Raw genomic sequence first — 119,281 nt, forward strand, 5'->3', positions numbered from 1 at the left:
CAAAGATTATTCCGTACAGTATGTATATTTATGACTAAATTGCCTCGTTTTTTAAAATAGTGTGACAATTTACGTTATTAGACAATGAATTTACGTCGCGTAATGTGAATTATCGGTTTTAGTCAAGGGCAAATTAGCATTGAAGGTTACTTCGGCTAGTTGATATAGGCAGGCGTCAGTAAAGGCCTACCTGTCTATTTTGTACGCGGTCCTTTCTTTTAAAAGTGGTTACTTTTGTTAAAAAACAATAAAAAATTTGGGGGGGAGGGCAATAAATATTTGGTGGAAGAAGGCCGTTGTTGTTGGAGGGGCCTAGCTTTCTCGTCGCACCCTTTTAAAAACGCTCAATTGTTAAATTTCACAAAATACACCGGAGCTGAAACGACACTAATGCACTTTATTAAAATTAGCCTTAGCAGTTGACTCTTTTCCTAGGGTAATTACGCTCACAAGTAAAGTTTAATTAGTTCAGGGTCCATTTTGTCAAGCATTCCCCCCCCATAAGTCGAGGTAGATTTTATGCCTATTGAGCCTAGTAAGCGTCTTTTTATTTTTTTATTCTTTCAGGTGACTCAAAATGGATTCTTTCGATAGACAGGTGATCTTGCATTCTCAACAAGCCCCCACCTTATTGCTCATGCTCCAATTAACACTTCTCTTGGCATTACTGTAATTATTCATTTGCAGGAGTTCGTGCCTGATGGAGCATCCAACCACTCTCAGGATTACAGTATGTTAACTTTCCGCATTTATATTAACTAAATGCATTACTTTTTTTTGGGGAGCAGTTAGTCAACCCTCAGCTTACAATGACTGCGTTAAATTCATATTAGAATGAGGTTTTAATGTTTGATATAGACAAGATGACATGGAATGTAGATGGTGAATTTGAAAGGAGCATGTAAATAAAAACAATGCTTATAATACTACACTGACATTAGTTGCTCCTTAGGTCGTGGCAGAAGAGGGAGAGGAGGAGGATTTCGGAGCTCCTTTTCTTCAGGTGCTGCTACAATACATTCTAATTACAGTATGCTGATGATGATTTTTTTTCTGTGCACTTAATGATGCCATGTGTTCCACTTCAGTAGCTGTACTTATGTTGGGGAGTTGGAACATTTCAACAGGAATTTATTTGGCTTGAGGGTCTGCCTTGCCCGACAGTGTCTAATTAAGCGAATTTTTGAAAGCTGTTATGAATGAAAGTAATTTTCAAGATTTGGCTTTTCTGAGTCCAAGTTGCATTTAGCATACATGCAAATCAGTCGCCTTTCGGTGAAATTCGCTGTTTTGAACTCAAAATAATCAATTTACATGAATCATATTTCCTGGGGGGGGGGAGGGATAGTTTTATGTTGTAGTTTTGGCTGTGCATACACACACACACACACCAATATCAGAATTTGCACATTCACACTTTATTTTATTGATGTTCATGCTGTGGTTAAAAAAATCAGAAGGCTCACTATTTACTCAGTATTTCAGAAATTATTTCACTGTAATTTTTTTGGAGGACTACTTTTACTTGAGTCACATTATTGTTAAGTAACAGTACTCTTACTTGAGTACAATATTTGGCTACTCTACCCACCTCTGGATCCTCAATTGCTACTCTTACATTTAAGCAAAATTTTTGCTCATTAGATCAGTTCATGTCGTATTTGTTGCACTGGTCTTTTGTATTTTTGCGTTGATGTGGTGCGGGTCGTGGCCCTAGTTGTGGTCTCAGCGGAACCGCGAAACACACGTAACATCGGCGACAACAGTTGATCCGCTAGTACATTTTGTATTATGAAACGCGCCTACATTTATCTAATTGTTTATGGATTTCAAATGTATTAAGGGACGGAGCACTGTTAGGGATTATGTCACAACACAGAATGAACTCGCTTCAAAATCAGAAATGGCCAATTTAAACCTGAAAAATATTGTACTTAATATTTTACGGGCACATGCATTTGGGATTAGCCTTTGTTGGTAATAGTGAAACAGACAATGGTTTTAGTCAATTATTTTGCAGCATGAGAGTGGTTAAAGAGGAGGTTGCTATTCATGTGGCACAGCTTGAAGCAGACATGAGGTGCAGGTGGGCCTGGCTCAAGTTGGAGGCCAGAACAAAAAGGCAAAGAAATTGGGCAAATTTAATTTTAATCTTAAATTTGTACATAAACATGTACTTGAGCGGTGTAAATAAGTTTTTTTAAAGCCTTATTGTACTTCCGGATTGCTTAATTTATGTTAAAATAACATTCTCTGGGGGATCCCCCCCAGACCACCCGTACAATGTTTTTTTTTTGGTCACCTTTTTCATGCCTTTGGTGATTGCATGTTTGTTATGTTTGATTATCCAGGCAGAATTTGTAAAATGGTTACAATTCTTTAAAGAAAATGTGAAGGGCCAGGCGAAACACATTTTAATTTTGATGGTGTTCAAGTTAAAACTGTCAAGCATTTCAGAAAAGCATTGTCATTAAAAAAAAAATAATGATAAAGAAATTAATGATGGTTGTTGTTCAGTCATCGTATTTAAAATAATAATAATACCACAATATGGTACTTTCAAAACAAGATTTTAATCTTCAATACTTTGTTGGGAATCCCTTTGCTTTAACCACTGCCCCGATGCGCTGTGGCATTGAGGCAATCAATCTGTGGCATTGCCAGGGAGTTACCGTTTTGCTTTTACCCATGTGATCAAAACATAAAGTATTTTTTCAAATAATTATTCTGAAGTGAAGCACTTTATTTGAATATATAATACTTTTTTATTTACTTGCTCTTATTTAGAAATTCACAGCGTTACTTTTATTTAGTAAATGAGAAAACACAGTTGTGCTCATGTTTGATTTACCCAGGCAGAACTTGTAAGATGGGTACAATTCTTTTACGAAAACATGAAGGGCTAGGCAAAACACATTGCATTTTTATTTTAATGGGATTCAAATCAAGCATTTCAGAAAAGCTTTATCATTAAACAAAACCTAACCATAAAGAAATGAATGATGGTTGTAGTTCAGTCATCCGTCCATCCATTTTCTGAGCCGCTTCTCCTCACTAGGGTCGCGGGCGTGCTGGAGCCTATCCCAGCTGTCATCGGGCAGGAGGCGGGGTACACCCTGAACTGGTTGCCAGCCAATCGCAGGGCACATACAAACAAACAACCATTCGCACTCACATTCACACTTACGGGCAATTTAGAGTCTCCAATTAATGCATGTTTTTGGGATGTGGGAGGAAACCGGAGTGCCCGGAGAAAACCCACGCAGGCACGGGGAGAACATGCAAACTCCACACAGGCGGGGCCAGGGATTGAACCCGAGTCCTCAGAACTGTGAGGCTGACGCTCTTAACCAGTCGGCCACCGTGCCGCTAGTTCAGTCATATTAAAATAAATAAATATTTTACGAATTCTGCCAGGGTATGTAAACTTATGAGCACAACTGTACATGTATTCAGTTATATGTACCCCTGTCATATTGGACTGAAAGTGTAGGCTACACCTTTTTCATAAACTCTAGGTGGCGAGGGCATATTAGAATGAAAATGTACACCTTTCTCATAACCTCTAGGTGGCGGTGGCATATTGAAATGAAAGCTTCTCATAATCTAGACATCCATGCATTTATAAAATGTGAACTTTTTTTCAATTTTTCCCTATACCTGTGTATAATGCGCTCTATTGACTTTTTTCGGGGGGGGGGGTGCACATTATACACGAGAAATTACGGTACTTGTACTTCGTTACGAACCTCTGGCATTAACCCTGACGTATATGCTTCTGGTCTTGTATGATCATTGCTTTTATTATTATTTTATTTATTTATTTATTTTTGACAATTGTGCAAAAAGATGCAGAGTCCTCTAGCACTTAGAGCAGTTCGAATAACTAATATTGCAATAGTCCGGTGCAATGCCCATTGTGCAAAGGGCGCCGAGACTTCAAGGAGTGTATGCGGTTTAAAGTGACGAGTAGTGCGATAATCTGGGACAATGTTGATTGTGCAAATGTTGCAGATACTCCTCAATCAGTGTGCAAATGGAGCAGATGCTACTCTGGCATGAGTGGCCAGTATTGGTCAACAAGATCTATGCAAATAGTGCAGCGAGGCGAGACAACTGCAGTGCGTGCACGAGTAATATATAATTGGCACCACAGAAATGTGACAACGAACTCAAGTCAAAAAATTGCCAGCATGTTGTAATGGAATTGTAGGTTAGGTGTTTAAGAAGTTGATTGCAAGAGTGAAGAAGCTGTTGGAATGTCTGCTAGTTCTACTTTGCATTGATCGGTAGGGCCTACCTGAGGGAAGGAGCTGGAAGAGCCGGTGACCGGGATGTGGAGGGTCCGAGAGGATTTTGCACACCCTTGTCTTAGTTCTGGCAGCGTGCAAGTGGATAGGGAGGTACCGACAATCCTTTCAGCAGTTTTGATTGTCCGTTGCAGACGACGTTTGTCCTTTTTTGTAGCAGCACCAAACCAGACTGTGATGGAAGAACACAGGACTGATTCGATGACTGCTGTGTAGAACTGCCTCAGCAGCTCCTGTGGCAGGTCGTGGTTTCTCAGAAGCCGCAGGAAGTACATCCTCTGCTTGGCCTTTTAGAGGACGGAGTTGATGTTGGTCGCCCACTTCCGGTCCTGAGAGACTGTAATTCCCAGGAATTTGAAGGTCTCGACGGTTGACACAAGGCAGCGGGACAACGTGAGGGGCAGCTGTGGCAAAGGATGCCTCCTGAAGTCCACGAGCATCTCGACAGTCTTGAAGCGTGTTCAGCTCCAGGTTGTGTCTGCCGCACCACAGCTCCAGCCGCTCCACTTCCTGTCGATATGCAGACTCGTCACTGTCCTTGATGAGGCCGATAACAGTAGTGTCATTTGCAAACTTCAGGAGTTTGACAGTCGGGTTCGCTGAGGTGCAGTCGTTCATGTAGAGAGAGAAGAACAGCGGAGAGAGGACACAACCTTGGGGCGCCCCAGTGCTGATGCTGCGTATGGATGAGGTGGTCACTCCCAGCCTCACCTGCTGTGTCCTGCCCGTTAGGAAGCTGTAAATCCACTGGCAGATGGTGGGTGAGACGCTGAGCTGGAGAAGCTTGGATGAAAGGAGTTCAGGGATGATGGTGTTGAACGCTGGACTGAAGTCCACGAACAGGATCCTCACGTAGGTCCCTGCACTGTTGGGGTGTTCTAGGATGAAGTGCAGTCCCATGTTGACTGCATCATCCGCAGACCTGTTCGCTCGCTAGGCAAAACTGCAGGGGGTGTGATGCTCTTGAGGTGGTCCAGCATGAGACGTTCAAAGGACTTCATAACCACAGATGTCAAGGCGACGGGCCCGTAGTCATTTAGACCCAAGATTGCAGGTTTCTTGGGGACTGGAATGATGGTGGAGCGTTTGAAACAGGATGGTACTTCGCACAGGAAGTACGATCACAAATGGGAAAAGAAAGCTAAATGCCAGACTTTACGCCGATCTGATCGGCATCGGCCGATAATTAGCATTTTATGCTGATCGGTTTTGTCATAATTCGCCGATCCGATCAATGACCGCAAGACCTTTACTCTGCGTCGCCATCGTGTATAGTATATTTTAATCCAAAAGCTAGTTTATTTTGACCCTTGTTGTGTCTTTTGACATAGTACTGTAAATATCTGACCACCAATAGTTCTTTTTTTTTTTTTTTTTTTTTTAAACATGTCGGCGGTGTGGGACAGAAAACACGTTTGAGACAGACATGTAATGCGTGGTTCAGACTACAAGACAAATTTGGTCTTACACGATTGCACTATGTCAGACTACTGCAATAAAATATAGTATTCCGATTACCACCATATCCTGTTTTTTATGATCACTGGGCTTCATCTTGTTAACTCAAACACGACCAGATACACCCGTTACCATGGTGACGACATAAAAATGAGACTTAATTTTCAAGTCCATAGAATGATTTATTTTTTGTTGCAGCGACTGATGAGGACAGGAATGGTAATGCTTTTGCTAAATCACCAATTTATGTTTCATGGTTGGTTGCTCTTGTTAATCTTGGTTTTAGAAATGGGCAGCTGGAACAATCATGGAGGGGAGAGAGGAGCTTTCAGAGGAAGAGGAGGTAGAGGTGAGGCTTTTTTTAATGGGGAAAGTTTGTCCATGTAAATTGCACATCTTAAGCACGCTGTCCTGATGTGTGTTCAATCAGGTCGAGGCTTTGGTGGAAACGATCAGAAACAATTCAGCGGTGCTCTTTATTTATCATGCTTATCATAGTCTCAATTTAACACGATGTGCTTTTGATTTAATTGAAATGTCCTTCATTTCACAGGGGAAAATTCAACACAGGACAATGGTAGGTTGGTTTAACTTTTGAATAGAAAATCTATATAAAATCACCTTTTATTGATATGCATATTCTCGTCAATATAGTTTGATTCCTAATTGCTAGTTCACTGTGCAATGTGTATTGCTGGGGAATGTAATTTGGTGTGAAATGTTTTTCCTATTCAACTTTTCCATTTTTCTTTACCCGATTGCAATAATACATGCTGTAATTTCTCCTGTATAATATGCTTTTTTTTTTCTTTTTTTTTTTTTTTTTTCAAGAGAAGCCAAAAGGAAAAGAAGAGCGGTGTTTGACATAAGACAGCATCAGATTTAGCATCTTCATTTACTAGTTGGTGGAAACGCTCACCTGGAAATTTTTAATATACCTTGCACACGTGTGTAATTGTAATTCCTTAGATTAAACTGTTTCTGTAGACTGAAGTATTAGTGCATGTGCAAAGACAGGCATTTTCGGTTTACTTAAGAAAACTGAAATATATCTTTTGAAAACCCTAATAGAAATTACTATGCAGATAATACTTACATTTTTGTGTGTGGTTGTGGTAATTCCACCACGGAACTAAGGCCGATTGTGTTCCAGTTTACCTCTCTTTTTCTTCCTTACATGTAGCTTTGATACAAGTACAAAAAAGTATTTAGTCAGCCACCAGTTGTGCAAGTTCTCCCACCTAAAATGATGAGAGAGACGTGTAATTTCCATCATAGGTATACCTCACCTATGAGACATAATGAGAGAGAAAATCGCCTTGTAGTTTTTTTTTTTTTTTTTAAGAATCAATGCACACCCCGGAAATGCTCCCAGTCAGTCAAGCGGTTAAAAACATAAAAAAACACCCCGACGCTATATACCTACTGGCGTCATGGCTTTAGCGTCCTACGTCACGCACCCTTCCCCTATCCTCAGCCATGTCCGCTTTTCCTCTGTGCAAAAAAAAAGTCAAGCGGAGCACTCATCACACATTTATAGATGTTGGAACGCGGTGCGCGCACAAGGCGTGCCGCATTTTAAGGCGCCCCGTCCATTTTGGAGAAAATTTAAAACTTTTAAGTGCACCTTATGGTCGTGAAAATATGGTATGTGTTCCATTAAGGTCCCTTGCGACCATTCACCCACTTGTAAACTGCCTAACCCCTGAAACGGTTGGTCAGAGTTGGCCCAAAGTTTGAGAGCCAGAGTTTGTTTTGCTTGCTACAGAGTCACATGACTGAATCATGTCCACTCATTCGGTGAATGTGGACTTTCATGCACTGCCTCCTTTTTATCTTCCGCCTATGCCATACATGCACCCGTTCGGTTGTTTTCTTTTCGAGACATTTGAACACTCAATAATGTAAAATTGCACATCATTAAAGCAATTTTCATGACTATATCAAAGGTGATGTATATCACCCTCTCCCAGTCATGAGTATGAAATCCTTTATTTTTTCACATTGCAATCGCAGGTTTAAAAAAATAAATAAATCGTAATGTAATTTTTTTCCCCCAATATGGTGCAGCCCTAACGTCATACTTGATCCACAGTCTTCAATATGAAAGACAACCCACCGACAGCACACCTTGACATTGACCATAGGATTGCGTCTTGGAATAGCGCATCGCCTCCCTTGTTTGCCGTTGTGAACATTTGACGCGCAGAAACCAATGTTTACTGAAGCTTCAGCGCATGATTCGACAGAACACCGGCATGGTTGCGTACAAATGTTAGTCCTAGTCCTACCTGGCTACATCACGTTATGTTGCCTCTTTGTGAGCCTTATTAAAAGTACATGAACGTACCTCAAGCTCTCCTTGAATGGACAGCCCAAAACATCCTGTTTTGAACACTTGATAACACATTTTTCCTCTTTTTGGTCTTTTTTTTTCCAATAATACATTGGCGCGGTTGTTGTTGCTGTGGTACGGTTGTCGCAGAGTGGTGCAAAACTTTTTTTGAACGAGCTGCTCTTTCTGTTAGTGTGGCTGCTTGTATTCTATCAACTGAAGGCTTAACGCAGGAACGACAGTCACTGCAGGCCAGGTTACGCCGTCCTTTATTTTTGCAACTTTAATAAGAGCGCCAATTTGTAGACCAGAAATGCAGCGTGCATTTTCTGGATCTGTGCTTTGTCCCACCCTCCTCATTTCTGTCCAGTGGGAGCAGCAATCGTCACATACGTGGCTATGTTTACGAATTATAGTTTACGTGAATGCGAACCACACCAAACGAAGAAAATAGTCCGCTTTTGGTCCGGACAAAACAAGCGAACCAGAAGACTTTCCTGGTGTGAATACACCCTTACATTTTGGATACTCAAGACCCAGAGCACTTTATACGAGAAATTGCGGTACCTACAACTAAAGATTTAACGGTTAACATTTGCAAAAAAAAATTTTAATCGTTTGGGCACTCTTTGTTGTAAGCTACGTGAATTAATTTTAATGCCTATCCCAATTAACGTTTGTATGTGAATCTCTACATTTGTCTGTTACCTTCCAGAATTTAATCAACTGCCATATTTGTTGCCAATGTTATTTGTAGTCTTTCCTTGATATTTTCTTTTTCATGTTCCAAACAGACTTCAGTGGAGAAAGAAGAGGCAGAGGAAGCCGCGGTGAAGGTATTTTGTCAAGTACAGCATGTTTAATTTGAAAAGTGGATTATCTCAATTTTAATTTATTTTGTTGTTGTGCCCCCCTAGGTGCTGGAAGAGGAGGCTTTGGAGGAGGTAAATGAGAATTCCCCTCTTAAAAAAAAAAAAAAAAAAAAAAAAAAAAAAAAATTGTAAGCATGTCTCACATCTATCTATGCAGGGTATCGTGGAAAGAACGAGGAAATCTTCACCCAAGGTTTTTACATGTAGATCTGTCGAGTTTTTGTTGAAACATGCCACAGATGTGATAGATTTTTAATTCTTCATCCAATACAACAGATACTAAAGAGTCAGAGGGTCCAGAAAACCCAGATGGTAGTGTCAGTAAGTTGAGAGGGTATAGGTTGTTTAGAATTTATCAATAGTGTGATCAAGCTCGTAATTGTCTGTACTTTGACCCACAGGACCAAAAGTCACCTATGTTCCTCCAGCCCTTCCTGAAGATGAGGACTCTGTGTTTGCACACTATCAGCAAGGCATTAATTTTGATAAGTATGATGACATCCTAGTGGATGTGAGTGGAACCAACCCAGCACCTGCCATATTGGTAAGCTATTCTGAATCTCTTTTTAAGCAACCATTCCTGTTTTTGTTGTACAATCTATGACCAACCGATAATCTTAACTGCAGACATTTGATGAGGCAGCCTTGTGTGAGTCCCTGCGAAAAAACATCAGCAAATCTGGTTATTCAAAGCCTACCCCAGTTCAGAAGCACGCTATCCCAATTATCTCTGCTGGTCGAGATCTCATGGCCTGTGCTCAGACTGGATCTGGAAAAACGGTAAGAAGTTGATAGTTCTAGCTGTTGTAGTCTTCTGCTGTAGGACTGTCGACCCATCATGGTGCTTGTGTCCCCTAGGCTGCATTCCTACTTCCAATTCTGCAACAGCTAATGGCTGATGGTGTGGCTGCCAGCAGCTTCAGTGAGCTCCAGGAGCCGGAGGCAATCATCGTTGCCCCAACCAGAGAGCTTATCAACCAGATTTTCCTGGAGGCCAGGAAGTTTGCCTACGGGTATAATCATGATTCACTCTCAAACTGTCCAATGTGTTGCTTGAACTTTACATGTTCCCTTGATCTGTGGTCTCACTAAGCAGAAAGGTTCATACTTTCTTTTGCAGATGTTCACCTTTCCATTAAGGCAGTGTTTCCCACCATTTATTGAACAAAGGCACTAGGGGTGGGGGAAAACAAATCGTTCGTCGACCCCAAAAACTGGTTGACGCAACAAAAATTGTGATTAATAGTATATTTGTCTTGCCAGAAACATGTTTGGTTACTGTCCATGTTTTTGCGCAGAAATCTGTTGCAGACAAACACTATGTCATGACCTCCGAAGCATGGCCGCACGTATGCACGACAGTCGAGCGGCTTTCAGATTTTACAATCATATCACTTTTTGAACTTGTAACGAAATCTGAAGCATTTTTACCTTGAGTAATGCACTCCGCCGCCATGGCCTGTATGCACGCTCTAAAAGACCCCATTGCTGGGTAAAAAAAAGCATGTCAAAGCTCGTTTAAACTTTGCTGAACAACATTTGGACAAGCTAGTTAAATACTGGGAGAATATAGTCTGGTCGAATGAGACCAAAATTGAACTGTTTAGCTGTCATAATGCACACCACGTTTGGAGGAGAAATGGCACTACATATCAACCTAAAAACACCATAACAACAGTGAAGTTCGGAGTTGGGAAAATAATGTGGGGCTGCTTTACAGCAAATGATACTGGTAAACTTCACATTATTAAAGGAAGAATGAATGGGCAAATGTACCAAGACGTTCTTGACAAAAATCTGCTGCCATCTAGAAGGATGATGAAAATGTGGGTGGACATTCCAGCAGGATAATGATCCAAAACATACTGCCAAGAAAACTCAATTGGTTTCAAAGAAGAAGAAAAAGAAAGCCGCTAGAACGGCCCAGCCAATCAACCTGCTATGGAAAGAACTGAAACTCAAGGTCCATAAAAGCAGCCCACAGAACCTTCAAGATTGGAATACTACTTGTGTGGAGGAATGGGCCAAAATCATACCAGAGCGATGCATGCGACTAGTTTCTCCATACTGGAGGCATCTTGAAGCTCTCATTGCAAACAAAGGCTTTTGTACAAAGTATTAAGGAAATACCAGTTGGCGTGTTCAATACTTTTTCCCTGTGTCATTTCACAATTGTATACACAATTCTCTGAGTTTATTGTTCTACTTTATGTATGGATTACTTGGGTTGTTCCCACCATGTGGTGTAATTTAATGTCAATAGCACCTTTGGAAATATATTTGATATTACTTATTTCAGCTCCTGTGTATATATAGTTATTTCCAAATTACATTTACACCAATGTAAAAAAATAGCAAAAACACATGCAGCTCAGTTAAGTGGCACTTTTTTTTTTTTTTTTTTTTTTTTTTTTTTTTTTTTTTTTTTAAGAACAGCAAAACAAAGTAAGCATCGCATTGGTGAGCTATTTTTATAACAGGCTCGCAGGCGACTCATACGGTGCCTTCGGGCACCGCATTGGTGACCCCTGATCTATAGGGTAGTTCACTAAAGTGTGGATAGTGACAGCCCTACAAGGCACACAATCTCAGGGTACACCACCAAACAAAAAGTGGACACATTAATTTATGTTCCTTCTCCAATCTAGTGGAAGACTATTGAATTGTTCTCCCTGACCATTACTGACATAGATACAGTACATGAGCATAGATACATTTCCAAAAATTATTTTCTGACAGTTATGTTGAATAATTTCCCCCAGCACACCTGATCGCTCATGACACACTGCTTGGCTGTGTGGTTGGGAATCATTACGTTTAGAGTACCAGGTTTGTGGTACAGATACAATACTCAATCACCTGATGGGCGGGTTTTAAATGAGCAATTCCACAAGACAAAGAGTGGTGTGGGAACATAAGAGACGCCTTTCCTTCATTTAATGTAATTAAAAAACTTTCAACTTAAAAACTTCATAGATGTAATTTTCTTGTAATGAAAGCAAAATGTCGCAACCATTATTTTTTATTCAATCCATTGGTGGGTTTAACTGCCATTTAATGTCACACTATTGGCCAAATAAGAATTTGTCATTCCAGACTGTATTGTCAACGCTGAAATTGAGCTGCACCACTTTATGGAATTCTGACTTAATGGTCTCTCCTGTTGCAGAACATGTGTGCGTCCAGTGGTGGTGTACGGTGGAGTAAACAGTAGATTTCAGCTAAGAGAAATTTCAAAGGGCTGCAACATAGTGTGTGGAACTCCAGGGAGATTGTTGGATGTGATTGGACGAGGAAGGGTAAGCTCATCAATTGTATTCATAAATCCTTTCAAATGCTGCGTTCACACCGAACGAGAAAGTTCACCTCGCGTCCCTCGCGTGAGTTTAATCGGGGGAGTAAAAAAAATTAAAATAAACACATTGAAATGCGCATTTGCTTCGTTCGCGCTGTAAACGTGGAAGAGGAGGGGTTTCTCCTCCAGGAGGCAAAGACAGCATTTCCTCCTGCCATGCACAAGCAGCAAAGGACGACAATTAAACCTGTATTGTGCCTCTGTACTCGTGGAAATCTAAACCTCTTCGAAATGCCAAACGCCGTCATGCTTGGGTCCACAACACCATCCAGAGGTGCATGTGGCTTGGTGAATTTCACCGCCTTCTCTGGGACTTGCTTCTGGATGTCTGCAGCTTCGTGAGGCTAACCTGTGCCCAGTTTGACATGTTTGCTCGAATCGGTCCCAGGATTTCCCTACAAACTACTAAACGGCAGGCGTTCCATGTCAGCTGCAGCGTACCTGTCCATTTGTCTCTGGTGAGTGGCCGTTTTGTGCCTTATTAATTGTCACGATAAGTTAATATTCACTATATCTACTGATTCGCACACTGCAGGTTTGTTACAGTGCTAATAAATGTATCAAAAATATTGAAATACGTACTTCCTGCTGCCAAATTGTTAAAAGCAATGGATTGATGAAAGGAATGGCATCAATGAGGTCGTATGATAACGATTATCCGATCAACAGTCGTACACCTCTATGAACTGTGTAAAACTTAACATTAAGGTTACTGGGATTTATGATATTTTATTATTTTGGAAAGCACAAATATATAGCGCTATTAAAATAGTACAACCACTAGCAATGCGTTTTATGTATTTGTGATGTACTGTATTCAATATACAGTATGATGTACTGTAGTTATTTCAACATAATTTTGACTATATAACAAGACGGTACATTTCTCCCCCCCCTTGAATCCTGACTAACAAAAAGATTCACCTCTTCCTGGTTTGTCACTTGGAATTTGCTAAATACTGGACTATTGAGAATGTGTGCTTATTTCTTTTTTTATATATATAAAATAGACAATATAGTCATGGTCCCGTGAGTTGCCAGTGTTTTTGGCCATGACTGTATGTGACTATCATGTTTTATGTATCTAGACTACTACAGTATCTTCTAGACAAATCTGGTCAATTTCAAGGTTTTATGTGCTGCAGGTACTCATTCAGGACCATGGCAAACATTTTCCTTGCTGGGGGCTTCGCATATTCTCTGATGTGGCAACAGCGATTTGGGACTTCCTCGTAGATAACTTCATGGCTGTGCCGACCACAGAGGTTCGGAAGAAAATTGCTGAGAGGTTTAAGGAGCGGCGGGATTTTCCTCTCTGCTGTGGAGCACTGGATGGGAAGAATGTGGTCCTCCAAGCCCCTGCCAACTCCAGATCCCATTTCTGCAACTTAAGAGCTACCCACACGTACTTCAAAGTTCCTGCAAGACTATCAGCATCAAAATTATTGCACCTGTTTGTATACACGATGCATTTGCATAATCATAATGGACATTGTCTGCTTATATTTTATCCATGATCTATTGTATTTAAGTCATTGTATTATATTGTGAGGCAATAAAGCATCACTTGAAATAGCTACACGGACACATAAGGTTCTTTCCATATGTAATTATTTTTGTCTGAAAAATGTAAAAGACAAAAGTTAGTAAAAGTGGATTTATTCTTTTTTTTTTTAAAAAAAAGAAAAATCTCGAACAAAATTTTTGGGGGGGGGTATAAAAGCCTGAATCCTTCCTGGAAAAGATTGCCATCTGGACATTATTGAGCCAATTGGTCCAAATTTAGAGTGAATGTGCTCTGTTCATACATCGTCATCTTCCGTACTGCTTATGAAGTGGAAACATTTTGTGATACAAAGTCGTTTGTAAAGGTTACATTTTAATTGTATCCATAATGCAATTTATTTAGCACGCCTTTCGTGTCGTCACCTACGCTAGGTTAAAAATATAAAATGCATACATTAACAAAATACAGCAACATAGTACACACTCTTTTCCTTTCGGCTTGTCCCGTTAGGGGTCGCCACATCATGTCATCCTTTTCCATGTAAGCCTGCATTCTCCTCTCTAACTCCAACTGCCATCATGTCTTCCCTAATGATGTCCATCAAACTTCTCTCTGGTCTTCCTCTAGCTCTCTTGCCTGGCAGCTCCATCCTCATCAGTCTTCTACCAATATACTGACTCTCCTCTGGATGTGTCCGAACCATCAAAGTCTGCCCTCTCTAACTTTGTCACCAAAACATCTAACCTTGACTGTCCCTCTGATGAGCTCATTTCTAATTTTATCCAACCTGGTCACTCCTAGAGCAAACCTCAACATCTTCATGCTCATACACATCCTCATACATGTCCTGTATTATTCTAACATACTTCTCTTCCACTCCAGACCTCCACATGCAGTACCACAGTTCCTCTCTGGGGACTCTGTCATAGGCTTTCTCTAGATCCACAAAGACGTAATTTAGCTCCTTCTGACCCTCTTTGTACTTTTACATCAACATCTTCAAGGAAAATAATGCATCTGTGGCACTCTTTCTAGGCATGAAACCATACTGTGGCTCACAAATACTCACTTCTGTCCTGATCAGGTCGAGCCTCCACTACTCTTTCCCATGACGTCATTGTGTGGCTCATCAACTTTGTTCCTCTATAGTTCCCACAGCTCTGCACCTCACCCTTGTTCTTAAAAATGGGTACCAGCACACCTTTCCTCCATTCCTCAGGCATCTTCTCACCCGCTATAATTCTGTTGAACAAGCTGGTCAAAAACTCCACAGCCACCTTTCCTCGATGCTTCCATACCTCCACAGGAATGTCATTAGGACCAACTGCCTTTCCATTTTTCATCCACTTTAATGCCATTCTAACTTCCCCCTGACTAATCATTGCCACTTCCTGGTCCACCACACTTGCCTCTTCTACTCTTTCTTCTCTCTCATTTTCCTCATTCATCAACTCCTCAAAGTATTCTTTCAATCTGTCCAGCACAATACTGGCAGTTTCAGCCTCATCACTCGATCTGATACTCTTTTCACCTCTAAGACATTCTTAGCTAACTCTTCCTTTAAAATAACTCCTACTCCATTTCTCTTCCCATCTACACCATGGTAAAATAATTTAAACCCAACGGTTTGTCCTACCCAACAAAAAAACAGGCCAAATAATATGCATCTGGTGAAATAAATGTCAAATATTTCGTGGCTTTACAAGACACCCTCTGAACAGGAAATGAATTGGCACTGGAGATATCGTCTGATAACTGAGAAAGGTTAAAAGTGTATTACTAATCTTTGTAACGTGAGATAACATTTTATTAGTCCCACAATGGGGACATTTCCATCATTTGAGTAGCAGTAGTGGATATAGGAACTGTAAATGTATAAAATAAATACCATGCAAGTGAAGACGTCTATACGTCATTCACAATATGCAAATCTAATCTGTCCATGCATGCATCTAGTTCTATTAGCAATATTGTTTGTATGCAAAATAGTGCTTTTCAATGACTTTTGAGATCTGATTAATCTGATTTAATAGACTTGTATTTTGTTGTTTGTTTGTTTTTTGGTTTTTTTTGGTATTTGTTTTACCAAGGATGAAATAGAATTGGTAAAAGCGAATTAATCCATAGGCACAAATAATTTTGACGTTGGCACGTTGAAATCTCATACTTTTATTCAGGCTGGAACTCTGTCCGCCACTACAAGGTTGATGCAAAAAATAAATAAATGAATATTATCCATAATTTAATAACAATTAGTTATCGAATAATGATTTTGTGCAATTGAACAGTATGCAGAATTATTTTTATCCGATCACATAATATACTGCAATAACTGTTCTGCGGTAATGTTCTTGAACATTTTCAAAAAATATGGAAATTCAGACAAATTTGGACAAATTGTTCTGGAAGTGATTTTAATAGGTTGGCAGCTCTGTATTTTCTGCTGGCCTTTTTAGAAAACAAACAATGCAGAGCACAAATTCTTGAACCAAATCACTAAATCTAGCAACTTTTTTTTCCCTGCTATTTGTGAAATACAGTAGGTTCTTGGTTTATGACAGAATTCTGTTACTGAGATGATGTAACCTGGATGAGTCTATCACTAAGTCTTAATTACAGTCAATATTAATGAAAAATACTTCTAAGCCATATGCATAAAACTATGAAATGAAAAACAGATAGTACAACCATAGCTGATTGTGCCTTTTGTGTATTCTCACATCGTCACGTATAATTATTCTGGACCGTTGTGAACGGAGAACCCCGTGTACATGTAAATATACCTACAGTACTCGTTACAACACGTCACATTGAAGTTGCTGCAAAAAGTTCTTGTGGTCTTTTCAATGTAGCTTGTCTAAGACTTACACATGGTTTTCAGATCGGACTGACCAAGCTTCGGTATCTGGTTCTGGATGAGGCTGACAGGATGTTGGATATGGGCTTTGAGCCTGACATGCGCCGCCTGGTTAGTTCGCCTGGGATGCCCCCCAAAGAGAATCGCCAGACTCTGCTGTTTAGCGCTACCTACCCTGAAGACATCCAGAGGTCTGCATCCACATTGCCCACATGAAAATTGTAGTCACCCTCAAGTGGGTGATTTATAACAGTGAAATCACATAAATGTTTAATAATTATGGTGTTTCAGTACTAAGGATGGATATTGTTAAGATTTGTGCAATACTACTACTCTTAATGATACTGCTTATCGGTCCAGTACTTTAACGGTATTCTTATCGGTACCTGTTTTTTTTTTAATTATTAATTAATGTATTTTTTTACAAATAACATAATCAATTCTGCTTTATTTTTTAGGTTTTCTTGCAACTGCAACATTAATGTAAAATAAATAAAAACAATGATTTACAGTATTTACAGAACACATCACTTATGATGTTAACATATGCAAATCAGTCTCCTTTTGGCGAAATTCGCAGTTTTGAATTCAAAATAGACCACGTACGTGAATCGTATAGATCAGATTTTTTTTTTTCCTGGGAGACTGGGGTCACCGTCGCCATAGGGTGTTTCGTACTCCTTGAACACTGGCAGCAAGATCCATTCCACACATCCACCATTCACACACAGATGTAATTGTGAATAATTCTCCGCGGCGTACTAATATGCGGCCTGAAGTTCCGCCTGTCCGCTTGGGACCTGCTTTGGAGAAGTCACAGGAATTGACTTGACCAGAAAAAAACACGTCCGCCGCTTTTGTTAAGAAGTAATGGTACTTTTACTCCGTCACAATGATCTAAATGTCGCTCGCTACTTGTTTTTATCAATTATTGCCGATTCAAACTAGATAAGCTTGCCCCGCTGATCGTCGTGCGTACATGGTAGCCATGTTGGGAAGGCTGTCGTTACCATGAAGGCAACGGCGCGCTACTCGTTTACATTTAGATGAACAAAAACAAGTTTTCATGTATTGTAGTATTTGTCTGGTACCGTCTGCCCAAATGTGGATATTTCAGCTCACTTATAACTTGAGAAAATACCGTGCAGTAAATTGCAGGGTTTTATTTATTTATTTTGTTTTGACTGTGCATACACTCACGCGCACATACAGCGATATCCGAATTTGCAGATTCACAATTTAGTTTGTAATATTTTTAAAAAAAATTATTGTTCATGCTGTGGTTAAAAAAAACCTACTTTTTTCTCTGAAGTAATTTTTTGGAAGACTACTTTTTACTTTAACTTGAGTCACATTATTGTCAAGTAACAGTACTCTTACTTGAGCACAATGTTTGGCTACTCTACACACCTCTGGAGTGGACATCCTGTATTGCTACTCTTACCATGAAGCAACATTTTTGATCATCAGATCAGCCAGTGTCGTATTTGTTGCACTGGTTTTTTGTATTTTCGCGTTGAGGTGCTGCGGGTTGTGGCCCTGGTTGTGGTCTCAGTGGAACTGCGAAGTACACGTAACATCAGTGACAAGAGTTGATCCGCTGATACATCTTGTTTTAATTGGGAAACGTGCCTACAACTATGCAATTGGTCTATGTATGTTTATGTAAATGTGTTAAACGACGGAGCGATTATGTCACAACACAGAATGTACTAATTTCAAATTCAGAAATGGCCAATAAAAACAGCAAAATATTGTACGATATATTTTCCTGGAGGATGTATTTGGGATTAGCCTTTTAAGTTGGTAATAGTGAAAAATGAAGTGAAACAGACAATGATTTTAGTCTTGTCCACATCCTTTATTTCCTTATTAGTCAATCTTTTCCAGAATGAGTGTTTAAAGAGGAGCATGCGATTCATGTGGCACAGCTTGAAGCATGCATCAGGTGCAGGGGGAGATGGGCCTTGCTCAAGTTGGAGGCCAAAACAAAAAGCAAAGAAATGAGGCAAATTTAATTATAACCTTAAATTTGTACATCAACATGTACTTGAGCGGTGTAAAAAAGTGTTTCTGCGTGAACAAAATTTATTTTGCCTTATTGTACTCTTCAGGGTGGCACGGTGACTGACTGGTTAGAGCGTCAGCCTCACAGTTCTGAGGACTGGGGTTCAATCCCCGACCCCACCTGTGTGGAGTTTGCATGTTCTCCCCGTGCCTGCGTGGGTTTTCTCCAGGCACTCCGGTTTCCTCCCATATCCCAAAAACATGCATGAATTGGAGACTCTAAATTGCCCGTAAGTGTGAATGTGAGTGCGAATGGTTGTTTGTTTGTATGTGCCCTGCGATTGGCTGGCAACCAGTTCAGGGTGTACCCCGCCTCTTGCCGATGAACCTAGTGAGGAGAAGCGGCTCAGAAAATGGATGGATGGATGTACTCTTCAGTCTTCCAGATTGCTTAATTTATGTTAAAATTTAAAATATTCAGAATGCCATCCATCCATCCATTTTCTACCGCTTATCCAAGGTCAAGTCACGGGGGCAGTATCTTGAGCAGGGAAGCCCATACTTCCATCTCCCCAGCTCTTCTGATGGTATCCCATGGCGTTCCCAGGCAATCCGAGAGACATAGTCTCTTCAGTATGTCCTGGGTCGTCCCCGGGGTCTCCTCCCGGTGGGACGTGCCCGGAACACCTCACCAGGGAGGCGTCCAGGAGGCCTCCTAACCAGATGCCCGAGACACTCTCAATGCGGAGGAGCAGCAGCACTACTCTTAGCCCCTCCCGGATGACCGAGCTTTTCACCCTATCTCTAAGGGAAAGCCCAGACACCCTGCGGAGGAAACTCCTTTCGGCCGCTTGTATCCGGGATCTTGTTCTTTTGGTTGCAACCCACAGCTCCTGACCATAGGTGAGGGTAGGAACGTAGATCGACCGGTAAATCGAGAGCTTCGCCTTTCCGCTTAGCTCCTTATTCACCACAATGGTTTGATACAAAGTCTGCATCACTGCAGACGCTGCACCGATCCGGCTGTCGATCTTCCGTTCCATTCTTCCCTCACTCGTGAACAAGACCCCAAGATATTGGAGATCATGGCTTGATGAAGCCAACAAAACAACATCTGCAAAAAGAAAAGATGTATTACTGAGGCCACCAAACTGGACCCTCTCTTCGCCTCGGCTGCACCTAGAAATTCTGTCCATAAAAGTTATGAACAGAATCGGTGACAAAAGGCAGCCTTGGCGGAGCCAAACCCTCACCGGAAACGAGTCCAACGTACTGCCGGCAATGTGGACCGTACTCTGACACTGGTCATACAGGGACCGAACAGCCTGTATCAGGGGGTTCGGCACCCTCCACAGAACTCCCAGAGGTACACGGTCGAACGCCTTCTCCAAGTCCACAAAACACATATAGACTGGTTGGGCGAAGTCCCATGCAGCCTCGAGGACCCTGCTGAGGGTGTAGAGCTGGTGCACCGTTCCACAGCCAGGACGAAAACCACACTGCTCCCCCTGATTCTGAGATTCGACTTTCCGACGGACCCTCCTCTCAAGCAACCCTGAATAGACCTTACCATGGAGGGTGAGGAGTGTGATCCCCCTTTAGTTGGAACACACCCTCCGGGCCCCCTTCTTAAAAAGGGGGACCACCACCCCAGTCTGCCAATCCATAGGCACTGTCCCTGATGTTCACACAATGTTGCAAAGCCATGTCAAACAGGACATCCACGCAACATCCAGAGCCTTTAGGAACTACAGGCGAATCTCATCTACCCCTGGGGCCTTGCCACCGAAACACAGTGTTGATGGTGCACTGCTTCCCCCTCCTCAGACTCCAAATGGTGTACCAGAATTTCCGAGAAGCCGTCCAGAGGTCTTTCTCCATGGCCTCACCGAACTCCTCCCATACCCGAGTTTTTGCTTCAGCGACCACCAAAGCTGCATTCCGCTTGGCCAGCCGGTGCCCATCAGCTGCCTCAGGAGTCCCACAGGCCAATAAGGCCCGATAGGACTCCTTCAGCTTGACGGCATCCCTTACCGTTTTACCATAACTGTATGAGAAGTTAAATATATTTTTTCTGTTGACTAAAGGTTGGCTGCTGACTTCCTCAAGATGGACTATTTGTTCCTGGCTGTTGGCATAGTAGGCGGGGCTTGTAGCGATGTTGAGCAGACGTTTGTCCAAGTCACCAAGTTCTCAAAGAGGGAACAGCTTCTTGACGTTCTTAAGACCACTGGTAAAAAAGAAAAAGTCAAAATTTTCTCTGTTTGCTCAGTATTCTTGGTTGTAATGACTGCTGGTATTTGCAGGAAAGGAGCGCACAATGGTGTTTGTTGAGACAAAGAGACAAGCTGATTTTATTGCCACTTTCCTGTGCCAAGAGAAGCTCCCCACGACCAGTATTCACGGGCAAGCGTTGCTCCTTAAACTCACATCTTCTCAATTCCAGTGCAACTTACTATGAATGTGTGTCGTGTCACGTCGCAGGGATCGCGAACAGCGCGAGCGAGAACAGGCTTTGGCAGACTTCAGGACCGGCAAGTGTCCTGTCCTCGTCGCCACGTCAGTCGCTGCCCGCGGCCTGGACATTCCAGACGTGCAGCATGTGGTGAATTTTGATCTCCCCAACAACATCGACGAGTATGTCCACCGCATCGGCAGAACCGGCCGCTGTGGTAATATTGGCAGGGCGGTGTCTTTCTATGATCCAGAAAATGACAATCAGCTGGCTCGCTCCTTGATCACAATCCTGTCCAAGGTGAGGAACATTTCTTAACCTTCTGCACTCTATGCTGTCCATTTGTGTCCACCTTACTTCCTTTTTTTCCCCCTTTTTTTTTTACCATTAAAGCTGTGTTAATGCAAATGTAATGAAACCTCACGAGTGGGCATTTTCGTCATTTCCAACTTATCAGTAAAATACTGATTTCATCAAATTGTACCTCTTGGCTCTATCGGGGCCACTAGGCCAATTGAAACCATGAAAACTAAATTTTCAATTGTTACTGGATAGAATTTGGGTAAAGTAGGTTTAATTCCAGACTAAACACTGATTTTTCCAAACAGATCAGAATCAGAATCATCTTTATTTGCCAAGTATGTCCAAAACACACAAGGAATTTGTCTCCGGTAGTTGGAGCCGCTCTAGTACAACAGACAGTCAATTTACAGAACACTTTGGGGACATAAAGACATTGACAAAAAACAATTGTGCAAAAAGATGCAGAGTCCTCTAGCACTTAGAGCAGTTCGAATGACTAATATTGCAATAGTCCGGTGCAATGACCATTGTGCAAAGGGTGCTGAGACTTCAAGGAGTGTATGCGGTTTAAAGTGACGAGTAGTGCGATCATCTGGGACAATGTTGATTGTGCAAATGTTACAGATACTCCTCAATCAGTGTGCAAATGGAGCAGATGCTACTCTGGCATGAGTGGCCAGTATATGCAAATAGTGCAGCATGGCGAGACAACTACAGTGAGTGCACGAGTCATACATAATTGGCCCCACAGAAATGTGACAACGAACTCAAGTCAAAAAATTTCCAGCTTGTTGTAATGGAATTATAGGTTAGGTGTTTAAGAAGTTGATCGCAAGAGGGAAGAAGCTGTTGGAATGTCTACTAGTTCTAGTTTGCGTTGATCGGTAGCGCCTACCTGAGGGAAGGAGCCGGAAGAGCTGGTGACCGGGGTGCAGACGGTCCGAGAGGATTTTGCACGCCCTTGTCTTAGTTCTGGCAGCGTGCAAGTCCTCAATGGTGGATAGGGGGGTACCGACAATCCTTTCAGCAGTTTTGATTGTCCGTTGCAGTCGGAGTTTGTCCTTTTTTGTAGCAGCACCAAACCAGACTGTGATGGAAGAACACAGGACTGATTCGACGACCGTTGTGTAGAATTGTCTCAGCAGCTCCGGTGGCAGGCCGTGCTTTCTCAGAAGCCGCAGGAAGTACATCCTCTGCTGGGCCTTTTTGAGGACGGAGTTGATGTTGGTCGCCCACTTCAGGTCCTGAGAGATTGTAATTCCCAGGAACTTGAAGGTCTCGACGGTTGACACAAGGCAGCTGGACAACGTGAGGGGCAGCTGTGGCGAAGGATGCCTCCTGAAGTCCACGATCATCTCTACCGTCTTGAGCGTGTTCAGCTCCAGGTTGTGTCGGCCGCTCCACAGCTCCAGCCGCTCCGCTTCCTGTCGATATGCAGACTCGACACCGTCCTTGATGAGGCCGATGACAGTGGTGTCATCTGCAAACTTCAGGAGCTTGACAGTCGGGTTCGCTGAGGTGCAGTCGTTCGTGTAGAGAGAGAAGAGCAGCGGAGAGAGGACACAACCTTGGGGCGCCCCAGTGCTGATGCTGCGTGTGGATGAGGTGGCCTCCCCCAGCCTGACCTGCTGTGTCCTGCCCGTCAGAAAGCTGTAAATCCACTGGCAGATGGCAGGTGAGACGCTGAGCTGGAGAAGCTTGGTTGAAAGGAGTTCAGGGATGATGGTGTTGAACGCTGAGCTGAAGTCCACGAACAGGATCCTCGCGTAGGTCCCTGCACTGTCGTGGTGTTCTAGGATGAAGTGCAGTCCCATGTTGACTGCATCATCCGCAGACCTGTTCGCTTGGTAAGCAAATTGCAGGGGGTGCAGCAGGGGACCTGTGACACTCTTGAGGTGGTCCAGCACGAGACGTTCAAAGGACTTCATGACCACAGATGTCAAAGCGACAGGCCTGTAGTCATTCAGACCAGAGATTGCAGGTTTCTTGGGGACTGGAATGATGGTTGAGCGTTTGAAACAGGATGGAACTTCGCACATTTCCAAAGATCTGTTAAAGATCTGAGTGAAGACTGGAGCGAGCTGGTCCGCGCAGACTTTGAGGCAGGATGGGGACACATGGTCCGGTCCTGCCGCTTTGTTAATCTTCTGTTGTTTGAAGATGCGTCTCACATCCTGTTCATGGATGGTTAACGCAGAAGTCAGAGGGGTGGTATTCAAGTCGTTGGCTAGTGTGCTATTGTTCTCAGCTTGGGGGGATCGTCGCTTGTAATTAGTCAGCGATTGGAATGCATGCCAGACTGATTTTGAGTCGTTCGCGCTAAACTGTTTTTCCAACTTTGCTGCATAGATCCTCTTTGCAATGTTAATTTCTTTAGTCAGCTGGTTTCTAGCTCGATTATACAGGGCCCTGTCCCCGCTCTGATATGCATCTTCCTTAGCTTGGCGAAGCTGCTTAAGTTTAGCAGTGAACCACGGCTTGTTGTTGTTGAATGTCCGAAATGATTTTGTTGGTACATAAACCTCTTCACAGAAACTGATATAGGATGTGACAGTGTCCGTATATTCATCCAGGCTGCAAGCTGAATTTTCAAAGACACTCCAGTCTGTGCAGTCTAAACAGCTTTGAAGTTCCATCTTGGCTTCATTGGTCCACTTTTTGACTGTTTTCACTGTTGGCTTCGCACATTTAAGTTCTTGCTTGTACGTCGGTATTAAGTGAATTAAGCAGTGATCAGACGAGCCCAGGGCTGCACGAGGTATAGCACGGTATGCGTTTTTTACCGTAGTGTAGCAGTGGTCTAAAGTATTATTTTCCCTGGTAGGACAGTCGATGTGCTGCTTGTATTTAGGGAGTTCGTGGTTGAGTTTAGCATTGTTAAAGTCCCCGAGAATAATGAGGGGTGAGTCCGGGTGTTTTTTTTCAATTTCGTTGAAAAAAAAGCAATAATTTCATGTAGTAGTCTTGCTGTCCGAAAAGAGTGTAAGGGCTTACGGCACAACGATGACACATTTTTATTTTATGTATTTTTATTTTTTTTTTAAGTCTGAGCTCCATCTGCTGGCAGTTGACTGTAAAATACAGTGATGAAAGAAAAGGGATTCTAGACTTTACGCCGATCTGATCGTGTGATCGCTATTGGCCGATAATTAGCATTTTATGCTGATCGGCTTTCATGTCATTCGTGGATCCGATCAATGACGTCATCAATCGTCTCCACACAAGACATTTAATTCCGTGTCTTTGTGGCGTATGAATCCAAAAGCTAGTTTATTTTTAGCCTTGTCTTGTGGCACAGTACTGTAACTATCTGACGGCCAATAGTTTTTTCAATCTTGTTGGTGAAAAAAGACGTCGTCGGTGTTGGACTATTTTGCAGTCTCTCCAGACAAACAACAAGTAAGTTATTTGCAGTCTGTGCACAACTGAAGTACGTCATGGGGAACATCATCTAAATGCTTCAACACAACAAATTTGATCGGGCACCTGAAGAATGTACACGAGGAACATGCCGCATTCAAGCAACGCAGCGTGGTTGGTGGTGGGACAAAATAAAGGAAAAGTCAAACAGGCACAAACTTTGGACAACACCTGTCCAACAGCCCCACAACATCCAGAGCCTTTAGGAACTCCGGGCGAATTTCATCCACCCCCGGGGCCCTGCCACCGAGGAGCTTTTTAACTACCTCGGTGACCTCAAACCCAGAGATAGGAGAGCCCGCCTCAGAGAACCCACACTCTGCTTCCTCATGGGAAGGCGTGTCGTTGGAATTGAGGAGGTCTTCGAAGTATTCTCCCCACCGACTCACATCGTACCAAGTCGAGGTCAGCAGCGCCCCATCCCCACTATACACAGTGTTGGTGGTGCATTGCTTTCCTCTCCTGAGACGTCGGATGGTGGACCAAAATTTCCTCGAAGCCGTCCGGAAGTCTTTCTCCATGGCCTCACCAAACTCCTCCCATACCCGAGTTTTTGCTTCAGCAACCACCAGAGCTGCATTCCGCTTGGCCAGCCGGTACCCATCAGCTGCCTCAGGAGTCCCACAGGCCAAAAAGGCCCAATGGGACTCCTTCTTCAGCTTGACGGCATCCCTCACCGTTGGTGTCCACCAACGTGTTCGGGGACTGCCGCTACGACAGGCACCGACCACCTTACGGCCACAGCTCCGGTCGGCCGCCTCAGCAATGGAGGCGTGGAACATGGTCCACTCGGACTCGATGTCCCCAGCCTCCCCCGGAACATGAGCAAAGTTCTGTCGGAGGTGGGAGTTGAAACTCTTTCTGACAGGGGATTCTGCCAGACGGTCCCAGCAGACCCTCACAATACGTTTGGGCCTGCCACGTCGGACCGGCATCTTCCCCCACCATCGGAGCCAACTCACCACCAGGTGGTAATCAGTTGACAGCTCTGCCCCTCTCTTCACCCGAGTGTCCAAGACATGTGGCCGCAAGTCCGATGACACGACCACAAAGTCGATCATCGAACTGCGACCTAGGGTGTCCTGGTGCCAAGTGCACGTGTGGACACCCTTATGCTTGAACATGGTGTTCGTTATGGACAATCCATGACGAGCACAGAAGTCCAATAACAGAACACCGCTCGGGTTCTGATCGGGGGGGCCGTTCTTCCCCATCACACTCTTCCAGGTCTCACTGTCATTGCCCACGTGAGCATTGAAGTCCCCCAACAGAACAATGGAGTCCCCAGCGGGAGCGCTCTCCAGCACCCCCTCCAAGGACTCCAAAAAGGGTGGGTACTCTGAACTGCTGTTTGGTGTATAGGCACAAACAATAGTCAGGACCCGTCCCCCCACCCGAAGGCGGCGGGAGGCTACCCTCTCGTCCACCGGGGTGAACCCCAACGTACAGGTGCCGAGCCGGGGGACAATAAGTATACCCACACCTGCTCGGCGCCTCTCACCGTGGGCAACTCCAGAGTGGAAGAGAGTCCAACCCCTCTCGAGAGGACTGGTACCAGAGCCCAAGCTGTGTGTGGAGGCGAGTCCGACTATGTGTAGTCGGAACATCTCGACCTCACACACCAGCTCGGGCTCCTTCCCTGCTAGAGAGGTGACATTCCACGTCCCTAGAGCCAGCTTCTGTAGCCGGGGATCGGATCGCCAAGGTCCCCGCCTTCGGCCACCGCCCAGCTCACACTGCACCTGACCCCTATGGCCCCTCCCACAGGTGGTGAGCCCATGGGAAGGGGGACCCACGTTTCCCTTTCGGGCTGTGCCCGGCCGGGCCCCATGGGTGCAGGCCCGGCCACCAGGCGCTCGCCTTCGAGCCCCACCACCAGGCCTGGCTCCAGTGGGGGGCCCCGGTGACCCGCGTCCGGGCAAGGGAAAACGAAGTCCATTGTTTGTCGTCATCATTAGGGGTCTTTGAGCCGTGCTTTGTCTGGTCCCTCACCTAGGACCTGTTTGTCATGGGTGACCCTGCCAGGGGCATAAAGCCCCAGACAACTTAGCTCCTAGGATCACTGGGACACACAAACCCCTCCACCACGACAAGGTGATGGCTCAAGGAGGGGGGTTATCGGTTATCGTTTTTTTAAACTTGCTGATCGGTGATCAGCCCCAAAAATCCTGATCGTGTAAAGCCTAAGGGATTCCAAACCAAGTATTGATTAACATGTCGTTTTGAAAGTACCATATTTTGATTTATTTAATGTAACCCTAATTTCTTTCCTTTTTTTTTTTACAAAAACTGAGAAGTAAATGGTAATTTCTGGAGAGTATTCTAATTTTTTGAATTCCTGATTTTGTGGGTTTTATGAGCTGGAAGCCCAAATTATGTAAAAATAAACAAATACTTGAAATTGTTCAAATTGTGGGCCCCAAATGTATAATCTATGAAAGTTTAACTTTTTAAATGGAATTCTGGAAATACTTTTCCTTGATATTAAAATTTTTTGGAAAGGGTCTGTACTATAGATCATCACGGCTTGTAATTTAGTGGGAGGCACAAGGTTGCAGGGTTAATTACTAGAAAGCTACTTAAGTGTTGATTAGATTTTTAAATTTTTTTTGACAGGCCCGACAAGTAGTGCCGTCATGGTTGGAGGAGTCTGCATTCAGTGGAGGGGCCACGAGTTTTAACCTTTCCAACAAGGGCTTTGCTTCCTCAGACTCCAGGAAGGTAGTCTCTTATTTTATTGGGGTTTTTTCCCTACTCAATCCCCACCCCAAATTTAAGCATCCTTATCCTTTCAATTGTCTTTAGTTTAAACAGGCAGGAGGTGAGAGGAGCCAGCCACTTCCTCAGGTTGCAGTTGCTGACGACGATGATTGGGAGTAGAGGAGAAGGCACCCCCACCAAACACTACCCTTTGTTGCATGAACCAGTGCTGCACGTTGTTTTATCGGCCCATTTTTGTTTTGTGAATCAAAAGGATTGCTTCAGAAAAAATTTAAGAATGTCCAAGATGTGAAAAGAGAAATGTATGTGTTTGTGTAGTGTTTTCATCTGTAGGATATAAAAATATTACATTTATTTTTTTAGGGGTGTGTTATTTACAACTGGGACTATGGCGTGTGGGGGGGAATTGTCATTTAAGATCTGTTTTGTTTGCTGTCTAGTTTGTTGTCTAGTTGGACAACCAATAAATATTTGTTCAACGCAAAGAAAAGAAGTTAGACAACTTTTTTTGAATTTATAATTATTACATTACAGCTGCTAGAATATTTTAAGTTTAAAGGCAGTTGTGACTATAGCTGTATTATACAAAGTCATTGGAAGCTTTGGTTAACTGCTCAAAGGCCCTTTTCATATGAAATGTTTTGGGTTCTTACTGAACTTACTGAAAACATGTCGACTAGATGATTATGCGATACCATGCTTCACTGTAGGGATGGTCAGGTGATAGGCGGTGCCTGGTATCCTCCAAACATGACGCCTGGCATTCACGCCAATGAGTTCAATCTTTCTTACAAGACCAGATATTTTTTTTCTCATGGTGCAGTAGGAGAGTACTCCAGGTGCCTTTTGGCAAACTCCAGGCGGGCTGCCATGTCTTTTCCTAAAGAGTGGCTTCTGTCTGGCCACTCTACCATACAGGCCTGATTGGTGGAGTGCTGCAGAGATGGTTGTCCTTCTCGAAGGTTCAGAGGACCGTTGGAGCTCTGACAGAGTGACCATCGGGTTCTTGGTCATCTCCCTGAGTAAGGCCCTACTCCCCTGATTGTTCAGTTTAAACAGCCAGCTCTAGGAAGAGTCCTGGTGGTTCGGAACTTCTTCCATTCAACAGATGATGGAGGACACGGTGCTCATTGGAACCTTCAAAACGGCAGAATGTTTTTCTGTACCCTTCCCCCAATTTGTGCCTCGAGACAGTCTTGTCTCAGAGGTCTACAGACGATTCCTTTGACTTAATGTTTGGTTTGTGCTCTGACATAAACTATCAAATGTGGGACCTTATATAAACAGGTCTGTGCCTTTCCAAATCATGTCCCATCAACTGAATTTAGCACAGGTGGTTTAATCAGTACCAACCGCTCAAAAATGATCAGTGGAAACATGATGCACCTGAGCTCAATTTTGAGCTGTGAATACTTATGTGCATGTGATTTTTAATACATTTGCAAACATTAAAAAAAAAAATTCAGTCATTATGGGGTGTTGTGTGTAGAATTTTGAGGGGGGGGGAAATGTATTTATTCCATTTTGGAATGAGGCTGCAACAAAATGTGTGATTGATTGACTTGATTTATACAGCTCTGCAAGTTTTTTCATCCATCCATCCATTTTCTGAGCCGCTCACTAGGGTCGCGGGCGTGCTGGAGCCTATCCCAGCTGTCATCGGGCAGGAGGCGGGGTACACCCTGAACTAGTTGCTAGCCAATCGCAGGGCACATAGAAACAAACAACCATTCGCACTCACAGTCATGCCTATGGGCAATTTAGAGTCTCCAATTAATGCATGTTTTTGGGATGTGGGAGGAAACCGGAGTGCCCGGAGAAAACCCATGCAGGCACGGGGAGAACATGCAAATTGAACCCCAGTCCTCAGAACTGTGAGGCTGACGCTCTTAACCAGTCGGCCACCGTGCCGCCAAGTTTTTTTCAAATAATCATTTCTCCAACATTCCAAGGAATTCACAATGTCCCACAACTTGTGAATTATTAAAACCGGCCCACAGGCTTCTCATGTGGTCCTTGGGGCCTACGGGCACCATTGGTGACCCCTGAGATAGGGTGTGTATATATAATGTACATTGAGAAAGTACAGATAATACATTAAATATCAAGAGACCTGAGGGTAGGTTTTTTTTTTTTTTTTTGGGTGATGTCAATTCATTGATGACCAAAAAGTCGGTTCACAATTGTACTATTTACAACAATGACTAGATTCACTGAATGATAACGTGATTAGATTCAGGTGAACTTCAATTTTACATTAAAACAACATGGGCATTGTTAAATGGTGGCAAATAAATTTTATGTTGGACCAAATATTTATCACAAAGTAGATGAAGCTCAAATTAGAACCGAAAGAAATGTTTCTTTTTTTTCCCCCTCCATCTCTAGGAAAGGAAGGGTTCTAATTTGTCACGACTGGTCATCGTATGACATAGGACTGGACCCAAAAGCAGGCTGATAAGGTTGATTAGAATGGTTTATTAAGTAGTTTATTAGCGGGTAGGATATCCAAGGGGTGATGGTCGTCCGTTGGAACAGGGAGGCTGTCGGAAGCTGGAGCCTGGGCAGGAGGAATAGCTTGGCGGCATGGCTGGAGCCGACAGCGAGTCGGGAGACATGGAAGGAGCACTGGGGACGCAGAAGAACACAAGGGGGTGAGTATGATTGCGGGAAGTCGAGTAACTTACAAGAATATTGGCCTGTGTACCATAGATAAACGTCAATACTGTGGCGTTGAATTCCTGGATCTGACAGGCTTAAATGCAGGCAGTGATGATTGCTGATTGGGCATAGGTGTACAGGCAGTGTTGAGTGCTGATTGGGAACAGGTACACAGGCGAGGGGGTGCTGATTGCTGTAGAAAGAGGGGCGGGGGTGAAGGCGAGGCACAACGCACCACCCAAGTTCTAAAAAAGGAACTGCAGGGGACACAGACCATTATAGTAGCCCCCCCCCTCACCTCAATGGACGTCTCCTGGCATCCTCCCAGGCTTCTCAGGGTGTGCCGCATAAAAGTCCCTAATTAACGAGTCATCTAAAATTTGCGAGAGATCCAGAAGCATTCTTCCGGACCATACCCTTCCCAGGCGTCCAGAAACTGGAATCGCTTGCCCCTGGGTCTCACATCCAGGATGCAGGACACTGTGAAGGCAGGCTGATCGTCAATGACCCGGGGGTGGGGAGGGCTGGAGGGTGCTAGTGGACACGGGCTTGAGCAGAGACCTATGAAATGTTGGGTGGATCTTGAGAGATTGAGGGAGCTTCAACTGAACCGATGTGGGATTGAGAATTTTAGTGATCGGAAAGGGACCAATAAAGCTTGCGCGATTCGGTCTGGCGAGGAAGATCGCAGGAGAAGAGCCAAACTGACTGACCCACCTTGTATTCAGGCGTGGGGGAGCGATATAGATCCACAAACCGCTTGTTTCTTTCAGCTGTCCGACCCAAGTCAGACCTGACGTTCTTCCAAATGGATTGTACACGTCGTAGGTGCTCCCTCACCGACGGAACCGCCATGGTGTGCTTTTGTTCATTAAAGAGGGGTGGTTGGAAGACATAACAAGCCATAAAGGGCATATCAGAGCTGGTGAGGGAGTTGTGGGCGTATTCCACCCATGGGGGAAAGGTGTTCCAGGAGGCGGGATTGCGTGCAGCCACGCAGCGTAGGGCAGACTCCAGATTTTGATTCTCCCGCTCCGTCTGGCCTTTAGATTGCGGATGGTAACCAGAGGACAGACTGGCTTCTGCGCCCACCATCTTACAGACCTCGGGCCAAGACGATGTCAACGGGGATGCCGTGGAGCTGAAATCCATGTAGGACTAGGAGGTTAGCAGTCTCAAAGGCAGACGGCAACTTGGGAAGGGGTATGTAATGGACACTCTTGGAAAAATGATCAATGATGGTGTTACCTTCAGAGGAGGGTAGGCCAGAAACAAAGTCCAAGGCGATGTGGGACCAAGGGCGGCTCGGGATGGGTAAGGGTTGCAGCAGACCAGCTGGGGGCAGATGTGACATTTTACCTCGGGCACAGACGGAGCAGGTACCGACGAACTCCTGGGTATCTTTAACCAGGCTGGGCCACCAGAAGTAGTGTTGGATGAAATGGATGGTGCGGGGGATTCCAGGATGACAGATGAGCTTGGTATTTTGGGCCCATTGAAGGATGTCAGAGTGTGAGTGTCTGGAGGTCCAGTCTTGGGAACCGGTTGGGTCCTCTAAGCCTCTTTAACCACTTGTTCGATCTCCCAAGTGGCTGCCCCAACGAAGCAAGAGGAAGGAAGGATGGGCTCAGTTTCTACTGGGCTGGAGGAGGGTTAATGAATGCGAGAAAGGACGTCAGGCTTGCAGTTGCGGGAACCAGTGCGGAAGGAGAGCCTGAAGTTGAAGCGGCTGAGAAATAAGGCCCAACGAGGTTGTCGGGGGTCCAAACGTATGGCGGAGCGGAGAGAGGCGAGATTTTTGTGATTGGTCCATATAACAAAAGGAGAAACTGTTCCCTCCAGCCAATGCCTCCATTCTTCCAAGGCCCAGACCATGGCCAGCAGCTCACGATTCCCCACGTCGCAATTCCGTTCAGATGGGGGCAGGCGATGGGAAAAGAAGCCACAAGGATGCAACTTCTGGGATTTGGGGTCCTACTGGGAGTGGACGGGGGGAGGAGGAGTAAAATGTCAAGGTCTTGACTGAACACTGGAGAGAGGTCATGGTATTCCTTCGGAACCCGGGAGATCTCGACAGCTGTGGCAGGTGGCTGAGGTTTACTGAAGGGTGGAACGGCCGAGAGAAGACAATTTCAGTGGCAGAAAGAACTCCACCCGCTGATTACAGGTGGGTCCAATCAATGGTGGGGTTATGCTTCTTGAGCCAGGGAATTTTGAGGACTAATGGGGAGGGAATGACAAAAAGCTGGATGGTTTCACGGTGATTACCTGAGATGAGTAGAGTAAATGGTGCCGTTTGGTGGGTGACAGGGGAGATGAGTCGCCCATCCAGGGCTGTAATCTTTTTGGGAGAGGGGAGGGGTTCGATGGAAAGCTGGAGCTGATACGCCAAGCCCTCATGAATAATGTCATCAGCGCCGGAATCAATGAGGGCTGTGACGGGTATTGCAATCCGGTCCAAGGATACACGAGGGAACAGGCATACAGGAGGAAGAGCTAGGAGAGGTGTTGGTTTGGCTCACCATAGCGCTCTCGGGTTGTGGTGAGCCCGGTGTTTTGGGTTTATAGAGCAGGTGGCAATGAAATGACCTGGCTGTCCACAATAAATACATAAACGTTGGTTGAAACGGCACTGACGTTCCTGAGGGTCTAGTTTGCTCTTGCCGAGTTGCATGGGTTCCTCCTAATGCAGTGAGGGATGCTGTGGAAGCAGCTGGGAATTCAGGAGGCTCGCGGCTCTGTGCCCGCAGAAGGCTCTAACGCTCTCTCTCTTGCTCTTTCCCATAGGCGATTGTCTAGTCTAATTGATAACGAAATTAATTCAAGTGAAGTGGGCTTGTCCCTGGCTGCAAGCTCATCTTTGCGCTATTCTGACAGTCCTTTCATAAAAATGCCCCTGAACACAGTGTCATCCCCCCCGCACTCACCTGCTAGAATTCTAAATTCAATGGAATAAGAAGCCACGGAACTAAAGCCCTGAGTAAGAACAAGGAGGCAACGAGTGGCTTCCCTGCTCTTGACGGGGTGGTCAAAGACTTTAAGTTCAGCCGAAAAGGAGTTGAAAGAAGCAAGTACCGGGGTCGAATTATGACAGAGCGTGGTCACCCATTTCGCAGCTCTTCCACATAGGAGGTTAGTAATGAATGCCACTTTGGATTTATCCGAAGGATAAGTCAACGGTTGCAGATCAAAAACGGGGAAAATTTAAAAGAAATTGGCCACATGAACCTAGGTCCCTCGAGTTGGGTTCGGGAGGAGGGACGTGAGACTCTTTGTACGGGAGGAGGGTGCGGGCTCGGAAAGAATGCGCAAAGGAGGGCTGTCGAAGTGCATCTGGGAGGATATGAGAAATACTTGCTGGGAGAGGGTACGTAAGGAGTTCATAATTCTGCGGAGAGCTTTGTCTTGTCTGTCAGTGTGGGAGCCTTGGAGGGAGAGCGCTTTCCCCAATGCCTACAGGGTTGCTGGGCCAGACTTCTGTCAAGACTGGTATGATGGAGGACTGGACCCAAAAGCAGGCGGAGAAGGTTGATGAGTGGTTTATTAAGTAGTTGCTGAGCGGGTAGGATATCCAAGGGGCGATGGTGGTCCGTTAGAACTGGGAAGGTGTAGGAAGCCAAAGCACGGGCAGGTGGAATAGTTTGGCGGCGTGGCTGGAGCGGACACCGAGGCGGGAGACATAGAAGGAGCACTGGAGGCAGAGAAGAACACAAGGGGGCAAATATGATTGCGGGAGGTCGAGTAACTTACATGAATGTTGGCCTGTATACCACAGATAAACGTCAATACTCTGGCGTTGAATTCCTGGATTTAGCCGGCTTAAATGCAGGCAGTGATGAGTGCTGATTGGGAACAGGTGTGCAGGCGAGGGGTGCTGATTTCTGGAGAGAGAGGGGTGTTGTGGAAGGCGAGGCACAATGCGCCACCCAAGTTCCAAAAAACAAACTGCAGGGGACAGACCATGACATAATTACTGGTAAACAACAACAACAAAACATTGTTTTACCCAGTAAACAAAATATATCAACAACAATGCCTAGTTTTATCTGGGAAAAAGGTTAAGACCTGCAAAATGTTGCTAATAAATTTAATGAATTAAATTTCTTGCCATGAATAAGATCTTGCCATGAATTTCCCTTCATAAAAATATCAACCTGGCTATAGACACCTCTTGCTTGACATGAAATACAAAGAAAACACATTCATCCATCAAAATGTTGCCTAACACTGAATCACTGAATGTTGAAATCAAAGGTGAGCGAATACAGGGTGTACCCCGCCTCTCATCCAGAGTGTACACCCTGAACTGGTCGCCAGGTATTCGTAGGGCACATAGAAACAACCAGTCCCAATCACATTCACACTTATGGAAAATTTCTGTCTGCAATTAACCTACCATGCATGTTTGGTTTTACGAAACATATTTTGTTCGCATTGCCTTTTCTATGAATGTGGTATAATTTTGGAACTCTGTCTGAACATCTGAAATGTATTACAAACTTCACCATTTTGAAGAGAGCGAACAAATCCTGGTCATTTCATCAGCAGAGCGACTCATGTTTGATTTTCTGTAAAATTGTCACTGTTATGTACATTTTACTGTATCCGCTTTTTCTTGTCCCCTTTTTAATCAGCTGTTTTACTATGTATTTTTGATAAAAGCCCTAGGGACGCGTTGCAAATTAGTGTTCGCTACAAACACAATGATTGTTACGACTCTGGGGTGTGTGGAGAACCCAAATGCAGAGGCTGGAGGCAAGGCGGCTGATGCAAAGATACATTTATTTTACAGGAGGGTTCATGGACATTGCATTGGTCCAGGGGTGTGACGTTCTGGGTGGTGAACGGACACTCAACAAGTGTAGAGTGCTCGTGAAATAGTCTGGGGGCAAGGTAAAGAGGCAGAGTCAAAAATACGAAAGATTCGAGGCTAGGAATACTTTACGATAGCTGGATGCACAAACTCGTGTTCGAGAGTTGTAGTTCTGGCGACGAGGTGGAGTTCGGGTCAGTCTTATCTTACAGATCTCACATGTTCATCAAGCAACTTCTGATACACTATAGAATTCATCTATGATGGTGTGCTGGCCAGGTAGCGCTGACAACTTCCACCTCCGTGCTTCACAGCCCCCTCTACGCCTTGGCTGTCCATAAACATTATGAACAGAATCTGTGACAAAGGGCAGCCTTGGCGGAGTCCAACCTTCACCGGAAACGAGTCCGACTTACTGCCGGACATGCGGACCAAACTCTGACTCCGGTCGTACGGAGACCGAACAGCCCATATCAGGGGATTCGGTATCCCATAGTCCCGAAGCACCCCCCACAGGGACTCCCTGAGGTACACGGTCGAACGCCTTCTCCAAGTCCACAAAACACATGTAGACTGGTTGGGCGAACTCCCATGCACCCTCGAGGACCCTGCCGAGGGTGTAGAGCTGCTCCACTGTTCCACGGCCAGGACAAAAACCACACTGCTCCTCCTGGATCTGAGATTCGACTTCCCGACGGACCCTCCTCTCCAGCACCCCTGAATAGGCCTTACCAAGGAGGCTGAGGAGTGTGATCCCCCTGTAGTTGGAACACACCCTCCGGTCCCCCTTCTTAAAAAGGGGGACCACCACCCCAGTCTGCCAATCCAGAGGCACTGTCCCCAATGTCCACGTGATGTTGCAGAGGCGTGTCAACCAGGACAGCCTCACAACATCCAGAGCCTTTAGGAACTCCGGGCGAATCTCATCTACCCCCGGGGCCTTGCCACCGAGACACAGTGTTGATGGTGCACTGCTTCCCCCTCCTCAGACTCTAAATGCGGTGCCCATCAGCTGCCTCAGGAGTCCCACAGGCCAATAAGGCCCGATAGGACTCCTTCAGCTTGACGGCATCCCTCACCATTGGTGTCCACCAACGGGTTCGGGCATTGTCGCCACGACAGGCACCGACCACCTTACGGCCACAACTCGAGGTACGAGTGGTCATTTGGACGATCTTTTGCTTTGACTTGAAAGGGCAAACTTGATATATGAGCACTGTATGGTGGCGGTGAGCTCAACTCAACTCATTTCAATACACAGCTGTTTGGCAGATAATGAACAATTCTTCATAAAAGAGGCGTAAAGCTGTTTAATTACACTCCCAGTTGAAGTTTACTGTCAAACTAAATATAAAACAAGGAGTATTCCATGTTGTGTATTTTAAACAACCAAACAACATTGCCTTAAAACTGCCCCCTCTAGCTTAATGCTAACACATACTGGAAAACAACATTGATGGGCTAACAGATAGCATTCAGTCTTTAAGTAACGGATATTTGAACACAAGCAAAGACATGTAAACAGACAATATTACAATACTCACAGACATGTATTCTTTACCCTCTGCGAACATACACTTCGGCACAGTGCACACTAATACAATCGGCCTGTTTTTGTGCCAATTTTGCCCCTTCCCGACCAAGCATGTCAAACGCCAGACAATCTTAAATCTTGTAAGATTATCCTATAAGATTTGCCTTAGGTCTGATGTGTGTTAAGAGTGGATTTGTCACGATTTTAGGGTCCGAAACAGGTTGGTGCTGACAAGTTTAGATTATGAATGTGTTCAATATTTATAACCAAAACTCTTCGTGTGTGGGGGAGCGCCAACTTCTCCCGCGTCATGATGCCGTGAATTGTGAGGTGGAACGGAATATAGCCAATCAAGAAGAACCCTGACTCAAGAAAAGGAAACGACTGTAAATAAAAATAAGGAGGTCATACCGAATGTTTTGGGGTTTTTTTTTTGTATAAAAGTGGGTTCCCCAGATGGCAAGAAGCACAGTATTTTCAAAACTAATTTGTTTTCTGAGGATAACTCCATATTATGAGGCTCCTGACTCCAGCAACCTTTGGGAACATTCAGGAAACATCGGTGCACACCCAGAAGTGTACACACAACACGACCAAAATTGTTAAATGCCAGATTTTTTATCTTTGTGTGTTGTGCTCTGCACAAATAAAAAATATTTTAGGAATGGAAAAATCGTCGTGTGTTTACCAGGCCTATTATGATTACAGCTTACTGAGTCGGTAAGAGTTGTGGTAACTCTTATTCGATTGTGGATCTATGACTGTATTATTATATCCCCCAGGTGGCCAATTTTCTACCAAATTGTCCAGGTCTCAGTCACAAATTTCCAAATGATTTACATTGATTCCTGCACAAGTAAATTTGGGCCGATTTGCGACATCAAAGTTGGCATAAAATCCTTAATCCTTATCCAATTCTTACAAACTGGGGCTCATTTTATTCGTGTATCACACCTCGAGCCAATTATATCGTCTATTTTGGTATATATATGTTTTGAAAATTTTAGTAACATATGTACGTATGTTATTAAAATTTCTGTTACATTCTTTACATTCTATTTGTTATTACTGCACTGTTTATAAAGTGCAATATTCTGATTGCACTTCTCATCCATATCAAATGAGTATTGTTGTATACTGTTTCAACAATTTAGTTTAATGAAATGGAAGACTCTAAAGTGCTCATAGGTGTGAATGGGTGTTTGTTTCTATGTGCCCTGCGATTGGCTGGCAACCAGTTCAGGGTGTAACCCGCCTCCTGCCCGTTGAAAGCTGGGATAGGCTCCAGCATTCCCGCGACCCTTGTGAAGATAAGCGGCTCAGAAAATGGATGAATGTAATATGGAGGCTATTTTCCTGATCAAAAAACAAAACTTTTTTTTTTTTTGGGGGGGGGGGATGTAACGGAATAATGGCACTTCCATTCATTTCAATGGGGAAAGATAATTTGAGTATTTTGAGTTACGTACATGATCACGGACCAAATTAAACTCGTATCTCAAGGCAACACTGCACTGTATAACAAAGGGTTAGTTTTTCCAATTCCCAGCTCTCCCTTCTGGAGAAGGTTGAGGGATAGTGAGAGAAGTGTGGCGATCCCAACAGGATAATTTGTGCCCACTACTCCTTTGAGCACTGTAAAATGGCAAGCTCACGATATAGTTCAGTGTATAGTTAGTAATTTGGAAGAAAAGAAGCGGGGGCCAGGCCAGTTTGACTCCGGATACACAATCGATGAATTCCGGCCAGGTTTTGTTTCTGAGACTGAGCCGCGGTGCACTATGGGTCGTTGTCTGACAGTGAAGCCGAGCCAAATATGGCTGCTAACCTCAAGCAGCGGAAAGAGCCTTCAGATGGAAGCTTATGAATGAAGTTTTTAATTGTAAATCTCTCTCGCCACTCGTAACGGTAGCGCTGATCCATCTGTGGATGACTTAACACGTTCGCTCGCCCCACCGAATTACAAACAAGTGAGATTAAAGTCTCGTATGAATTCCGACGAGGAGGAGGACTGTGAGTGTGCGCCACCACAGGCCGACATTAGCCCAGAAGGAGGAGCTGACAGGTGGGTACGAGACGAGGAAACAGCCGGGGATGCTGGGAGCGCTAGCTGTGCGCGTGTCTCGTTTGGCGCCTCTTTACACGCCAGTGTCCTACATTTTATCTTTGTAAATCTGTCAGACTATGGTTCGAATAAACGAGTAATAGAAAGCGAATTCATCTCCACTTCACATCTTTGCTGTATTAGCTTGCTACATTAGCTTGTTAAGCCACTTCAATAACATTTCACTTCTATGTGTCTCCTTGACCGTTTAGTATCAGACTGTACTTTTCTGTTCCGTGTCTCTAATTAAATGCCATTCGGAACGCATATTCATGACTATATTCATTTGACAAATGTTAACGTTGGCTGGCTGGCGCTTTGCATCTTCTCGACTTGGACTCTCTGCTGCTGAGACGCAATGATCGTAATTTAACTTTTTAAAATTTTCAAATTAATGCGGACCAACATACCCACACTGATTGTAGTATTTATAGCCTGCTAAATTATATTTTGCTTTTTCCATTAGAGAATACGACGAGGCCCAAGTTGAAAACCCAGAAGCAAGCCGAATGTAAGTGATTTTCCAAACATTAGTCATATATACACGTGAATGTCTAGTCTAAGGTAACCATAATGTCAAGGTGATTATCAGAGTAAAAATAAGGCTAATATCGGCTCCAAATGCTGTTGTGTTTATGTTGCTGCAATTTTATTGGAGTGAGTAAAATGAAATACAACATTAAATATGTAGTAATATTGTTTGTATGTGAGGGTTATGGTGAGCGAGTGGTTAGCACGACTACCTCAACCTTCTGATGTTTTGGGTTTGAATCTCTGCTCCACCCATCCTGTGTGGAGTTTGCATGTTCTTCCCCTACAAACTTGGGTTTTCTTCAGGTGCTGCGGCTTCCTCCCACATTACAAAAATAAGCCTCTTAGGTTAAAAGACAAAATTTCCCATAGGTTTGAATGTATGTGTGTGTGAATTGTTTTCTTTTGTCTTTATGACTGGCAACCAGTCCAGGTTGTACCACGCCTCTCGCCCAAAGTCAGCTGGGATAGACTTCACGCTCACCCTTGACGGTAGTTAGGATGAGTGCTATAGAAAATGGATGGATGAATAGGTTATTTGTATGGATTTGGGCTCACATAAATGTTATTTTCCTATGCTCTAAAAATAAAATTTTGCCTCTTTTGACAATACTGCATAAGCTGTCAGGCAACAGTAAACGGCTTTAGTGAAAACTTGAGAATTCATGAATTTGCAAAGGTTAAGAGTAACAACTAGTCTGTTAACAACCTTCCTTGAAGCAAAAGTTCAGATCATTTTAGCATGCGACAAGCTTGTATGAGCAGGGCACACAACTCTGGATAGTAAAGTTTGTGCGAGAGTAACGTGCCGATCCACTAATTGTATTGAATCTGTACATTACAAATTGGCCCTATCTTCTAGTCAACGTTACGTTCCCAAAGGAAAATGAAAAAGTTTGTTTCTTTGAACAAATTGCAAGTTGTAAATACAACAGTTAATTTTTTTTATTTATTTATTTATTTATTTATTTTTTTAAATATTTACTTATTAATTTTTTTTTACCTTTCCCGCATATGAGACTTGTCAATGGATCACTGCCTTATGCACTGATCCAGTGATATTAACATACGATTAGAATTCACCACACTGCATTACAAAAAAAGACCAGGCAAATATTACTATAAATACGTGAGATAACAATTAGCGTGAGCCACCAATGTAACATTCACAAACATAAACGGCTTACTAACTATGCTAGAGGGTAGCTAACGTCAGAAACTTGAATTTGAAACTTACCTTCATAGCTCTTCATATTTTGACTAGACTTTACTCTGATTTTATCGGCCTGATCGGTATCGGCCAATAATTAGCATTTTATCCTGATCGGTTGATCAGCTTGAATGTCATAATTCGGCCATCCCATCAATGACGACATTGATAGGCTGCGCAAAAGACATTTACTCCGCGTCGCCATCGTGCACAGTATATTTGAATCAAAAAGCTAGTTTATTTTTAGCCTTGTCGCCTGTCTTTTGACGTAGTACTGTAAATATCTGACGGCGAATGAAGTTATTTATAAAAAAAAAAATAAAAAAAATGTTGGCGGTGTGGAACAGACAACACTTCTGAGACAGACAACACGTAATGCCGGATCAGACTACATGACAAATTTGCTCTTTCAGGATTGCACTATGTCAGACTACTGCAATAAAATCTTGTATTGCGATACCACCGCATCCCGTCTTTTACGATCATTGGGCTTTATCTTGTCAACGCAAATGCGACCGGATACACTCGTTACCGTGGCGACGACAAGAAGAGTGGATCGCGCCGGCTGTATTATAAGGACAAAATGGAGAAAAACGTGTCTTGGTGGTCACCGGTGCTCAGGACAGGAGAGGACGTTCGTTTAAGGCTTGCTTGTGGTATGTTCCCGTACTTTTAATACGATACGGCTTGCAAGCAGGCAACAAAAATGTTATGTAGCCTAGCTAGCTACTGCTAGCACTGACGGTTGTATGTAAACATGCTGCCGTTCTGTTGAATCATGCTCTAAAGTTTCGGTGTGGTAATTTAATTACAATAAAGTAATAAAGTAGGGTGGGTTTTCTCCGGGTACTCCGGTTTCCTCCCACATCCCAAAAACATGCATGGTAGGTTAATTGGAAACTCTAAATTGCCCGTAGGTATGAATGTGAGCGCGAATGATAGTTTGTTTCTATGTGCCTTGCGATTGGCTGGCGACCGGTTCAGGGTGTACCCCGCCTCTCGCCCGAAGATAGCTGGGATAGGCGCCAGCAGCCCTCGACCCTAGTGAGGATAAGAGGTGAAGAAAATGGATGGATGGATGGATAATTTAATTACAGTAAGTTAGCGCACATTATTTCAGTCATGTTGTCATGTTGGTTTGACCTGACTGGTTAGAATACTCAATTTGACTATAGCAGTGATTTCCAACCTTTATGGAGCCAAGGAACATATTTTACAATTGAAAAATCTCACACCAACAAACAAAAAAATGTCACAAAAAGTGGATAAATTAATTACCGTATTTACTGCCTGCCATCTAATAGAAGACCATTCATTTGTTCTGTCTGTCTCTATGCCTCACTGGCATAAATAGATGAACAACGATACATTATTTATTGTAAATATAATTTTTTGAGCAATTAAGTACACAAGTATATACAGTAAATGAACGGGTCAGTTAAATAGACACATTCCTCCATCTTGTGATCGGATCAGTGATTGGTTATCGTTTTTTTAAACTCACTCATCGATGATTGCCTGCAAAAATCCTGATTGTGTAAAATCAAATTTTGACACATACAACTGCAAGCCTTTGTCCTTCCTGGCAGTTAAATTAGATGAGTTTGCTTTAACGACACGACTCGCTGTATTTTGGCGATAATTTTCGGTATGTCTTAAAGTGATTTCGTGAAGAAAGCAGTCATTTTACTTGGAGATGGAGGAGCGGGAAAAAACGACCTGTCTGAGTCCCTAAAACGGAAGTACGTGGCATACAGTATATTGCATACAATATGACACTGGACATGCATCATTCTCTTATAGTACCCTTTGTCTTGGGACCCTTTTTATTTCTTGCTCTTTTGTTATTCCATATGCAGGAAGCGAGCGGCTGCCAAGCATCTAATAGAGCGCTATTACCACCAGTTAACGGAAGGCTGTGGGAATGAATCGTGCTCCAACTCATGGTGTGCCTCGTCTTCCGGCTTCTGCCGCATGGACAACAATGCGGCAGCTGTCAAAGCCCTGGAGCTCTACAAGGTCAATGCGAAACTATGCGACCCCCATCCCTCAAAGAAAGGTACTGCCTCAGTCTACCTAGAGAATTCTCCGTGTAGCAATACCAAGATGAACCATAAGGATGTCCACTCTGTACGAGACAATTTCAAAGGTCAGTTGAAAATCAAATGGAAGTTAAGTTTACTGTATGTCTATGTCTGTAGCAACCCATTGCATTCTTGTGCACATTCAGCATTTATCATCATCGAAAATTTACTTGTACAGAAGTTCCTTATTTTGCTTTGTATATATGTGTTTCTTGTAAAAATAATTACTGTGACTTAATGTACAATTTCGGGTTACGTCGCCACAGGAGGAACAGAAATGAACCATCACAACCCCCTGGCTGCACAGTGATACCTTTACTGAGGAGTGCCGCAATTTACGAGTTTTTTTAATTTAGAGTCGTCACTTGGTTGATGTATTTTTTTATTTTATTTTAAAAAAATGGAAAGCTCGGGCTCGGAGTTTACTGATTTCCGATTGCTCGGTGCAACTAAAAAATAGTCACGGGCAAGCCAGCAAAACATAAACATTTCCGATCGTGCAAGCGTATGGGAAAAAAAAATTATTGTCATATGTAGGGATGTCACGATTTCGCGAAATTCAAAGTGCCTCGGTATCGCTGTGGCCTTGTCTCGGCATAACAATAATGAGCTGTTGTGCTTAAAGGGTAGTTTTGTGCCGTCTGTACGAAGCCAACCTGCTTATCCAAGCTGCTACTGTGCTTCAGTTCCTCATTTGAGTGTAAACGCACCCAATTGGACGCGTAACCCATATGACCATGTCTGTACGTCGAAAGAAATACACTGACTGACTGATTGGCTTGCGTGACCACAGTGTTGAGAGGGGAGTGCATTACCATTGTGTTGTACTGCGCTTGTCAGAGCATCGCTTCACAATCGACTGGGTGAGATAGAGGCGCCTTGTTCACGCCGGCCTCTGTGGAAAAGAAATTAAATAATAGCTCCACTCCATATCACTGCAAAAATTAATCTTACTTATTTCCCTCTCTTCAAATGTAATGTGTACATTTCAAATTAAAACATATTACAGAGGCTGCTCAGAACTATACATTATTTTACAAGATCACTATGCGGAAGAAAATAAACTATGTAGGAGTCCCATGATTACTTTATCTATTGTTACTTAGCTGTTTCTAAACCTGCGTTGCTGTTACTGCATTTCTGACTTGACTTAAAGTATTGGACTCAAGCAAATAAATCATTGTTAGTAGGGAGTCATTTTTAAAGTTAGTTAGAATAGCAGCAATTTCTAATGTTATAACTTCAAAAAATGACAATAAAATGCAAATGAGAATCTGTTCTCAATTTCTCCTTCTGGTGTGCGCACCTTGACCACCTGGGAGCAGTATACTACAGATATACTTCTATGGAGACGGTCTCAGCTGCTGAGTAATCCCAGTAATATTAGTTGTTTTTCGCACAGGATAAACATTATATGCTTGTGTATTGTTGTTATGTGTACGTGTTGCTCCACTGTCGAAATATCTGTTGCTTCAAGGGTTATATAACACCGAGACACTGATACTAATTGTTATCCCGTGTATGGGAGTTTCCCCATTATCTGTTAGCATTAAGTTAGCTCGTTTTTTAGTTAAAAAAAAAAAAGTTAGCCGACTTTAAGGCAAAGTTATGTTGTTTTAAATACACAAGGTGTTTGTTTGACAGTAAATTTCAGCTGAGTAACAGACAGTTTGAAGCCTTTTTTTCTAATTGTTGACTGTCTTCCAAACTGATGCTTGTTGCGAAGTGAGTTGAGATCACTGCCACCATACAGCGCTCGTATCTCAAACATGTCTTCTTAAGTCAAAGCAAAAAATCGTCCGAACAATGGTTAATATCTCAAAAAAGTAATAATTCAGGTCACTCTTATCTCAAGGCATACTGAACAGTGCTATTTTTCTTTTTTTTTTTTTTTTCTTCTGTGGGCCGGAACAGATTCATTTAAAGCCCCCCCAAAACAGAGCAAAAAAATCTCTTGTAAATTTTACACATCACAGAAAAGACTCTTGTGGTCCCCTTGGTTCCACATATTCCAGATTTTGCAATGTAATTAAATTCATCATCTGGTCATCTAGGTCCATTTGTTCGAGCAGACACGGTCGCCATTGTTGGTGCTTTGTTCCTTGTTCCGGAAAAGAAAAGGAAAAACAGCTACTAGAAATGGCCATACAATGCAGAGGAAACTCCACCCTGTGGTGTCCTACCCAATGTCAGCCGTAGCGACACCCCCAACTTGGAGGAGAACTGCAGGACATTTTCAAAAGGATAGGCTCCAGCACTCCTTGTGGGGATAAGCGGCTCAGTTAATGGATGGATGGATATGTGTAGATTGAGTTATGATCATGGTTTTGTATCTTGGAATTAAAAGTGTAAGTCAAGGCACCATTACACAGTTGTGCTAAAAAATATTGGTATCCCAGGAGTGCCAATATTTTTTAAGTATAAAAAGACACTAGACAGATTTTTTTTCTTGATTGTATGACATGAAATCAGACTAAACTTGACCATTTTTTGTGCTCTTCTCATTGCTATTCTAGTTTTGACTAATTTTGTCATGCCTTATTGTACAGATGTGAATTACCTGACGGAGGAGAAAGTATACGAGATCTTGGATAGCTGCGGCGAGAAGGAGGATTACTCCCCTCTCATCAGAGTAATTGGCCGAGTGTTCTCTAGCGCCGAGGTCCTGGTGCAGAGCTTCAGACGGTCGAATCCTCACACCAAGGAGGAGCTCAAGTCCCTTCAGGAAAAGGATGAGGACAAAGATGAGGACGAAAAGGAGGCCGCTGCCTGCTCGACCACAGCCATGGAAGAGGACTCCTTGATCTCGTCTTCATCGTCGCGGCTCGGAGAGGGGTCATCTGCAGACAATGCTGTCCAAAAGCTGGCCTCTGATGAGGTGACAGTAGACATTGAAGCGGTGCGCCGGGTGTACGAGCGCCTGCTTTCCAATGAGAAGATTGAAGCTGCTTTCTTGAACGCACTGGTCTACCTCTCACCTAACGTAGAGTGTGACCTAACGTACCATAATGTTTATTCTCGTGACCCAAATTACCTGAACCTGTTTGTTATAGTGATGGAGAACAGCAACCTCCACAGCCCAGAGTACTTAGAGATTGCCCTCCCACAGTTCTGCAAGGCCATGAGCAAACTCCCGTTGGCTGCTCAGGCCAAACTCTCTCGACTGTGGTCGCACTACAGCGCCGAGCACATTCGGCGCATGGTGGAGACCTTCCAGCAGCTAATTACCTACAAGGTGATCAGTAACGAGTTCAACAGCCGCAACCTGGTAAACGACGACGACTCCGTTGTGGTGGCTACCAAGTGCTTGAAGATTGTCTACTATGCAAATGTGCTGGGCGGCGACCTTGATATGGAGCACAATGAGGACGAGGATGAGGAGCCCATCCCGGAGTCGAGCGAGCTCACCCTGCAGGAGCTGCTCGGCGAGGAGAGGCGGAACAAGAAGGGTCCTCGGGTGGACCCGCTGGAGACGGAGTTGGGCATCCGCACCAACGACTGTCGGCGGCCACTCATCCCCTTCGAGGAGTTCGTCAATGAGCCTCTGAACGAAGTGCTCGAGATGGACAAGGACTACACTTTCTTTAAGGTTGAAACTGAAAACAAATTCTCCTTCATGACGTGTCCTTTCATCCTTAATGCTGTCACCAAGAATCTGGGGCTGTACTATGACAACCGCATCCGCATGTACAGCGAGCGACGTATTACGGTGCTGTACAGCTTAGTGCAGGGCCAGCAGCTCAATCCGTACCTGAGACTGAAGGTCCGCCGGGACCACATCATTGATGACGCTCTGGTTAGGGTATGTGTGGTTCAGTCCTGTGCTTTCAAAGATGAGACCATGTTGATAACTAAAGAAATGTACTTCTAAATAGCTGGAAATGATCGCAATGGAGAATCCTGCAGACTTGAAGAAGCAGCTATACGTGGAGTTCGAAGGAGAGCAAGGTGTCGATGAAGGAGGTGTTTCCAAAGAGTTCTTTCAGCTTGTAGTTGAGGAGATCTTCAACCCAGATATTGGTAAGATATCCCAGCCGTACTGAAACGTCACTAAAACCCAAGTGGTACAATTCATTGCAGCAACCCACAGTACAATTTGGAACAGGAATTCACGCAGGTGGGTAAAGTACACTGTAAAATCTGGGCTAAAAAAAAAAAAAAAAAAAAGTACTTATGGCTGGACGATATTGGAAACCTACGATATACAGTATATACTGGAACCTGTAAAGAACGCAAAGTAAAAGGGGCGGGAGGGGAGTTGTCTGATATAGCAGATTGTGCACCAATATTACTGTACAACACAAAATTGTTTTGTCGTTGTTTTTTCGTGGCTAAAAACGCACGGTTCAGTACAAAGTTATTGTAAATAAATATTTAAAAAAGCATGAAAATATTTGAAAGTTTCACATTTTATAGTAACTTACAGTGGGTATGGAAAGTATTCAGACCCCCTTAAATGTTTCAGCCATTTGCTAAAATCATTTGTTAATTTTGTCCTCCTTAATGTACATACAGCACCCCATATTATAAAAAAAAACGGAATTGTTGACATTTTTGCATATTTATTAAAAAAGAAAAACTGAAATATCACACAGCCATACGTATTCAGACCCTTTGCTCAGTATTTAGTGGAAGCACCCTTTTGAACTAATATAGCCATGAGATTTTTTGGGAATGATGCAACAGGTTTTTCACACCTGGATTTGGGGATTCTCTGCCATTGCTCCTTGCACATCCTCTCCAGTTCTGTCAGGTCTCTCCAGAGATGCTCAATTGGGTTAAGTCAGGACTTTGGCTGAGCCATTCAAGAACAGTCATGGAGTTGTTCTGAAGCCACTCCTTTATTTTAGCAATGTGCTTATGGCATTATCTTGTTGGAAGGTGAACCTTCGGCCCAGTCTGAGGTCCTGAGCGTTCTGGAGAAGGAAAAACACCCCCACAGCATGAAGCTGCCACCACCATGCTTCACTGTTGGGACTGTATTGGACGGGTGATGAGCAGTGCCTGGTTTTCACATACCGCTTAGAATTCTAAGCGGTATGTGTGGAGAAAACCAAAAGGTTCTACCTTGGTCTCATCAGACCAGAGAAGCTTATTTCTCTCCTATCTTGGAGTCCTTCAGGTGTTTTTCAGCAAACTCCATGCGGGCTTTCATGCGTCTTGCACTGAGGAGAGGCTTCCGTCGGGCCACTCTGCCATAAAGCCCTGACTGGTGGAGGGCTGCAGTGATGATTGACTTTCTAGAAGTGACTTTCTCTCCCATCTCTGAATCTGTGGAGCTCAGCCACAGTGATCTTTGGGTTCTTCTTTACCTCTCTCACCAAGGCTTTTCTCCCCCGATTGCTCAGTTTGGCCGGACGGCCAGCTCTGGGAAGGGTTCTTGTCGTCCCAAACGTCTTCCATTTAAGGATTATGGAGGCCTTTGTGCTCTTAGGAACCTTAAGTGCAGCAGAATTTTTTTGTAACCTTGGCCAGATCTGTGCCTTGCCACAATTCTGTCTCTGATATAGACGGGTGTGTGGCTTTCTTAATCAAGTCCAATCAGTATAATCAAATACAGTGGGACTCCAATGAAGGTGTAGAACGATCTCAAGGATGATCCGAAGAAATGGACGGCACCAGAGTTAAATGAGTGTCACAGGAAACGGTCTGAATACTTATGGCTGTGTGATATTTCAGTTTTTCTTTTTTTTAATAAATCTGCAAAAATTACAATTCAATTTTTTTCTGTCAATATGGGGTGCTGTATGTACATTAATGAGGAAAAAAATGAACTTAAATGATTATAGCAAATGGCTGCAATATAACAGACTGAAAAATTTAAGGGGGTCTGAATACTTTCCGTACCCACTGTATCGCGCCGGTGTGCTTGCTCATGGTGACATTGATGTACAGTACTCATCATAGGTGAGTCGCTTTCATGAACTTTGAGGAATTAGTGTGCTATCTAATTCCAAATCTCTTCCCAAAGGTGAACGCCTTGACCAAAAAAAAAAACCTGTTACTGTACCAAAAATAGCATGCTCCAGACTCCAAAGACTTGTTTTGTACTCCTCATTGAAGTTGATGCTGCTGCCATGCCGCTCTCTCTCTGCTCTATGTACAATAGATACAGTGGTGTGAAAAAGTTTGCCCACTTCCTGATTTCTTTTTTTTTTTTTGGTCACACTTTTCCCATCATCAAACAAACTTAAATATTAGTCAAAGACAACACAAGTAAACACAAGATGCAGTTTTTAATATTTAGGGAGAAAAAAAAAAAAGGGATTGGCGCCTAAACCTAATAATTGGTTGGGCCACCCTTATTAGCAAGAACTGCAATCAAGTGTTTCACGATAACTTGTAATGACTCTCTTACAGCCCTGTGGAGTAATTTTGACCCACTCATCTTTTCAGAATTGTTGTAATTCAGAACTGAAGAACTCGAGTTCGTTTGAGGTTGTGGTCAGCTGGCCGGACATTCTCCTTCAGGATGTTTTGGTTGACAGCATTCATGGTTCCGTTTACCCAGGTCCCTGAAGTAGCAAAACAGCCCCGAACCCTCACACTACCAACCACCATATTTTGCTGTTGGTATGATGTTCTTTTTCTGAAATGCTTTGTTACTTTTTCGCCAGATGTAATGGGACACATACCTTCGAAAAAGTTCAACCTTTGTCTTGTCAGACCACAGAGTATTTTAACAAAAGTCTTGGTGATCATCAAGATGTATTTTGGGAAAATTGAGATGATGCCTTATTAATGATCTTTTTGCTCAGCAGTGGTTTTTGTCTTGGAACTCTGCCATACAGTGAATTTTTGCCCAGTCTCTTTCCTATGGTGGAGTCATGAACACTGACCTTAACTGAGGCAAGTGAGGCCTGCAGTTCTTTAGATGTTGTTGTGGGGTCTTTTGTGACCTCTTGGATAAGTCGTTGTTGCGTTCTTGTGGTAATATTGGTCGGCTGCCCACTCCTGGGAAGGTTCATCACTGTTCTATGTTTTTGCTATTTGTGGATAATTGCTCTCACTGTGGTTTTCTGGAGTCCCAAAACTTTAGAAATGTCTTTATAACCTTTTCCACATGGTAGATCTCAATAACTATCTTTCACATTTGTTCCTGAATTTCTTTACATCTCTGCATGATGTCTAGCTTTTGATGATTTTTTTGGTCTACTTCACTTTGTCATGCAGGTCCTATTTAAGTGATTTCTTGATTGAGAACAGGTGTGGGAGTATCATTCCTAGATGTGGCTAGAGAAATTGAACTTGGGTATGATAAGCTACAGTTATGTTTTAACAGGCAATTACTTTTTCACACGGGGCCATGTAGGTTTGGATTTTTTCTCTCTCTAAGTAATAAAAACCATTTAAAAACTGCATTTTGTGTTTACTTGTTGTCTATGACTAATATTTAAATTAGTTTGATGATGGGAAACATTTAAGTGTGACAAACATCCAAAAATATAAGAAATCAGGAAGGGGGCAAACAACCTTTTCACACCACTGTATGGCCATCGTCACATGGCTGCCACGTCAATGCCTCACATTCAACATGGCTGCCACGTAGGCATGTCTTTTGGAATTGGATCTAGTAATACTGTATTTCTGTGACCTGGAAATCCGTTGGTCCCATTCTTTGCCTGCATTGCGCCACAGCGCCAGTAAACAACAGTGGCAAATTCTGGAAATAACAGACTTTGTCAGCGGCCTTTTAAGTGACAAATGGAAACTATTTTTGGACACATTGTTCAGTCCCGCCAGTCTGTTTTAGCCGATATCCGTTATCTCGGGGTCTGTTTTATCGAGGTTCCACTATAGTGCAATGTGAAATAATAAAGGATCTGTAAAAGTAACGTAAATTTTCTACGCAAACTTGTTCAAAGTTCAGTTCGCCGTTCCAAAAATTAACTAGTTCAGTTCATAATTCAAAATTCTGAACTAAGTTCAGTGGTCCAAAATGAACTAATTCATAGTTGTTTTTTTCCCTAATATATTGCTGACGGGCTATTACCCTCAAAATACTGACATTTTATTTTCCCATTGTTGCCACCAATTAAATCCACACAGTAGCCAGCTGCAGCTTTCACCCTACAATCTCAAAAACATGAAGAGAAACATCTTGCTTGAATGATGTTTTTATTTATTCATTTATTTTTAATTGAGGCATTAAAATAAAAACAGGACTTTGACCCTTTATGTGCAAAAATAATAATAATAAAAATAAAAGCAACAATGGTGAAAGGACATTGATAACTTGATAACATTCTTAGCAGCTCTGGCTGACTATATTAACAAGATATTTTCTTATTAATCTTCGATTACAAAACAAAATACAATTTTGACAGTGTGATTGTGACAGTGTTTTAACTAAAGCAGTCTGCTATAAATAATTTTCCTGGTAATCAATTTTTACAATTATGTACAGTATTACAAAAGAACCAAAGAACACGTTCACTCCCATTTACGCAGTGTCCATGAACGTACCTCACACACTCACGCAGTGTGGCATGCCATCCTAGTTTAATTCTGAAGAGTGAAATAGGAAATGCATCAGTTGCACATTGCTTTCCGTGTTCTCTTTCATAGTTATAATACAAGGAAAAAGTATAAAACACTCTGGGCTGCTCCATGTGTGGTTTGAAGTGTTTCAATTTACTGTAAAATGGGTGATAATTTTATTAGCGTGGTCAAACAGGTCCGTCTGGTGCCCACTTTGACAGTTGATTCGCTATATATTACAGTACACCAACATCGCAGCGGACCCTGAGATGTGACTATTGTGAAAACGTACATCGCGATGACAATGCTCAAACACTATCATGTATCAGCCCTATTAGCAATATATTTAAGGAAATAATCTGACAGTAGAACAGGAAAATCTGACTTTTTTCTGATTTCTTAAAATTCCACTGATGTCTTAAAATGAGTGTATTTATATTACCTACACTAGACATGCTGATACTATGTATCCTTACTCGTACTAAGACTTAAGAAAATGTGCAGACACTGATACTTTAAGGCAGGGGTCTCAAAGCAAATTTATTAATATGGCGCATTTTTTACACAAGGTAACTCAATGTGCTTTACATGATTAGAAGCATTTAAAAATAAAGACAAAAACAAAACATTTAATAACAGAGAAAATATATATCTATAAAAATAAAGAAGAAATGTACAGTGCAAGAAAGATAATTTCTAAAAGGGAACTCTCTAAAATATTCATAAGCATGAGAAAAATAAGTTTTTAACCTGGATTTAAAAACAGTGGCACTTGCTGCTGACTTGACTTCTGTCGGCAACTTATTCCATTTGTGAGCAGCATAGCAGCTAAGAGTTGCATCACCGTGTTTGCTTAGGACTCTGTGCGCCATTATTTGACCTGAGTGTGCAGATCTCAGAGTCCTATATTCCACTAGCATTTGTTTCATGTATTTGGGACCTAAACCATTTTATGAGTTGTAGACCAGTAGCAGAACTTTAGTATATTCTAAAGCTGACTGGGAGCCAGTGAAGAGACTTTAGAATTGGAGTAATATGTTCTGACCTCTTTTGATCTGGTCAGAACCCAAGCTGCAGAATTCTGAATGAGTTGTAGCTGTTAAATGCTCTTTTGGGGGAGTCCAGTCAGAAGTCCATTACAATAGTCAAGTCTACTTGAGATAAAGTCATGGATGAGCTTCTCCGGTTCTGCTTGGCACGTGCAATCCTTCGCTCCAGATAGGTTCTTCAGCTGGTAGAAGGCTGTTTTAGTAACAGATTTGATATGACCACTAAAAGTCAGGTTGGAATCTATCAGCACATCAAGGTTTTGGACTTATTCTTTGGTTTTTAGAGAGAGTGACTCCAGGTATTTAGTATGTATGTTATGATCTACTCTATCAAAACGCCACACTGAGATCCAACAATACAAAAACTGACACCTTTCCCGAATCAGTGCTCAACCTTATATCATTTAGCACTTCGATAAGAGCTGATTCTTGACTTTGATGAGTTCGGAAACCTGATTGAAATTTGTCAAAAAGTCAATTTGAGTTCAAGTCATCACTGAGTTGATATAAAAAAAAAAAAACACTTCCTTGACAGGCTTGCCTCTGAAGGGGAGATTTAAGATAGGTGAAATGTGTGCGATGGGTCTACAGTTTCCTCACATGTAAGTGTCCAGCATTTTTTTTTTTTTTTTTTAATAATTACAAGTGGCTTAGTGGCAGTTACTTCAAGAGGTTTAGGAAACTGGCCTGACTGAAGTGAGCAATTGATTATTTGTTACAAATCAGCGAGCAAAGACTTTTGAAAATGGCAAATGGTATTGAGTCAAGACAGCAAGTTGGTTTAAAACAAAAAAAAAAAAACACATCGAAGAGCTAAAATCACCCAAAATAATTTCTTTACACTGAAATAATGATTTAAGAAATATCAATTCAAATGCCTTTTTCCCAATTCAACATTTGCTCATAAAACTAAAATTTGTTGGTGTTGCCTCATTTAGAATGATGTTACAGGTACATTCTGTTAACCACGTTTCATTAAGGAGTAAAAAGTCTAGATCATAGGTCGGAATGATGTAATTGATTTGTTACCCAGTGACATGATATTTAAGGACTGTGCGGTAACTTTGCAAAGATAACTAGTCAATGATTTGCTTGGTTGACATTTTATACTCACTTGGCTTGTAGCTCTAGTTTCTTTGTGCCTCATTTCCTTAACTTGACTTTCTGTGCCGTGTACAACCACAATTCCAGTTAAGTTGTGATGTTGGTAAACATAAATAAAAACAGAATACAATGATTTGCAAATCATGTTCAACCTATATTTAATTGAATACACTACAAAGACAAGATATTTAATGTTCAAACTGATAAGTTTTATTGTTTTTAGCAAAAAATCATTAACTTAGAATTTTATGGCTGCAAATCATTCCAAAAAAGCTGGGACAGGTGGCAAAAAAGACTGAGAAAGTTGAGGAATGCTGATCAAACACCTGTTTGGAACATCCCACATCCATACATCCATTTTCTACCGCTTATCCGAGGTTGGGTCGCAGGGGCAATAGCTTTAGCAGGGACGCCCAGAGTTCCCTCTCCCCAGCCACTTCTTCCAGCTCTTCCGGGGGGATCCCGAGGCGTTCCCACGAGAGCCGAAAGACATAGTCTCTCCAGCGTGTCCTGGGTCGTCGCCGGGGTTTCCTCCCGGTGGGACATGCCCGGAACACCTCACTGGGGAGGTGTCTGGGAGGCATCCAAATCAGATGCCTCAGCCACCTCATCTGGCTCCTCTCGATGTGGAGGAGCAGCCAGTCTGAGATCCTCCCGGATGACCGAGCTTCTCACCCTATCTCGAAGGGAAAGCCCGGACACCCTGTGGAGGAAACTAATTTCGGCCGCTTGTATCCGGGATCTTGTTCTTTCAGTCACGACCCACAGCACGTGACCATAGGTGAGGGTAGGAACGTAGATCGACCGATAAATTCAGAGCTTTGCCTTTCGGCTTCGCTCCTTCTTTACCACACCGGACCGATGCAAAGTCTGCATCACTGCAGACGCTGCACCGATCCGCCTGTTGATCTCCCGTTCCATTCTTCCCTCACTCGTGAACAAGACCCCAAGATACTTGAACTCCTCTACTTGGGGCAGGATCTCATCCCCGACCTGGAGAGGGCACGCCACCCTTTTCCGACTGAGGACCATGGTCTCAGATTTGGAGGTGCAGATTCTCATCCCAGCCGCTTCACACTCGGCTGGGAACTGCTCCAGTGAGAGTTGGAGATCACGGCTTGATGAAGCCAACAGAACCACATCATCTGGAAAAAGCAGAGATGGAATACTGAGGCCACCAAACCGGACCACCACTAAACCTCAGCTGCGCCTTGAAATTCTGTCCACGAAGGGCAGCCTTGGCGGAGTCCACCCCTCACTGGGAATGAGTCCAATTTACTGCCGGATATGCGGACAAACTCTGACTCCGGTCGTAGAAGGGACCGAACACTCTGTGTCGGGGGGTTCGGTACCTCATACTCCCGAAGCATCCCCACAGGACTCCCTGAGGGACACGGTCGGACGCCTTCTCCAAGTCCACAAAACACATGTAGACTGGTTGGGCGAACTCCCATGCACCCTCGAGGATCCTGCCGAGGGTGTAGAGCTAAGCCACTGTTCCACGGCCAGGACGAAAACCACACTGCTCCTCCTGAATCTGAGATTCGACTTCCCGACGGACCCTCTCTCCAGCACCCCTGAATAGACCTTACCGGGGAGGCTGAGGAGTGTGATCCCCCTGTAGTTGGAACACACCCTCCGGTCCCCCTTCTTAAAAAGGGTGACCACCACCCCAGTCTGCCAATCCAGAGGCACTGTCCCCGATGTCCACGCGATGTTGCAGAGGCGTGTCAACCTGGACAGCCCCACAACCTCCTGAGCCTTTAGGAACTCCGGGCGAATCTCATCCACCCCCCAGGGCCTTGCCACCGAGGAGCTTTTTAACCACCTCGGTGACCTCAACCCCAGAGATAGGAGAGCCTGACTCAGAGAACCCAGACTCTGCTTCCTCATTGGAAGGCGTGTCGGTGGGATTGAGGAGGTCTTCGAAGTATTCTCCCCACCGACTCACAACGTCCCAAGTCGAGGTCAGCTGCGCCCCATCCCCACTATACACAGTGTTGGTGGTGCACTGCTTTCCTCTCCTGAGATGGCGGATGGTGGACCAGAATTTCCTTGAAGCCGTCCGGAAGTCTTTCTCCATGGCCTCACCGAACTCCTCCCATACCAGAGTTTTTGCTTCAGCGACCACCACAGCTGCATTCCGCTTGGCCAGCTGGTACCCATCACCTGCCTCAGGAGTCCCACAGGCCAAAAAAGCCCGATAGGACTCCTCCTTCAGCTTGACGGCATCCCTCACGTTGGTGTCCACCAACGGGTTCGGGTATTTCTGCCACGACAGGCACCAACCACCTTATGGCCACCACAGCTCCGTTCGGCAGCCTCAGCAATGGAGGCGCGGCACATGATCCACTCTGACTCAATGTCCCCCGCTTTCCCTGGAATATGAGCAAAATTCTGTCGGAGGTGGGAGTTGAAACTCCTGACAGGATTCTGCCAGACGTTCCCAGCAGACCCTCACAATACGTTTGGGCCTCCCACGTCGGACCGGCATCTTCCCCCACCATCGGAGCCAACTCACCACCAGGTGGTGATCAGTTGACAGCTCCGCCCCTCTCTTCACCCGAGTGTCCAAGACATGCAGCCGCACGTCCGATGACACAACCACAAAGTTGATCATCGAACTGCGACCTAGGGTGTCCTGGTGCCAATTTCACGTGTGGACACCCTTATGCTTGAACATGGTGTTCGTGATGGACAATCAGTGATGAGCACAGAACTCCAATAACAGAACACCGCTCGGGTTCTGATCGGGAGGGCCATTCCTCCAATCACGCCCTCCCAGGTCTCACTGTCATTGCACACGTGAGCATTGAAGTACCACAGCAGAACGATGGGGTCCCCAGCGGGAGCGCTCTCCAGCACCCCCTCCAAGGACTCCAAAAAGGGTGGGTACGCTGAACTTCTGTTTGGTGCATAGGCACAAACAGCAGTCAGAACCCGTGCCCCCACCCGAAGGCGGAGGGAGGCTACCCTCTCGTCCACCAGGGTGAACCCCAACGTACAGACGCCAAGCCGGGGGGCAATGAGTATACCCACACCTGCTCGGCGCCTCTCACCGTGGGCAACTCCAGAGTGGAAGAGACTCCAATCCCTCTCGAGTGGACTGGTACCAGAGACCAAACTGTGTGTGGAGGCGAGTCCGACTATATCTCGTCGGAACTTCTCGACCTCACACACCAGCTCGGGCTCCTTCCCTGCCAGAGAGGTGACATTCCACGTCCCTAGAGCCAGCTTCTGTAGCCGGGGATCAGATCGCCAAGGTCCCTGCCTTCGGCCACCGCCCAACTCGCACTGCACCCGACCCCTATGGCCCCTCCCACAGGTGGTGAGCCCATGGGAAGGGGGACCCACGCTACCCTTTCGGCCACCAGGTGCTCTCCTTCGAGCCCCACCTCCAGGCCTGCCTCCAGAGGGAGGCCCCGGTGACCCGCGTCCGTGGAAAGGAAAACCAAGTCCATCGTTTGTCGCCATCATAATAGGTCTTTGAGCCATGCTTTGTCTGGTCCCTCACCTAGGACCTGTTTGTCATGGGTGACCCTGCCAGGGGCATAAACCCCCAGACAACTTAGCTCCTAGGATCATTGGGACACACAAACCCGTCCACCACGATAAGGTGACAGTTCAAGGAGGGGCATCCCACAGGTGAACAGGCTAATTGCGAACAGGTGGGTGCCATGATTGGGTATAAAAGGAGCTTCCCTGAATTGCTCAGTCATTCACGAGCAAAGATGGGGCGAGTTTCACCTCTTTGTGAACAAGTGCGTGAGAAATAGTCGAACAGTTTAAGGACAATGTTCCTCAACGTACAATTGCAAGGAATTTAGGGATTTCATCATCTACGGTCCATAATATCATCAAAAGGTTCAGAGAATCTGGAGAAATCACTGAATGTGTAAGCGGCAAGGCCGAAAACCAACATTGAATTCCCGTGACCTTCGATCCCTCAGGCGGCACTGCATCAAAAACCGACATCAATGTGTAAAGGATATCACCACATCGGCTCAGGAACACTTCAGAAAACCAATCTCAGTAAATACAGTTCGGCGCTACATCCATAAGTGCAACTGAAAACTCTACTATGCAAAGCAAAAGCCATTTATCAACAACACCCAGAAATTCCGCCGGCTTCTCTGGGCCCGAGCTCATCTTAAGATGGACTGATGCAAAGTCAAAAAGTGTTCTGTGGTCCGATGAGTCCACATTTCAAATTGTTTTTGGAAATTGTGGACGTCATGTCCTCCGGGCCAAAAAGGAAAAGAACCATCCAGACTGTTATGGACGCAAAGTTCAAAAGCCAGCATCTGTGATGGTATGGAGCTGGGTTAGTGCCAATGGCATGTGTAACTTACACGTCTGTGAAGTCACCATTAATGCGGAAAGGTGCATACAGGTTTTGGAGAAACATATTATTTCATCAAGACAATGCCAAACCACATTCTGCATGTGTTACAACAGTGTGGCTTCTTAGTAAAAGAGTGCGGGTACTCGACTGGCCTGCCTGCAGTCCAGACCTGTCTCCCATTTAAAAAGTGGGGCGCATTATGAAGTGTAAAATACAACAACGGAGACCGCGTTGAAGCTGAAGCTGTACATCTGTACATTGTAATTTCAGGGATTTAAAAAATGCTTGATCTCCATAGGGGTCTGACTTATTCTGGCCTACATGACCCCACACATATCAGTCAGATTTGGAGTTAAGATTCTTTTTGGGTGGATGTTGGCATCTTCGTGAATGTTTTTTTTCAGGCAAACAGGGTTGGGCGCAACATACTGGGGTGGTGTGCGTTGGATTCCACCATTGACAATGGCCTTCATCCTGTCTGTGACATCTAACAGGGCATTTAGACAAGATGAGAGTTTTTGCGTTCAACTTTGCTCCAATGGAGCGGGGAAGCGTGTGGTAGATTACAAGTGTTGCCTCATCTCATTCGTCATTTGTGCCTCCGATTGTTTGGGTGATGTGGTGAGTCCTTCTGCTCGTCGTATCATCTTATGTCTTGTTTCTCCGATTGTTTAGGTACAGCTGAAGACTCCTTCTGCGGCTTTTGGCCTTCAACCACGTCAACAACGCCAATGCTTTTCTTTTGTGCTGCTGAATGACGTACACAAAACATGTTGGCAGTCAGAAACTTAACCCTTTGTTTATTTAGACAGAAAGCGTCTGCCTTGTAAAGATGTCTGCGATCCCAAAAATGCAGAAATTGTCAATGAAGCTCACCGATACAACCATACACAGTTTTCTTAAGCCATTTATTTAGCTGCCTAAGCTTGCTGAAATGTTCCTCTCCAGATCGTACCATTGGGAGAAGTCCACTTATGAAAACTTCAGCATCCAAGCATTTCACTTTTGTTGGGGTATTAATGAAATCTAGTTTCAGCACCTCTGATAGCTGCTTGACAACATCCAGGGCCCCCTGTGTGTATAATGATATATTTCACAGTTGGGGCCTCATTCGTGATCTCAAACACCATATAGTTAGTAAAACACACTACTTTGGTGTTCTTCTCGCTACCAAAACGTTTCTTCTTTGACATCTCCATCAACCACCATAAACTATTAACGTTTGAGGTGAATTTTTTTTTTCTTGCACGATTAATTTCATTCCTTTCAGTGGTGGTAGGGGATGAGCCTTCTTTGCCAGGGTCTTGTAAAAGGGGCTCATCTGTTTGTTAGTCTGATGTTTTGCATTGACTTGCTTCGTCTTTTTTTGCCCTTCGCTGTAGCGACCATCCACGGCCACTCTCTCGGGGTTGAAGAAGCACTCAACACAGGCCAGCCGGATTCCCAGTAATCTGTCAGTGGTCTGTCCTCCTTTTTGGCTGCTGTCCCATATCTTTAGGCTTTGGTCCCAGTAAATTCCAGGGAGAACTGCTACATGATCCATTACCGTTTATGTAGCTAACTTGCTGTCTGTTAGTCTGCTCCTGCTCACCATTTTGATACATGAGTAGAGTGGTTTCATTCCTCGACTGTCCATTTACCTCCACATACACTGTTAATTTTCGTTTCCAGGACTACCATTTTCTGTAGCAGTTTGTGATAGTCTTCAATGGAAAACGGAGGCATCTTGTTGCTGGTCTATTTGCTAATAGCATGCTTGTGCTATTTAGCAGGCCACACTCAAGTAATGGTGAGGGGGTATCAAAAGATGTTGGAATATAGCAATGACTGACTATCTACAAAAAGTACGGTCCCATTGGTTTAAAAATTTCCAAGAATCGCTGTTTCTAATTTCTTTGGATGAAGAAAAACAAGCTTATTAGCAAGAATTTTTTTTCTTTGTAGAGCTAGAGAAATCCTATGACAGAGTACCCAGAGAGGAACTGTTGTACTGCATGCGGAAGTCTGGTGTGGCAGAGAAGTATGTTAGAATAAGACAGGACATTTACGAAGGCAGCAGAACAGCGGTGAGGTTTACTGTCGGTGTGACAAACGAATTTAAGGTGGAGGTGGGACTGCATCAGGGCTCAGCCCTGAGCCCCTTCCTGTTTGCAGTGGTGATGGATAGGCTGACAGATGAGGTTAGACTGGAATCCCCGTGGATCATGATGTTTGCAGATGACATTGTGATCTGCAGTGAAAGCAGGGAGCAGGTGGAGGAACAGTTGGAAAGATGGAGGCATGCACTGGAAAGCAGAGGAATGAAGATTAGCCGAAGTAAGACAGAATATATGTGCATGAATGAGATGGGTGGTGGGAAAAGAGTGAGGCTACAGGGAGAAGAGAGAGCCAGGGTGGAGGACTTTAAATACTTGGGGTCAACCTTCCAGAGCAATGGTGAGTGTGGTCAGGAAGTGAAGAAATGTGTCCAAGCAGGTTGGAACGGGTGGAGGAAGGTGTCAGTCTTTTATGTGACAGAGTCTCTGCTAGGATGAAGGGCAAAGTTTATAAAACAGTGGTGAGGCCAGCCATGATGTACGGATTAGAGACAGTGGCACTGAAGAGACAACAGGAAGCAGAGCTGGAGGTGGCAGAAATGAAGATGTTGAGGTTCGCTCTCGGAGTGACCAGGTTGGACACGTCCAGAGGAGAAATAGTGAGTATATTGGTAGAAGGATGATGAGGATGGAGCTGCCAGGCAAGAGAGCTAGAGGAAGACCAAAGAGAAGGTTGATGGATGTCGTGAGGGAAGACATGAGGGCAGTTGGTGTTCGAGAGGAGAATGCAGGAGTTAGGCTTACATGGAAAAGGATGACGCGCTGTGGCGACCCCTAAAGGGACAAGCCGAAAGGAAAAGAAGAAGGGGGGGGCCCCCTGTGCTCATCAAAAATTATTTCGTCTCCCACTTTTCCTGAAATTGGCTGTGCTCCTCGCCAACATTTTTCGTAATGACTGGTTTTGAGAAAGACATGACAGGGACTTGTGAATGGATATATTTTCCTTTCACTTGGTGACACTTCAAAATTACATTTCAAGAAAGTGACTAATGTTGCTCATTCATTTTGGCTAACTTGTCGACAAACACTGCCAAAAGGTGTCATGAGCCTGAACCCTATTCAAAACAAAAGCATAAACCACCCAAGGCAACAACTCGACAAAAAACGTGCCAGCCGCACTAATACTAAACTTTGATGTCAAGTAGGGCGCTGCAAAATATCTTCTTGCGGGCCTCAGTTGGCCCAAGGCCATGGGTTTGAAACCCCTCCTTTAGGGTAATCACGGATTACAAACAATAATAAAAATGGATGAACTCTGCTCAGGGGCGACGGTGGGCTGTCTGGCACATACCAAGTGTTTCGAGCCCCATCACCATCACAAAGACGCCTGGAGCATGACATGTCAAGTAAAAAAAAATAACTTCAGTTGTCCCATAACAGTTTTTATTTGTAATATGTGCTATTTTCAAGCAGTAGTCTCATTTCTTTTTGGGTGGAAAAAATCTTTGTGTGTGGACCAGGCCTTACCTACACCTACAGAATGATGGTATTATTTTAAGCTTAACTTACTCATAACCAGTAATAACATCTCAACAACAAGTTATAACACCTTTATTGAAATTTCTAAGGGAGAAAAGGTTTGAAGTGAAATGTTCTTGCACAAAAACTGCCTGATTAGGAAAAAAGACATTGGAAGTCAAAGAACTAGCATATTTGGCTTGATTTGAGATATTTAGTCTTAGTTAGATTTTAGTTTTTGCAGTGTAGAAAAAGAGTATTAGTTTCATTGTTTTTTCTCTTCATAAAACGTGCATGAAACTGAAGAGAAGTGCACAGCTCAGTGGAAACGAGGCTTGGGTATTAACACAAGTGTTGTTTTCCTCTGGCAGGCATGTTCACATACGATGAACTCACCAAACTCTTTTGGTTCAACCCTTCATCATTTGAAAATGAGGGCCAGTACACGCTGATTGGCATCGTTCTTGGCCTTGCCATCTACAACAACTGCATCCTGGATGTTCACTTTCCAATGGTGGTGTACAGGAAGCTGATGGGCAAGAAAGGAACCTTCAGGGACCTTGCTGATGCCAACCCTGTAAGTGTCCAATTTTCAGTAATTAAAGTTGACTGATGTGATTTACGATCAGCCTTTTTCTGACTTGGGTTGAGCAGATTCTGCACCAGAGCCTGAAGGAACTTCTGGAGTATACAGGCAGTGTGGAAGAGGACATGATGATCACGTTCCAGATTTCTCAGACAGACCTGTTTGGGAACCCACTTATGTATGATTTAAGGGAAAACGGGGATAAAATTCCGGTGACGAATGAAAACCGAAAGGTGAGCCACGCCCATAATCTTGTAACACTGGAACTGGAAAGAATTATTTTCATTGTTTAATGTGTGCAGGAGTTTGTGGCGCAGTATGCAGAATACATGCTGAACAAAAGTGTGGAGAAGCAGTTCAAAGCATTCAGGAGAGGTTTTCACATGGTCACCAACGAGTCGCCACTCAAGTACCTTTTCAGGCCTGAAGAAATTGAACTACTTATATGTGGGAGCAGGGTGAGATCACATATAGAGTACATAATTAAGCTCAACGGCCACTTGATTAGATACACCTGCACCATCTAATGAGGTCTAATTAATAAGCACTATCACAAATTATGCCTTTACAAAGTTTTGGCTCTCTGGCTGTTAGACAATATTTTGGTTTATTCTACCAGTGGGATACTTTGGACTTGATTCCTGAGCATGTCTTTGTGCGATCAAGCTCCCCCAAATTCTCCTGTACATCTGGTCGTGACGGGTTTATTTTAGAAAAGAGTTCAAAATCGGTTCACTGTCGGGGGTTAAACCGATAAGTCAACAAGTCCATGCTTAGCGCTTGAAGCCGACTAATCACGTTTATCTCGTCTTCCAATTAACTAATTTAGAGATAACGTTTGACGAGCTCGTCCACTCTCACCTGAATATAACACTCTGTGAAGCAGTGTAATGTCCGGCCAACAAGGCGACAGTCTTCATCTGCGCGAGTCAGAGAGGTTGAAATTAAACTGGTGGTGTTTGAGAATAGCGGTTAGCCTCGCAAGTGGGCCTAGTGATGAGGAAAGAGGGCAATGAAGTGAAACTCAAAAATGCCAAAATGTTATGTCCAATAATGTGCAGACACCAACTGTGTGCTAACAAGAACTTAACATTTGCAAAACACGCCACCAACATCATGACACTTGTCGCTTTATGACACTGCCTACAGCTTTACTGTGCTACAAGGAAATTATTTTATCAAAAATGAGGCAGGTAGCATGGTCATTTGAAAAATTATACAAGCCTATCCTCAAATACAATAAAAAAAACAAGTAAAATAAAAACATTGAAACAGAGAAATGCTTAATATTTTGGAGTCTGGCTGCGATGTCCCATCTTACAACACTCAATGCTATGGAAGCACGACCGGCTTGTTGAAGAGAAATGTGTAGGGCTCCCACTAATTACAACCAATATATTCAGTTTTATTTGTTTCTATGCCGGTATATCAAAACATGTTTTACATGAAATCGGTCTGTGGTACAAAAAAGATTGGGGATCTCTGTACTTTGCTGAAAAAATATCAATGACTTCATCGCATCGCTTGATCGACTTTGCCTCGCCTATTGTCACATTAGAGTTGACTAGAAAAAGGTCGTTACAACCCCTAGCACCCTTTCCTGTCAAACTCGAAGAAGGATGGACTGTGTGCTGTACGTCACATACGTTGTACTAATTATTGTACTGTGTCTTGATTTGACTCAAGGGTTGAAGATTGTTTGCAGTAAAATATGCTGGAATGGTCTGTTTGTTTAAATAGGAATTGGTGTCAAGGAAACATGAAGTGATACATTTCAAATAAGAGACAATTTTTGTATGGCAGGGAGGACCTAAAATTTAGCCTGGGTTGATAGTGGAAGTTACGGAGTCTTCTCCAAGCATACAGGTGCACTTCGGTGCATTTAAAAAAAATACATACATACAACATACAACGTTGGGAAGGGGCACAATCGGGACAAAAACAGCCTGATTGTCTTTATGTCTGGGTCACAGAAAATGTGGCCTTAACTTTGACACCTGTGCATACACTATTCAATTGTGCAGATTTTCATTGTACAATATGTATAAAGTAAATACTACTAGTACTAAATTTTGAGGTTACAAATGGTGGAGGATGAATTATTTTGCGGAGCGGCAAATTAATATGTTGTTATGACGCACAAGAAGGGAGCGACATACTATTTTTCATTTGAGTGCTTTTTCAAAGTATTTTTCACACACGTTGATTGTAATTATGACTTTTACTGCACTGGCGTAGGATAGTGATAGATAGTTTTGGAATGTAACTCCATCGTAAACGGAGAACCTCCTTTAAATAGCATAAATAAGTGACTCGCGGAGGAAGCTATTTAAAAACATTTGCTGTCTGCTACAATTAAATTTCACAAATCCAGGAACTTATTACACGCAGTGTGATGAATATGTCTAACGGTCTAATAGCTGATACAAATGAGTCTTTTACCATTGTGTTTTGTAGAATATATTGTAGAAAAATGCCTTTTTCTTGCGACAAAAAAAAAACATTCAGATGGTCATGGAAAATGTAGTTTCAGAAACAATTGAATTTTTGGTGGGATGAGCTGCAACTGCATTTATAATCAATATGTTTATATTTGTGGTTGTACTTTGGTTTTCTATCGTTTCACAGCATCAAACCAGAGGTGTTTGTAATGTTTTGGTTTCACTATTTAGCTGCTAAAGAGGTGTATATTAGGAAAAACAGTTGCGCTTTAGAGAGAATTAGTGCAGGTGTACCTATTGAGGTGGCCGGCAATGTATATTTATGAACCGGTCTGTAGTTTCAAGTTTCTTTTTTGTTCATCGTCCAGAACCTGGATTTCCTGGCACTAGAAGACACAACAGAATATGATGGTGGCTACAACAGAGATTGTCGAATCATCAAGTAAGCTAAATCACCAGCTAATGCGGCTTCCACGCCCATCATTTTTCACATCTTAAACGATTTTAAAAATTTAACAAACCCCACACACGCGGAAAAATGGGCAAAGGTGTGCTTATTGTTATTGTGGGTCGAGATAACTAACAGAGCACACCACACACTTTATGATATCCCCTCCAACAATTGCAAAAGTCAAAAACTGAAAAGTGACCGATTATTTTCCTTTTTTCTTTTTCTTTTTTTAATTCATACAAAAAAATTTTTTTTAATGCCAGATTTTTCATACATCGATTTTAGGCAATGATTAAAAATACAACATTTAAAAGGAAGAAGGAATAAAATTTGATAAACACAGTTTAAAATAGTGTGATATTTTGTAATTCAGCTATGCTTTACATTTTCATTTTGTATTAAACTAAAAAATGGGCTGTCTTTCAATATTCTAACTCTTTATCATGACCTTTTCATGCGGGCCTTGTTTCATTTTATTATCAGAATATGCAGCAACCCAATATAAAATGTGCAGGCCTTAGTAGTTTGGACATCCCTATTTTAGGGACATCCCCTGAGAATCGGGCCCATACTAACCTGAATCAGAAAAGACAAAAAATGCTTACATTGGGCTCGATTATCCAGATGCACGTACCATAATTTTGCGTGTATAATATGCTCTTGAGTACCCCCAAAAATGACTTTTTAAAAAAATCAGGAAAACCCTTCTTCCTATGTATAATGCGCACCTATGACTTTCTATCCATCCATTGTCTTCCGCTTAGCCGAGGTCGGGTCGTGGGTGCAGTAGTTTTAGCAGGGACGCCCAGACTTCCCTCACCCCAGCCACTTCATCCAGCTCTTCCGGGGGTATCCCGAGGCGTTCCCAGGCCAGCCGAAAGACAGTCTCTCAAGCGTGTCCTGGGTCGTGCCCGGAACACCTCACCAAGGAGACGTACGTGTGGCATCCGAATCAGATGCCCCAGCCACCTCATCTGGCTCCTCTCGATGTGGAGGAGCAGCGGTTATACTCTGAGATCCTCCTGGACAACCGAGCTTCTCACCCTATCTCTAAGGGAGAGCCTAGACACGCTGCGGAGGAAACTCATTTCAGGCGCTTGTATCCGAGATCTTGTTCTTTCGGTCACGACCCACAGCTCGTGACCATAGGTGAGGGTAGGAACGTAGATCGAACGGGAAATCGAGAGCTTTGCCTTTTGGCTTAGCTCCTCCTTTACCACAATGGACCGATACAAAATTGATGCACCGATCTGCCCGTCGATCTCCCGTTCTATTCTTCCCTCATTTGTGAACAGGACCCCAAGATAATTGAACTCCTCCACCTGGGGGAGGATCTCACCCCTTACCTGGAGAGGGCCCGCCACTCTTTTCCGACTGAGGACCATGGTCTCAGATTTGGAAGTGCTGATTCTCATCCCAGCCGCTTCACACTCTGCTGCGAACTGCTCCAGTGAGAGTTGGAGCTCACGGCTTGATGAAGCCAACAGATCCACATCATCTGCAAAAAGCATAGATGCAATACTGAGGCCACCAAACCGGCCCCCCTCTACGCCTCGGCTGCGCCTTGAAATCCTGTCCATAAAACTTATGAACAGAATCAGTGATAAAGGGCAGCCTTGGCGGAGTCCAACCCTCACCGGAAACGAATCCGACTTACTGCCGGATATGCGGACCAAATTCTGACTCCGGTCGTACAAGGACCGAACAGCCCGTATCAGGGTGTTCGGTACCCCATACTCCCGAAGCATTCCCCCACAGGACTCCCCGAGGGACACGGTCGAACGCCTTCTCCAAATCCACAAAACACATGTAGACTGGTTGGGCGAACTCCCATGCACCCTCGAGGACCCTGCTGAGGGTGTAGAGCTGGTCCACTGTTCCACGGCCAGGACGAAAACCACACTTGAATCTGAGATTCGACTTCCCGATGGACCCTCCTCTCCAGCACCCCTGAATAGACCTTACCAGGGAGGCTGAGGAGTGTGATTTCCCCCTGTAGTTGGAACACACCCTCCGGGCCCCCTTCTTAAAAAGGGGGACACCACCCAATCTGCCAATCCAGAGGGACTGTCCCCGATGTCCACGCAATGTTGCAGAGGCGTGTCAACCAGGACAGCCCCACAACATCCAGAGCCTTTAGGAACTCTGGGCGAATTTCATCCACCCCGGGGGCCTTGCCACCGAGGAGCTTTTTAACCACCTCGGTGACCTCAACCCCAGAGATAGGAGAGCCTGCCTTAGAGAACCCAGACTCTGTTTCCTCATGGGAAGGCATGTCGGTGCAATTGCGGAGGTCTTCAAAGTATTCTCCCCACCGGCTCACAACGTCCCGAGTCGAGGTCAGCAGCGCCCCATCCCCACTATACACAGTGTTGCACTGCTTCTCCCTCCTTAAACGCCGGATGGTGGATCAGAATTTCCTCGAAGCAGTCCGGAAGTCTTTTTCCATGGCCTCTCCGACCACCAAAGCTGCATTCCGCTTGGCCACCCATCAGCTGCCTCAGGAGTCCCACAGGCCAAAAAGGCCTGATAGGACTCCTTCTTCAGCTTGACGGCATCCCTCACCGTTGGTGGCCACCAACGGGTTCGTGGATTGCCGCGACGACATGCACTGACCAACTTACGGCCAGAGCTCCGGTCGGCCGCCTCAGCAATGGAAGCGCGGAACATGGTCCACTCGTACTCGATGTCCCCCGCCTCCCCCAGTACATGAGCAAAGTTCCATCGAAGGTGGGAGTTGAAACTCCTTCTGACAGGGGAAGATATTAAGAAAAATTGTTAAGACACAACAAAAGCCGCAGAGAGTGGATGAACATGATTAAGCTCTTTTACCATTCATATTATTACAACTATTTATGGCATTAGGGAGCTAATTGGGCGGCACGGTGTAACTGGTTAGAGTGTCTGCCTCGCAGTTCTGAGGACCGGGGTTCAAATCCCGGCCCCGCCTGTGTCGAGTTTGCATGTTCTCCCCGTGCCTCCGTGGGTTTTCTACGGGTACTCTGGTTTCCTCCCACATCCCAAAAACATGCATGGTAGGTTAATTGACAACTCTAAATTGGCCGTAAGTGTGAATGTGAGTGCGAATGGTTGTTTGTTTGTGTGTGCCCTGCGATTGGCTGGCAACCAGTTCAGGGTGTACCCCGCCTCCTGCCCGATGATAGCTGGGATAGGCTCCAGTACGCCCGCGACCCTTATGAGGAGAAGTGGCTCAGAAAATGGATGGATGGATGGGAGCTAATTGACTTAAAACAGCAATTTAACAACTATACAACGGCGCTAGGCACGCTGGGAAATCGTCTGATAGTAAGTCGCCATGTTTTTATGTCATCATGGTGGCTAGCTGTCAGAGGATTTCCCAGCGTGCCTAGCGCCATTGAATAATTGTTAAAATGATGGTTTTAAGTCAGGTAGTCCCCTAATCCCATAAATGTTTGTAATAATGTGAATGTTAATCGAATTTATGTGTATATTCCCTCTCTGCAGCTTTTTTTGTGTCCACTATTTTTTATTATCTTGCACCAAGAGTGAACGTGTTATCTGGGCACATGACCTCGAGCTTTCAGTACATTGTGCACGCCTGCTAACGTGCCAATGGTCACGTAGGAGATGGAAAATATCTTCATAAACCCACAGTGGTAAAACTAAAGACTAGGGTGTGCTACAGTAATACATTTGTTTCTGAAGAACTTGTAAACCTTCGTGCTAATAAAAATACTGGAGTGTCAAAACTATAAACTAGGGTGCATCACAGCCTCAATACTTATGCACAACAAAGGAGTAGTTGAATTATAACTTCAAAAATGCATATTTTGGTATCAATCCGATATCAAGTCAGTACTGGGCCAGTATTGCTGATACCGATATTTTTTAATAATCTGTTTAAGTATTTTTGAGATTTCCATCCATCCATTTTCTACAGCTTATCCGGGTCGGGTCGTGGGGGCAGTAGCTTTAGCAGGGACGCCCAGACTTGCCTCTCCCCAGCCACTTCATCCAGCTCTTCCGGGGGGTCCCGAGGCGTTCCCAGGCCAGCCGAAGGACGTAGTCTCTCCAGCGTGTCCTGGGTCGTCCCCGGAGTCTCCTCCCGGTGGGACGTGCCCGGAACACCTCACTGGGGAGGTGTCCGAATCAGATGCCCCAGCCACCTCATCTGGCTCCTCTCAATGCGGAGGAGCAGCGGCTCTACTCTGAGGTCCTCCCGGATGACCGAGCTTCTCACCCCATCTCTAAGGGTGCAGTGTGAGCTGGGCGGTGGCCGAAGGCAGGGACCTTGGCGATCCGATCCCCGGCTACAGAAGCTGGCTCTAGGGACGTGGAATGTCACCTCTCTGGCAGGGAAGGAGCCCGAGCTGGTGTGTGAGGTCGAGAAGTTCCGACTAGATATATTCTGACTCGCCTCCACACACAGCTTAGGCTCTGGTACCATTCCTCTCGAGAGGGGTTGGACTCTCTTCCACTCTGGAGTTGCCCACGGTGAGAGGCGCCGAGCAGGTGTGGGTATACTTATTGCCCCCCGGCTCGGCGCCTGTACGTTGGGGTTCACCCCAGTGGACGAGAGGGTAGCCTCCCTCTGCCTTCGGGTGGGGGGACGGGTCCTGACTGTTGTTTGTGCCTATGCGCCAAACAGCAGTTCAGAGTACCCACCCTTTTTGGAGTCCTTGGATGGGGTCCTGGAGAGCCCTCCCGCTGGGGACTCCATTGTTCTGTTGGGGGACTTCAATGCTCACGTGGGCAATGACAGTGAGACCTGGAAGGGCGTGATTGGGAGGAACGGCCCCCCCGATCAGAACCCGACCGGTGTTCTGCTATTGGACTTCTGTGCTCGTCACGGATTGTCCATAACGAACACCACGTTCAAGCATAAGGGTGTCCACACGTGCACTTGGCACCAGGACACACCCTAGGTCGCAGTTCGATGATCGACTTTGTGGTCGTGTCATCAGACTTGCGGCTGCATGTCTTGGACACTCGGGTGAAGAGAGGGGCGGAGCTGTCAACTGATCACCACCTGGTGGTGAGTTGGCTCCGATGATGGGGAAGATGCCGGTCTGACGTGGCAGGCCCAAACGTATTGTGAGGGTCTGCTGGGAACGTCTGGCAGAATCCCCTTTCAGAAGGAGTTTCAACTCCCACCTCTGACAGAACTTTGCTCATGTTCCGGGGGAGGCGGGGGACATCGAGTCCGAGTGGACCATGTTCCACGCCTCCATTGCTGAGGCGGCCGACCGGAGCTGTGGCCATAAGGTGGTGTGTGCCTGTCGTGGCGGCAATCCCCGAACCCGTTGGTGGACACCAACGGTGAGGGATGTCGTCAAGCTGAAGGAGGAGTCCTATTGGGCCTTTTTGGCCTGTGGGACTACTGAGGCAGCTGATGGGTACTGATACTGGCCAAGCGAAATACAGCTCTGGTGGTCGCTGAAGCAAAAACTCTGGTATGGGAGGAGTTCGGTGAGGCCATGGAGAAAGACTTCCGGACGGCTTCGAGGAAATTCTGGTCCACCATCCGACGTCTCAGGAGAGGAAAGCAGTGCACCACCAACACTGTGTGTAGTGGGGATGGGGCGCTGCTGACCTCGACCCGTGGACGTTGTGAGTCGGTGGGGAGAATACTTCGAAGACCTCCTCAATTCCACCGACACGCCTTCTCATGAGGAAGCAGAGTGTGGGTTCTCTGAGGCGGGCTCTCCTATCTCTGGGTTTGAGGTCACCGAGGTAGTTAAAAAGCTCCTCGGTGGCAGGGCCCCGTGGGTGGATGAGATTCGCCCGTAGTTCCTAAAGGCTCTGGATGTTGTGGGGCTGTCCTGTTTGACACACCTCTGCAACATTGCGTGGACATCGGGGACAGTGCCTCTGGATTGGCAGACTAGGGTGGTGGTCCCCCTTTTTAAGAAGGGGCACCGGAGGGTGTGTTCCAACTGCAGGGGGATCACACTGCTCAGCCTCCCTGGTAAAGTCTATTCAGGGGTGCTGGAGAGGAGGGTCCGTCGGGAAGTCGAATCTCAGATTCAGGAGGAGCAGTGTGGTTTTCGTCATGGCCGTGGAACAGTGGACCAGCTCTACGCCCTCGGCAGGGTCCTCAAGGGTGCATGGGAGTTCGCCCAACCAGTCTAGATGTGTTTAGTGGACTTGGCGAAGGCATTCAACCATGTCCCTCGGGGAGTCCTGTGGAGGGTGCTTCGGGAGTATGGGGTACCGAACCCCCTGATACGGGCTGTTCGATCCCTGTACGACCGGAGTCAGAGTTTGGTCCGCATATCCGGCAGTAAGTCGGACTTGTTCCCAGTGAGGGGTGGACTCCGCCAAGGCTGCCCTTTGTCGCCGATTCTGTTCATAACTTTTATGGACAGAATTTCTAGGCACAGCCGAGGCGTAGAGGGGGTTCGGTTTGGTGGCCTCAGTATTGCATCTCTGCTTTTTGCTGATGATGTGGTTCTGTTGGCTTCATCAAGTCGTGAGCTCCAACTCTCACTGGAGCAGTTCGCAGCCGAGTGTGAAGCGGCTGGGATGAGAATCAGCACCTCCAAATCTGAGACCATGGTCCTCAGTCGGAAAAGGGTGGCATTTCCTCTCCAGGTCGGGGATGAGAATCCTGCCCCAAGTGGAGGAGTTCAAGTATCTTGGGGTCTTGTTCACGAGTGAGGGAAGAATTGAACGGGAGATCGACAGGCGAATCGGTGCAGCGTCTCCAGTGATGCGGACTTTGTATCAGTCCATTGTGGTAAAGAAGGAGCTAAGCCGAAAGGCGAAGCTCTCAATTTACCGGTCATTCTTCGTTCCTACCCTCACCTATGGTCATGAGCTGTGGGTCGTGACCGAAAGAACAAGATCCCGGATACAAGCGGCCGAAATGAGTTTCCTCCGCAGGGTGTATTTTTGTGATTTAAAAAAAAAAAAAAAAAAAAATTATTATTATTATTAAATGTTGAAAGTAAAGGACAGAGTTAGGACAAAGTTTATTGGATGTATCAAACACGTATTATACACGCACACATATATATATATATATATATATGTATACAAATTTGAAACAAAAGAACAGTAACAAAATGTTTCCCTGTTCATTGTCATGTCTGGATTTTTTCTTTAAACAATTCCAGGAAATATGTTAATTCAATCAACATTTTAGTGGGGTTATGTACAACATCAAGGTCTTAACATAATTTTTACTTTTTGAAAGGAAGGAGGAGCAAAGTATGCCCTGTCCGCACTGAGACAGAAACAGCGAGTCTGGTGTTGCCTGTTTGATGAAACCGAAGCAGTGCATACTAGAGCGAAACTGAAACTACTGTATCGATATTTCCACACTAGTATTGAGCTGATATCGATACTTACTTGGTATCGGTATTATATATTTGAATCGATCCGGTCACCACTAATTAAAATAGTTTAAATGTGAACCTAAATATCATGTAAACCTATTAATCAAAAGATTTAAAACTAATTGATGGCTTTTCTAAAACACATCTATTCATATACCTCATTTCCCTGTGAAGGAATTTTCTTTTACCATATGTATGTATAATGTGCACTATTGACTTTTGAAGATTTTTTTGGGGAAAAAAATGCGCATTATACATGAGAAATTACGGTACCCCGCTTCCGTCACCCTCTACTGACTTACATTTTTTACTTTGTTTTATTCTTTTTTTTGGTGCTGGCCGGGTGTTTAGGGAGTTCTGGGAGACATTGCACTCTTTTGGCGAGGAACAGAAGCGCCTCTTCCTTCAGTTCACCACAGGCACTGACAGAGCACCCGTGGGCGGGCTCGGCAAACTGAAGATGATTATCGCCAAGAACGGGCCAGACACAGATCGGTGAGTCCCATAGTCCCACTGCAGTGAAAATGGTTTGAGCATTTATTCTATATCAGATTAACGTCCAGGTACTAGTACACTATTTGTACTATTATTATAGTAATAGGGTTCCAAATTCCGGGAAGCGTCGAAGTTGGAAACCTTCCATGTGAATTAATGGGAATAAACCAGGAATTTACTTTATGTAATTAATCCTGACCAAAACGGCCAGCTTTCATGCAGGTACAGTGGTACCGTGATCTACGAGAGCCCTAACTTATGTTTTTGGAGTTACTCACCCACAATGTTTTTTTTTGTTGTTGTTGTTGTTTTGTGTTGGGAGAGAAATTTTGAGGTACGAGTAAGCGTCATATATGCTGCCACTCGAGTGAAGTGGAAAAAAGGTACTGCAACAAGGCTCGAATTAAGCGGTCTCTCATCGCAATTTGCGAGTCAAAATTTGCATTTTGCGCCGTATAAAACACATTGAAAAGCAATACTGCGATTCACAGATTGTTTTTCCGCGTTGGCCATGTGACATTCCGCATATAGCTGATTGAATCGCAAAGACTGTCCCAAAAAGCTTCGCAGCAGCCAGTCAAATTGCAGTGGCGCCTGCCCTGGAGCAAGTAATGTTGGAGGAGGGCGTGTCCTGCGACACAAGCGCATGTGAATCCTAACAAAAACATAACATCGTCACTGAAAAGGCGGAAGTGAAGCGAAGCCCGGTTGCTATGGCGCAGGAAGCTGAATTGATAAGAAAACTATGAGAGCAAAACATTCAAAAAAACTATGAGAGCAAAACATTCAAGAAAACTATGAGAGCAAAAGACATTTCAGCCTGAAATGCAAGGCAAGCACCCATGACGTCTTCTTCTTTTCCTTTCGGCTTGTCTCGTCAGGGACCGCCGCAGCATGTCATCCTTTTCCATGTAAGCATATCTCCTGCATCCTCCTCTCTAACACCAACTGCCCTCATTTCTTCCCTCACTATATCTATCAACCTTCTCTTTGGTCTTCCTCTAGCCCACTTGCCTGGCAGCTCCATCCTCATCATCCTTCTACCAATGTACTCACTCCTTCTCCTCAGGACGTTTCCAAACCATCGAAGTCTTCTCTCTCTAACTTTGTCTCCAAAACATCTAACCTTGGCCGTCCCTCTGATGAGCTCATTTCAAATTTTATCCAACCTGGTCACTCCTAAAGAGAACTTCAACATCTTAATTTCCGTCACCTCCAGCTCTGCTTGCTGTTGTCTCTTTAGTGCCACTGTCTCTAATCCGTACATCATGGCTTGCCTCACTAGTGTTTCATAAACTTTGCCCTTCATCCTAGCAGAGACTCTTCTGTCACATAACACACCTGACACCTTCCTCCACCCGTTGCAACCTGCTTGGACTCGTTTCTTCACTTCCTGACCACACTCACCAATGCTCTGGACTGTTGACCAAGTATTTAAAGTCCTCCACCCTCGCTATCTCTTCTCCATGTGTCTTCCCCTTCCACCCTTTTCATTCATGCACATATAATGTCTTACTTCGGCTAATATGCATTCATCTGCTTTCCAGTGCATGCCTCCACCTCTCTAACTGTTCCTCCACCTGCTCCCTACTTTCACTGCCGATCACAATGTCATCTGCAAACATCATGGTCCACGGGGACTCTAGTCTGACCTCATCTGTCAGCCTCTTCATCACCACTGCAAACAGGAAGGGGCTTAGGGCTGATCCCTGATGCAGTCCCACATCCACCTTAAACTCCTCTGTCACACCTACAGCACATCTCCCATCTCTTCTGCTGCCCTCATACATGTCCTGTAAAATTCTAACACTTCTCTGCCACTCCAGACTTCCGCATGCAGTACCACAGTTCCTCTCTGGGTTTCTCTAGCGCTACAAAGACACAATATAGCTCCTTCTAACCTTTTCTGTATTCTCCATCAATACCCTCAGGGCAAATAATGCATCTGTGGTACTCTTTCTTGGCTTGAAACCATACTGTTGCTCGCAAATACTCACTTCTATCCTGAGTCTAGCCTCCACTACTCTTTCACATAACTTCATTGTGTGGCTCATCAACTTTATTCCTCGATAGTTCCCACAGCTCTGCACATCACCTTTGTTCTTAAAAATTGGCACCAGCACACTTTTCCTCCATTCCTCAGGTATCTTCTCACCTGCTAGAATTCTGTTGAACAAGCTGGTCAAAAACTCTACAGCCACCTCTCCTCGATGCTTCCATACCTCCACAGGTATGTCATCAGGACAAACTGCCTTTCCATTTTTCATCCTCTTTGGTGCCTTTCTGACTTTTAACATCTTTTCTCTCTCTGATTTTCCTCAGTCATCAACTCCTCAAAGTATTCTTTCCATCGATCCAGCATGCTGCTGGCATCAATCAACACGTTTCCATCTCTAGCATTAATCATCCTAATCTGCTGCACACCCTTCCCATTTCTATCCCTCTGTCTGGCCAACCTGTATAGATCTTTTTCTCATTATTCAGTGTCCAACGTGGCATACATGTCATCATATGCCTCTTGTTTGGCCTTTGTCACCTCTACCTTCGCCCTACGTCGCATCTCCATGTATTCGTTTCTCCTCTCCTCAGTCCTCTGTGTCCCACTTCTTATTAGCTAACCTCTTTCCTTGTATGATTTCCTGTAGTTTGAGGTTCCAGCACCAAGTCTCCTTCTCTATTTTCCTACCAGAATATACACAAAGTACTCTCCTGCCTGTTTCTCTGCTCACCTTGGCTGTAGTTGTCCAGTCTTGTGGAAACTCCTGCTGTCCAGCCAGAGCCTGTCTCACCTCTACCCGAAAAGCCATGCGACACTTTTCCTTTCTCAGCTTCCAGCACATGGTTCTTTGCTCTGCCTTTGTCTTCCTAATCTTCCTCCCCACCATCAGAGTCATCTTACACACTACCATCCGATGCCATCTAGCCACACTCTCCCCTACCACTACCTTACAGTCAGTAACCTCCTTCGGATTACATCGTCTGCACAAGATGTAATCCACCTACATGCTCCGCACTTGTAGGCCACTCTATGTTCCTGCCTCTTCTGGAAGACCGTGTTCACTACAGTCATTTCCATCCTTTTTGCAAAGTCTACCAACATCTGTCCCTCGAGGTTCCTTACCTGGATGCTGAACCTACCCATCACTTCTTCATCAGCCCTGTCTCCTTCACCAACATGTCCATTAAAATCTGCATCAATCACAACTCTCTCTCTCTCTCTCTCTCTGTCTGGGATGCTCAGAACTACTTCATCCAGCTCCTTCCAGAATTTCCCTTTCATCTCTAGGTCACATCCTACCTGTGGAGCACAGCCACTAATTACATTATACAAAACACCCTCAATTTCTAGTTTCAGCCACATTACTCGATCTGATACTCTTCACCTCCAAGACATTCTTAGCTAACTCTTGGTTTCAAGTCACCCGTACTCCATTTCTCTTCCCATCTACACCATCGTAAAATGGTTTGACACCTGCCCCTAAACTTGTAGTCTTACTGCCTTTCCACCTGCTCTGCTGGACACAAAATATATCAACCTTTCTCCAAATCATCAGAATCATCTTTATTTGCCAAGTATGTCAAAAACGCAAGGAATTTGTTTCCAGTAGTTGGAGCCGCAACAGTCTGGTGAAGTCAAAGGGTCGCAGCCTTGATGCAGTTATTGCGAGTCAGGGTTATACCCCCAAATATTTAATGTTGTTCTCTTTAATAATGTCTGTTGCAATACTTTTGCTCACTTAAAAAGTGGGTGGCTTCAAACAAAAGGTGCTGTCCTGAGTTGTTTAACACACCTAGATGTAAAAACCATGAAATAAAAGCTGGAATTCTGAACCTTTGTCTAATATTCATCTTTTGATCTGAAACCCAAATGTCTTCAGTATACAACAAAAACAAAGGAATTGACCTTGCCGTTGCAATACTTTTGAAGGGGACTGACAAACATAACGTTACTTCATACAAGGTGCTTGTAAATTTGCTCAGTGCAGTCACTGTGACATATGGCCAGTATACTACCATTTGATCAGTAAGTGGTTACATTTGGAGTCATGTAGGTGAAAAACATGACAAAGGTGTTCAGAAAGGAATAAGAGTAAAATGGATCGTGTACCCAAACATTGAAGTGTGTTGGTGGTTTCTTCATTTTACTTTGAACAAACTGAACACTTACAAAACATCTCGTAGTATAAAGAGTATTTGTCTTATTCCTGGTCTGAGCTCATAAAAGCCCACCCAGGAATTTACTGTTATGTTGTATGCTAAAATGGTAGCTGCTTGTCAAGTTGTACAAAGGATGTTAATTCCTTTTTAATGCCTTTTATGAACATGGTCAATTTAAGAAATAAAACTGATTATATAATAAATAAACCTCGGTCATTTAAGTGAAGGGTCTTATTTTCTCTTTTGTATTCATAATTGCTCTTTAACCAAGAAAAAATTGTGTTTATGCAAATACTTGGTTCGATAGAATTTTCAGTGGGCTTATCAAATACTAAAATATTAGATAGCGGCAGCCCTACTTTGAACCCTCCATCATATTGTCATATTTGTGTTTAATAAAACCCCTGCTTCTGGTCCCTGTGTGATTAACACTCAAAATTTACTCTAAAGATTTAATGAAATTCGATAAGTCTCTTGACTAGGGGTGATCCGATCTTTGAGATCAGAAATCGGTCCGATGTACGCAAGAAAACGAGTATCGGATTGGATTGGATCCAAAATCTCCGGTTTTATACAAGCAGTCCATTCCATCCTGTCCATTCTATCCAGTAGTGCCCATTTGGTACTCCCAACCTTTTGGTCGGCATCTTAGTTCTGCACAACAAAGGGTCTTTGATGAATGGAAAGCCAGATTTCTATGGGAGGTGTTTATTAGTTTAAGGTCCAGGTGACAAACCAGGCTTCCTATGACCGTCTGGCTCAGCGGGGCTGCAGGGAAGGGTGGAGAGTTTGAGTTGTGGGAGTTGCTGTTAGCACCTTGTTCCGTCAGGGCGTACTCGCTACAACACTATCAATAAGTCTGGTCAGTAAACAGCTTCTTCATTCAGTCATTTAAGTGAATAAAGCAAGTAATGTTTCTGTAGGGCCCAATGCATTTGTTGTTGGTTTTTGGGCACTTAAAAATTGAAATTGTGGCAGGTGTGTGTGGACTCCCATACAGTCCCCTCCAAATCTATGGGACTGGCATGGTCAATTCCTTTGCTTTTGTTGTATACTGAAGACATTTGGGTTTCAGATCAAAAGATGAATGTGAGACAAAAGTTCAGAATTCCAGCTTTTATTTCATGGTATTTATATCTACATGTGTTAAACAACTCAGGACAGAGCACCTTTTGTTTGAACCCACCCACTTTTCAAGTGAGCAAAGGTTTTGGAACAGACATTATTAAATCAACTTTTCCCCTCTCCAGGTTGCCAACATCTCATACTTGCTTTAATGTTCTACTGCTGCCTGAGTACAGCAGCAAGGAGAAGCTGAGGGAACGACTGCTGAAAGCCATCACCTATGCCAAAGGGTTTGGCATGCTCTGAGTCCCCCCCCCACCCCCACCCCTCCCAGCCGGCACAATACCACTCTTACCACCACCTGCTCTAAACGCACTGCGAATTGACTTTTTCTCAACCCATCTAGCGCTGCCCTCCCACCCCTTTTTTTATTTTTTTTTAATATATATATATATATATAAATGTGACACAATGATGTAAGTGGCAGCAGGACGAGTTAAGTCCTTTTACTGTGCCTGCATTGTCAAACAACATAGTCTTTCAGTGTAAGCAGAGAGATCTCCTGATCAAAGTACCCACATCCACTTGACATGGGTGTGCTGTTGCCTCCCGGCCTACCTTTTTATGTACAGAGAGGATGATTTTTCTATTTATTTTAGGTTTAACCTGGATATTTTTTCACATCCAACAGTGAAACAAAGGTTAATAATCTCTGAATTATAGGACGACTAAGTCGCTATCATCCAGGATTATGGAACAAAAAGGTGTCCCGCAGAACATTGTAGAAGAAAGTTAAAAAAAAATAATAAAACAGTGCAGCCTTTCCTGGATTGTGAATTTCCCCATTGCGGGACTAATAAAGGCTTATCCCATTCTTATTATTGCTCTTCATGAAAAAACGAAACAAAATAGATAAATTATTCTTATTTCCCTCTAAAATATCAGTTTTGGTTCTTTTGTGGGGATGGGGCGCCAATCAGACTGAGATCATGTCAGAGCTGTGTAAGTGCACTTAGACTTTTTTTTCCCAGAATGTTTTTTTCTTTTTGTGCCCACAGGTCACCGCGATTGTCTGAAGCATTTTTTTAGTTACCATGTCTTCCTGTGTTGACAAAACTAATTAAATAAAAAAACAAAACAGTATTTATATATCAGCACGCTTGGGATTATGACAAACCAGTGTACATAATAGTCTGCTGATTGGCTGAAATCCATAAGGCACTTTGTGTTGTCTATTTCTGCCGTAAATAGATTTCATGGACAAATTTTTCAGAAGTGAAAATGAACTCCTTTGCTGTTTTGACAGTCCCCACTACCACGCTATTGAGGGTCTAATTTGCCATCAATATTTTAATTTGAATCTGCAGGCAGTCAAGGTTTTCTGCACCAAACCCATCTAACCAAGGAGCCTTACACAAACTGTTCTTGGAAAGCATAGAAAATGTCTCAATATATGATTCAGTTGGATCTCTAGCCTAACCATTGCCTGATTGATAGATGAATTAAAAGGTGTGCCCCAATATTTTTCTCGTCAGTGTGTATGTATATACAGGATGTAGTGGTTATAAAAGGTGTACACACCACTGTTCAAATGCCAGGTTTTTAACGTAAAAAACAAGAAGATAAATCACTTAAACGTTTTCCGTCACGAGTGCGATCTGTAACCTGTACAACGCAATTAAGAAAAAAAAAAGAAACTGAAATCTTTTAGCGAGGGGATGTAAAATAAGTAAGATCATGTTGTTGTACATGTGCCCACACATCCTATTGACTGCTCAGAATTAAACCAATCACTTTCAAACTTGTTAAATGGGGGTCAGCACACACCTCCCACTATTTAAATAAAGTGCCTATTATTAACCCCAAATAAAGTTCAGATGTTTTTGTAGGCTTTTCTTGACATTTTTGTGATCACGTCGAAACAGCACAGGCAATGGTCTGCAGAGAGCTTCCACAGATTTGGAGGGATTTCATTGTTCAAAGTTATCACTCAGGAGAAGTGTATTAGAGAATTTCTCAGAAATTAAGTATACGATTGAAGACAGTCATCAAGTAGAGAAAATATGGTACAACACTGACAGTGCCAAAAACTGGACATCCCTCCAAAATTGATGAAAAGAAAATTGGTAAGGCAGGCTGCCAAGAGACAACATTGAAGGAGCTGCAGGAATTTCTGGGCAAATACTGGCTTTTTAATAAATGTGTCAAAAAATGCCTGTCTTTTTCATGTCTGGGTTATGGGGGTAGGGTTAAAAGGTGCACGGCGTTTCAAAGAAAAACATTAAGCTTGGCTACATTTTGCCAAGCGTGGGCAAATGTGTTACAGTCTAATGAAACCAAAGTTGAATGTTTTGGCCAGAATTTCAAAAGGTATGTTTGGCACAAGCACAAAACTGCTCATCGCTAAATGAACAACATACCATCATACCTAAAGCATGGTGGTGGCAGCATCATGCTTTGGGGCTGGTTTTTTTTCACCGGGTAGAAAAAGATTACATTTTTTAAAATTGATTTGTACAGGTTATATGTAACAGGTTTTGAAATGGTTCTTCTTGGTCAATCCATCCATCCATTTTCTGAGCCGCTTCTCCTCACTTGGGTCGTGGGTGTGCTGGAGCCTATCCCGGCTATCATCGGGCAGGAGGCTGGGTACACCCTGAACTGGTTGCCAGCCAATCGCAGGGCACATACAAACAAACAAAAAACCATTCGCACTCGCACTCACATTCACACCAATGGGCAATTTAGAGTCTCCAATTTATGCATGTTTTTGGGATGTGGGAAGAAACCGGAGTGCCCGGAGAAAACTGGGGAGAACATGCAAACTCCACACAGGCGGGGGCGGGGATTGAACCCCGGACCTCAGAACTGTGAGGCTCTAACCAGTTGTCCACCGTGTCGCTTCTTCTTGGTCATTTTTAAAAATATACATATAGAAAAAAAAACTTGGCATTTGGGTGAGCAGATTTTCTAACCCACTGTACATATATATGTATGTATGTGTATATTGTACACATATGTACATATCAAATATAAATGCACTTATATATGAATTGTGTGTGTGTGTATATATATATATATATATATATATATATATGCACATACAGTGGGTATTAAAGGAACCTGTCTTTTAAAATCACCTATTAACTCTTGAGGTTCCATGCGTGTTCGTTTTCGTGAAAGAACTAAAATTATAACGTGTTAAAAGCCAACCAATGTATTCCTGACAGAGGAGTCTATACATTTTACAGAGCTCTTGGTTAGCAGCTACGCTTATCCTAGCCTCAGCTCTCTGTTCCTGCCCCAGACATATAGAATGTTTCAAAGAGGAAGTATAGAATCGTCGTCGTCTGATTGGTCCAAGGTCCATTGACGTCATCGTTGCCATGATGATGGCCGTTTGCCGCTGGCGCCAGACGCCGTCTCCAACAGATGTTCCTGCATCACACCCCCACACCCTTATCTTATTTACATTTTATCCTCCCTGCAATAATACACCCATGTTCACGCACAGACGAGTTACACAATAAACCCATATATCACATTAGTATGGAAAGTATTCAGACCCCCTTAAAGTTTTCACTTTTTTATATTGCAGCCATTTGCTAAAATCATTTAAGTTCATTTTTTTCCCCCATATTGACAGAATTTATGAAAAATGCAAAACTGAAATATCACACAGCCATAAGTATTCAGATCCTTTGCTCAGTATTTAGTAGAAGCACCCTTTTGAGCTAATACAGCCATGAGTCTTTTTGGAAATGATGCAACAAGTTTTCACACCTGGATTTGGGGGTCATCTGCCATTCCTCCTTGCAGATCCTCTCCAGTTCTGTCAGGTTGGATGGTGAATGTTGGTGGGCATCCATTTTCAGGTCTTTCCAGAGATGCTCAATTGGGTTTAAGTCAGGACTCTGTCTGGGCCATTCAAAAACAGTCACAGAGTTGTTCTGAAGCCACTCCTTCAGTATTTCAGCTGTGTTCTTAGGGTCATTGTCTTTTTGGAATGTGAGCCTTCGGTCCAGTCTGTGGTTCTGAGTACTCGGGAAAAGGTTTTCGTCCAGGATATCCCTGTTCTGGGCCGCATTCATCTTTCCTCCGATTGCAACCAGTCGTCCTGTCCCTGCACCTGAAAAAACACCCCCACAGCATGATGCTGCCACCACCATGCTTCACTGTTGGGACTGTAATGGACAGTTGATGAGCATTACCTGGTTTTCTCCACACATACCGCTTAGAATTAAGGCCAACAATTTCTATCTTGGTCTCATCAGACCAGAGAATGCTATTTCTCACCATCTTGGAGTCCTTCAGGTGTTTTTTTTTTTTAGCAAACTCCATGCGGCCTTTCGTGTGTCTTGCACTGAGGAGAGGCTTCCGTCGGGCCACTCTGCCCTAAAGCCCCGACTGGTGGAGGGGTGCATTGATGGTTGACTTTCTAGAACTTTCTCCTATCAAACGACTGCATCTCTGGAGCTCAGCCAAAGTGATCTTTGGGTTCGTCTTTACCTCTCTCACCAAGAATCTTCTCCCCCTGTGCTCTTAGGAACCTTAAGTGCAGCAGAGATTTTTTTGTAACCTTGGCCAGATCTGTGCCTTGCCACAATTCTGTCTCTGAGCTCTTCAGGCAGTTCATTTGACCTCATGATTCTCATTTGCTCTCACATGCACTGTGAGCTGTAAGGTCCTATATAGACAGGGGTGTGGCTTTCTTAATCAAGTCCAATCAGTATAATCAAACACAGCTGGACTCCAATAAAGGTGTAGAACCATTTTAAGGATGATCAGAATGGACAGCACCAGAGTTAAATATATGAGTGTCACAGCAAAGTGTCTGAATACTTGTGGCTGTGTGATAGTTCAGTTTTTCATTTTTTAAAAATCAGCAAAAATTTCAACAATTATGTTTTTTTTTCTGTCAATATGGGGTGCTGCGTGTACATTTAGGAAAAATGAATTTAAATTATTTTAACAAATGGCTGCAATATAACAGTGAAAAATTTAAGGGGGTCTGAAACCCTTCCGTACCCACTGTATATGTAAATGTATATGTGTGATACAAATACAGTATTTTTACAGAAAGTGGGTGATGCAACAGTACAACGACCGAAGGATTAGAAGTCAATCAACAATTGACTACCCCATGTTGTGTATTAGTTTAGCTCTGATCATATTTTGTGACCAATATGCAGAAACCCAGGTAATGCCAAAGGGTTCACATTTTTTCTGGGAACTGTATACGATATGTACAGTAGATACAATATATCAGTACATACTTTGTGTTTGGTGTCATAATGGTAAAGGACAAGCGTGGCCATGAGGCCTCATAGCATACCTATTCTCCCAAATACAGTATATAATGAAGTTGAGATGCATATTAAGCATGTATAGCCTTTATTATGAAAATGAGCTATTTGTGGGATCAACAGTCTGTCTGAAGAGCAGTTGCTAAGTGAAAGAAGCACCAAGCCCACGTTACTCGTCTGCTACTTGGAGGGTTCGGACCTGGTTTGTCAAATTACAGAGCCGTTGTTTGAGCTTGCGCTGCGATGATTCATGATGTTCCGTCAGCTTCTTCAGTTTGAACATCATGACTTCCAAGCTCGCCTCGACCACTTTCACTTTTGCTTCGAAGTCTTTGGCGTCGGTAGCTGCGACAAGCGACTCATCAATGAGGTTGTCTTTCATGAGGATGGCCCGTCCCTTATCTTCCAGTACATTCTTAGCGTCAGGGTACTCTGTGAGCGCCTCCATCAGGTCATCCTTGGATAAGGCAAACAGGTCAGAGTAACCCACGCTTCGGATGTTGGCCGTTCTTCGATTCCCTGCCTTACTCCCCTTGATGCCCAAAATGCTGATTTCTCCAAAGTAGGCTCCATCACTGAGGACAACAAACTGAGTGACCCCATCTTCTGCCACCACCGCTAACTTTCCTGCCTTGATTATGTACATTTCCCTCCCAATGTCCCCCTTCTTGCAGATGTAGTCACCCGGACTAAAGACTTGGGGTTGAAGTTTGAGGACCAACTCCACAAGCAAACCTGCCTCGCAATCTTGAAAAATTCGCACCTTCTTCAAGGTTTCCAGATGAACGTTGATGGCAATCTCAGCCTTGAGCTTATCCGGAAGGTTCTTGAGCACCTGCTTTTCGTCACACGTTTTCGCCTCCGTCCACAAGTAATCAAACCACTTGACCACTCGGGCCTCAAGGTCTTTCGTCACCTTCCGGAACTGCATGTACTGCTTGATGGAGTCTATTTTGGCCTGGAACTCCACTCGAGCGGCATTCATATTGGATATCATGGCACCAACGTTGCCTACGATTGTAGCAAAGATCAAAACTCCGGTGAGGAAGTCAGCCACAACAAAAAAGTACTCAATATCACGGACTGGGGGTGGTGTCTCCCCAATAGTGGTCAAGGTCATTGTGGACCAATATAAGCAGTAGATGTACTGCCTGGTGAGATGTTGAAATTCTGCATTCCTCATTGGTGGATAGACCCATGTGTCTGAGCCAAACCCAAGGACCTTGGAGATGGCAAAATAGATGCAAGCATTCCAGTGGATGATGATGATGATGTAAAGTACAAGATTAGCGATCCGAAAGATGTTTGGGAAATTGGTGCGAGTCTCTGTTCGGTCGAAGAATTCAAAGAGCCGAGCCAACCTAAAGAGGCGATTAAACCTCCACTCAGGATTGTGCATTCCAATTTTGATGAATACAATATCAGTGGGAATCACGGATATGATGTCCAGTCGAAACTGACGTGTTTTCATGTACTTTTCCTTCAGAATCTTCGCGTCTCGTACAAGCAGCCCTTGCTCCAAGAAACCTATAATGAACAAAAGCATGATTATTGTATAACAAACATTTTTCTAAACTACAAATGTAGAAGCTCAACCAAGGTCTCAAACCTGTTCTGGCCCTCACAAAAATGTCAGTAAAGTAGAGAAAATCTGAGGTGTAGTCCAACACTAGCCACAATATTGTGTTGTTGTTCTGCAGCTCATTGAAGCAAGCCCTGTAATGCACCCAAATTTACTTAGAGTTTCAAAAAGGTCTGAAAAATTGTCCAGACCTGGCCACCAGCAACATCAGATTGTAGAAGACAGGGATGGATATGGTCCATAACCAGTAGTAGTATGTATCTGTGGCAGGGTCCATGATCCACACCTCTTTTCTGATAAGACAGTTAACAATGGTCGTTAATTTCATTAGAACTTTCTAAAAAATGTAAGATATTTGATTTAAAAAAAAAAAATTATAAAAAAAAGCTCTCTGAATGTTTAAATCAAAAACAGATCTTTTTAAAGCACTATGGTCCATCGAGCTGATATTGTATAGTCAATAGTATGCCCAGTGCAGTGATTGTAGTAGAATTTTAGGAGATCCCAAACGTCTTATAAAAACACATCAGAGTGCTCCATGTATCATGACTATTTTGAGTGCCGACCCCTCCATTCATGCAATGGACTGTTCCATCTCCTTACTGCGCATATGCAGACTTGATTCAGGAAGAACACTTTATCACAACTACCAAAAGTTTAAACCCTTTTCACTGTGACACTATGTTGCGTAATTTACAACAGCAGCAAGGGCCAGACACTCCTGCTAGCTTCAGCAGCACTGCTGTCAGTGTCAGCCGAGGAGTGCCATGGGTGACACTTTTTGTCACTTGAGTATTCAACCGGTGCAAATGGTAAACTATATTGAATTTTTATGAATGTTCCTGTCAATTACAGTTGAAGTGTTGAGCTAATTCACACTGGCCTTTAACGAGATAGAAGTCCTGAACCTATAATGTAATAACATTTGGCCACTAATTTGAATAACTAATCACGTCGTTGATTGGTAATTACATTACTGGCCTGGTATAAAAAAAAATGTAATAACTGAGCCCACAACATAATATATTATAACTTTATTTAACCTTTTATTTTTGTATACTGTGAAAATGCATACTCTCTCCGTCTGTCTGTCTCTCTCGCTTTCCCTCTCTCCCTGTACTGTGTATTTCTCTATTTAACTTGCTGGTTAGCATGATTGCAAGTCCTGTCTGCTGCTCCTTAGCCTCTCCAAATGTAGTGGACGTTATTGGTTTAGGACTTTTATTACATTGGCCAGTTACGACTTTATGGGCTTATTACAATTTAACAATGGCAAATGTATTGCATTATGGGTTTTTATTATGTTAGGGCCTTTTATTATGTTTTTGGCTTCTTTTGTAGAAGCCGAAATAATGGCCCATAACAGAAATTTCCCCTTTTTAAAAAGTAATAAGCCCATAATGTAATTTTAATATTACATTTGCAGTTTTTTGTTTTTTTTTTAACCTGGCCAATAACGTAATAATCAGCTGGTACGTTATTGGCCAAAAGTTATTGCGGTATAGATTCAGGACTTTTACAAGGATTTTAAAGACCTTATCTAGTTCAGAAAATAGGAAAAAACTCTCAATTTCACACTTTTTAGTTGATGATAAACAAAAACAAAAATTTGCAGTGGTATACAAATGTGACGAGCCCCATGACTGGGTTTGTCTTTGGGCCCCCAAATGACTAAATTTGCCCTCTATTGATATTAAAGTCAATGTAGCTCATGATGAAACAATTTTTATACATTTAGCTAATTTATCTTAACTGACCTAATTCAAAACCACAAAACTATTGATTACGTTGTTTGGAAATGACACCTTTTAGTTTTATTATTATTATTATTTTAAAGGAAACAGGGCTAACCTGGCAGAATAATGATATTTATGTAACATCAAAGAATGACTGTGAAACCTACGGTTCTTCCTTTTTCTCATCTTTCTTGTCATCTTTCTTAGGTTCTGCTTTCTTCTCATTTTTGGGTTCTTCTTTCTTGTCATCTTTTTTGCTGAAGAACAAGATACTTGTTAAGCAGCTGCACAAAGAGATTGTTTTGTTTACACAAAACTCAGGTGTCCTGAGGGTGGCACTGTGACAGCACAGGTACACTCACTACAAGACTACACTGTCATCTTACCCATCATTGTTGTTGCAGTTGTTCATGTTCTGTTCAGCCAATGGCCAAAGAAAATGACTATAAAGACAACGTATACAAACATTAATATATGTACATCACATTTTTAAACATAACTACATGTCTACTTGTTCAAAGTGCCTTTCAGAGCACTTAATTACAATTTTTTTCTTTTTATTCTTTTTTTTGGTCCTGTTCGGTCAAACAGAGGAAGATCTGTATCCCTTATATGTCAGAAGAGTTTTACTGTGTCACAATGGACTTTTTAAGCTACCACTGTCGTTTCTTTGTATTCTGTTGGATATTTATTGAGAATTACAGTTGTTCAGTTGAACAGAACAAAGTTTTTACAGGGTAGTGACAGAAAAAAAAGGAGCGAGAGTGAAAAGGTAACTAAATAATACTGAAAAAGAAGACTACAAAAGACAGGATGAGCTCTAATTGAGGAAAGTAAAGCATTATATAACTAATTCAATTACACATTGGATTCGAGTGTTGTGTGGGTCAGCACCTTATTAAGAAACTGAGGATGAACATAACTACATTCACAGGATAAACGGTATATAGATATATAAGTGCAACATCGGTAGATTTTTCAGAAATGCAGACAAAAGCAACTAACATTTTTAACTGTCTGGATTATTATGATTAAAAATACAATTGTGCATGTGAGAGGCTGTTTAAATGTCTCTGGAAGTTGCATTTACACCCCAAATAATGGATGCACGGATGGATAATGACATTTCCGATGCATGCCTGTCAAAATAATGTTATTTTCCAAATAAAAGGAGAATATTTCACTGCTCCGACAGCGTGCCGGATTTGTATGCAAGTTGGGACACGCCTTGGTCTATTCCTAACCTACACTTGCGCAGTACTAAAGTCTTTACTGTTGATATTTGAATGAAAAATACTTCAAGGCCAAAAATATAAAACAATCCAATGAAAAACAGGAAATTCAACGCTAAACATGCCTTCTTGTACTACAAGAAAACGTATTCTTATGCCATTTGTAAACTTGCAATGTCATGTTGTTACCATCGTAAACGGAGGGCCCCCTTGTAATTTTTTAACCAAAATTGCTCCGTAACCCACTTTTGAGTCCTGACCCACCAATTGAGGGTCACTATTTAGCTACTTACACAGCTCACCTCTTCCTCATGTTCTTTGTTCTACAGTAGCTCATACTGAACTCTGTAGGTCTGCTTCTGTTAGGACCAGAGCGCATCATGTGAGCCAGCCTTGCAACAGAGAACGTACACAATATCGATTGAGCTCCATTTTATTTATTTTATTTTTTGCATAGTGTTTCAATACTACTAATACTGCTTTTACGTTCCTGATGAGCGCTGCCTCAGTGACTTACCTGTATAGTGGGCCTGTCCTTGCGAAGGAGTTCTGATTCTGGATGTCCATCAGCCTAGAGATAAGTTGCAAGGTTTTGAAAAATATGATTCACATTGACTCTCTTTTTTTTTTTTTTTTCTTTTGTGCCTTTTATGCAGTTGTTGTGTGTTGAGATTTGAATATTTAAAAAGGGGATTTTAGGGATTCATACCCCCAAAAACAATTACAATGGTCTGTTAATATTCTCAGTCCAAACACTGTGCTCTGATATGCTGAACTAGATTTGTGGTATATATATATATATTTTTTTTAAATGTTGATATTCTTGTTTCTTAAAAGAACTGTTCTAAGTGTGCATGTGCCTGTATTAAGAATTACTCTAACCCAATGGGTTTAAGAATTGTCATTCCCATAATAACTTGGACCTTGTGGTAAAACTTTGAAGATAAATCTGACTTCTTTAAAGTAGGCCACACAGGGAAAAAAAGAAAGGAGGTCGCATTCATAATGAGTTGGCAGACACGATTAGTGTCATGAATGGAACAGAGGACAGGACCTAAAATGCACGACTCCAATACAAATGGAGAGTTTTACAAAAGAGAGGTTTATTAAACGAGCAGAGGTCGGTACACAGGCAGGCATTGCGAAAAGATAACAGTATCCCAAAATAGGTGAGGCAAAGAGGCAAGGTCAATAATCGGAACAGGGTCTAGTCTTACTATGAGTCGGTGACGTGGAAACAAGGAATGCTGGAACGTGACGACAAGGTACAGCGAACTGGAATGAGACAGGAGGTTAAATGCAAGGGGTAATTAGGGTAAACGAGGCACAGGTGGGGAAGATGCTCTCAGGAGCAGGTGTGTACGAGACAGGGGGAAGATAACAACCGGAACACAACCATGACAGATTAGAGTCAAATCAGCAAGCGTGGATGTAAAAATCGCAGATATCGACGATTGTATGGCAAAATGGTGCTGTTGAGGGGATAGGACAAAGCAAGGTCTATTTAGTGGTTAAAGAGGAGTTTTGAAGGCAAAACATAACATCTATCGATACATGAATTTCTCATAGATAGACACCTGGTTACATTTTTGATGCAATTAGGGAACTTACAAGGAATAGGGGTTCAACACCTATCCAGCCATCCATCCATTTTCCATACCGCTTATCCTCACTAGGAGGATAAGGATGAAAAAGGATAAGGATCGCTTATGGAAAGCAGAGACAGGAAACATCAGGTTTGTACCTACATATTTCTGTTTTTCCGCAGTTATAATACTCATTATTAGACTACTTCCCGTTACACTCCAACTGTAGTAGGCCTATTTGTAGTAGGATCTTGTATCTGACTGAGAATTTACTACTGTGCCATAAAAATCAACTTTGTCCAGATCATGTGAGGTTGTAACTTTATGTATACAACAAAGCAGGGTGCAACAAACTGTATTTTTTTTTTAATATGAAGTTTTTAATTTATAATTTTCCTTACTATTAAAAATGTTTTCAGGTCGTCTGATTCAAGCTGCTAAACTGAAGAATGATGCTGTTGGGAAGAATATCTTCTTACACATTCGGGCCGGGATTGTGCGGCAATTGAATGTCGGTATCGCCACACCTGTCGGAAAAACGACACAAATTTTCTGAGCAAAAGAAATGAACCAAAGAGTAATTTTTGAGATACATATGTATTTTATTGTAGGTTTATTAAAACGTCAATAACAAGGGCTTTCAAATTCCATCTCATTCTTCATCACAAAGATTTTCTTTGTTTTTCAGTGCAAAAAAAGCCAACACTGTATGGCGCATCGTACCATGCATTCTGCGCAGATGCGATTCATCGCTGGACAGGAGAGAAAGACTCAAAAGAGTAAGCTGATCCAGCTCTTCATACAGTTCGGGTTGACTGCTAAAGGGGCTATTTATATTTAAAACCTTAATATTTATCCTTGGCAGAGAACCTCAAGGCTGCAAGGAGTGTTCTTGTTTTCAAGAACAGTCTCATGACCCACCATTTTAATTTAGCCTTGAACTAATATTCGTTTATTTCACTTACTTTGTTTTTCTCTTCTTAGGTGTTATTTTACTTTTATTTGAATTCCATTCTTTCATTCATATTTATTGTATCTTATCCGTACGCCGCTTTTATAATTTTAGGTCTGTTATGCTTTTATATTTTTAGTCTATACAGTTTCATCTTTGATTCATATTCTTCGGTAATATTTTACTACTTTCAGTAGTTCCGACTGAGAGACCACAGTTGGATAAAATTGCACCTTTATAACAAGATGACAAACTCTGACAAAGTTCCTCTTTTTTTAAATGAATGCCTTATGTTTTGATACTCAAGATATACCAAGTTTAAACTGAAATCTATTTAGATTTGTTTGAAATTGCCTCACTAGAAATGTTTGTAGACAAGAAAATGCAGTTTCCTGCTATATGCACAATATGAATTTAAGAAAAATACTGTTCATTATCTAAAAGAGGAAAAACCAGTTGGTGGTTCATTATTCAGTGAAATGTCTCATTTTCTCTTGCGTATTCTGAATTGCTCTTTAACCAAGCAAAAAAAAAAAAAAACATTTTAACCTTTCACTTGATTATTCCAATAGAATTGTCAGTAGAATACTTGATTACTAATTGCAGCACTAGTGGATGCAAATTCATATTTGTGACAGGTGTGTTTAATGTCACTTCAGAAATAAAGTAAGTCATAGCATGGCATTTTCATAGAATAACTGAAAACGTACTTTTGATTGGTTTTGAAGGTGCAATAAAGAAAACGCCGCCTTGACAATCGGCTTTGCAGGTGCACAAATTTTGATCAGCCCCCTTGTTTTCATATAAAGGTTCAATGCACTTGTTTATCAAATTTGTTTTGATAAGTATGGATTTTAAAATATATTAAATTACTAAAATGCAGCATATACATACATATTAAGTAAATATAAATACTACATTCATTAAAATATGTTTATTTTGTTGGTAAAATGATTCGAAAGGTCTCAAAGTGGAGGACTCGCAACTTGACTCGGGACTTGCATTTCGCGACTTGACTCCGGACTTGAGGGCAAAGACTTGAGACTTGCTGTACTTTGTACATAAACTCGTGCTCGCTCTCGCTCACCGTAATTGAATTGTCTCTTCGTAGATAGCACCAGTTGGACCTCCATGTGGGAATAAATGTATGCGCTTAACTTTTCATGGACTCCTAATTTTGCTTCTGGACTTACCCTATTTTTCTAACACCAAAGGACTGAGAAATGTTTTGATCATAAAAACCTTCGACACATTTTTGAGACGTAGGGTATTTTTCACCGTTTTCTGACACCGAAAAACAACTGAGGTTTAGTGCAAAGGTGTTGGCCATTTTGGACAAGCAGGACTCAGACACAAGCTGGCCGCCCCCTCACTGGGCTTCACATGTCTCATTTGGATCCACATCAGAATCAACAATAGAGGAATCATAGAGAAAAAAATCATGTGACAATTCTGTCATGGGCATGGCATGCAGATGTCGACCCAATGCTGCTCATAGCCCCCTTAGCAAGGGGATATTTCCATTGTATCTAGCAATTGCAATACCACGCTGCCATGTCATGTCATTGACTTTTGCTTCTGATGTCTTCTTTTTGGCATTTGGGATCAAAAACAGCATTTCAGTCACGTCATTTTCTCAGTCAATTCAAGTATATTTGTATAGCTCTTCATCACGAAAGAGTCTCAAAGGGCTTCAGAGGCCCACAGTTGGCAATGATTGATGATCAGAAAATGCAATTCCATCCTTACCAAATTCAACTGGTAATACAGGAAGTGAACGTCACAACTTTTGGCAAGTTGCTCCAGATACACTGGAGAATGATCTTTGCAAAAGGGAGATTGTTTAGGTTCAGTCTTGCGAGCGCCGCTCAAATCCTCCTTGCTGAGATTATGGATTATTATGTCTAAAATTAGAATTAGTAGACCCGTGTTTATCACGCTGGCCTCAAAATACATTCCTCTTCTTTAAAAAGCAGTTTGTTTGCAAGTGACCGGAAATGTGTGTGAATGCGTTTACCTTTATTTTAGCGATGATGGTTATGAAGACTCAGAGTGCAGTCTGCAGTAATTCCATATTTGCTCCTAGTTCTGAATGACTCTATTCACATCAGAAATTCTGGTGTTATATATTATCTGTTAAGGAAGTAAAACCAAACAAAAAACACTTCCAAATTGTAGCGATCTTGTCCTGCTGCTGATTAGTCCCTTTATGTTCATCCACTCTGTTACTTCCCAGAGAAGGATGGGGGAAGGAGTCAGGTGGGAGAGGCAGGAGACTCAAAGAGAAAAGGATCACAAACAGAAAACCACACTACATCACACGGATGTTTCTGGAATGGGTCGCGCCACTCTTTTACCCCCAAAAAGGATGAATGGAAGGAAGCATAAGGCTTTTATTATAATGATAGCCTGAGTTTCGTTTCTGTTGAAACTCGTCATCTGTCGTGTTATATTGGGACAATACAAACTGCTATTCTAAAGGACAGTGGTGCCTTTAGATACGGGTTCAATTTGTTCTGTGACCATGCTTGGAACTCAAAACACTCGTATCTCAAATCATGCCTCTCCATTGAGCTGAATGGAAATGCCATTAATCTGTTCCAGCTTCCCCCCCCAAAAAACTTTTTGGGGTTTTTTTTTATATGAAAAATAAGACTTTAAAATGTACTTTATAAAATCACTGTCATGACATGATTAAATAGTATGTACAGGTTTAAACTGAATCTTTTCCACATTTTTTTGCTTCACTTCAATGGCCATTTTGCTGCTCCTGATGTGCACGCCTTGGCCACCTGTGGGGCAGTATAATACAGACAGAGAATTTTACAACTGACTCAATAAGTTTCAGTAATATTAGTCATTTTTTGCAAAGGATAAAGAATATATGCCTGTGAGTATTGTTCTTTGGCCTGTCTACATGTGTTGCTCCACCATTTGTGTTCCAATATCCATTGTGTTATGACACCACAACACTGATGCTATTCGTTAGCCCATCTATTGTGTTTTGCATTATTTGTTAGCTTTAAGCGAAACAGACTGTTGTATGGCAAGCCATGTTTTCATTTTTCCCCCAAAAAAATCCACTTTGTTTTGCATTTAGTTTGACACTAAACTTAACTGGGAGTGACAAAACAAACAGCCTCTTTTTTGAAGATGTGTGCACTCCCTGCATGTTGTGAAGTGAGCTGAGTTGAAGGAGCTACGATTATACAGCTGTCATAGTTTTGGTAGGAGCCAACATCAGAATGCACGAGATAGATCAACAGCAGTGACTGTTGTCAAAGCTGCCTCTTTATTTATATCCCTTCCAGTCTGGGTAAAGCCTCTTACTGTGTGCGTAGGCCGAAATGACTCAGCCGTAGGACAATCCTTCAGCAATTTGAGCTAATCTGAGCATGGCTGCTTCCACGCTCCCTTCAGTTTGCCTATGCTTCATAGGTCAGAGAACAACTGCGAGCTACTGTCTGCCGGTTGGGTCTAAGTTCTTTTGAATAAGAAAGTGCAATTCCACTGAATGGCCACTGCATGGAATATGGGTGCTTGGTGTTTATATAGTGGGGCAGGGGACTTATGCCAGTAAGTATATACCCCAGCCGGCTTTCAGCACGAGGCTTTGGGTTTTTTGGGACCCCCAGAAAACCCCTAAAGAGTTTTAAGCTATAGCTCAACAATTTGTACTAAGTTGTTCTCAGTCTTTGCAACTGTTTTCAGCACCTTCACCTTCAAACATATTTAATGTATTGAGAAACAAAACACGAAAATGACTTTGGTTCAACTTTAACATAAATTTGAATGCGATTGGTTAATTTTGAACACAGCCACATCCCATTTACAGGAGGGTGTGCACGCTTGTGCAACCATATTTTCAGTCATTTGTTTTTTCCTTCCTTCTCAAAAATATTGTTTTTAAATTCTGTAGAGTTGTGCAGATTATCACATTAAGTCACATTCAGTGGTGGAAATGTTTTGAAATAATTGATCATGGTCTCATTGTTTTTGTTTTGTTTTGTTTCACAACAACCTGGCATTTTGGCAGGGGTGTGTAGACATTTTTAGATCCACTGCAATTGACAAAAAAATATTTTTTTTACTTTTGAACACTAGAATTCCAATCTTTTTTGTCATTGAACAGTGTACAAAATTTCAGTCTTTTTAAAAATGATATTTTATTTTTACTTAAGACAGCATGGGTTCGATTCCCGGTCAGTATTCTCTTACCTGGTCACTGCCCGGATAAAAAATGGGTGGCTTACATCAGAAAGGGCATTCGGTGTGACAACTGCGCCAAGCGAATCATGCAAGTGACTCACTGTGGCGACCCCTGAGAGGTCAAGCCGAAAGTCACAACAGCAACTTAAGTACAGGAGTTGACTTTTGCCACCTCTGGTGGTGATGTTCAACCCAATGTACCTCCCTGCAATGAGTCTTTTTTTTTTTTTTTTTTTTTTTTTTTTAATCACAATTGGAGGTCATAAACAAGGGATGCATCATACTTCACATCACACGTATTTACTCTGGTGTCACCTGTGGCTTAGACTCTCCTATGGGAGTTGGATGGGTTGGAACATGTCTGCATGCTAGCCTCTTGTGCATTCAACACTGCTCTCAGCACTATTTCATGGCAGTATCATCATTATCCTCATCAGCACATTTATTGAGTGGAGGGGGAGAAAAAAAAACAAGAAAAAGAAAGACAAAAACCTGTGTGCCTTTTTAAAGCTTTAAAGGCTTTATTTTTAAATGTGTGCTTTTAAAATAAAGATCAATCATTTTCTTGATGAAAATCTCAACTGCATCCTTGCTTGGCTGACACTGACAGCAGTGCTACTGCAACCGACGAGGGCCTGGCTCTTGCTGTTGTCAGTTATGCATATTCAATGTCACTGTGAAAAAGGTTGAAACCTTCATTAGGGTTGATAAAAACTGTTTGTTTTCCTTTTGCCTTCCCTTCTTCCCTCCACTGGGATGGCACCACTTCATTTTCCTTGTGACGCACCAACAAGTTCGTAACTTTGTTTTGCTACAGTCTTTGTGAATAAAGTCTGCACATGGTCAGTAAGATGGAATAGCCCATTGAATAAGAAGGGAGGGGTGAGCTTTTGAAATAATCATGATGGATTAAGCATTTAATGCGTTTTTAAACATGTGAATAAAGACTAAAACAATAATAATAACGACAATAATCAGATTGTATGAGATGCTGGGGGGCCAAAATCAAAGTTCAGTAATCGCTTGTTTATCGCAAGGGCTTAGGTTCTGGACCACCTGTGCAATAGCTGAAATCCACAAAGTAGCGACCAAATAATAATTTAGACATTTTAAAGCTGTATGAACGTCCCCAGACTCTTATTAATCTTCCCCACTCACCCATTAACCGCTACCATACTCTTATAAACTTTCTATACTCTTAAACACTTTTGAGTCTTTAACAAACAGTAATGTACAGTGCTACTGTGCATTTCTGTTTTTTTATTTTTTATTTTATTCCTTGTATGAATAAAGGAATTATTATTAATTATGAATTTTTCCTTTTTTAAAAACAGTTTTTATGTTGCAAGCTTGGAAGCATTTATTTTACCCACCCCCCCAAAAAAAGAAAAAAAGAATGACAGCATCACTCAAAATCCAGCAATAGGGCGAATTATGTGTGAAAAGAATATGAAAAAAATAAAAAATCTGCAATATACCGAATCCGCAATAGATGAACCACGATATATCGAGGGAACACTGCAGTACTAAAATAAAAATGATCATTAGTTAATTGTAAAGGGTTTATTCAGCAACATACATTTTTAAAATGTATGTATGGCGGCACGGTGGGCGACTGGTTAGAGCGTCTGCCTCACAGTTCTGAGGACCGGGGTTCAATCCCCGGCCCCGCCTGTGTGGAGTTTGCATGTTCTTCCCGTGCCTGCGTGGGTTTTCTCCGGGCACTCCGGTTTCCTCCCACATCCCAAAAACATGCATAAATTGGAGACTCTAAATTGCCCGTAGGTGTGACTGTGAGTGCGAATGGTTGTTTGTTTGTATGTGCCCTGCGATTGGCTGGCAACCAGTTCAGGGTGTACCCCGCCTCCTGCCCGATGACAGCTGGGATAGGCTCCAGCACGCCCGCGACCCTAGTGAGGAGAAGCGGCTCAGAAAATGGATGGATGGATGTTTCTCTGGTGCCTGATTGTCTGGAAGAGGGTTGCGCCAAAGAGAAAAATACATGAATTGACAAATAAAACATCTCATACAAAGTGTAGTGTTGATAACTGAGCTGGACGATTTAAATTTTATGATGGTTAATTGACCGTTTTTCTTGAAAACAATCCCCAAAATATCTCCCAATTGTTCGGCTTTTTCGTGCCTAAATTGTCCTCCAATTCTGGCTCTTAACACCGTATGTATCCGGCGGTGTGTGTGTGGTTGACGTAATACTGTTGCCCTCTGGCGGTCACATTTGGTAATAAAGCGCAATTTTGCGGAAGCGCAATGTTCCAAATCAAAGACTTTCTCCTTTCTCGAGCTTGCAGGTTTACCTGCACACTATTTACTTCATAAAATGAAAGAGGTGTCTTTGAAAATAATCCACAGATTCTAACCATGTAAAACATTTCTACGATTAAAAAAATAGGTAGACTAAAATGAAGTCAACGAATATATTAGGACCATTAGACTGCGAAAGCCAGTAAAACTTTGGATCTACGTGCTCTTATGATTATTTTTGACATACGATAATCATCTGCCTTTTTACCACTGATTGTATGTCACCTTCTGGCGATTGTGTTTGCATGTTCTGTTTTCTGAAAAAAATATTAAAGAAAAAAGGTCTCTAGCTCCCTCCCCCTTTCCTTTTTCTCTCTTATTGGAAGTTTTAATAGTCATTGTTTGCACCAAACCTTTGGCTTCTGTGAAAAAGCAGACAAATGTCAGGAAAAGCCTACTAGAATGGCTATATTTTATTTGGAGTTAATCAGAGGCACGTTAAATGGCAGCAGGTGTATCATGCGATTCCTGTTTAATTTGAGTTTAAATGCGATTAATTGTTACCATAGCCACATTCCACTTATGAGGGTGCGCACATTTGTGCAACCAAAATTATTCATTTTCCCATTCCACTCAAAATCATTCATAAATTCAATTGAGTTGTACAGGTTATCAAAATACACATTAACGGTGGGAAAAGTTTTGAAATGACTTTTTTGGGTCCATCGCAAGGACCTGGCATTCGAACAGGGGTGTGTGGACTTTTTAATACCCATTGTAGGGGCAGGTAAGTATGTGGTAAAGATAAAATTAGACAGAACACAAGCGAGAGGAATATTAGGATTTTATTTGTTTCTATCTTGGATTAAATGGCAAAGGGTGCATGAAATTATGGTAGGTTGTACAAGTTCAAGTGTTTCAGACACTATCCTACTACACGAAATTACCAACATGGTTCGTCACCTAAAAGCCGCGAGAGCTCTTTGAGGTTGTTTTCCACTCCTTTTTTCTTTAGATTTATTTGAAATGCACGAACATTGTGATCACTTAAGCGCCCTGGTTCCGACTACATTCATCGCCCGAAACGCTCCTCACATTTCAAGAGTGAGCCACTAAAAGGTTGCAAGGCAAACAAATGTTGACCCTTGTACAGATCATCACTTTGGTATTGCATGTATACATTAACAATATTTTTGCACAGAAACAAAATGTACAACTGTATAAATATACAATTCATCCACCATGTTTGATGGCTAAAAACATTCAGACAGGGACACCCACCACAATATTGTGATGGAGTCCAGAGGAGAAGAACATAAAGCCAAGTCAGCACCGTGAGCCCTGTGAGCGAGTCTAACCCACGGGCTGGAAAGCACAAAAAAGGAAAATCAATTAAAAAGGCATTTAATAAAACCCCTACACACTTTTAAGTGATTTAAGCACAAAAAGAAGGCAAAGTAAAAACAAGGCCCCCATGATCAAGGATAAAAGACAACAGAAAAAAAGAGGAAGGAGGAAAGAAGTCCCCTGGAGTGCAGCCTTTTTCATTTAAGATCAGAAGAGTGGTCCGAGCCAATCAAATCACTATGGGCCGTGGAACATCACACTGGAAAAATGAAGGAAAAGCGAGGTACCTAGGCAGTGATATGACAAGGAGGGGGAGTTAATGGTCAGGGTGGGAGGGGGATGGGACAGATGGTGTTCCACTTGTACACTTGTGAATGAACAATGCGCCCAAATTGCTTGTGGGAAAATGTCACTTACAGCAGAATAAATACGCTTGCATGGCCTAACAGCTACTTTTCCCCCACTAAAATTGTGCGCCATTGCTAACCGGAAGCAAGTGAGATCGACTTAGCCCCGACTACTTATCTACTTCATGTCAGCGGGTGGAATAGGACGGGGGTGGGGGGTGGGGGAGGGTGACAGGAAAGTGCTCTACTGTCCCGGTGGCGGTCATAAACCGTTGACCGTGATCTTGATGTCAAAGCGTCCCTGGTAGCGATCCTTATCACTGTAGGATATGTTCTCGCCGTAAACTTTGCACTCGATGCGCAGCTCCTCGTTCCTGGTCAGGTTGGTGAAGTGCAGCGCCACCAGTGGCTGCAGGTAGTGGGGGTGGAGCAGCTTGCCGTAGTACGGGTAGTACTGCAGCGGGAAGCCATTGGCGATGCCGTAGTACTTGATTTCGCCGATTTTCCCGGCATCTTCCTCTCTCTGGAATAGAAGGGGGCAGACGAGGAAGAATCATTATGTAGACGAGGGCTGCAACTAACGATTATTTTAATAAGCGTTTAATTGACAGATTAATCAATAAACCCGATTCAAAAAACTAAAATTTTCATTATTTTATTCAATAACAGGACATTTCAATTTGACAGTGCAGAAAATGCATAACCAAATTGGTTATAATTCAGTTATTAGTTTGGTCAGAAAACGGGCAACATTTTTGTCATACTTTTCCCAAAGTAAAAGCAGATATTTACAAATGTCTGCTTTTGATGAAACAAAAAGATAAGTCTGCTTTATTGCTATTAGAATTATTAATATATACTACTTTATTATTATAATGAAAAATAATAATACTGTTAAAATGCTGACATTCTGAGGATTTGGAAAATTTTAAGTTAGAAGGTCTAAACAATACATTGACTGTCAAAAATCATCGATTTGTTTGATAATCGATTGGTTGTCAATTAATCAAGTCATCATCGCACGTCTAATGTAGAAAAATAGATACTTTAGTTATCAAGAGAGGAATTAAGAACGTCAAAGCAGCATTATTCAGACATAAAACTAGAAGAGAAATAAACAGTAAAATACAAACAAATACAAGAGCAGTATTAAGGGGGAGTGATAAGAAATTGAAATCTAATCCAAACAAGAAAAAAGCAGAAGATTAAGATGATGTATGTTGGTTTGTGCCAAGTAATTCATATATAGTGGCACTTTGACTAACGAGTTCTCCAACTTTTTGGAGTTACGAGCCATCGCTTGGTTGATTTTCTACTTTGTGTTGAGAGTAAAAATTTGACTAAAGTGCTCTTCCCCCCCCCCCCCCCCCTTAACCATGTCTATTTTGCGTGCAGTGTACAGATTGGCACATAGAAAAGAGTTTTTCAAAAATTAGGCCAAGTGTGCTTGCTTCAAGCGGTTTATTGCCACTCCCAGTTGAGGTTTACTGTAAAACGAAAAGAAAATGACACATCATGTGCCAAACCACATACATTTGTATTACAAAAGTCTACTATTAATGTGAAATGCCACAGAGGGGCTCACAAAACTAGCATAGATATCACGGTGGTTATAAACCTTTGAACACAAACAGTGCAAAAGCCGACAGACGGAGCATACAATATTCAGACATTGAAATCTTTATGCGCATTGAAAAACAACTAATATTACTGCAGCTTCGTTGCAACGGTCTTTGTGTTTCATTATCAAGTCTCTGTTTATTTTGTGTACTGCCCCGTGATGGCCAAGGCGTCCACAGCAGAAGGAGCAGCACAACATCCATTGAAATAAAGCAAAAGTTGCAAATCTTATTTAATTCTAATAAATATATTCCGTCAATATATGTTATTACCCTTTGTATGTTGTATGCAAATGTGTACAATACAATACTATGCTAGGTGCTATTTTCACAAAAATACACGTGACTAAAATTTGTTGGTGTTTTTTCGGGAGGCTATAACGGCTTACTGGCATTTCTCTTCATTTCGATGGGGAAAGTTGATTTGATATAAGAGCGTGATCATGGGATGATTTGAAATTGTAAGTCAAGGTACCACTGTATAGTCCAATTATGGTACAGTAACTACAATGAAGAATAATAATACACCCAAAACTGTTGCTATGCATAGTATGGATGCATAATAGTTCTATTTCATGTTGAGACATGAAAGAAATGATAGACATTCAAATAATGAAAACAAATGTGCTATTCATACTCACATCCTGTAGACACATTGGAACAATGAGTGCAAATTGAGGGGCATAACGGTGGATAATGTAAACACGTCCGTATGTTAATATGCATAATATTACATGCAGTACTTTACCCCACAAGAACATCAGGGCTGAGGCTTTTCAAGTGTGAACTACCTTATTGGTGCAGTAGATGGGGATCAAATTGGGCTGCACTTTGGGTTGCGCTTCTTCAGGGATGGTTTCATTTGAGAGAGGAGGCTGAACACAAAAAGATAAGCCACTTGATCACATTTCCTAGCAACACACAAGTCGAATTTTTGAGACCCGCATAAGTTCAGTCTACTGTCTGACGGGTGAGGCTTTGAAGCGACGGGTTCGATGTAAGTTCATTTCAAAGATCCAATTTAACATGTCCAGTCCCTTATACAGTATCTCTGTCAAATCTCATTCGAACGGGTTTTCATTTGCTGTGTCCTGAATGAGTGTATACTTCACAATATGGTAATCCCCTGCATATTTGCGGTTCACTAGTCCCAAATTCACTTATTGGCATTTTGTGCTTTTAGAAACTCCCTAAACAGTGTTTCGCCACATATTTGCGGATTCACCTGTTCGCAGATTTAATTGGGACCCATCCTCCTTTAGGTTTTTATGCACATCTTGGTGCCAAGGAACTATGCTGAAGTGAGCTGAGGAGCTTCATTTAGAGAAAAAGTAGTTCTTTGTTGCCATCTTTCGGCATCTGTAGGTAATTCTAAAGCTTTATAGGGGAGGCATCATTTACTAACTTGATATAATATATCTCCACTGAGATGAGCATTGTATGTTGGGGAGGAGTTAAGTTTAGCCTGGTTTGTTGGTGGACGTTACGGATGTGCATGTACTTGGGTACTTCCTATGCGTTCCTTCGACATCAAATCGTCTGCATTCTTTTTAATGCTGCAATATGAAGTTAAAATAATTGGAATGACTTTTGTTCTTGTGCTGTTCGTGGCAGGGCTTGGCCCCAATTGCGTTGGATTCCGCAATATCTTATAATAAGACATAATAAGACTCACCCGAGGACGGAAGTTAACAATCCGATTGAGCTTCACGATCACGCAGGGTTGGCCTTTGTCGAAGCCAAAGTCTTTGTCTTTGTCATCCAGACCAGAGCAGGGGCCCAGCAGGGTCCTGGAGAAGCGGCAGGCCCTTCTGACACCTGTATCACTCTCCAGGTCGCCCCGGTTCTTGTACTCCCCCGGCTCATCTGGAAAGGATGTGAAGTGCATATTCAACATGAGCCTGGCTCGTCTTTCTTTTTTTTTTTTTTGGACATACCTCCACAGTCCTCAAATTTCATCGGGTTGACCTGCTTGTCGTCGTCATACTTGGCCAGGAAGTCCCTCAAGGCCTTGCTGTAAGGCAGATAGGTCTCCACTTCTTTGGGGTTAAAGGACACTTCGGATTTGTCAGATCGCGGGGTGTGCGAGAGGCCTGCACGCACAAACGCACAGTTAGGGCTCCAATTAGCCACATGATCATTCTCATAACTATTGACTTTCTTCATCACTTGATGCTGCATGGTTTTGACTCGTTGAATTACAGTAATCCAAAGCGTATTTGCGGTTCACACGCCCCCTGCCTGCAGGCTGCATAACAAGACAGCATTTGTTTTGGAAACTATCACTGCATGGAGATGTGTATCTATGAGCCAGACAGAGATGCATCCCATGTGTATACATTATGTATAGTCGTTTCTATAGTGATGTTTTGAGGTTTAAACCAAGCTCCTGTTTCCGGAAAGACGACGTTGGCTGGTGGCATGTCTCCTGGACAATTGATTTAGCATTTAATCACAGTTTTAGGACGAGGGAATGAGCCTCACTGTGGAAAAACAAGTAATTGTACCCCACAAATGTTTATAATTTCCTATAGCAACAGTTGAAACCACAGGTCCAAGTAGATACGACACACCCCTTTTGAGCTGCGTGCCGACAACGATGCTAAGCTAGGAGGGTAAACGTTGTCAGCGCATTCCACGTGTGTGGAGTCTATATATGGCAAGAAAATCCAAAGATCAATGATGCTGGTACATTTTGCTTCATGTAGTTCCGAACAATGGCGTACAATTATGGCAAGGAACTGGGAGTAACCTTTCACAAGTAAAAATAGTCGTTTGCTTTTTTTTTTTTTTTCTCTCCCCCAAATGTGTTGATAGTATATGCGTTGGTGTTGACAAAAAAGTAAACCTCATGAAAATCGGCTGAAAAATGAGAAAGTTACGACTTAATTTCAACGTCCACACGTTCCCTTCGATAGGTACGTCGACCTCTCCAACATGGCCGCCACATAGGCACATCCGTTAGCCAGACTGCTACAGCGCGCTGGCGTATCTAGTCTTTATATGTATGGTTGATACCATAAATATACTACAAACTAAGCCCACATAACACTTAAAGGTTATTTCAAACATGTTTTACAATATTACCCTTACAAATAAACTTCTTACAGATTATTTGATCCTTAAAAGACTGCAAAGACTCTCCAAAGCTTCCACTAACATCCATCCGTCCATCCATCCATTTTCCAAGCCGCTTATCCTCACAATGGTCGCGGGAGTGCTGGAGCCTATCCCAGCTATCTTCGGGCAGGAGGCGGGTAAACCCTGAACTGGTCGCCAGCCAATCACAGGGCACATTTAAACAAACAACCATTTGCACTCACATTCACACCAACAGGCAATTTAGAGTCTTCAATCAACCTAGCATGCATGCTTTTGGGATGTGGGAGGAAACCGGAGTGCCCGGAGAAAACCCACGCAGGCACAGGGAGAACATGCAAACTCCACACAGGCGGGGCCAGGGATTGAACCCGGGTCCTCAGAACTGTGAGGCAGACGCTCTAACCAGTTGTCCACCATGCCGCCTTCCACTAACAATCCAGGCTAAACTTAACTCCTCCCATCACTGCAACATACTTCCTTGACATAAATTACTACTATTTTCCCATTAGCTAAGAGTGTTCTTGAAAGAGAACAAAAACCCAAATAAGTGAGATTGTCAGTGAATAGCTGCGATAGGAGCCACAGAAAAAAAATATGACTAGGTGAATTTTTGAATAGTGCACCACGAATATAAGCGGGGGTTCACTGTCATGCAAAAGGGACATTTATTGATAACTTCGATAATTAGACAATCTTGCAGGCTACAATACACTAGAAAATAGTATTTAGCAGCGGTAGGACCAAGTCATTGCTTTGCACGTCACAAGTAAGTCTCAAGTCTTAGCCCAAGTCCTGAGTCGAGACAAGCAAGTCCTGAGTCAAGTCCTTTTGAGTAATTTTATATAAAATAAAATATTTTAATACATACAATATTTTACATTCAATTAATATGTATATATAAACTGTAGTTATATAGTTAATATATTTTAAAATCCATTTTTAGTAATCAAAAAAATTTGAAAATTTGCATTGAACCTTTATAAGAAAACTAGGGGGCTGATCAAAATGTTTGCACTTACAAAGCCAATTGCCAAAACCGATCGATTGTACATTTTCAGTTTTTCAATGAAAATGCTATGCTATGACTTACTTTGTCCTCACTTTATTTCTGAAATGATATTAAGCAGACCTGTCACAAATAAGAATTTGCATCCACTAGTGCTGCAATTAGTCATTGAGTATTCTACTGACCATTCTATCGAATAATCAAGTATAAAGACAAAATATATATTTTGCTTGGTTAATAAGCAATTATGACTGCACCAGAAAATGAGAAAATTCACGTAATAATGAACGACCAATTGGTTTCCTCTTTTAGTCTAGTCTGCGTGTGGGGCCACTCCCTCATTGCGACAGCAGCAACAATGGCAACCGCGACAGAACAAATGGACCTAGATGACCTGATGATATGTTTCACTATGCTGCAAAATCGATCGCGAAGGCGGCGACGTAGATGGCATGTAGAACCAACGGGAACGCTGGTACGTCATCGCAGCATGTGACTAAAACCGACCAATCACGAGTGATGGTGTCCGCGGCGTTCGACGCGCAGCAACAATTTTTGGCGTGCGCGCGGCAAGCTACGCAGAGGGGCCGCGCGGGGCAATTCGTCGGTCACGTGATGCAATGCGAGCGTTGTCGGCCGCGCGACCGCGGGAGTATAAAGAGGCCTCCAGATGTTCATCATTTACATAGCCACTCCCACCACACTTCAGTTGTACAGCCGGGTCCACGATACCTTGTCCTGCATGCTTCCCCTCCGGTCTTGTCCAGTCCTGTCGTTCCCTCACAGAGTGTAGCACTACTGAACCATACAACACTCGAATCCAATGTGTCATTGTACTAGGTATATAATGCTTTACTTTCCTCACCTTGTTTACAGCTAGTGGTTTGTCTTTTGTTGTCTTCTTTTCCTATATTATTAAGTTACCTTTTCACTCTCTCCTTTGTTTTTTTTTCTTCCACTCCCCTTTTAAAACTTTGTTCTGTTTGACTGAACGACTGTAATTCTCAATAAATATCCATCAAAGTAAAATACAAAGAAATCACAGTGGCAGCTTAAAAAGTCCACTATGACACAGTAAAACTGTTCCGGCATAAAAGGGATACAGATCTTCCTTTCTGCTAGACCTAACAGCTGAACAGGACAAAAAATAAAAAAGAAAAGAAGAAAAGAAAAATTGTATCCAACTGGAGTCAGAACACTAGGGGGCACTACATAAAAATACTGTATCACATCAAAAAGAGGCAAAGAAGAAAAAGACACAAAGAAGAATGTAGCTTCATGTCAAATAGATGCTAGCTGTGTGCTGAACGGTAAATAAGGTGAATAATAATTAAAAAACAAAAAAAAAGAAGACTGATGCTTGAGAACACTACACGGACTAAACCAGACTGTAATGCACAGGAAGCCCAGACAGTGCAAGGACAGCCCGCTGTGTAACCATTTGCGTGATCGCTCACAAAGCAAGCTGCTAATGCTAAGGAAAACGAGCATAGGTGACGTCAAGCCGTGCGATTCCCACAATACAAGGTGGATTTTTTTTGCTTGCTGCAAAAAATAACGTCCTTATTTTTACGTTCATTGTCGTTGTCATTTCTGTATATGTTAACTGTGGTTCTTGGAATGTATACCTTATTTAACCGTCACCTTGATTGCGGATTTATTTTGTAATTTTTTAAAATGAAACCATTACTTTCAGTAGTCTGTGAAAGAATGACCTCTTGGTCAAATCCTCAACCCATCAGGGTGTTAACTGTCAAAAGATAAGTCCTAACGATACATTAGTAACAATAGTGTGGGACACTTTGACTGAAGAGGTAATCATTGAGACCTAGAATATTATGTTGTCACCATTCAAAATTTCCTATAGTAAAACAATAAGTGACATATATAGCTATAGAAAGAGAGGGCTAAGGAGTGTTTGTTTGTCAGTGCTGTGGTCGAAGTCTTTTCAAGTCACTGGGCTCAGTCCAAGTGACGTTACGAGTCATTGCTGTTCAAGTAGAGTTGCAAGTCTTCTAACATATTGTCAGGTCGAGTCTAAAAGCATCAAATTCATGACTCGACTGACTCGAGTCCACACCTCGGGCATTTAGCCATTTGAGCATTTACTCAATATCCCACTACCGTGCTATTTTTTCCATGTAGTAGTATCCTCTTTGTCCTCAGCAGAAAGACATTACAGAGCACGAGTAGAATGACGAGAGCGCATTAGTAGAACGACTACATCTTACTAGTGACGTTTTTTCCTCCCCCACTACTGTATGACCTTTCTGCACAGTAGTTGAAGGACTACGTTACTATAGTGAGGCAAAACTGTGCACTAGTTGACATTTGCATGCAATGAGTAATATGGGTGAAGCGCAAGTTGTAAACTAGTAGAATTTTCTAATGTAACTTGTATTACTAGTAGCACACAGTTGTCAACTAGTGGACAATTTTGCTTTGCTAGTGTACCCTAGTCTTTCTACTAGTGCCCTGAATTGTCTTGCTAGTGAGTACAAAGAGCGTACTAGTACATGGACAATTCAGGGCACTAGTAGAAACTAGTAGTAGAATGTCTTACTAGTGATGTTTGTTTCCCCTCGACTGCCTTCTGGTACTGTATGAAATTTCTTCACATTAGTAGAATGACTGGGGCACACTCATTTGACAACAATGCGTCACTAGTGAGGCAAAACTCTGCACTAGTACTAATTGTGAAGCCTGAGACGTTAACTAGCATGCAGTTGTCAACAAGTGCACAGTTTTATCTCGTCATTACGCCTTAGTCGTTTTACTAGTGCTCCCCAGTCGTTCTACTAGTGAGCTGAATTGCCTTACCAGTAAGGACTAATAGCGTACTAGCACATGGACAATTCAGAAAATAAATTCAAATAAAAGCTAAAAAAAAAAAAAAAAAAGAAAATTCAAATAAAAGCTCAAATTGTAATTGACCACCTTTTGCAGGTTTGATCCGCACCAGTTAGTTTGATGGGTTCACATCAGTCCAATTGAACAGCAATTTGAGCCAACCTAAACGTATGAAAGCATTATACAGTGGTGCCTTGACTTACAAGTATAATTGGTATATGACCACGCTCATAACTCAAATCAACTTTCATTTTAATAAATGGAAATGCCACTTAGCCATTCCAGCCTCCCCAAAAAAATTGTATAGTATTACATTGTAAAAAAATATGCAGTAATAAGATAATAGAATGTAAAGAACATCATTTTCTTTTTGCTTAAATTCATTGAACATTGTGCTCCTCCTTCTAGTATGCCTGCATTGGCCACCAGGGGGGCATTATATTACAAAAATCCACAGATTTGAAGATTAAACACAAAGACCATCAACTAAGAAGCAGGGATATTAGTCATTTTTGCAGAGCAGAAAGAATATATGCCTGTGAGTATTGTTTTAAACGCTGCATGTGTCGCTGCACTGTTTGTGTAAATATCAGTTGTTTAAAGCTTTAAAACTACCACAATATCGATGCTAGTTTTGTTAGCCTGTCTATGGCATTTCGCATTATGCATTAACATTAAGGTAGCAGACTTGTGCAAGTTATGTGGTTTGGTGAAATACATGTTTTTGTTTTACATTTTGATCAGCACATTGCATGCTCAGGGAGGGCAGAATAGACATCCTCCGCTTCTTCTCCGCACTCACTTTCTTCGGACCCATGGTTAGAAAAAAGTGAAATTTGTGCTCAAAACAGAAAGTGACTCAGTGACGGCGTGAATGTCAGTGCAAGTGGTTGTCCGTGTCTATATGTGCCCTGCGACTGACTGCCGACCAGTTCAGGGTGTCGTCCGCCTTTCGCCCGGAGTCAGCTGGGGTAGGCTCCGACTGAACAGGATAAGCGGTACTGAAGAGGAGGAGGATGGAAAAGAAATCTACTGAGCAAAGACTCTTCACTCGAAGAACTTGTAAGCCAAGTTACCACTGTACTCTACAAAAGCCGGCAGCCCTGAGCAAACAGGACACAGACTTACCGGGGGGTGCGACTCGGTCCTGCCATGTGGGCTTGTAGTTGCTCAGGGTGAGTAGCAACGCCTGGATGGTGCCGATGAAGATGCCAGCCAAGCAGCCGTAGAAGATGATGTAGAAGACAATAATTTTGACTGCGGGGGGTGGACAGAAGAGCGAGAGCGGGGTCACATCGGCAAAAACTCAAGGTCACAGTGTGGTCAAAAAAAAAAAAAAAAACAACAACACACTAATCAAAAAAGTAAACAAAAGCGATGGCATACTCATGTGTTGCAATATTTACAGCAGACTTTGGTATTTGAAATATTTGTCCGCCTCCAATCCTAAAGTAGCCTCTTTCGGCAACAAACTAGTCAGGCAAGAATTCATTTAACCCTCTTCTGCTCACTGCAATCCGTAACCTCCATGATATAAATGCGAGAGGCATTCTAAACACAGCCAGGTTCCAGCATTAAACATAAAACGATACAAATGAGGTGGCTAGCGTCCGTACGCATTCAACAGAATTCAAATGTGAGGCCCGAGCACATATGAAACAGTTATGCTGACACAGGCATGCAAGTCCTTGTCATCCCCTGCGCACGATGTACTGCAGCTGAACAATGAGAGAAAAATCTCATGACGGAGGATCCAAAATGGGGTAAATCCGGATGTCACGCTGCTGCTCGATGACTTCTGACATTCGGCTGCAGGAAGCAATGTCAAAAAGGGCAAGGCAGTCAGACGCCATTAATGAATCACACATTACTTCTTTGATGACTAATTCAAGATGCCTCGGGCAGGCTTATCTCAAATGAGCTGCTGCGTTATGATACAGCCAGCGGAAAGGTTTGCATTCTGCCAACGATATAAAGGTGTTTATCCAAAAATAGGTTTTGGTGGTTGCTTGCAGTGATGTAGAATTTAAGTATATTATGGGGAGACTCACTTATGTGCTATCCAATAAATATTACACACTAATGGCATTAAAAATAGGCTATTATGGCCATATCAGATGGATTATTGTGCAAACTGGTGTTTTCCTTCCTGTAATATCCTGACAGCCTCGTCACAGCACCGTGTGATGCCTCAGCACTTTTTTATTTTTTTTTATTTTTATTTTTTAATTACGAGCCCAAGAAGGTCAAACCTGAAACATTCACCGAGTCTATACATACATTTACATAAGCTAAGCATTCCCAGTGCAGCACAGGACTTGTGACATTGAGAGGCGCTGCAAGGACATGCGCACTGGCGCCGCACGCGAAACTCGAGAAGGTCGAAGCCTTCGTTAATCAGTCGCATTGTCCGTTAAGATTACACTGACATCTGATCGGAGGAACCCGACACGGATCGATAGTCCCCCCCGCCCCCGGCAAATCCACTCCACTTTCCGAGCAAGGCCGTATCACCTTGACTCACCTTGGGTTGTGATGCATTTTTAACCCTTTGACGGTAGTCAGTCCGTTAAAATAATATTTTTTTAAAAAGCCGCTCGACGTTCAGCGGCTACGATTCTGAAGCTCTCCTTCCATCACTCTGTGCTTTTTTTAAAAATGATATTTGTGGATATGCACGATCGATAGCGGAGTAACGGGCCGGGTAGTACGTGAACGCAACACGGGCGAAATCAAACAGGTGGCAAGGAAGCACGAGGCGGCTCCTACTTACACCAGCTGCCTCCCGTACGACCGAGCAGCTCTCCTTTCTCCGAATCCCACAGAAACTTCTTCCATCCGCCATCGTCCTTCTTTGGAGGCATGATTTTCGCTTTTCTTCAATTTTTAACTTCCCGTTTTAACTTCCGGAATGTCCACCAACTGCTCGCCGAAGCAGACTGGGCACCCAGCTCGGGTTCGTTGGACGTCTCCCAAATATAAAGAGTCCGGTCGAGGAGGGTCCGCCCCCCACTGAACGCCCCACGGTTTACCTACTGGAGGAGGCGGAGCGGCGCGGGCCAATCGGGAAGCAAGGAAAAGCTGCGGAACGGAGGCGTCACGAGGACGCATAGACAACCTATGGAGTCAGGACATTTTCTGCAAGACTAAAAAAAAACTCAACTACATCAAAGATGGATTTAATGTCTTTTTTTCAAAGACACCGAACTTTTACAATGCTTACAAACTCAAGGCCTGGGGGCCAGATCTGGCCCACCAAATCATGTTTCTTGTGGCCCACTATAGCAAATAAAGTGGATGTACTTCATGTTCCCTGCTAAATTGATTAATTTTGGCCATTTTCACTCACTTTTTTCTTATTTATTTCAGATTATAATATTATTGTTAGCCTATTTGAATCATTTTTGGGGGGATTATTTTAGGGTACCTATTCTATCTAAACCCCTGCTTATTCACCTTGTTGTTTACCTGATCCCCTGCAAAAACAATTTTTTTTCCTTTTATGTCTTTGTAGATTCAGGTCACTATAATCTCCAAAAGTTGAATTAGGGCAAGTGGACTCGTTTGTTGAATTTGTTGTGTTTTATTCTTGTTTTCCGAAAACATTGTAAAATAACTTCAGCAATTATGCTATTGGGCTACCGATATTTTCACCAAATCCTTTCTTAACATAAATTGAGCAATACTTTTACACTTAAACTAAATGACATTTCTTCAGGTTGCCTTAAAGGATAGAAAATATTTATCCATCTCACGCTCTCGTTGTAAATGGCTCAACAGCTAATTAAATTAATCAGAGGAAATAGGAGTGGTACATTCAAAATTACACTTAATGCGTTCCGATACTCTGTTCCTAACTGAAGAAATTCACCCATTCCCAGTGAATGGATGTAGAATTAATCTATTTCAGTCCCAGAACGAGATTATTTTTTACTTTGCTTTTAATCGGTGTGTTGTTAAAAATAGACACAGTCCAATTTAAAAATAAGTGGAAAAACACTTTATAATGAAGAAATCACTGAGGAACTGAGGATCTTAGGCCCGTTACACACCGAGCGACGTGGCTGAAACCGACTGAAATGTCACAGAGTGTGCGGGGTTCAGCAACTAGTTTTCATGAGTGGCCGACCGTCGGCACTGGTTTTGCTGTAAATGTAAATCACCGGTGAATGGTGTTGCAATGTCTCAGATGTAACGGCCAATCAAAAATGCCATGTCGTATCACGTAAGCTTTCACAACCAAAATACACAATTCCGGTTATAAGCGGGTGGCAGCCAGCTGCCAAGAATAATAGAGTACAGTAAAAAAGCAAACAATTGAGAATATCAACAAATACGAAAACAAAACATCAATCCATCCATTTTCTGGAGCGATTATCACTAGGGTCGCTCGTGAGCGTGCAGGAGCCTATCTTAGCTGACTCTGGGCGAGAGGTGGGGTACACCCTGCATTGGTCGCCAGCCAATTACAGGGCATGAAAATAACCCTAATAAAAGCGTGAATAGAACGAGGGTTGAGTAAGCAACTCAAATATGCAGGGCATTAGGTAAACAAAAAGGTGAATAAGCAGGGGTTTAGGTAGAATAGGTTCCCTAAAATAATCCCCAAATTGGGGAAATCATAAATATGCAGGGGTCCACTGTACAATTTAATCAGTGTTTCCCAGCCTTTATTTAACACCAGCAAACAAAAATCTCACTAAAAGTATGAATACTGAAATAATGATGATCTCGTCTCAATTTACCCCAAAATTTACTTTCTCAGTGTGAAATTTGGGTCTGATTATTCAACACAAAATCTGTTATACTTGCAGGAAGCCATAAATTATTTTGCTGTGTAAATGGCAACAGGTGGCTACACAAGGTAATTGTACCTTCTTCGATCTAATGAACGAGCATTTAATTGTAATCCCCAGCTCCGCCTGTGTGGAGTTTGCATGTTCTGCCCGTGCCTGCGTGGGTTTTCTCCAGGCACTCCGGTTTTCTCCCACATCCCAAAAACATACATGCTAGGTTAATTGAAGACTCTAAATTGCCCGTAGGTGTGACTGTCAGTGAGAATGGTTGTTTGTTTATGTGTGCCCTGCGATTGGCTGGCAACCAGTTCAGGGTGTAACCCCGCCTCCTGCCCGATGATAGCTGGGATATGCTCCAGCGCTCCTGCGACCCTTGTGAGGATAAGCGGCTCAGAAAATGGATAGCTGGATGGATGGAAATTGGATAAGTACCCGCGGCACTCCGGATGATCTCTCCAGGCACACTAGGGTGCCACACCACCATTGTTGGGTATCACTGGTATATACTGTATATATTGCCCATCCATCCCTGTTTTATACCGGTTATCCTTATTAGGGTCGCAGGGAAAATATATTGTGTTTTAAAGTAATAATAAGCAGTATTTATAATTTCATATATACCTGTGGATGAGAAAGAGAAGTGTCTCTGTTGCATAAATGGAGGAGTACAGTCAATGAATGTAACCATGAATGTAGAGGTCCCCCCCCCCCCTCGCCTGAAATGTGATGGTTTTGGAGATACAAGGTTTCTGCCCAATGCTAGCGAAATGTAAACAAAAAATATGTTGGCAACTCATCCATCCCTTCTTGGTTGAATTTGTGACTGCAGTTGGTTATATACATAACATTAGGTGGTACTTATTTAGCCATTATTTTTTTGAATTCTTTAAATGTGTGTAATATTGTAGGCTCTTTAGTCCAGATATTGGAAATGAATTTGTATTGAATATTGTATTGTCTATCCTTCTATTTTATTGTATCTGTCACAGCTTTCTTGTAATCTGTTACATTATGTTTGCCATAATAAGTAAATTGCTTGTTTAAATAAAGTATTATTTAAAAAAAAGAGTTAGTCAGCAGTCAGCACAGGACTACAGTAAACAACTTTTAGCTAAGTTTTACAATAAATGACTGTGTGGGCAGTAGATATCAACAAACAAAACGAATACCCCTCAAACCCTGCAATTACATCCATCCATTTTCTGTCCCGCTTCCACTCACTAGGCTCGCGGGCGTGCTTGAGCCTATCCCAGCTGACTCTGGGCGAGAGGCGGGGTACACCCTGAACTGGTCGCCAGCCAATCGCAGGGCACATATAGACAAACAACCATTGTCACTCACATGCACACCTACAGACAATTTAGTGTCTTCAATTAACCTACCATGCATGTTTGTGGGTTGTAGGAGGAAACCAGAGTACCCGGAGAAAACCCACGGAGGCACGGGGAGAACATGCAAACCGGATTTGAACCTCCTCAGAACTGTGAGGCAGATGTGCTAACCAGTCGGTCACCGTGCCGCCCCTGCGATTACATGTTCAAGTCAATGTTTTTTTTGAGCCTGTAGTTCAGTTGTCTTCACATTCCATCTCACTGAGAGGGGTTTGTTAAAATGTTGATTGTCTACCTAAATAATGTCGTCAAAGAATTTAAAACACCTCTCCGTCATATGAAGCGCAGCACCACATCACAACAAACTATAGCCACGATGTCTCTGTCTGTGAAACAGACCACTATTATACTTACTGTAATGGTTCTCGTGAATATTTTACAGTCTTGATGTGGGAACAAGAACAGTCTTGTATAAAGTACCTGTAAGCAATACTAGAGTGTCAGTACAAATAGCTGAACAAAAAAAATTACTTGGTAGAAGTTAAAGTTACCTTGTATGTACAGTACCAGTTGTACTTGTTGTATGTAAGTATTGGAAGTAAATTGTTGCAGTTATTGTAAATAGTGAGTGGTTAGAACTTTAATTATGTTTTCATTTTTTTAATTTATTTTCATTTAGTTTACTTCAGTTGGGTAGTTTTGGAAAATTATGTGCTTCGCTGTAGACAGCTGTGTGTGCTGGTGCGCGCATGTGTGAAATCGCTCAGCAATGTGCTTCGGCTGCTTGTTTAAATGTAAACATGGATGTGTAAGACAGGCTTGGCCAAGCTTCTGCACATGGTGGTACCGACATTTAAATATCACCTCAAGGACTAGAACGTTGTCTTGTCATGTACATAATCCTGCTCAGTGATATATTCCCTTCATTTCTTAAATTATATTATTAGAAGAGTCGTGTCCAAAACTGGCCATCACACAGCTCCAATGTGTAGTGCAATTTACTTCATGTTGTTGAGCAACATAATCTCCCGCTTGAAGCCTTTAGACAACTTGAAGTCGGTTTCGGTGAAACTTTATCACTGTCCGAAGCATCCGCTTTCCCTGGCTGTGCGCGATCGCCTGCTCTAGCAGTTTGGTGTTTTCATCAGTGGCGAAAGTAGCAAGCCTTCCGCTGGGTGGTTTGTCAAGAGCAGATCCTGTTTTGAGAAACTTTGTTAATTGTACTACACGTTGGAGCAGTGTGACAGCCATAAAGCTTCTCTAACTGGTGCTGATTTGCAGCTGAGGACAGAAAAATGACTTGCAATGTCACTCCAATATCAACTGGCCAGCAAGCTAAGGGAATGATATGCTTACAGGACTGTAAAGCCTAAGCTGTCAAATGCTGATGGCCTTATGTCTGTCTGAATGACACCTGCAATTAAATAGGAGAAGAAGGGTATCGTGACTTCTGGGACACCCTGCACAGTTACTAGCATCTAGTACCAACGAGACAATAGGTAAAAGGTGGATGATTAGCATATCTCCTTGACGTTTGACTGGACTCAGTGGCTTAGCAAGACCACCAGACACCACCCAATGAGACATTACTAAAATCACCTTGACTCGTTGCCCCTCTTCCCTTCAAAATAAAACATGTTGGATGGCTGGATGGATGCACGAGACCCATACACATGCACGCAACGCAACTAATAAAAATATAATCCAATTGATTTAGACAAGGACAAAAAAATGGCATAATTCCCACCACGACTTGATCTTCTTGTGACGGAAACTGACCAAATCCAGAATCAGTGGAACCAACAATGATAACCCGCCAACTACCAGCTTTTCTCTGTTTGTGTACATAATAAACATATATTTTGTGAGGGTTTGTGTATAAACGGGGTGTGCGGGTGGTGTTGGTGGAGGATGGACTCCTGCCACAAAAGCGCAAGCGATTTTGTGAGTTTGAGGCCCACACGTCTAATGTTACACAAAGGCTTTCTAGTAAAAGCATTTCATTATTTGTTTTTCAACGGGTTTTAAGCGTAAAAGTATTGTACAGGGAAGTCGTGCTGCAACATGCCGGGCAGCACTGAGTTCCACTGGATGCAGATGCAGAAAGAAAAAGAAGAGGCAGAGAAGGTCCCCGACTAAACTCCAGTAGTAGTCATTGTTCCCACAGAGCCGAGAGACTACATGCCTGAGTACTGTCGTATGCTATATCTGTTAGCGTTGCAGCTCCGTGTGTGCTAAAGTTGCAGTTGTTTGAAGGTTTATGATTAATGTAACATTGAAGCTAATTTCTGGTAGCACGTCAGCATTAAGATTGCTTTCATTATTTGTTGAACATTTTGCTGTTTAAATATACAGTGGTTAATTCTCTTTTGTTTTATTCGTTAGTTTTACAATGAACTTCAACTGGGGTGACAGTTCTTCGCCTCATATTTGGAGGACTGTGCGAGCGAGAGCGTCTTCTTATTTAAGTGATGTTATTAGATTCTTGACAGTGAGAGAGTCAGAACAGGCACTATGGCAAACTTTTAAAAGTGTGTTTTAATACGTTTAAATGTGTTTAAAGCATGTGTGTGGGTAATTTAAAAACAATTGTAAGGGGTCTCTATGTTAGATATTTTGCGGGTGGGTCTGGAACATACCCCCCGTGATAAACAGTCATTGGACAGTAAAACAGGCAAGACACATTCACCTTCTATGTAATTCTGACTGGAAAATACATTCACCAATCCCTAAAGAAGGCACACAAATTCTTATTTGCCTCATTTAATAGATCCATTTTGTCAATAACTAAAGTAACCAAAATATTGGAAACATTTCTCACTATGACACAGGACAGTTCTACATCACTGCAAACTAAAGATATGATAATAAACTGTAACATTAATACCTCTCTGACAGTGTCACTCAAAACTGAGCATTGTTTTCAGTGTAAATCTGCAATATTTGCTCTGAATGGAATCCCCTTAGGTTGTGGTCAAAGTGGCCAATGAGTGTAGATGTGTGACTGACAATCATAATAGCAATGGGAAATATAGCAAAATGAGATTGAATTTAGAGGTAAATTGCCTGAATCATACATAAACAACAACAACAACCACAACAAAAACCTTTAAAAACCCATAGATGTGAACAATGGCCTGAGTGTGAAACATAATTGGTGGAAATTTTCTCTTCAGGCGAATTTTGGAAGTGCTGTTTTTGAAAGTGCACGTGATCTGTGACTGATGTCTTCTGGGCCAGAAAGGAGGAGGTGCACTCATGATTCATTCTGTGAAATGAAAGTATGTCATGTAGGCAAATGTCTTTAGATATCTTGCAGCAGCTCTTAAGTCTAACGACTGTACAGAAAACAAATTATTCAGGATTTCTTTTTCTGTCCGTAAGAAGGATTACTTTCGCCAAACTTTGGAGAGGGGTGGTGCATGAACCAACAAGATCTCATTGATTTCGAGACATACCTAGGCATTATTTGTGAATAATGCATGGACCATACTCACATAGCTCAGGCATATGTAGGAGATGCAGCTCTATAAAGGTGTATTATTCGATGCTGACTGTTTGATTTTCACAGAACGCTGCGCTTTAATGAGTGCCTTTGGAGTGAGTTCTTTCCATGTTAATGTCGTCAAAGTCCAAAGTACTCAAAGAGGTTCATTTGTCATTAACTGAGACTCTTTTTTTATATGACTTATATGACTCCACTCTAGAGTTCTCTAATAGCACTTATATGCAATAAGTCCTATATTGGTACCTTACGAAGCTATATGCGGACATCATCTATCGGGGTCCACAGACAATGGTGTTATAACACAGTTTTTCGATAGACCATGTGGATAGCATACCATATACTGTAGAAATGTCCATTGTCTTTTAAGAAGCCAAGGCCACCACCTAATGCCAGAGGTCAATTATTGACAGGATCAATATGGCAAACTCTCAAAGGAACTTAGTTAATGTGTAGAGTTTTAAAAGAATGTTAGCTGCATTTAACTTCTTCAACCTGCACCAAACAAACGTCAAACGTTCATGAACAAACAAATGGGATGGTGATGGTGTGTTCAGTGATTGACAGATAGCACAATAGAGGGGGAAAAGGGTAACCTCCTCTTGGCTAACTACAAAAATGGTAGCATGTCATCATCTTTGTTTGTATGCATGGAAAATTAGCTTCTACGTCATTCATCATTCATACTTTACATCCATCCATCTATTTTCTTTACCGCTTATCCTTACTAGGGTCGCGGGCTGCTGGAGCCTATCCCAAAGGCGGTGTACACCCAGAACCAGTTCCGTAGCGCCTCAATGAGAGTAGACTTTTTACTACGTAAAAGTAGTTCTGCGTGTGTCGAGCAGAAATCTACGACTGTACCTGTATCAGAGCGGACTCGGTGCGTGAGAGACTGTTGCGATGAACCTGTATTTTAAGTAGGACTTCTGATATAATGTTGTTTCGTTCGCGAACATTTCGTTCAAAAGAACAAATCTTTTTAGTAAATGTAATGAACTGAATTATTTTATGAAATGATTTCTTTCTTTGAGCTCTGCCGCCGTTAGCCAGCTCCAACCCTTAGTACAATTTAGTTCACATTGTTGAGTATCATAATCTTCTGCTAAACACCTTTGAACAACCTGAAGGATAAAGCTTCATAACTCTCGGAAGTATCCGATTAATAGAGCTTTGTTTTATGGCGAGTTCCAGTGCAGCCCTGTGCATAGACTTTACCTGGCTTTGCGCGGACACCTGCTCTAAGAATTTGACATTTTCATTAATGGTGGTAGAAGCACGCCTTCCTCTGCATGGTTTGTCAAGAACAGATCCTGTTTCGAGAAACTTGCCATGAGAGGTGCAAATTGTGCCTCGCATTGGACCAGTGTGACGGCCACTAAGCTTCTCAAACTGGAATGGAAGAATGGAAGTGTACAGTGATTTTTGGGACACCCTGCACTATACAAAAACACAATTATTACACCACACAACTGTGCCACATACATCATCTGGAGCAGTTCAGAATCAAGATTTATCTCATCAAATGAAAAAAACATCCATCCAGCCGTCCATCCATTTTCTACCGCTGAACCGAGGTCAGGTTGCGGGGGCAGTAGCTTTAGCAGGGATGCCCAGTCTTCCCTCTCCCCAGCCACTTCCTCCAGCTCCAGGATCCCGAGGCGTTCCCAGGCCAGCCGAGAGACGTAGTCTCTCCAGCGTGTCCTGGGTCGTCCGCGGGATCTCCTCCCGGTGGGACCTCCCCGGAACACCTCACCAGGGAGGCGTCCGGGAGGCATCTGAATCAGATGCTCCAGCCACCTCGTCTGGCTCCTCTCGATGTGGAGGAGCAGCGGGTCTACTCTGAGATCCTCCCGGATGACCGAGCTTCTCACCCTATCTCTAAGGGAGAGCCCGGACATCCTGCAGAGGAAACTCATTTCGGCCGCTTGTATCCGGGATGTTGTTCTTTTAGTCACGACCCACAGCTCGTGACCATGGGTGAGGGCAGGAACGTAGATTGACCGGTAAATCGAGAGCTTCGCCTTTCGGCTTAGCTCCTTCTTTACCACAATGGACCGATACAAAGTCTGTATCACTGCAGACGCTGCACCGATCCACCTGTTGATCTTCCCTCACTCGTGAACAAGACCCCAAGATACGTGAACTCCTCCACTTGGGGCAGAATCTCATCCCCGACCCGGAGAGGGCACGGCACCCTTTTCCGACTGAGGACCATGGTCTCAGATTTGGAGGTAATGATTCTCATCCCAGCCGCTTCACACTCGGCTGCGAACCGCTCCAGTAAGCAACAGAACCACATCATCAGCAAAAAGCAGAGATGCAATTCTGAGGCCACCAAACTAGAAACTCTGTCCATAAAAGTTATGAACAGAATCGGTGACAAAGGGCAGCCTTGGCGGAGTCCAAGCCTCACCGGAAACGAGTCCGACTTACTGCCGGCAATGCGGACCAAGCTCTGACACCAGTCGTACTGGGACCGAACAGCCCGTATCAGGGGGTACGGTACCCCATACTCCCAAAGCACCCCCCACAGGACTCAGTCCACAAAACACATGTAGACTGGTTGTGCGAAGTTTAAGTTGCATTCACCAGCACAACTGATTCTAAAGGTCCTGGGCAGATTAGACTGACATTGCAGCCGGAAGAGGCTGAAAACTGGTTAGTCAAAAAAATCTAACATCCACAGACAGCACATTTTGGAAGCCGTCCAGCCAAGAGATAGGTAGTGTTTGGGCCAGCAGAGAAGGCCTTGCTGGGTCTGACCGCTCACCCCTGTATTGTAGTAAGATGAAGGGAATTGTTATTAAACAGGAAGAAGATGAAAAATAAGGTAGGAAAGGGAATCAACAAGCATTTTTTTAAAACCAAATTTCAGCTTCCTCAAATAGGAATTTTGTCAAAAATCAATATTAAAAGTTGCTC

General features: G+C 43.0%; 4 protein-coding genes across 10 annotated transcripts in view; 2 read left to right on the forward strand and 2 right to left on the reverse strand.

Annotated features, from left to right (window-relative positions):
* Window positions 1–27,988, forward strand: part of ddx4 (DEAD (Asp-Glu-Ala-Asp) box polypeptide 4) — a 28,055-nt gene extending 67 nt beyond the window's left edge. The window contains exons 1-21 of the mRNA XM_061682775.1: window positions 1–18; window positions 568–598; window positions 688–730; window positions 953–1,003; window positions 6,055–6,117; window positions 6,199–6,237; window positions 6,322–6,345; window positions 8,898–8,939; window positions 9,021–9,047; window positions 9,133–9,168; window positions 9,252–9,296; window positions 9,377–9,519; window positions 9,603–9,755; window positions 9,834–9,988; window positions 12,145–12,274; window positions 16,719–16,885; window positions 20,789–20,934; window positions 21,008–21,107; window positions 21,186–21,456; window positions 27,496–27,600; window positions 27,685–27,988. The exon at window positions 1–18 is cut by the window's left edge and continues 67 nt beyond it. Of these exons, the coding sequence (XP_061538759.1) occupies window positions 578–598; window positions 688–730; window positions 953–1,003; window positions 6,055–6,117; window positions 6,199–6,237; window positions 6,322–6,345; window positions 8,898–8,939; window positions 9,021–9,047; window positions 9,133–9,168; window positions 9,252–9,296; window positions 9,377–9,519; window positions 9,603–9,755; window positions 9,834–9,988; window positions 12,145–12,274; window positions 16,719–16,885; window positions 20,789–20,934; window positions 21,008–21,107; window positions 21,186–21,456; window positions 27,496–27,600; window positions 27,685–27,759 (1,836 nt within the window). The 5' untranslated portion in view covers window positions 1–18; window positions 568–577 and the 3' untranslated portion in view covers window positions 27,760–27,988. The remainder of the gene's footprint in view (window positions 19–567; window positions 599–687; window positions 731–952; window positions 1,004–6,054; window positions 6,118–6,198; window positions 6,238–6,321; window positions 6,346–8,897; window positions 8,940–9,020; window positions 9,048–9,132; window positions 9,169–9,251; window positions 9,297–9,376; window positions 9,520–9,602; window positions 9,756–9,833; window positions 9,989–12,144; window positions 12,275–16,718; window positions 16,886–20,788; window positions 20,935–21,007; window positions 21,108–21,185; window positions 21,457–27,495; window positions 27,601–27,684) is intronic.
* A 10,417-nt stretch (window positions 27,989–38,405) lies between these two features.
* Window positions 38,406–79,786, forward strand: LOC133405827 (ubiquitin-protein ligase E3A). 3 transcript variants are annotated; one of them, XM_061682776.1, is made up of 12 exons: window positions 38,406–38,673; window positions 39,179–39,223; window positions 42,115–42,195; window positions 42,313–42,602; window positions 45,087–46,339; window positions 46,413–46,557; window positions 61,442–61,647; window positions 61,725–61,889; window positions 61,959–62,114; window positions 64,466–64,539; window positions 72,222–72,365; window positions 77,774–79,786. In XM_061682776.1, exons 1-12 carry the CDS (start codon window positions 38,597–38,599, stop codon window positions 77,892–77,894), a joined length of 2,757 nt encoding a protein of 918 aa, XP_061538760.1. In that variant the 5' UTR covers window positions 38,406–38,596; the 3' UTR covers window positions 77,895–79,786. The 3 variants fall into 3 exon arrangements, with proteins under 3 accessions (XP_061538760.1, XP_061538767.1, XP_061538776.1); XM_061682783.1 differs by lacking the exon at window positions 42,115–42,195; XM_061682792.1 differs by lacking the exons at window positions 38,406–38,673; window positions 42,115–42,195 and adding an exon at window positions 38,909–39,076.
* A 2,964-nt stretch (window positions 79,787–82,750) lies between these two features.
* LOC133405844 (cyclic nucleotide-gated cation channel alpha-3-like) lies at window positions 82,751–92,275 on the reverse strand. Of its 5 annotated transcripts, none has more exons than XM_061682841.1 (9): window positions 92,000–92,275; window positions 89,432–89,557; window positions 87,962–88,015; window positions 87,747–87,803; window positions 86,599–86,655; window positions 86,380–86,469; window positions 84,668–84,769; window positions 84,504–84,610; window positions 82,751–84,421 (listed from the first exon to the last, which is right to left on the reverse strand). In XM_061682841.1, exons 3-9 carry the CDS (start codon window positions 88,009–88,011, stop codon window positions 83,064–83,066), a joined length of 1,821 nt encoding a protein of 606 aa, XP_061538825.1. In that variant the 5' UTR covers window positions 88,012–88,015; window positions 89,432–89,557; window positions 92,000–92,275; the 3' UTR covers window positions 82,751–83,063. The 5 variants fall into 5 exon arrangements, with proteins under 5 accessions (XP_061538825.1, XP_061538808.1, XP_061538798.1 ...); XM_061682824.1 differs by lacking the exon at window positions 89,432–89,557 and adding an exon at window positions 88,662–88,719 and having other exon boundaries at window positions 82,752–84,421; window positions 87,747–87,836; window positions 92,000–92,274; XM_061682814.1 differs by having other exon boundaries at window positions 82,752–84,421; window positions 87,747–87,836; window positions 92,000–92,274.
* A 5,005-nt stretch (window positions 92,276–97,280) lies between these two features.
* On the reverse strand, window positions 97,281–109,701 carry atp1b1b (ATPase Na+/K+ transporting subunit beta 1b). The gene is made up of 6 exons (XM_061682854.1): window positions 109,498–109,701; window positions 107,853–107,981; window positions 101,704–101,859; window positions 101,442–101,632; window positions 100,558–100,641; window positions 97,281–98,670 (listed from the first exon to the last, which is right to left on the reverse strand). Exons 1-6 carry the CDS (start codon window positions 109,586–109,588, stop codon window positions 98,410–98,412), a joined length of 912 nt encoding a protein of 303 aa, XP_061538838.1. The 5' UTR covers window positions 109,589–109,701; the 3' UTR covers window positions 97,281–98,409.
* Window positions 109,702–119,281: the final 9,580 nt, after the last annotated feature.

The sequence above is a fragment of the Phycodurus eques genome, chromosome 1 (genome assembly GCF_024500275.1).
Source record: "Phycodurus eques isolate BA_2022a chromosome 1, UOR_Pequ_1.1, whole genome shotgun sequence".
Taxonomy (NCBI): Eukaryota; Metazoa; Chordata; class Actinopteri; order Syngnathiformes; family Syngnathidae; genus Phycodurus; species Phycodurus eques.

Coding starts and splice junctions, on each gene's coding strand:
- atp1b1b (XM_061682854.1), bottom strand. CDS start 109,588: ATGCCTCCAAAGAAGGACGATGGCGGATGGAAGAAGTTTCTGTGGGAT. Junction 101,860..107,852: donor GGACCGAGTCGCACCCCCCG/GTAAGTCTGTGT, acceptor TTGTGCGTGCAG/GCCTCTCGCACACCCCGCGA. Junction 101,633..101,703: donor GAAATTTGAGGACTGTGGAG/GTATGTCCAAAA, acceptor CATCCTTTCCAG/ATGAGCCGGGGGAGTACAAG.
- LOC133405827 (XM_061682776.1), top strand. CDS start 38,597: ATGAATTCCGACGAGGAGGAGGACTGTGAGTGTGCGCCACCACAGGCC. Junction 42,603..45,086: donor TGTACGAGACAATTTCAAAG/GTCAGTTGAAAA, acceptor CTTATTGTACAG/ATGTGAATTACCTGACGGAG. Junction 46,340..46,412: donor TTGATGACGCTCTGGTTAGG/GTATGTGTGGTT, acceptor ACTTCTAAATAG/CTGGAAATGATCGCAATGGA.
- LOC133405844 (XM_061682805.1), bottom strand. CDS start 88,011: ATGGACATCCAGAATCAGAACTCCTTCGCAAGGACAGGCCCACTATAC. Junction 87,837..87,961: donor AGGACAGGCCCACTATACAG/GTAAGTCACTGA, acceptor CTCTGTTGCAAG/GCTGGCTCACATGATGCGCT. Junction 84,770..86,379: donor GATGAGAAAAAGGAAGAACC/GTAGGTTTCACA, acceptor CTGTCTTATCAG/AAAAGAGGTGTGGATCATGG.